Below are 144,179 nucleotides of genomic sequence, written 5' to 3'. Positions count from 1 at the left end.
ACCATTCCCAGAAAGTTGTGGGAACGTTGCATGCAAAATAACCATAGGACAACCACGCTGTCACGAAGCTCTAAGAAACATATGGTTCTCAGAATGCTGGAGCCGGCGCGAGATATGGCTCGGAAAACGTACCTCAAACCAGGGATGAGAAATGCGTTGTACTCTGAATTGTCCCATTATCCCAACTGTTACACTGAGAAGATTGAACAACTGCTAGTTTTCAAGTTAACTGCCATTTTCGTCCTCATGCTAGTGTGACCGGTGTAGATGAGAAGATTGCAGTAAAAATGTATAATGTACAGTATAGCGTATGGGCCTGGGATAGCCAACTTTAAAAAATGACAAGCAGGCATTATGTGCACTTACGAGCAAAGCTAACCATGGACAGTAAATATCGTCAACATAACTAGACAAACAAAAACACGTGACATACCTGATCAAGAAACAAACAACATCCATAAATGAAATGGACCACGAGTGGCGCAGTGACCGGGAGACCCATGGGCAGCGCACAATTGGTCCAGCGTTGTCCAAGGTAAGGGAGGTTTTGGCCGGCAGGGATGTGTACATGTACAGCATTCACAAATCAACAGATAAAAAGTTCATAAATGCATAAAATCACAATGTATTGGTAGAAGACCATAATAGTACAATGTCAATGACTATATAAACTCAATATCTGTGTTTCAACATATTGGATTGATGAGGATTTTCATGGGACAATTTTTCAGTAACCTCTTCCACATGGGTACAGATTTTTATGAGGGGTGTGGGGTTCTATTTTCTCATAACTGGAGGGATGAATAGCTTAGAAGGAATGCATTGGTGATTAAACATATAAGGTTTGTACTGTACTGATATAAATTGTTTCACATAACAAGCTGTGATTCATGTGAGGAACGTTAGGGGGTAGGATGAGATAAGAACTTATGTCTCAAAATACTAGACTACACTGCTTCTTTGTGATCTGTGAACCGTCCAAGGACGTGTACTGCAAAAGTGCTGACTTTCTGGATAAGTTGCAAAACAACTAGATGCCTGGCAACAGTGTGCAACAGTGGAGCGCCAAGGGGCTGGGACCAGCCTGTGCGCCAACGGATTGGCTGAGTAAGTCTAAACCACGCTCAGTCTCTACTCTGATTGGCCAGCAGGGAGCGGGAACTATCTCTGTCAGAGTATTTTAAGAAGAACTCATAACAATGGCTTAGTTCTCTGTCTGCCCTGCGTGGTATTTCAGTGAGCCCGTATACGAACCATCATACTTATCATACATACATTTTGCATATAATAAATGTAGCTTGGATTGAATATCTCTTGATTATGTGTTCTCTTATTCCAATACCAGATTTGAATTACGCAAGCAATTTCTAACAGGGGGTATACAGAAGGAAGTGTGCGACATTAAAAGGGCACTTACAACAACAAAAGGAATGTACACTAATATCAGGCATGGGAACTATTTCGATTTTGTGTAATTATACATGAAATTCAACATTTGTTACACTAGCTAGCAGTAGCCATTATGTAATGGTACATCGCGTTGAGCAACAAAGGAGCTGATTGGCTGACATTGTCATTCCAAAATGGCTGCTGTGGCTTCTGCTACCTAATATGAGAACAAAAAGGGCAGTTGTCTGGAAGAACAAGCAGTCGTTCAATCTTCTCAGTTGGGATAATGGGACAATTCGGAGTACACCGCATTTGTTATCTCTGGATTGAGGTACTTCTTCCGAGCCATATCTCGCGCCAGCTCCACGGAGTCTTAATCTAAACAGGAAGCCTGTCTGACCCCAGTGCAACTATAAACAAGCATAGGGTCTGAATTTATTCTGGATAGTTAATAGGTAGAGAGAGTGGGGTGTTTTAAGTACCTGGGAACCATCATGGACAGCACATTCTCTTTAACGACAACACATCAATAAAAAATGCCAACAAAGACAACTGAATGTCAACACCCGGATACTCTCCAACTACTACACCTGCCATATAGAGAGTGTGCTGACTTTCTGTTTCCTAGCCTGGTACGGTGGGCTGTTAGTATCTAACAAGGGAATCCTCAGGAGAACTGTGAACCTGGGGTCCAAGCTCTGCGGGCTGCAGTGCAGGTGGCTTCAGGACCTCTATGATAGATGGGCAATTAAGGGACAAGGCCAAGCGCATCACGAGGACCCCACACACAATCTTGCCCAATGTTTTGAGCTGCTGCCCTCCGGAAGGAGATATAAGGTCCCACTGTTCAGCAAGAATAGGAGCAGGGCAAGTTACATTCCGGCAGCCATCAGGCTTTTAACAGAGGGAACACATTGCCCTGCTCCTATTCTTGCTGAACAGTGGGACCTTATATCTCCTTCCGGAGGGCAGCAGTTCAAAACATTGGGCAAGCTTGTGCGTGGGGTCCTCTACATGCGCTTGGCCAGATGGAGGCCCAATACATGCTCATACAATAGGCTGCAGAGACTCTAAAGCCTTGTTCACACTGCAGGCCTTAATGCTCAAATCAGTTTTGTTTTTCCAAATCCGTTTTAGACTACTGACTGTCCAGACAGCAAGTTACAAGTGACTAAATCTGATGTGTGTGTGTTCAGACAACAGTCATTTGCTGACAAGGCTGCGCTAGTTGTCATAGTAATCACAGTTGTGTGTGTGCAGTGGTGTAGGCTGATTGGTGGTGGTGCTTGTGCTTCCTATCACTCAGAAGTTATGTAGCATGCTAAGGTGACAACAATGCCTGCCATGGATGTTTCCCAGTTGCTTTGAATGTTCAAAATCATAGGGTAAGAACACTTTTAAAGCCTCAAAGGATAAGATGATCCAACTTTCAAAACAGGTACTTTTTGGCTAGCCACAGCAGTCAACTAACTAGATGGGTAGCTGTTTAGCTTTCTAGCACATTCACTCATTTGTTTGTAAACAATTAACAAGCTAGTTAGCTACCACATGTTCTTGTCAAACTGTCAACAGAGTAGCTAGCAAGCAACAAGATATGCAGAATAACAGTCTAAAAACCTTGACATCAGAAGAGTTACAGGGTGTGTTAAGTGGTGATGTCCCATCTTTTCAGGTTGAGGGCATGAGGTAGGAATAAATAGATTTAAATAGTGGAGTAGGGTGGTGTTAATTTAAAAATATATAACATTATTTGAATGTGTGAGTGTAGTGTTAGATGGTAGGGTATTTCTTTATTTTTCAAGCAAAATGTAAGGGAGTTGTACTCCAGTCTAGTAGGTGGCGGTAATGCAACATATTGGATGCCAACTGCCGTTACATCTCATCAACAAGAAGAAAACCTCATCGAAGAAGAATAAGTATTTCCGGGATAACGATAAAACGCAGACAGGAAAACATGTGTTTTGGACTGCACCTTCAGATGTAGATAGTAGAAAGTTCCAGAAACAGCAAAGGAACAGTTTGTTTATCAACAAGTCTCTTGAAGTGGAAAAATGTCAGTCATAGCAGAGGAAAATGTCCGTGGCACTGGAGGTAGTGTTTTCAAGGAGATCAGTGCTGATGACGAAGACAATCAACCCACCGAAATTGAGAGTCTGTGCATGAATTGTTACCAAAATGTAAGTCGATCGCTAACTAACTCACTGATTAGTTAATTGAACGTATGGGCTTGTCTATATCGCTGTATGATTGACTCATCTAACATGTTGTGTTCTCCCCATTTTTGTAGGGAATGACACGTATTCTTCTTACGAAGATTCCTTTCTTCAAAGAAGTTATCATCAGTTCTTTCACCTGCCCCAACTGCAGCTGGTCGAACACTGAAATCCAATCAGCTGGTCGCATACAGGATCAAGGCATCGCCTACACACTCAAAGTCAAGTCAAAACAGGTAGTCTACGTAGGATGTAGTTCCTTTCCCAGGCATGTGCTGAACCACTGACAAGTAACTGCGTAGGCTATGAGATGTAGCTAGCCTGAGTGCCAGTCTGTTTGTATCATGCCACTCATTGTCATGGCAAAATAGCAATGGAGTTGGCATTGACAAGAAGGAACCTGCAAGTAAGTGTTTCGTTGGACGATGTATACCATGCGTATCCCGTACATACGACTAATGAAACTTGAAACCTTGGCAAGAGCAGAACCAGATCCAGGACGAGGCTAGCCCAGATGCGTTTGTTACGCAGTGTGGGTTAGCCTACTCCTTTACCATCCAATACATTATGTTAAGCGGTAAACTGGCTCTGGCAGCCAAAACAGCCTCATACTCATCTAAACTGAAATCTATTCTCAATTGCGATATGTCAATCAAATCAAATTTTATTGGTCACATACACATATTTAGCAGATGTTGTACACATATTTAGCAGATGTTGTTGCGGGTGTTCCTAGCTCCAACAGTGCAGTAGTATCTAACAATTCACAACAATACACACATCTAAAAGTAACATAAATAAATTGAAGAAGGTGAAAGTGGATTCACACTGGTAAGTCCAATTTTATCACCCCAGCCTCATCTCTGTACAATATTAAAGTTACATGAATTGAACGTTTCTGGCAATACAATCAAGGCACAGGTTTAATCAGAACTACAAATGTTTTTTGTTTGTTTTTTTTTACTCTGGATTTCTTTCAGAATGATCCTCTGTTTAAGATACATGAGTATGTGTGTTACAGGTCATTAACAATTCACAACAATACACACATCTAAAAGTAAAATAATGGAATTAAGAAATATATAAATATTAGGATGAGCAATGTCGGCGTGGCATTGACTAAAATACAGTAGAATAGAATACAGGATATACATGAGATGAGTAAAGCAGTATGTAAACATTATTTAAAGTGACGAGTGTTCCATTATTAAAGTGGCCAGTGATTCCGTGTCTGTATATAGGGCAGCAGCCTCTAAGGTGCAGGGTTGAGTAACTGGCTCTTTAAGGTGCAGGGTTGAGTAATGATGGCTCTTTAACAATCTGATGGCCTTGAGATAGAAGCTGTTTTTCAGTCTCTGTCCCATCTTTGACGCATTAAACACTTCTATGAATACTTTATTATCACATCAAAATAATTGTACAAATGCGATATATACACTTACTGTTGAAACAGTTGCAGCCGATAGCATTTTTAACACTTTTCTAGCGTCCTTCCTTTACACACTTGTTTGGAGAAAGGGGTGTGGCAAATTTCCACTGATTTACCTAAGTCTCAGACTTGTTTCCAGCTCCATACCTTCTCACTAAGCAGCTGTTGACGCTGACGTTGATTATGCTCTTCACAAGTCTTTAGTGTCACACTCTGTGATGGAAACAGTTCCCAAAATATAACACTAGAGCAAACATTAACATAATCACTGGCAACACACTGGTGCTGTAATGGAAAAACCGTGCAACACATCCATTGGAAATATTGCCATGTGGGATTCTGTTAAAATCAAGAACAACAGCTTTTTCACCTTGTCTGCTTGGGGATTCAAACCATCAAGCTTTCTGTTACTGGCCCAACGCTCTAACCCAGGGTTGTCAAACTCATTCCATGGAGGGCATAGTGTCAGTGGGTTTTTCCTTTCAAATAAGACCTAGACAACCAAGTGAGGGGAGTTCTTCACCAATTAGTGACCTTAATTAATCAATCAAGTACAAGGGGGGAGCGAAAACCTGCAGACACTCGGCCCTCCGTGGAATGAGTTTGACACGTGCTCTAACCGTTAGGCTACCTGCCATGTATAGTGACTACCTTTTTTTGTTTTTTTTAAAATTCTTTCTCGACGATATGAAAGTAAAGTTGTCCCGTGTAGCTCAGTTGGTAGAGCATGGCGTTTGCAACGCCAGGGTTGTGGGTTCGTTTCCCACAGGGGGCCAGTATGAAAATGTATGCACTCACTAACTGTAAGTCGCTCTGGATAAGAGCGTCTGCTAAATGACTAAAATGTAAATGTGAAATGTTTCCTATACAAAACCGGCTGCACGGGCAATGTGTACAACAGTCCCTCCCGACACTCTGTCTAAACTGTATTGGTAACGTTTAGACAGAGCGTCGGTACTGTTGTACACATTGGCCGTGCCGTCGTCAATCCTTCCCATGAGAACATAGGCCCAGACTAGCTTCAGCACACCTTTTGATTTATATAGCTAGCTAAGAAGGAAAACAATGTATTATATTATTTGATTAATCTTGTATTAGATATTTAGTCTGTTTTGTCATCTCATTTCGTAGGATATGAATCGAGAAGTTGTCAAAGCGGACAGTGCAACCACCAGAATCCCAGAACTGGATTTTGAAATCCCCCCATACACACAGAAGGGCTGTAAGTACTCACTCAGCTTTTATTGATTTGGAAAACAATATTCACTCTTCATGCATACATGCCGCTGTCATGTTGCCACTCATATTTTGTTGGCCTGATAATTGCTAGCCTATTTTGTAGCCTGATAATTGCTAGCCTGGTCCCAGATCTAGAAAATTGCCACTAATCTAGAAAATCCAATATACTGGCTTTTACTGCTGAGATTCCTCTTAGCTTTTTTTACTGGGATCATTTGTATATTTTATTTATACACAGGGGTGCACATAACTGGTACGCAAGCGCGACAAAAATCAGGAATGCGTAATGCCACTTGTGTTACTACGCACCTTTGCGTACATGACCGATCTTCTCATCTAACCTTACACATGACATGTTGCTTGTCAACTACTGTCAGGGATGTCCAAAAAGCAACAGACATTAAGCAGCTTCTTTGGCGTTTCGCCACCTACAAAGAAACGCCAACTGGAGCCAGAGCCGAAGAAAATAATTTGTTCGGAAAAGTGGCTCCAAGATGTGCAGTGGCTTGAAGGTAATGATGAGCGCACTGAAATGTGGTGCAAGATTTGCCGCTCAAATCCACATCTAGCAGACAAAACAGGTGCATTTTATAAAGGCTCAAAGAATTTCAACCATCCTTTATTTGACAAACATGAAAAGAGCAAGGAGCACACGAATGTGGCGCAAGCCATTGCTAATAAACAAGCTAGCCGAGAAGAAATGTCCAGTCGCCCACTTGCCAGATGGCGAGACAAGCTGAATGAAGAACAGCGGCAAGCTCTGTTTAATATTTTTCTCCTCGCCTTCCATAAAGCTAAACAAGCACGTCCCATGTCTTCCTATTCTGAGGATGTTCCTTTACTGAAGCGGCTAGGAGTAAATGTCGGAGGTGCATATCATTCACGTGAAGGGGGCACACGGATCATGCAGAGCATCGCTCACACCATCAGCGGGGAGTTACGAGCCAAGTTGCAGTCTGCTGAATTTTGGGGGCTGCTTTTTGATGGATCTGAGGACATCACAAAAACGGAGCAGGAAATCGTTTACATTGTGTCTGTGTCCAGCAACGGAGAGTTTACTTCAGACTTTATTGGACTGATTGAATTGGGTGCTGACCGAACCGCGCAGGCCATAACAGATGGATTTGTGAGACTTTTCCAGGACACAGGCTTGGATGACTGGACAACAAAGTTGGTCGCTGTGTGCACAGACGGGGCTGCTGTCAACGTAGGTATCTACAGTGGCGTTGTGCCAAAACTCCGGCAACTTGCTGCGGTTGGAGACTCTCTTGTGCACATTCTGTGCACCGCACACACACTGGAGAATTGCGCGAAATCAGCTGATCGCAACGTTCCTTACTGTGAGACATTTAATCGCTCTGTGGTCAAGCTGCTGCAGTTTTATTTACAAAAAGGTGGAGCAAAAAAAACTGCTGCACTGAATAAGCTATGTGAAGAAAATGGGATCTCCTTTGTGAAACTGGGTAAGTTTCATAATATCAGATGGTCTGCATGGAGGCATGAAACACTGTTAAAAATATAAAAACTATTTCCAGCCATTAAAATGCAACTGGTTACAAGTGATAACAGTGACTTGCAGCATATCTGCACAGAGCGTTTTCAGTGCTTTCTGTCAAACATGCTTGACATTTGCAACATTTTAAAGACCACATCCATTAGGTTTCAGAAGGAAAAGCTGACCATTGGAGAATGTAAGGATGAACTCATGGTGGCCATTGGACAGTTCACACTTCTGCTTGATGGTGAAAGCCACAGGGCACACACTGTTTCCAATGCTGATGCTGACAGAGACAAGACACACTTACTCAGGGGGTTAATTGAAGAGTTTGAAATCAGATATGACTCCCTCAAGTCATGTGATAATTTCTTAGTATTTGATCCTTCAACATGGCCTCAGGAAATGCAAGACCTCCACAGTTTTGGAAACACAACAGTTTGCAGCATTCTCAAGAAATATGAGGCCACCTTGCAACTTGACAAAGATACCACTGTGACAGAATGGATGCGCTTAAAGCAGGCAGGAAAACGCCTGGGAGCCTCTTCTGTGTAGGACTTGGTCCAAATAGTAAATACAAGTAACCCAGATGCTTACTCCAACATCAACAAGGTGGTTAAGCTGTCTCTTACACTGCCTTTTAAGCAGTGCAGCTTGTGAGAGGGGATTCTCACATCTCAACATAATAAACCAAGTACAGATCTCGTCTGTCACATGCTCGTCTCTCAGCCCTGAAGCACATTCACCTGTCAAAGCAGACCACAGAGACATTTGACCCAAAGCCTGCTGTTGACCTGTGGATGGAGACCGCTAATCGGAGGCTCAACCAAGGACGGGGAGGTGCAGCATCTTCATCATCTACCATGCAGGAAGCTGAAGCAGAGGACAGTGGTGGCGGCACTGAGGAGGACAGTGAGGAAGACTGCACTTAAGACCACGCTACATATGGGGTGAGTACCAGACACCATCTGCTGGTACTCACCTGAGTAACTCACTGAATAAGTTATGTGCACTCCTGTTTATATACACATTTGCCAAAGGCAGGAGTGTTGAAGGCTAAACTTGACCTAATTAATCCAACTGTTGTATTAAGTTAAGCTTTGTTTACTTAGAGGAACACTTGTGCATGTAGATGTACAGTATCCACATGCCTCAATCCCATTCCAGCCATTAACTGTTCCTCTTGCTCCCCAGCACTCTCTACCATCGAAGGCCTCTTAGACCGTGCAGTTGCAGGGTTGGAGCAAGACCAGCCACTAAGAAATGTATAAGCTTTGTTTACTTTGATTATACCAAATGCAATTCACTGCTTGTTGTTGACTAAAATCATGTTAACTCTTGAAGGCAACTGCACCAGAAGTTGCTGTAAAGATTGATGAGTTCATTGATAAATTGAAGAAGTTGAAAGAAGGTGAAAGTGGATTCACACTGGTAAGTCCAATTTTATCGCCCCAGCCTCATCTGTGTACAAGATTAAAGTTACATGAATTGAACGTTTCTGGCAATACAATCAAGGCACAGGTTTAATCAGAACTACAAATGTTTATTTGTATTTATTTTTTACTATGGATTTCTTTCAGAATGATCCTCTGTTTAAGATACATGAGTATGTGTGTTGTAGGTCATTGATGATCCATCTGGGAACAGTTTTGTGGAGAACCCTTTTGCTCCGCAGAAAGATGAGGCTCTCTCGGTCAGCCACTACAAGAGAACACCCCAACAGGACGCCCAGTTAGGAATAAAGGCGAGTGGTTTGACTTCGACACATCACAACTCTCCTGTAAGGGGACATGTCTGTTTTAGAAAGGCAGTGCCTCAGATGCTGTCCTCATGACGTTGCCCTCATGATGTCTTGTGCCAATGCGTGTGGAATCATCACAGGGTAGAAAAAAAACAAAACAATATTTTATAATTTGACCCATGTTCATCAGTAGAAACTTATCTAGCATAAAAATGTGACTTAAAAATGTTTTTTTTTTGCGTAGGCTGAAAAAGAGGAGGATGAGGAGGAAAAGCCCAGTAATGACATTGACAGTATGAGAAATGAGGTGGGATTTCCAGACATTTTGCATCACAATTTAGATTTTGAGTTTTTCCTCAATAATTGACCCTTGAGTAATATACCTTATTTTATCCCTCAGGTGTTGACGTTTAATACAAATTGTCCAGAGTGCAATGCCCCAGCCTCGACAAACATGAAGCTTGTCCGTATCCTGTCCAGTCGGGTTGGTTGTCCCCAGCAGTGGTGTAGTGGAAGGTTAAGGCACGTAAATGCCATTTACACCTTTTTTTATTTTGCGCAACCATTCCTCTCCTTTTGCAGGAAAATTCATTGTAAGTATAGGTAGTGGTACTTTACTCACCACAAATGGCGATCAGCATTAACCCACCAATTTTTTACAACTACATCACTGGTCCCCAGTAGTGTCCTATGATAACGATGGTGTAGAATGGATTTATTGTTTTTGTTCTCTATTTTACCCCCTTTTTCTCCCCAATTTCATGATATCCAATTGCGATCCAAATATGATCTTGTCTCATCGTGGCAACTCCCCAATGGGCTCGGGAGAGGCGAAGGTCGAGTCATGCGTTCTCCGAAAGATGACACGCCAAACCGCACTTCTTAACACCCGCCCACTTAACCCAGAAGCCAGCCACACCAATGTGCCGGAGGAAACACTGTTCAACTGACAACTGAAGTTAGCCTACAGGCACCCGGCCTGCCACAAGGAGTCACTAGAGCACGATAAGCCAAGTAAAGCCCCCTCCCGGCAAAACCCTCCCCTAACCCAATTGTGGGTTATTGGGCCAATTGTGCGCTGCCTATGGGACTCCCAGTCACTGCCGGTTGTGACACAGCCTGGGATCGAACCCGGGGTCTGTAGTGACGCCTCAAGCACTGCGATGCAGTGCCTTAGACCGCTGCTCCACTCGGGAGACCAGGCGTAGAATGTTTCATTTTGCAAGGTTTAGGTATCCTCCTTTACAATTCCTCAGAAATCCCCCATTTCAAAGAAGTCATTATCATGGCAACAAACTGTGATGACTGTGGACATCGAACCAACGAAGTAAGTGTCCTCTTTTTTTTTTAAATTAAGTAATTGTTAGGCACATGTATTTATTTTCAAGGCATATTCACAGATATTGCAAATATCCTAATATGAATGCATTCCAACTTGACAATCTACTCTGTGGGTAAGGTGAAATCTGGTGGAGCCACAGAAGAGCTGGGCACCAAGATAACCCTTCACCTCACTGACGTGTCTGACATGTCCAGAGATCTTCTCAAGGTAGCCCCCTCCATTGTACTTCCTGTCTTTTTATCTGGCATTCACTAGTTACCTTTTACTGTTGCGTCAACCTGGTCCCAGGTCTGTTTGTGCTTTTGTAAATTCCATTACTACCATTGTCAAGCCAAACAATGTTTGGCATGACAATGAGTGACAAGGAGTTTGCATGATAGCACAAACAGACTGGTACTTAGGCTACCTTTGCATGGCACAAAGTTCATAGCACCCATGCCAAATGGAGCTCATAATATGAATAGTATACTGTCGTGATTGAGGTGGCTCAGGTATTTGTTGACCTGTCTTCAGAGTTTGGGTCTTTTCCTAATCAATTCCTGTCAGTAATGGAACATGGAATTTTTTCACAGGAGAACTATTATATTCCTGAATCAGGATGGAGTTGACTCAACCATGTTTGTGTTTGTGCAGTCGGAGACGTGTAGCATCCTCATACCTGAGCTGGAGTTTGAGTTGGGGATGGCAGCTGTCGGTGGCAAATTCACCACCTTGGAGGGACTCCTCAAAGACATCAAAGATCTGGTGAGCGCTTTATTCAGATCAGGGCTGCCCAACCCTCTTCCTGGAGATCTACCATCCTGTGGGTTTTCAGTCCAACCCTAATTTAACACCTGATTCTACTTATTAGCTGCTCAACAATTAGGGTTGGACTGAAAACCTACAGGACAGTAGATCTCCAGGAAGAGGATTGGGCAGCCCTGATTCAGACCGTTGAGAAGTAGAGGGGGGAAATGGGTGAAGGGGAGACACAGTAGGAAGGGTGCACACGGATTGAACTCCAGTCTCCAGTGGAGTGTTGTATATGTTTTAATGCTGTTTGTGTTACCTCTAGTCCACGGACTCTGCACCTGGGAATCACTGTTGGCTTGGATACCTTTGCCATGGCTGATGTGCTGTCATTCGAAGGCTGCTGTGCACAACTCCAGTCCTTGTGGGATACTGTGTCTGCTGATTTCGTTTTCATCTTTTTAATTAGTGACTGATTTAGACCTGTGAAGCCAGGTGTGGCCAATCATTGACATTAATTGATTAGTTAAATACTAGGGAGAAACCAAAACCAGAAGGACTGCCATCCTCAAGGATTTAAGTTGTGCACCCCTGTTCTACGGTCTCTTTCCCTGTGGACTCTAGCTATATTGTATTAATGTCTTCACCACCACTGTTCTGTTTTCCTCCAGATTGTTTCCAAAAACCCATTCACTTGTGGAGACAGCTCCACTTCAGATCGAACAGAGAAACTGAAGCTTTTTGGCGAGAAGATTGACAAGGTTAGAGGCATATAATCCTTGAATATCACTACTGTTTTGTTTGGATATATAACCTTAGTGTAATTATACATCCCGAAGTATTTACACATGGAAAGTTTTTACATATTTATTTGCATTCAATTTGTGAACTAACTCAGATGAACTCTTTGGCTAATAGTCTCGCTAGAATATTTTTTTAAGAGCCATTATCTCCATTGTGAGTTTATTGCAATTCTTTTATATTATCAATTATTATTTTAAATTGTGAATGTTACCAACTGGTATAACAGTTGTAAAAACTAACAATGTGTATCTGCACTGTAAATGCACTATAACTACCATGTAAATATACTTTTGTAAATGTAATGTATATTGGGACCCTAGTTTTATATTTGAACTAGGGTGCATTTATTCACTTATTGTATACTGACCCTCAATCATCAAACAACTTTTAGTATGACATGATATTTAGACTAAACAAAAGCTCATGCAAGAATTTCACATATGCTGTATCTGAGAAGAATACTTTAACATGTTTGGCTTGGCAACAAATTAGTTGTTGAATGCAGAACAGTCTGGCACCCATGCCGAAACTGTTGTATCTCAAAGTAATAATAATAATATGCCATTTAGCAGACGCTTTTATCCAAAGCGACATACAGTCATGCGTGCATACATTTTTGTGTATGGGTGGTCCCGGGGATCGAACCCACTACCTTGGCGTTACAAGCGCCGTGCTCTACCAGCTGAGCTACAGAGGACACACAAGTGTAATGGAGGCTGAGTGGGACTTTAAAACGGCTCTTCTTTTGAAAAATACTGTAGATCATGGCGGGAGAAATGGATGTGCACATCGTTCTCGACGACCCTGCAGGGAACAGCTATCTCCAGGTAAAAGACACACTCCTTTCTCAGATGTCTAAGGTTCAACGCATCGTCTCCTCTCAGTTGATTAATTTGTAATGAATTGGAATTCATTTGTGTCGTGTTTGTCTGCAGAACGTCTATGCCCCTGACCCAGACCCAGAGATGACAACTGAGAAGTACACCAGGACCTTTGAGCAGAATGAAGACCTTGGTCTCAATGATATGAAGACAGAGGGATATCAGGAGTAAGGACATCTGCAGCAGTAGAAAGGTTGATCTTACAAAAACAACGCATCCCATAAATTTAATTTAAGAGATTTGCCCTCACTGAAGTTGCTGACTCACAAGGACATACACTCCAGATGTCTTAGTTTTGATATTTGGTTTGATATATGGTTGAAAATTTGAAATATACATTATTTAAAAGGAAACGCTCAATATGGTGTTTATAATTTGATTAGAAAAGTATAAAAAAAGAGAAATGCACAAACATCCAGTTTATTAATTATCCAATTTAAATAATTTGTATGTGTATTCACATCTCTGGTTGGAAATGTGGTTCTGATTCAGTGGAATTGACCTTTTTAATTTATGTTCTTTTCAATGGGAATAAATAAACTAAGAATACACATGGCTGCTTTGTATTTTTTTTTGGGTGTGGCTTCTTTCCTATGTTCAATGTACAGTATGTGTTATATAGATCTGTAAACTTATAGAATTCAGTACCACAATCTTCAATTATAATAACACTGCATAAATGCCCACAGATCTGAAAAGAACCAATTCTAGATTAATTTCAATGTGGTGTCCTTAGTTCATGCGCCCTGATTGAAAATTCCCGGATTGTGAAAACAAACTAGACTGATTACGTTTATGCGCGTGCCCTATACCACTACATAACATTTATTGAAATAAAAAAAATCAAATTTATATTTGACTGACCTCAAGATGTTACATTGTTTAGCAAAAAATGTGTTCATAAACTACTACTGAATAAAAACAAACCCAATATTGTTCCATATAGGCCTACAATAAAATCTCTGTGGCGTTATTCACCCCACCCTCAAATGCGCCAGCATAGTCCAGATCCAAGAGACCACAGTGGCGAAATTGTTATTTTATACGAAAAATGTCACTTCAATTGCGACGACATACATTTATATGAATGGTCCAAATAGTAAACGATGGTGGGTAGGCTACGCATTGAGAAGGAAAAAATAAGCATTGTCCATCTGCAAGCATCCCTTTATCAGGTAGTGCTGGCATTAAAAATGAGGCTCTATACAGAAGTGTGTGTGGCTCTTAAAGGAGCTCAGCTTTGTTGTGATATTTACTGTCTAAGCTGGTTATTTGCTCTTTGCTGGTTTTTCAGTCTTCTTGGGTAGGAGGATAGCCTGAATGTTAGGCAATACTTCTCCTTCCGCGATGGTGAAGCCACCTAAAAGCTTGTTGAGTTCCTCGTCGTTGCGGACAGCCAGCTGAAGGTGGCGGGGGATGATCCTGGTCTTCTTATTATCCTTTGCAGCGTTGCCAGCCAACTCGAGGATCTCAGCCGTTAGGTATTCCAGCACAGCAGCCAAATACACAGGAGCTCCGGCACCGACACGCTCTGCATAGTTGCCTTTGCGCAGTAACGATAGTTACCGGAGTGTAACTCCAGTTCTCTGCTCCTATTGGTTTACCCCGCTGCCTAGGCAGCGAACAGCCTGAGACAAAATTATGCACACACCTGCAGCCAATAGGAGTACAGGTGTCCCTATAAGAGGGGACGCTTCCCCTCAATCAGCCTCCCGAGAAATTATCTTCAGCGAGACTAGAGAGGGTCGGCAGGGCCTTAAGTCCTATGGGGCTCCGCTCCACTCATAGAACTGGAGTTACACTCCGGTAACTATCGTTCTATATCGTGGAGCTCTGCTCCTATTGGTTTAAGGTGGAGCTCAATGCTCCAAAATGTACTCCCTGCCGAGCCCAACACTTCCCATCTAAATGAAAAGGTCGGGTCCTGCAGTACTGTAACACACTGTGTCACAATATACTGCGTCCTCGGTTCAAATCTGCCCCACCTAGTCCAGTGGCATCACTAATGTCTGGTGGGCAGATAACCAGAATATGGGCAATACTAATCTGTACTAGCAGATAGATGGTACCTCAATATCCTGTTACAACAATACCGACCACTAATGGAATGACACAAAATGTCACTCTACATTGTGTACACGGTAGCCCGCCCCACTCTATCAATGAAACCCCAAAGATTAGTGGGAAAGTTGTCATGACCGGTCTAATAGTACCGTATCCAAGGTTGCTACTATTGTCCCTCATCATTCCGCCGCAACCCAGTTATTCGCTGGTGGGCAGATGTGGTCCTCTGTAGCTCAGCTGGTAGAGCACGGCGCTTGTAACGCTAAGGTAGTGGGTTCGATCCCCGGGACCACCCATACACACAAAAAATGTGTATGCACGCATGATGCTAAATGGCTTATTATTATTATTATTATTATTATTATTATCAATACATGCCTTCTACTGTACTGAACATGTCAGTCAGGAGTCATGCTAAAATATCTCTCTATCAGAAGCGGACCTGAAAGAGACCTGTCTCAGTCCTGCATTCCTCTCTCTTACCTCAAGTCCTCCCTTCAGCCACGCTGAGTACAGACTGAGCCAAAGAGTTAGAAGACATATCCAAGAGATAGAAACGGATAAAAGGAGACTGTGACGACCACGACGCCGCTGCTGCACAAATATCCTCTACCCCTGTTCCTCTGAAAAGAGCTGTAGAAGCTGCTACTCCACGAGTGGAGTGAGCTCTTACGCCCTGAGGCAATGGTCGCCCGCTGCCTCATATGCCGTCTCAATGCCTTCACAAAGCCAGTGAAAGTGGTCTACCCAGTGTAGCCGCACCGTGACACACAAACAACTGAGGCGATGACCTAATCGCAGCCGTGCACTCTACGTAACATGCCAAAGCACGTACCAGGCACAGGCGATGGAGCCTCTCCTCTCCCCATGAGGAGGGGGAGAAAAGGCCCACAGCTCAACGATCTGTGATCTATATGAGCTCTTAATAACCTTCGGCATAAAAGCTGGGTTAGGACATAACACCGCCCTGCTCAAATCGGCATTAATGGCAAGGCAGTCGGGTCTCGTCGAAAGAGCACACAAATCACTGACACGCTTAGCAGTAGTCAAAGCGTGCAACAGTGCCGTCTTCAATGACAGCATCTTGAGGGGTATTTGAATTAATGGCTCGAACAGCGACTCACAGAGCGCTTCGAGTACCAAAGCTAAATCCCACTGAGGAAGCGTGGCTCTAGGCATCGGCCTAAGCCGCCGCGTTCCTAATAGGAAACGTTTCACTAGAGGGTGGCTAAAGACTGTGTCTCTGCCACACCCCTCGTGACAAGCTGAAATCGCAGCTGCAAACACCTTAATGGTGGCGGGCGATCGCTGCTTATCAAACAAACTGCAGGAACGAGAGTACACTCTCAACCTGACAGTTCGTGGGGTCTACATTCTCTGTGACACACCACTCTGAAAACACGTTCCATTTACTGGCATACACCCTGGAAGAGGAACCGGCACGTGAACCCTGTATGGTCCTGATTACTGAATCAGATAACCCACGGCGCTCTAGCCTGTCCCTCTCAGGAGCCAAGCCTTCAGTGGATGGCCGATTATGGGCAATCGCCCTATCGAGCCCCCCGCCTGAGACAACGCGTCCCGTCGATGTGGAATCGGCCAAGGTGGCGCAATCAACATCTGACTCATCTCCGCAAACCATGGAGCGATCGGGGGCCACCAATATTATTGACAGCCCGCCTGATCTCACCCTGGCTAACAGTGGGAGAATACAGGACAGCGGTGGGAATGCATACAGGAGAACTCTCGGCCACGGTCTGTGCCAAACGCGTCCCTCCCCAGTGGCGGTTTGTCCTGTTCCCTTAGAGAGAACCATGGAGGACAATGCGCGTTCACACGTGACGCGAATAGATCCACCTCGGCTCTCCCGAACTGTTCACAAATTTGTAGAACAATATTCCGGGTGCAGATGCCACTCGTCATCTCGAGGACCCCCTCGAGACATGAGGTCTGCTCCCACGTTCAAGTAGCCTGGAATGTGTGCTGCTCTCAACAAGCGAATGTGCTCGTGAGCCCACAGCCACAATTCCTCCGCCGACCGGTGGAGTGCAGGAGACCTGACTCCTCCCTGGCGATTTATGTAGGCTACTGTGGTCCGGTTGTCTGACCAGACCAACAAATCACGACCCCGAATGGTAGACGCAAAGTGGGTCAGAACCAGTCGAACCGTTTCCAACTCCAAGAGGTTGATGTGGCGACTCAAAAGAGGCCGCACACCTCCTATCGCTTGGGTCTGACATGTCTCTCTCCATCAAGTAAGAGAGGCATCTGTAAACACTGGAATGTAGGAGGACACTTTGCCTATTGGGACTCCGTGCGTGAGAACGCTCGGGTCTCTCCAATAGTTCAGATCTGCACTGAGCGAGAGAGGAACCACCACCAACCGAAGACGTTGACGCACTGGGTCTAGTCTTAGTTGGGCGAAGCATCGCTGCATCCTGCGCATGCGCAGGAGTCCCAGCGGGACCACGAAATGGGCTGACGACATGAGACCCAAGAGTGACATGACTGACAGCGCCGTTACCGTGTGATTCAGACAAAACCTTCTCAGGGCTAGCAACAGGGCTACCCTTCGAGGGTCTGAAATTCGAGCCCTCATCATTACAGTGTCTAGCTGTATCCCCAAGTAGACAATCTGATGACTGGGCCAGGGTGCGCTCTTTTTCCAATTCACAGCGAACCCCAGACGCGTGAGATGAATCACTGTCTGTGTCGTGTGAGTGAACGCCAGCTCTGCTGATGGGGCGAGAACCAGTAGGTCGTCTAGGTAGGCTAGTAGCCTTATTCCCTGACGATGCAACGGTTCCAATGCCGCCTCCACACACTTGGAAAATGTGTGAGGTGCCAGGGCGTACCCGAATCCTTTGCTCCCAGGGAACTACTGTGACCGCCTCCTTCGCCAAAAGTTCTGTAATCTCTGAAACCAGAGCGGCCACTTTTTCGGGCATTTTCATCACCGGGTCCGGTGGAATTGGATGGCATAACCCTTCTCCAGCACCTGGTCTAGCCAGTGGGAGAGAGTGCAGCTTCGCCGCCACTCCCAGCAATGCAGAGAAAGCGGAAGAGCGCAAAGCTGTGGTACTTTCAGTAGGAAGGACCTGTATTCCTCTATGGCCATCGCCACCGCTGTTCCCCAACACTGAAGTGGTGGAACAGCCCAAGGCGGGCCTCCCCAGAAAGGGAGATGAACTGTCAGCGCGTTCTGAGAGATACGTTGGTTAAACTCGTAACCGTAGTATTCCGGCCCTCCGTGAACGCAGCACGGGTCTGAACTGCACTGACTGAGGTGTTAGCCTGAGACAGAGCGCCGTCCCCGAATAGCGGTTGCGTCATCATGCCATTATCTGGCTGAGACTGCAGTCTGCTATGTGAGACACTCACTACAGCACTCCTAGGAGTCTGTAAAGTGAGGTCTTTATGAGGTAACACAAGGCGGCGCCTTGATACCTTTTTTACACCTGCCTCATGTGTGCGCTCAGCTACGCACTCTAGGTGGGCTGAGCTGCACTCAGAGTGGTGAGAGAGAGAGCGTGAGAAAAGTCGAACGCTCTCGGATGTATTATGGAAAAGGGGCTCTTTTGTGACAAAGTCAGGTGGAGCCAACTCTTTATTACACACATCCACAAAAACATTATCCTCCGTACCCTCAACAGAAGGTTGGGGGGGGAATAGCGGGCGCAGTCGAACTCGTCGCTGTGCCGTCCTCCATTCTCTCCCTCACGTCCCGTCACATGCGCCGTCTCTTCTGGTTGCCCTTAGGCTGCCAGGTCGATGCTCGAATGACTTCCCTCGCCGGCGGCATCATCGGGGCCTCAGGTACTGCTGGGGGGGTGGAGCCCTCTCTCCTGCTGCTCGAAGCCGCCGTCTGGCGCCGGGCACGACGCCTTGCAGTAGAGCCTGCTCTACTAGAGGCAGTGGAGGTGGACGGTTTTGGAGTCACATGGCCTGCTCTCCCTGCCAGTGGCAGGTGTCTGGCCAGCTGCTTCCTCTCCTCGTCGAGCTTCGTGAAGCGCTCTGTCGCCTCTTTGACGGTGACTCCGAAGAGTCCGTCGTCAGAGAAGGGGGCGTTCAAGAGCAACGCTCTATCGGCTTCCTTCATGGTTGCTCCGCAACCACCGAAGTGGCCATGGACCTCCCCACACAGACAGCCGACGCCTGTGTCAGGTGGAGAATAGCACCAGAAATTCTGGACGCCTCTCCCACCTCCTCCCTGCCGATCTCAGTCTTACCCGTGGTTAGACGGGACAGAGAGGCCACTAGGAGGGCAATGTTATTTGCTGCTGCTACAGCTTGGGCCCCCAACGTAAAATACTTTTCTACCAGCTGTGCTGTGAAACGGTCCTTCTGCGTCGGCAAAGTGGCCTTTTTGGAAGAGGGCCAGGGACTCGAACCCGGCACGAGATACGCAGCCAGGGCGCTCTCTAGCCTGGGGATTCCCTTTGTGAAGCCCTGTTGCCTTCCCTCCACTCTGGTGAATGGGAGGTACGCCTTGGCCGGCGAACGCGCCTCCCATGAGCCCTCTACGTATTTTGCAAGCGAGGGCATTGCTGGAGCCAGAGGCTCCGCCGCCCTCCTTGGCCGAGAATAGGGGCCGCCCTCCATCATGTCCACATCCGGTCCGGAGGGAATGGGGGGCAGCGCTATCTCCAAACGTCTAGCAGCCCTCTCAATGAGCCCAGGAAAGTCTGAGCGCAGAGAGGCTGCAGCGAAGGACAGAGCTACTGATCTCTCAGAGCCTGTGTCGTCATCGCCCAGGGAAGTACAGGACCTCTCACTCTCCAAAGGAAAGTGGGTCTTGAAGGTTTGGGTCAGAGGGATGGACTGTTCCATAGGAATGTCCATCTCATCCCTGTCTTCTCCAGAGTCAGCGCCTTCGGATGACCCCTCAGAAGCTGAGGCTAACACCGATAGCACGTCCTCTAAAGGGATATCCTCCCTAAAAAACGCCCAGCGCTGCTTCCTCTCCTTCAATGGAAGGAGGACGCAGCTGGCGCAAATAGGGGGATTGCTGATGCCGTCCTTGGCGTGCTGTGACCCCAAACACACGAAACATAGGTCGTGGGGGTCCGCAGCCGCCATGGAGGAGCAGCGGCATTGAGCTCTGAAAATAGCTTTTGGGGGTGGAAAACTTCCCGGTGTGCTCATTCTAGGACGACGTCGAGAGCTAGAAATCGACGGCGTTATCTTCGTCCTGAGTCTTCGTCTCTTCGTAGGCTCTTCAGTCTAGTCCAGTCGCTGAAGATAAAGGGAGGCTGATTGAGGGGAAGCGTCCCCTCTTATAGGGACACCTGTACTCCTATTGGCTGCAGGTGTGTGCATAACTTTGCTCAGGCTGTTCGCTGCCTAGGCAGCGGGGTAAACCAATAGGAGCAGAGCTCCCCTATGGGGCGGAGCTCCAAGATATAGAACCTGTGGACAAGTCCTACAGGGAACTGAAGGCCGGCGCGGGATGAACGGGACTTTGCCTTCACTCTGGCCTTTCCTCCAGTTTTGCCTCTACCAGACATAGTATTTGGATTGATACGAATGACAATATAATAATTGACAATACAGTTTCTGCTTTTACGTAATGTGGTTGAGAATTGTATTTATACCTCGAGTGTTCTTCTGATTGGACGGATAAAATGGAAACGCTTTAACCAATGGTGATAAACTACAGCATTCAAGTATCCATTAGCAAAAGCGCCTCGCTCCACATAGATTTGCATTGTGAAACTATATATACAGAAGACTGAGGCATATAATGCTCTGCTCTATTTTCTCATCCGCCAGTTATCCACGGAGCGTATACAAGAAAATGACTGATCCGGCTAAGTCGGCCCCTGCCCCCAAGAAGGGCTCTAAAAAAAAGCTGAACCAAAACACAGAACAAATTAATCAAGAAGCGACGCAAGACCAGGAAAGAGAGCTATACTATTTATATGTATAAAGTGCTGGCATCTCCACTAAAGCAATGGCATCATGAATTCGTTAGTGAATGACATTTTCGAGCCCACCGCAGGCGAAGCTTCCCGTCTTGCAAGCGCTCTACCATTACATCCTGTGAGATCCAGACCGCTGTGTGCTTACTCCTGCCGGGAGAGCTGGCCAAGCACACTGTCTCAGAGGGTACCAATGCCGTGAGACTACGGTCAACCAGAGGCTGTGTGGAGACTGGGGAGGACTTACATGGTCACAGTGCTACACCACTGGGGGAAACCCGTTATTCAAACAACCTACTGTAATAAAGGGCATTTGGGTACATGGAAACCACAATTGCGCAAATTGCGCACGGCTCGCTATACGCATGTATAGAGTAACCTCAACTAATTTTTTGTAGCCTATGCTACAGCAGTCAAGCGCCTGTTAAAGACTTAAACTTTGCCATAATATATATTTCATTGATTAAAATCCACATTTTAACATGTAGCCATAGGATACAATTTTAATGTGTTTAAATGCGCAGATGGCGCTTCACGTTTCAGTGATTGTTAGCTCCAGGTTTGAAATAATTCAATTAAGAGGGGCCTTATAGAGTGGTGAGACATCTCCATTTGATTGTCTGACATGTTGGCTGTGGAATAAATGTGTTTTTAACAGAGCCATGGAAAAACATATACCAACCACAGGAGGTTGGTGGCACCTTAATTGGGGAGGACGTGCTCGTGGTAATGGCTGGAGTGGAGTTAGTGGAATGGTATCAAATATGTCAAACACATGGTTTCCATATGTTTGATGCCATTCCATTTGCGCCTTTCCAGCCATTATTATGAGCCGTCCTCCCCTGAGCAGCCTCCACTGAAACCAACATATGGCATTAGATGTCAAGACTCAAATATCTATTTTATGTGCAGGTGATCTGTTCAAAGTAAAGATGAATCTTGTTGCAACACTGTCTCCTATATGTGGTGTCTCTTCATCAGGTGCTTCTGCCTGTGGTCCACGACTGGGCCCCAATTCTCCACCCATCTCCCAAAGTGTGCATTTGCACACTCCCAGTCATGGATTGAACAATGGTGAAAACCCCTTCCAGACAATGCTTTCACCAATCCAATGCTTTTAAATCCATGAGAGGGAGTGTGCACAATGCAGAGAATGCATGGGAGAAGTGTGGAGAATTGGGATGCAGCCTAATAGTCCCCAAAATCTTCCTCTCCTCATCTCTTTTCCTTCAGTTCATGATCACTAATCTGGAGGAAGTAGAACACTGAAAGCAGTATGGTGAAAATCTATTCTGCCCTTTCATCTATCAGTGGTAATAATGAGGAAAAGGAGTAGAGGAAAGGAATATTAGGATACAACCATATTATACGCCGCCCAAAGAAGGCAGTTACTCATGTCCATACGAATACAAGCAGATCATCTGAATGTATTACATTTTATGAGCTCAAATACCCATGAAATCAGGACAAAGTCACATCTAAAACGGTACAGGATACAGGATACTACAGGATACAATGCAAGACCAGATTTAATCATGTATTAGGTGCGTATTAAGGGTGTTGCCCGCAGGTGGGGAAAATGAAACCGAAGGTAAATTCATAGAGGATGTGGACATGGAATACTATATTGTATTGTGTGGACTGTTTTACAGTATATTTGACCCCAAAGTGTACTCTGTTTTTGATAAGTAAGTTAATAAAACTCTTGGTTCCAACTGTAGAATACAAAAAAAACCCATCTTACAATACCCCGGCATTGGCACTTAATAGAGGGATCCAATAATAATGTGATAGCCTCAATACCGGCTTATACAGCTCTTATGTAGCTCTCAGAGACACATGTTTAGTAAAACTCTCGGTAAGATCATCTGCAGGCCATTGTTAGCGCCGTGCAGTCTCCTGTGTTTAACAAGGAACCGGTCCAGCTCAATTGTTCAGGCGACGCTGACATTAGCACTTTTTTTTGTCTCGTTGGGTGTGTCCCTCATTCTAAAAGGCGGCAATTGTGTCAGAGAGACCTCATTTTCAAGCAAACCGTTGTAGCCTAAAGCAAAAAGAGGGAAGAAAAAAAACACATCTATGAGATTTGGTCTATAAATCAAACAACAGACACATAGGTTTTCATATACATTGCCTTCAGAAAGAATACACACCCCTTCACTTTTTCCACATGTTATTGTGTTACAAGGTGGGATATATATATATACAGTATCTCACAAAAGTGACTACACCCCTCACATTTTTGTAAATATTTGAGTACATCTTTTCATGTGACAACACTGAAGAAATGACACTTTGCTACAATGTAAAGTAGTGAGTGTACAGCTTGTATAACAGTGTAAATTTGCTGTCCCTTCAAAATAACTCAACATACAGCCATTCATGTCTAAACTGCTGTCAACAAAAGTGAGTACACCCCTAAGTGAAAATGTCCAAATTGGGTCCAATTAGCAATTTTCCCTCCCCTGTGTCATGTGACTCATTAATGTCACAAGGTCTCAGGTGTGAATGGGGAGCAGGTGTGTTAAATTTGGTGTCATCGCTCTCACACTCCCTCATACTGGTCACTGGAAGTTCAACATGACACCTCATGGCAAAGAACTCTCTGAGGATCTGAAAAAAATAATTGTTGCTCTACATAAAGATGGCCTGGGCTATAAGAAGATTGCCAAGACCCTGAAACTGAGCTGCAGCACGGTGGCCAAGACCATACAGTGGTTTAACAGGACAGGTTCCACTCAGAACAGGCCTTGCCATGGTCGACCAAAGAAGTTGAGTGCACGTGCTCAGCATCATATCCAGAGGTTGTCTTTGGGAAATAGACGTATGAGTGCTGCCAGCATTGCTGCAGAGGTTGAAGGGGTGGGGGGTCAGCCTGTCAGTGCTCAGACCATACGCCGCACACTGCATCAAATTGGTCTGCATGGCTGTTGTCCCAGAAGGAAGCCTCTTCTAAAGATGATGCACAAGAAAGCCCGCAAACAATTTGCTGAAGACAAGCAGACTAAGGACATGGATTACTGGAACCATGTCCTGTGGTCTGATGAGACCAAGATAAACTTATTTGGTTCAGATGGTGTCAAGCGTGTGTGGCGGCAACCAGGTGAGGAGTACAAAGACAAGTGTGTCTTGCCTACAGTCAAGCATGGTGGTGGGAGTGTCATGATCTGGGGCTGCATGAGTGCTGCCGGCACTGGGGAGCTACAGTTCATTGAGGGAACCATGAATGCCAACATGTACTGTGACATACTGAAGCAGAGCATGATCCCCTCTCTTCGGAGACTGGGCAGCAGGACAGTATTCCAACATGAAAATGACCCCAAACACACCTCCAAGAAGACCACTGCCTTGCTAAAGAAGCTGAGGGTAAAGGTGATGGACTGGCCAAGCATGTCTCCAGACCTAAACCCTATTGAGCATCTGTGGGGCATCCTCAAACGGAAGGTGGAGGAGTACAAGGTCTCTAACATCCACCAGCTCTGTGATGTCGTCATGGAGGAGTATAAGAGGACTCTAGTGGCAACCTGTGAAGCTCTGGTGAACTCCATTCCCAAGAGGGTTAAGGTAGTGCTGGAAAATGATGGTGGCCACACAAAATATTGACACTTTGGGCCCAATTTGGACATTTTCACTTAGGGGTGTACTCACTTTTGTTGCCAGTGGTTTAGACATGAATGGCTGTGTGTTGTGTTATTTTGAGGGGACAGCAAATTTACACTGTTATACAAGCTGTACACTCACTACTTTACATTGTAGCAAAGTGTCATTTCTTCAGTGTTGTCACATGAAAAGATGTACTCAAATATTTACAAAAATGTGAGGGGTGTACTCACTTTTGTGAGATACTGTGTGTGTGTGTATATATATGTGTGTATTTGTCAACGATCTACACAAAATACTCTGTAATGTCAAAGTGGAGAAAAAATATATAACATTTGTAAAAAATAAAAGAACACTAATATATTTTAATTATATAATTATTCAACCCCCTGAGTCAATACATGTTAGAATCACCTTTGGCAGCGATTACATATTTTGGGGTAAGTCTCTAATCTCTCCTTGATTGTACAATATTTGCACATTCTTCTTTTTAAAATTCTTCAAGGTCTGTCAAGGTAGTTGTTGATCATTGCTAGACAGCTATTTTCAAGTCTTACCATATGCTTTCAAGCCGATTTAAGTCAAAACTGTAACTAGGCCACTCAGGAACATTCAATGTTGTCTTGGTAAGCAACTCTACTTGGCCTTGTGTTTTAGGTTATTGTCCTGCTGAAAAGTGAATTTGTCTCCCAGTATCTGTTGGAAAGCAGACTAAACCAGGTTTTCCTCTAGGATTTTGCCTGTGCTTAGCTCTATTCCGTTTATTTTTATCCGAAGAAACTCCCTAGTTCTTGCTGATGACAAGAATACCCATAACATGATGCAGCCACCACCATGCTTGAAATATGAAGAGTGGTACTCAGTGATGTGTTGGATTTGCCCCAAACATAACACTTTGTATTCAGGACCTAAAGTTAATTTCCAGGTAGAACCCTTTTTGGTTCCAGGTAGAACTATTTTGGGATACATGTAGAACCCTCTGTTGAACCAAAAAGGGTTCTACCTGGAACCAAAAGGGTTCTACCTGGAACCAAAAGGGGTTCTTCAAAGGGTTCTCCTATGGGGACAGCCGAAGAACCCTTTTTGGTTCTAGATTGCAAGTTTTTTTTCTAAGAGTGTACCAATAGGTGCCCTTCTTTGCGAGGCATTGGAAAACCTCCCTGGTCTTTGTGATTGAATCTGTGTTTGAAATTCACTGCTCGACTGAGGGACCTTACAGATGTGTGGGTACAGAGATGAGGTAGTCATTCAAAAATCATATTAAACAATATGCAACTTCTTATGTGACTTGTTAAGCACATTTTTACTCCTGAAATTATTTAGGCTTGTCATAACAAAGGGGTTGAATACTTATTGACTCAAGACATTTCAGCTTTTCATTTTTAATTCATTTGTAAAAATGTCTAAAAACATAATTCCACTTTGACATTATGGGGTATTTGACATTATTCAGGCTGTAAAACAACAAAATCTAGAAAAAGTCAAAGGATGTGAATACTTTCTGAAGGCACTGTAGGCTCCCATAAAAAGTGCCATCCATACTGTGAACCAAATCAAATCAAATTTGATTGGTTGCATACACATATTTAGCAGATGTTATTGCATGTGCAGTGAGATGCTTGTGTTCCTAGCTCCAACAATGCAGTAATATCTAACAATACACACATCTAAAAGTAAAATAATGTAATTAAGAAATATAGAAATATTAGTACGAGCAATGTCGGAGTCCGGAGTATAAATATATATAAATGTGATGGGATATATAGACATTGTGGACAGTATGTTTCCACATTTTGTTACGTTACAGCCTTATTCTAAAATGGATTATATTATTTTATTTCCTCAGCAATCTACACACAACACTCCATAATGACAAAGTGAAAACAGGTTTTTAGAAATGTTTGCAAATGTATTAAAAATACCTTATTTACATAAGTATTCAGACCCTTTGCTATGAGACTTGAAATTGAGCTCAGGTGCATCCTGTTTCTATTGATCATCCTTGTGATGTTTCTACAACTTGATTGGAGTCAACCTGTGGTAAATTCAATTGATTGGACATGATTTGGAAAGGCACACACCTGTCTATATAAGGTCCCACAGTTGACAGTGCATGTCAGAGCAAAAAGCAAGTCATGAGGTCGAAGGAATTGTCTGTAGAGCTCCAAGACAGGATTGTGTCGAGGCACAGATCTGGGGAAGGGTACCAAAAAAATTATGCAGCATTGAAGGTCCCCAAGAACAGAGTGGCCTCCATCATTCTTAAATGGAAGAAGTCTGGAACCTCCAAGACTCTTCCTATAGCTGGCCGCCCGGCCAAACTGAGCAATCGGGGGAGAAGGGCCTTGGTCAGGGAGTGGACCAAGAACCCGATGGTCACTCTGACAGAGCTCCAGAGTTCCTCTGTGGAGATGAGAGAACCTTCCAGAAGGACAACCATCTCTGCAGCACTCCACCAAATCAAATCAAATCAAATTGTATTGGCCACATGCGCCGAATACAACAGGTGCAGACATTACAGTTAAATGCTTACTTACAGCCCTTAACCAACAGTGCATTTATTTTTAATTAAAAAAAGAAAAATATATATATATATATATATATAAAACAATAGAATAAAACAAAAAAGTGTTGAGAAAAAAAGAGCAGAAGTAAAATAAAATAACAGTAGGGAGGCTATATATACAGGGGGGTACCGGTGCAGAGTCAATGTGCGGGGCCACCGGCTAGTTGAGGTAGTTGAAGTAATATGTGGGTAGAGTTAAAGTGACTATGCATAAATCATTAACAGAGTAGCAGCAGCGTAAAAAGATGGGGTGGGGGGGCAGTGCAAATAGTCCGGGTAGCCATGATTAGCTGTTCAGGAGTCTTATGGCTTGGGGGTAGAAGCTGTTGAGAAGTCACCAGTCAGGCCTTTATGGTAAAGTGGCCAAGATTGAACTTTTTGGCCTGAATGCCAAGTGTCACGTCTGGAGGAAACCTGGCACCACCCCGACGGTGAAGCATGGTGGTGGCTGCATCATGCTGTGTGGATGTTTTTCATTGGCAGGGAGACTAGTCAGGATCGAGGGAAAGATGAACGGAGCAAAGTACAGCGAGATCCTTGATGAAAACCTGCTCCAGAGCACTCAGGATCTCAGACTGGGCGAAGGTTCACCTTCCAACAGGACTACGACCCTAAGCACACAGTCATGACAATGCAGGAGTGGCTTCGGGAAAAGTCTCTGAATGTCCTTGAGTGGCCCAGCCAGAGTCCGAACTTGAACCCGATCGAACATCTCTGGAGAGACCTGAAAATAGCTGTGCAGAGACGCGTCGCATTCAACCTGACAGAGCTTGAGAGGATCTGCAGAGAAGAATGGGAGAAACTCACCAAATACAGGTGTGCCAAGCTTGTAGCATCATACCCAAGGCGATTCGAGGCTGTAATCGCTGCCAAAGGTCCTTCGACAAAGTACTGAGTAAAGGGTCTGAATACTTATGTAAATGTGATATTTCCATTTTTTTTTTTTCTAAATTTGCAAAAATATCTTAACTTGTTTATGCTTTGTCATTATGGGGTATTATGTGTAGATTGATGAGGCAAAAAAAACAATTTAATCAATTTTAGAATAAGGCTGTAACGTAACAAAATGTGGAAAAAGTCAATGGGTCTGAATACTTTCAGAATGCACTGTATATGTACAGCAATAGTTGAATAGGAAGGCTAGAATACAGTATTTACATATGAAATGGGTAAAACAGCATGTAAACATTATTAAAGTGACCAGTGTTCCATGTCTGTGTACACAGGGCAGCAGCCTCTAAGGTGCAGGGTTGAGTAACCGGGTGGTAGCCGGCTAATGACAGTGACCAAGTTCATGGCAGGTTACTGGGTGGAGGCCGGCTGGTGATGGCCATTTAACAGTCTGATGGCCTTGAGATTGAAGCTGTTTTTCAATCTCTCGGTCCCAGCTTTGATGGACCTGTACTGACCTCGCCTTCTGGATGATAGCGCGGTGAACAGCCCGTGGCTTGTGTGGCTGAGGTCCTTGATGATCTTCTTGGCCTTCCTGTGACATCGGGTGCTGTAGATGTCCTGGAGGGCAGGCAGTGGATCCCCGGTGATGCATTGGGCAGACCGCACCACCCTCTGGAGAGCCCTGCGGATACGGACAGTACAGTTGCCATACCAGGCAGTGATACAGCCCGACAGGATGCTCTCAATGGTGCATCTGTAAAAGTTTGTGAGGGTCTTAGAGGCCAAGCCAAAATTATTCAGCCTCCTGAGGTTGGAGAGGCACAGTTGCGCCTTCTCCACCACACTGTCTGTGTGGGTGGACCATTTCACGTTCTCCACTGCGGCCCCATCGATGTGGATGGGGGCGTGCTCCCTCTGCTGTCTCCTGAAGTCCACGATCAGCTCCTTCGTTTTGTTGGTATTAAGGGAGAGGTTATTTTCCTGGCACCACTCCGCCCCCATTCACCTCCTCCAACCAGGCTGCAAATATTCAGTGATACATATAGCGCACCACACACAAACACTCTCTAGACAGCAACAACCAGGCATGTAAACCGCCCCCCCCCCCCCCCCCCCCCCCCCATTAATCATGCTGTGTTGATCATTGTTGAATAGACATGTGAACATTTACATTACATTTTTTTACATTTTAGTCATTTAGCAGACGCTCTTATCCAGAGCGACTTACAGTTAGTGAATACATCTTTTTTTTTTTTTATACTGGCCCCCCGTGGGAATCGAACCCGCAACCCTGGCGTTGCAAACGCCATGCTCTATCAACTGAGCTACATCCCTGCCGGCCATTCCCTCCCCTACCCTGGACGACGCTGGGCCAATTGTGCGCCGCCCATGAGTCTCCTGGTCGCGGCCGGCTGCGACAGAGCCTGGATTCGAACCAGGATCTCTAGTGGCACAGTTAGCACTGCGATGCAGTGCCTTAGACCACTGCGCCACTCAGGAACACCTTCAGAGTCGTTTTAGGAAGCTATAGGAGTATTATGCTTTACATTGTTGTGTCTTGATTTAAAGATAATGTATGTTCTCTTCTAGTAGTAAAGATAGCATAAAGTAAGCCAATGATGATAATATGAATACCCTATTCGTGATGCATTATAAGCACATTTATAATGCCTTATGAGCTTTACATAATCTACTATAATGCATGACATAGGTATAACTACATTCATAAAGCATTAAGAGCAGGCAAAGTGTTATAAAGTCCTATATTAAATGCTCTATATAGCCACAGCCTTGTTCATAATGCACTATAAATGTAGTCACAGATGTTTATGAGCAGTTTGTAGCGCCTATGTTGTGAATAATGCATTATGCATAGCTCATACTGCATTATAAATGCTCCTATAGGCTTAGTGTTTAGATTCTGTGATTACAGCATGCTACTGTACAGTATTTCAGATTTGATTTTGGGGGATGACAAACTTTTTTAACCAGCCTATGTCATCATCATCACAATAAATCACATCTCAATGTAGAGCTGGAGAACATAGAGACCTCCACCAAATATAAAAGGTTATTGTGTTCCAGGGATGTGTCAGATGATCCTGAAGACAAAGCAGTCACCAGTGGTGTTTAAGCTGCTCACATTGCTCTCTTGGCATTCCCTTTTCTTCTCCCAGCCACCTGTTTTGTTTCCGGTTGCCCTCTTTCACACCCATTCGCTGGAAAGGAGGCTAGTATAAATAGTCGTGATTCATGAAGGGAGAAAGAGAATAAGAAAGAGAGACCAAAAGAGAGGAGAGAGGAGAGGGAAGATACATCACAACCACATAAGGTAATTTAAATTTTTCTCAATTCCGATTGTTAACAATACAACAGGGAGGAATAGGAAGAGAAATTACTGTAGTTTCAGGGCTCAATTGAAAAATACATGAATAGCTCATTTGGACTCACCTGGTTAATTAAAGGATGACTAATAACAAAGAACATATAGGGTACTTACATGTACGTAGTTATCACATAACTCCATTCACTATAAATGTACCTTTGCTTTTCTTCATTTTGTGATTAAATCTTTTACATTTATATTTCCTACCGGGATTAATTATATTTGTCAAATTCTCTTCACAATGACAAAAAATTTAACAATTTGAATGCAAAGCTATAAACTTTATATTAACGTTAAAATATTTAACATTTCACCTGTCAGATTGGCCTTGCAAAAGTAATTCAGAGAGAGATCCTGATATCTGGGTTTCCCCCTCCTCTGGTTTGAAGACAATGTGGCGGGCCCTCCTGTATCAGCTTGCTCTGATTCCTCTCATCCAGGCTCAGAATGACTACTGCAGCACACACCCTACATTCAGAGAGCCAGGTCAGTGGAGCTGCAGCCCAAATTCCAATTCCTCCCCACCTGTCTCACACCTTTCCTTTCCTGTCCCCCTCCCACTTTCTCACCTTTCCTTCTTTGCAACCTAATAAGAGTCAGTTGGGGCCACCCAACAGTTTGAGGGGACTTGGTTTTTTGAGTGAGGTCTATATGTGGGCAATGGGAAATAGATCAAGGCCACATCTGATGTCATGCATCTTTGCAGTGTATGAAAGATGTGCTGCATGATCGCAGGTGTCAGGTAAACATGTTTACGTAGTTTAAAGGCAGTGAAAATTTGGTAATGCACACTCATGAGATACTGGGAAGACAAATGTACTGTAGAAATGTTAAATATTGTACCCAAATGCCCCTTTGGATATGCTTGCCTTTCTTGTAGTAAACAGAGTGCCTATACCTACTGTAGGAGTTAAGTGGGCAGAACAGTAGTGGATGGTAGCCATGATCTGAAACCAGCAGCCCTCCCAGTTGCCAGGTCAATTACAACGTTTTGATCTACAAGTGAAGGGATAAGTCGGATGTAGGGGTTGCATTGGATTTGGGAAAATATGCAGCTCGTCAAAAAGTCAATAAATTCTTGGTAGACTAACGTGTGACCTGTTGTCCCCTCAGCCAACATTGACATCGACATCTACTGTGGTAGTGTGTGACCTGTTGTCCCCTTAGCCAACACTGACATTGACGTCTACTGTGGTAATGTATGACCTGTTGTTCCCCTAGCCAACACTGACATTAACGTCTACTGTGGCACGAAAAGCATGGAGCTCCATATCTTACTATGTCCCGTCTACTTCGGTGGATACAATGAAACACTGATGTCCCTCAACGCTCAGTACTTCAAGGGAGAGTGCCGGGGGACACCCGATTGGACTGTCAACCCGCCCGTTCTGAAATACAACTTCTCCATCACAGAGGAGGCGGTGTCCGCCTGCAACAACAAAATGAAGGTAATTCTAGTTCGTTCTAGTAATTATATTTATATGGTATCATACTGACCGTAGAGGAGACATTTGGTGGTTGACACGAGAAGATGTTGCTTCAACTCTGGGTAGATGGATTTGACCCTGAACCTAGTAACATGTGACCCCTTAGACGGAATCTCTCTCTTTCTCTCTCTCTCTCTCTCTCTCTCTCTCTTACTCTCTCACTCTCACACAGATCACTCAGGAGGTGGGTTCTGGACTCTTTGCGGACTTCTCCAGCATTCAGTTTGTCAACATCTCGGGCATGATCAACTCTCTGGACCCCAGCGCGGGAACCATCACCTACCGCCAGGAAATGATTTACAAATTCTCCTGCCGCTATCCACTCCAGTATTTGGTCAACAACACTGAGATGAGCGTGTGAGTAACCCCGGCCACCTTTTCTCTTAGGTTCACTCATGATAACCAATTCATCTGAACTCAATCAATTCAGGGAAGGACTTCCTCAATAGTAAAACCCTCAATGGAAAGTTATCAAATGGAGGCAGATTCATGCCAAAACAAATACAAATAACAAGATTGCAATAACATTGATATTGGAGTATTGTTTTATGCGAACTGGAACTGAACCAAGTTGAAATAAAAACAACCTCAAACCTGACAATAGCAGTGACGTGGTGTTTGCAAGTATGGAGTTATCATAGTTGGTTATGGCGGGTGGGCTAATGCTCCTGAGTTTTGTATTACAACTGTTTCAGGTTTCAGCCTGGGTTGAATCATACGATGTATCATATGTTGACCTGGATGGTGATACGCTGCAGTTTTTCTCATGACAATTGATAGTAGCTAACAGACAGACAATTTGTTTTTTACAAACAGGTCTGGGGTGAGCCTAGCAGTCAAAGACAGCAATGGGAGTTTCATCAGTACCCTGAGTATGACGCTCTACTCGGTAATGATGTGTTTCTATGATACATTTTCTATGACAGAGGAGAAGGAAGTGAGATGTAATCACTAATTGTAGATAATAATATTTAGTGTACACATGGAGAAAATAAAATGTGTTAGCACAACTATAGCAGTTTCCAAATAGATCTGGAGGGAATAACACACAAAAAATGTTTGTATTATTTTTACGTTCTGATTTCCTCCAGTATTTCTGGAATGAATGTTCATCATTTCATTAAACTATATTGAAAGGACCAATGTGCTTGTGAATGCTTGAATGATCCCAAATGACAGTCTTCCCCCTCTTGTTCCGATTGGCTCCAAGGACAGGTTCTACACAACCCAGCTCAAGGTCCCTGAGGGAGGCTTGACATTGAAGACACGCATCTTTGTGGAGGTCAAGGCCACAAATCTCACTGGAAGGTACGAGTACAGCAGCAAAATCTGGATTTAAGAAAACATGGAGTTTTAAGCAATAAGGCCGTGCTATATTGTGAATATAGTCACAGTTAAAGGGTGTTGTTCGGGCCAACGCGGAGCGGCTAACGCATCTCGTCCAATCAGATTACGTGGCCGGAACTATCTGTTTCACGAAAGTGAAAAAACATACTGGTAGTCATTTACTGATTCTAGTAGACTATAGTGTGATGGGGTATTTATTTCCTATCAAACCTCATTATCAACTTTTTAAAGAAACTCTGTCAATGGCCCCATTTGGAATATTGCCAAATATTTCACATGAAAGAAAAGAAAGACAGACATTTTCACCAACAATTCTTCTCTTTTCCATCATTTCTAGGTTCAATGTGTTGTTGGACAGATGCTTTGCCACAACCAGTCCCTACCCCGTCAACAGCACTTATTATGACCTCTTTGTTGGGTAAGTGAGACAGCCCAGCCGAAACAGTGCGAGCCTACTCCTTTGGGACACGCTGTCAGTCACACAATGACACAAAGCTCCACTTTCAGGGAATAATTAGATTACTAAGATATTCAGATATCCTATAGGACACAACATTTACATACACTACCAGTCAAAAGTTTGGACACACCTACTCATTCAACGGTTTTTCTTTATTTGTACTATTTTTTACATTGCAGAATAATAGTGAAGACATCAAAACTATGAAAAAATACATGGAATGATGTAGTAACCAAAAAAGTGTTAAACAAATCAAAATATATTTTATATTTGAGATTCTTCAAATAGCCACCCTTTGCCTTGATGACAGCTTTGCACACTCTTGGCATTCTCTCAACCAGCTTCATGAGGTAGTCACCTGGAATGCATTTCAATTAACAGGTGTGCCTTCATAAAAGTTAATTTGTGGAATTTCTTTCCTTCTTAATGCTTTTGAGCCAATCAGTTGTGTTGTGACAAGGCAAGGGGGGTATACAGAACATAGCCCTATTTGGTAAAAGACCAAGTCCATATTATGGCAAGAACAGCTCAAATAAGCAAAGAGAAACAACAGTCCATCATTACTTTAAGACATGAAGGTCAGTCAATACAGAAAATGTCAAGAACTTAAAAAATTTATTCAAGTGCAGTTGCAAAAACCATCAAGCGCTATGATGAAACGGGCTCTCAAGAGGACCGCCACAGGAATGGAAGACCCAGATTTAGCTCTGCTGCAGAGGATAAGTTCATTAGAGTTACCAGCCTCAGAAATTGCAGCCCAAATAAATGATTCACAGACACATCTCAACATCAACTGTTCAGAGGGGACTGTGTGAATCAGGCTTTCATGGTCGAATTGCTGCAAAGAAACCACTACTAAAGAACACCAATAAGAAGAAGAGACCTGCTTGGGCTAAGAAACACGAGCAATGGACATAAGACCGGTGGAAATATGTCCTTTGGTCTGGAGTCCAAATTTGATATTTTTGGTTCCAACCGCCGTGTCTTTGTGAGACGCAGAGTAGGTGAACGGATGATCTCTGCATGTGTAGTTCCCACCATAAAGCATGGAGGACACTGTCTGTGATTTATTTAGAATTCAAGGCACACTTAACCAGCATGGCTACCACAGTATTCTGCAGCGATACGCCATCCCATCTGGTTTGGGCTTAGTGGGACTATCATTTGTTTTTCAACAGGACAATGACCCAACACACCTCCAGGCTGTGTAAGGGCTATTTTACCAAGAAGGAGAGTGATGGAGTTCTACATCAGATGACCTGGCCTCCACAATCCCCCGACCTCAACCCAATTGAGATGGTTTGGGATGAGTCAGACAGCGGAGTGAAGGAAAAGCAGCCAACAAGTGCTCAGCATATGTGGGAACTCCTTCAAGACTGTTGGAAAAGCATTCCAGGTGAAGCTGGTTGAGAGAATGCCAAGAGTATGCAAAGCTGTCATCAAGGCAAAGGGTGGCTATTTGAAAAATATCAAATGTATTTTGATTTGTTTAACACTTTATTGGTTACTACATGATTCCATATGTGTTATTTCATAGTTTTGACATCTTCACTATTATTTTACAATGTAAAGAAAAAACATTGAATGAGTAGGTGTGTCCAAACTTTTGACTGGTACTGTACATGTATGTACATATACATACAGTAGATGGGGAAAAGACTAGAAACTCAGTTGCAGCTACATTCTTGCTATTTATTAATTATCAAGTTATCAAGATCACCTAGTTTTTTCCTTGACAGGTGTAACCGGGATGGCCAGACGGTGATGGGGGTGAATGGGCAACAGCAGGAAGCACGTTTCTCGTTCGAGGCCTTCCGCTTTGTCCAGCACAAGAACAGGACGCTGTCCACTTTCTACCTGCACTGCTCTACCAGACTCTGTGAGAGGTCCGTCTGCACCTCCCTGCACCAGGTCTGTCGCTGCTCCTGTGCGGACGTTGTAGCCACATTCCAGCCCATCTGCAAAGCAGTTGTGCTGCACCAATTAACCAACAATTGAATGCCACGTCATTGCAGTCGGGCGTTAGATTGCATGATCAGATGTGGCTACTGGCACATTAAACACCTATCCAGGCGTTGTGAGATTTGGGGCACTATGTACAGACATTTTTGGGGGGCAGGAGCTTAAACAAAAAATCACGGTCACATACTCATTGAGCGATTGTGACTTTGATTATTTAGTTCCATAAAATAAATGGCCACATCTTAATGGCTAATTAAATGACACATATTTAACGCAAATTTAAAGACGACTTGCGGGCAGTGGGTTCAGAACAACAATGACAAAAACTGTATACCAAAACATTTTTTTTAAACCCAAAACAAAAGGTTACTTTAGAGACTGGAAGGGCAAAGGTGCATGTGCTCTGGACAGGTAGAGCCCTATCTGTGCACATGCCTGACTATGTAGGCGGCCTGGAACATGGGCCGCCATCTCTCTCTGTAGCCACGTTTATACCTGGTTCTGATATGCAACCTTTATCCTGATCTGGTACACATTCTGATTGTGCCCACATTTCTAGACAGGTGAAGACGATTAAAATACGCATTGTGATCTGATTGTGATCAGATCTTATAAGTGTAAACAGACAAGATTAGGTCAAGATTAGGACAAGATGAGGACGAAAAATGCATGTTAGGGGCAGGTATAAACGGGACTTAGGGGATGTGCATACAAATACCTTCATACCAATGAGTGGACAAGACAAACAATGGAGCAACATACAGTAGATGATGCTTGCAATGACCTATGACCTTGTGTAAGAAAGCTGTTCCAACCACCCCTCTTCTCCCTTTTCTCCTCAGAACTGCACGGACATCATCAGCTCAAGGAGGAAGCGGGAGGTCCAGGACACGTCTGTGACCGACACAGCCACGGTCAGCTCCGGCCCCATCCGCACCCAAGTGGACAACAGTGAGCAACAACCATTGACCGTTTATGACCATCATTCACATCAGCATTCCTCTGTGCTTCAACATTCAATGACCCATCAGCAATAATGACTAAAATGATTAAAATATATTGAAGGCACAGCAACACTTTACTGATTACATTTGCACGTTCATATAACAGTAATGCCGTTTTGGTTGAGGGGGTTTTCATGTTATGAACGCAGAACTTCCTTTTATTTCTTATGCAGGTGATACTGTCGGAATTGTATCTGAAGGTATGCATCTACTTTTCATCACAACGATTGATATATCTACATGAAATGCACATACTCTATTATACATATAGACACGGCAGCCATTTCCCTATATTAAGTACTTCATATTTGAATTTCAAAGGATATATCATATTACAAAAGTTTTGTCTAGAAACAGTCTTTGTGAAGTATTTTCTCTGAACCTGTGTCCTCTTTGCAGTTGCCGAGCAGTTGGGTGGAAAACACAGATCCTTGCAGGGTGTTGCCATAGCAGCAGGGATCTTTGGTGCTCTCTCTATCTCCATGGTAGCCTTCATTGCGTACTGGATCGTTGTGCCAAGGACCATTGGGGCCATGGAGAAGAGAATGCTCTACCCTACACAAGAGTGAGTTTTTAGGGGAAGGCTTTGCCATGATACTCTTAAGGTGGTTTCCTCTCCCATGTCCTCGTTCTAATGCTCACTGACCTAAAGGAGTAGGTGGCTCAGTGCAATTTGGAAATAACTTAATTACTAGTTGACCATATTGCGTTCATCCACCCAGTAATTCAAGGAAATAGCACATGGGAAAGGATTTCACTTTTAGTGTTGTAACAATGGCTGGTCTAAACATGTCTACTAGCCAGTGAAGAGGAAGTAATGTTCTGAAAGTCCAAAGATGACTGGCAAATATCAGGCAGAAATAAAATCACTTATCCATATGAATATATCTGTTTAACCTGCACATATAGCACTGCATGTTTAAATAGTTTCTTTCCATTTTACGGCATTTAAAGTCTGGTATTGGTATTAAGGGCTATCGTCTTTGTCTTGGAGCAAGGTGAAGTATAAATATCTAGTATTATCATCATAATAAGGTGGTAGAGCACGGCGCTTGTAACGCCAAGGTAGTGGGTTCGATCCCCGGGACCACCCATACACAAAAAAATATAAATTATGCACGCATGACTGTAAGTCGCTTTGGATAAAAGCGTCTGCTAAATGGCATATTATTATTTTATTTTTATGAATACCTAGTTTGGTGTATTAGGGTTTCAAGGGCTCCTTTTTGATGCTGTCCATCAAATCATATTTAAATGCTATTTTTCTATAAAGTTGTCTTTCTCTTTCAATTTCCCAGACTTTATGAATACTGGTGTATAAAACCATACTCATTATAAACACTTTTTAAAAGTAAAATATAATAAATGACCTGTTGTTTTTCATTATGTTTTCATTTTCTTCATAATCCATCCTGCTGCCTTTCAAGTTCTCTAGCCTCAGACTACCAGGTTTGGGATCAATTATACACATTCACACAGGCCATTCCGGAATTCAAACTCAATGAAATGGAGCGAAACCATTACCTGATTACAGAATGGACCCTAGCCCAGAGTTACAATGGTACCGTTGAATTTGTTAAATGTGTATTTGAAGACACTTAATTTCTTATTTTTAAAGATATGGATTGAGGAAATAAATACACATTCCACTGTTCATCCCTCCATCATTTCATTAATAAAAACCTGTCTTTAAAAAAAACTGTTTATTAAAAGTTTAGAAACAAAACGTTGGCATCTCCCTTCCTGTTTATTTTGTTTATTTCCCCCCACAAACCATCCGAGGTGATGCAAAGAGCAGGAACCACCCCACTGGGCACAGACGTCAATTCAACATCAATTCATTGAAATGAAGTGGAAACGTTGATTCAACCAGTGTGTGCCCAGTAGGACTCCTCTGCTAGAGCTCCAAGCAGCTTGAAACATGGACAACATTATCTGCTTATTTTTCAGGCAGTGCAACACAGTCGAGCAGTCCTCAAATTCATACTGGCATCCATACAAACACCAGGGTAGTGTTCAGTAGGGTACATCGTAGCAAAACTTTATGCAACAAAATATGTTCATATGTGCAATTTCACTCCATTACAACAATGTTTTCCACCTATTGAACACAGCCCATGGCAGCCCCTTAGTTCAGTGAACTTACTTCATTCACCATCTGTATTGAGTACAATTTATAGAGATGAAACTGCACATAAGTATTGCATACCAAAAGACAGACGTCATTCAACGTAACATGTTTTTTTCCCTCATGCTAATAAGTCAGTGATGAATTTTCAGAAAGAACAATGCTAATTAGAACATGGAGGTGTAAAATATGGATTTTACACCTATGAACACACTTAGCGGATGGTTGTCAATGTCAATCATATTCTGATGACAATTTCTTGTTTTTGCATTTTCTCAGCGACAATACAAGGCATTAAGCGGGGAATTCAATATTCAAAGACAACTAAAATACACCATTCCACTTGCAAAGAGGAGCATACATTAGCTAGTTCCATCCCAATGAGATCTTTCAGAAGAACACACACACAGACAGAAAACCCACTAAAAGTTAATGAAAGCAAGATTTGCCCGGAGAAAACACAGAAGATATTTGAGGACAACCGTGCTTGAGAGGAAAAGTCACAACCTTTTTTGATCACAGAATGAGACGAAAGCTGAATTTTGCAGTGGAGGAAACATTGAGTCCTGATATTATTGGTCCTTCCAAAACAAAACATTTTGTATCAGGTACTTGTTCTGTTCTATGCAGTAGCAATTATACAGTTGTTAAAATAAGGTTGTTTGCATGCGGGAAGGTATGCCTAAACCTTAAGGGCAGAATAGTAGAACAGAAACTTGAGGTCTTGGGTTCAGTTCCTTTACTGGTTATTCCAGACTTCGTAAGTGTTCCTTGCTCACCATGTCAGTGAGAGGAGAGATGTATAGTGGCTGAGGGGATGAAGATCAACAGAAAGTGAGAAAGGAAGAGGGAATAAAAGAGTTCAAGGTGTCTGAGCTGATCCAATGTCTTTCTGGTTTTCAACATAAAAAGGGTGGAAAAACAAAACTCCCCCCAAAAAATGGAGGCGGAAACTTGAACAATTAAACATTGTCAATAAATACAATGAGATATCTTCAGTTCCAGCTGTTATAACTCATCCCCGACATGGTTTTCTGACTGGTCTTTCTCCGCTGATTCTGAAAATGGAAAGGAGGAATAAAATATTATACTCAAGTATATAACAGCACAGCATATGACTTTGATGGTATAAAACCTTTTCATGGTTGCTCCACCTTGAATGGACTGCCAAATTCTATTCCTTTCCATCAGATGCCCCCTTGTGTAGCAAGAAATTGTAAGACAACTGGGTGCCAATTCGCACATGCAATAGGATAGTTGCTTTGGCAGACATACCTGTACTTGCAGTTTCATCTTTAGGCTGTGATTGGCTGGACGAGTCTGTGTTCTGTCCAGTGGGCTCTATGGTGGGCGGTTCCTCTCCTGGCCGCACCTCCTCAGTTGCTTCTGTCAAATGAAAACAAATCCCACCAACGAAAAGAGGGGTCTTTGATTGGTGATTACATTTTTGTCTAAAAGGGATCTTTGACAAGTTATTGCACGCGTCATGTGAAGCACTTCCTTTGCAAATGACATGATTTTCTGTTTCAAAGTGTTTTGCTAAGGTGTGGCCTATTGAACATGACCCTAATATATAGATATCATATGTATCATAACAGAAATGTGTTTTCCCCCTCTCTCTCACCTTTGTCTTTAGTCTCCTCCTCGGGAGGTATGACTTTCTCCTCTGTTTTGCTGCTGTTGGCCTTGCTGTTGCTCTCCGAGGTGGTGCTGTTGTTCTTGGCCTTGGGCTTGGCCCTGGGCTTGGCAAACTTGGCCTTGTTCAGCAGGTAGTTGACCTCGCGGTCCAGCAGAGACAGCTTGGACTCAATGTCTTTGGACAGCAGCACAGGCCGCTCCGTGGGAGAACGCTTCTCCTGCTCGGCCACAGTGTCGTTCTTCCACGTCTGTGGAGGAGAGGAGGGTGAGGTGTTGGGGGTTAAAAATGAACAAATAATAAAAAGGTTGATGTTTCTTTGTTCCACGTTGATGACAAACGAGGGACAACCAACCATGTGAACCACGACAACCAACCATGTGAACCACGTCGTCTCATATTTGAGTAATTTTGAATTCCTGAGGTAATGGTCCATCAAAAATAACATCATTGACAAATGCATCAATGAGTAAAACAAATAGGAGTTTATGAATAATCACTACATACAGTGGTCTCGTTGATGACTTTGTCTAACGTCTTCAGCTCCACTTCGGTGAAGATTTGGTCGTCCTCTGGTATTAGTTTGGCGCTCCTTGAGGAAAAAAAACACAGAAGATCCATGTCAAATGGATGCATTGTAAATCTCATGATTCAGCTCTAAAATGTTCACCGCTGAAGCTAAGCAGGGTCGGTTCTGGTCGCTCCCTAGATGGGAGACCAGATGCTGCTGGAAATGGCGTTAGAGGCCCGGGGGGGGGTCTAAGGAGATCCCACTGCCCCAGGGCCTTGAAGGGGACCTTTCCCTGCATAGGGTGCCATCTTTAGGATAGGATGTTAAAACTGGTGTCCTGATTCTCTGTGGTCACTAAAGATCCAAGATCCCATGGCACTTATCGTAAGAGTAGGGGTGTTAACCCTGGTGTCCTGGCTAAATGACTAATCTGGCTCTAATCATCTCCAGCTTCCAATTGGCTCATTCATCCCATCTCCTCCCCCTATAACTCTTCCCCAGGTCGTTGCTGTAAAATATAATATTATCCCAGTCAACTTGACTGGTAAAATCAGTTTAGCATTTTCCCTTACTAATGGTTAGGGTTAGGATTGGGGAAGCTGATCCTAGAGCTGTACCGGAGCTGTCGGGACCCACCTGAGGAAGAAGCTGGAGTGGTTGAGCATGCTCTCCAGGGCAGCCAGGCGGTCGGGCCACTTCCTGCGCTCCTCCACACGGAAGAACATGGCCTTGCACAGTTTCTTGAGCTCCTGCAGCTTCTCCCGCAGCTCCTTGGTGACTGCAGAGTAGCCATCCTCATCCATCCAGGCCGACGCCTCGCTCAGCTTGGTCGTGATGGCCTCCTTCTCCTCCTCTGACACCACCGCCTGGTACTCTTCCTGGTACATCTTGTCCTTAGGAGGAAGGAGAGGAAAAAGGGATTAGACAGCTGCAAGATGTAGGCTATATATACACACACACACCCATTGGTGTTGTACTGTAAAGATGCTGTTCTAACCTGGGTCTCAAAAATGAATGCCTCGAGACTGTTCAGGGTCTTCTCCCTCTCTTGCTTCTCCAGGTCTCTATCAGTCAGGTCTTGGAGCCTGTCAGGAAGAAATCAAAAACATTATTGCAGCGAATTTGGAGGTTGCCGGGACTCGAACCTGGGTCTATGCGTCTGTCAGTCAAACAACTTAGCCATTACACCAAGAGATCCAAAACCTTTGGCGAAGTCGCTAGGTATTGTACTAAGTCAGGACGCTACATTAATATCATTATAGATTGAAAAATCTATGTTCAACTTCCCCACCCTGCACATTTGAAGTCTCCTAAAATGTCAGAAGGAAAGATAGCGCGACATACTTCTTGTTTGAGGAGGCGATAGCTTCCAAGCTAGGGTTAAGGATGTCGTTCACTTGGAGCTCCACTGTGACATCCTCAGAGAACTTGGTTTTCTTCTGAGGCTTGGCTTTCTTCTGAGGCTCCTTCGCCGCTTCCCCTGCCGCTTCCCCTGCCGCTTCCCCTGCCGCTTCCCCTGCCGCTTCCCCTGCCGCTTCCCCTGCCGCTTCCCCTGCCGCTTCCTCTTTTCCATTTTTTTCTCCTTCCTTTTCATCCTGCAAAGAGTGTGCAAAGCTGTCATCAAGGCAAAGGGTGGCTACTTTGAAGAATCTCAAATATATTTTGATTTGTTTAACACTTTTGGTTACTACATGATTCCATGTGTTATTTCATATAGTGACGTCTTCACTATTATTCTACAACGTAGAAAATAGTAAAAATTAAGAAAAACCCTTGAATGAGTAGGTGTGTCCAAACTTGACTGGTACTGTATATGCTTTACTGACAACAGTCTGTAACCAAACATTCCATTCAACACTTAACATTTTGTAATGTTCATTAAACACGAAAGCACTGAATACACCCCAGGGCTGAGCGTCCCGGGTATTCATGTGGAATCCAACTGAGCCAAGCGCTTACCTGAGGGTCAGCCTTGCTGTCCAATGCCTCTCCCTCAGTCTTCTCTTGGGTTGGGACCTCCTCCTCCTGTTTCTCCCCAGGCTCCAGCTTCTCTTCCTGGGGAGCAGCCTCCTCCTTCTGGCCCTGCTCCTTCCCAGTCTCCGGATGAACCTCCTCCTCATCCTGGACACAGAAACAATAGGGGAGAGGCAGGGAGAGTTAGACAGCCATGAACTAGTGTTAAGGAGAGGAACTCAGAAGCATGTTACATTAGGATGGGGACTGAGGAGAGGATTACCTGAACTGGTTCCGTCACATTTGCATTGGACTCTGAGGATCCCCCTCCAAACAGGCTGGAAATGGTATTTCCCAGTTCTGACAAGTCAAAAGAGCCAGAATTCAGACATGGAAGAGACTATGATTATGACTAATGAGGGGGGAAACAAGATGTCAATTGATTACGATGTCAGCATAAAACCCACTTGTCAGAGTTGACTCCTCATCCTTCTCCTCCATAATGGTCTCAAAGACAGACTCCACCTAAAGAAAACAACTATTAGTTAAAGCGATAAGTCACCCAAATGTTTATTGCTTTCTAACCTTGTGTATGGACCAAGAGTCAACACATCCTAACCTACAATGAGGCTTGCATAGCTAAAACCACCACAGGCTAATGTTAGCATCGATTACCCCAAATCAATAGTGCAAAATGTAATGTCCAAAAAAAAATGTTTAGTCATTTAGCAGACGCTCTTATCCAGAGCGACTTACAGTTAGTGAGTGCATACATTATATATATTTTTTTCATACTGGCCCCCCCGTGGGAATCGAACCCACAACCCTGGCGTTGCAAACGCCATGCTCTACCAACTGAGCTAAATCCCTGCCGGCCATTCCCTCCCAATTGGGGCGATGCTGGGACAATTGTGCGCCGTCGCATGGGTCTCCCGGTCGTGGCCGGCTACGAACAGAGCCTGGATTCGAACCAGGATCTCTAGTGGCACAGCTAGACCACTGCGCCACTTTATGTCGGTAGATATAAGTATTACAAATCTCAGAAATACGAACACGAAGGGAATGTAGGTTTTACATTTGAATTTTTTTTTTTTTAACTATTTACATGTACTTACAAAATGCCTCAAACCTTTAAAGAAAATATGGAATGCATGTATTTTGCAACCATCTTTAAAAAAGTTAAAATATCTGATGCGTTTTGTATCTCTGAGGTTTTATTGTACTTCCAGAGAGGAGCTCCATAAGTATCAGAAGGGTGCACTGACCATAAAGATCATATAATTCACATTATATAAGTAATTCTATGGTACTGACCCGGTCCAGGAGGAGCATGCCACTCTCGTCCATGTTGAAGTGGGCCTTGATGCCCTTGGACTCAGCGTCCATGTGCTTCTGGAAGCTGCTGCTCACCCCAGACAGCTGCACTGTGGTCAGGTTGAGAGACCCAAACACACTGGCGGAGGAAAGGAAGGAAAAGAAAGCGAAGAGGACATTTAAAATCAGATGCAACATGAGGTACGTTATGGCTGTTTATGTCACTTCCGTTACAATTCAAAACTTTATTTGTCCCCTTAGGCCAATTCTATAGCCAATGACAAACTGTAATGCTGTTACAGTATAGTATATTTTCCTTGGGAGAGCCCTCCAATAGGTGCTGCAGTGTTGTGATTGACATCACCCTGATCCAACCAGAGAAGATCAACGACACCTACGCTCTGTGCTTTCTCTGGCTGCCACGCCACTACAGAAGGCTTAAACAATCGATTTTCTGACCAATTCATGCTACTTTTGGTTCGGTTTGGGCTCCCGCGGACAAATGCATTCGTATCTTAAACATTTAAACCTGATTCCAATACGCATCAGTGAATCGTTAAATCTCTACTGTTTTGCCGTGTTGTCTCACACAGATTGGGGTATGTATGTGCCAGTTTCCTGGACACAGATTAAACACAGATAAGTCCTGGGCAAAAGAAAAACTACATTCTCCATTGAGCATGGTTAAGTCCAAGCTTAGACTTAATCTGTGTCCAGGAAACCGACCCTAAGTTACAACCAATTAAACCCATCTTTATTGGTGAGGCGCTCACCTGAGGTCATTTTGGCCCAAGAAGCTGAGGTCTCCGTAGTTGATGTCAAAGGCAAAGTCATCAGTGTAGCGGTTGAAGGTGATGACCTTGCGCTGGGGGTAGGGGGCCATCCTCTGGAACAGGATACGCTTGTTGTGTTTCAGGCTCCTGGAGCCATCCTCATCCTCCGTCTCCCTGGTGAACTCCACCTGGAGAGTGAGAGAGAGATCCAGCTGTATGCCACAATCCAAAATGAATGAAAAGATGAGCACCGTATGATATCCAGTTGTGGTGCTTAGCTTTTCCATTCATTTTGGTTTGAGGCATATAGCTGGACTTACACAACTGATGGCGTGGGATGTGGACCTATCTTGACATTAGACAACTTTTGGGGTTTCGTCTCCTCTAAAGACATGAATGGCTGGAAGGTAATGTAATTATTTAAAAAAGGGTTGGGGTTCAATGTTAAAGAATGGGCTGTGTTACCTGGATTGGGAAAACGGCTGCCTCCCTGACCAGGAAGGGTTTGACTTTGAAGGCCTTGCTGAGGGCAGCGGCCTGGTACACGGCACCCATGGCTGCAGCCTCGTCTGCGTTGATGTTCTTTCCCAGCTCCTCTCTATATACACACACACAGTCAGTGTGGTCAACGTCATGCAGATATGTCTTGTTTATTCAAAGTGATAGTTCACTCCAAGAACAAGGTTGGCCAGAGACATTTTCATACTTCAAAAGCAGTCAAATCGTGTTGCGTACGCCTTAGGAGGTGAACTCTTCTCAAAATTAGACCGCTTTTCAGGTCTGAAAACATCTGTCAGAGTTTAATTTTGGATTTAACTATCTCTTTAAGCCTTTTCATCCCAGGTGGAGCATTGCCAATATGTAAGTTACATACTATCGCTGTAGTAGATACTTCAGTTAGATAGTATCTGTGGGTGAAACACTTACAGTACTCTATTCTTCTATTGTGTTCCATTGTCTATGGAGGTTTGTTTTTAATATAACGCCTTTCAGCCAAAACTCTGGACAATAGGGATCATTCTCAGTCCCTCATGTTTGTTTGTCCTGTAGTATACAGACCCAGGTATTGACGTGTTGAGTGAAAACCTGTTGACATACTTACTTCCCAACGGCTTTGAGCAGCACCTCCTGCACCTTAGGCACTCGGGTGGAGCCGCCCACCAGGATCACCTGCTCAATCTCGTCCTGTTAGAAGACAATGTTGGAAGATATACAAACAGTATTTGCAAATAAACAAACATTAACATAACACATTTGTGTTGGTTCAATCTCTGTATCAATCCCTGAAGAAGGCTTGACATGCTGAAACATGTCAGAGTTAAGATATTGTTCCATTGAACATGCCACCACAAGAAAGGCAATTTCATATCAAACCTATATCAAAGTGCAACTTTTTAGTCACACAGACATCAACTATTCTACTACAGTTTTTGATTCTCAGGGCTCCAGACTAACATTAACCCCCCTGGTGGCACTTTTTAGTTGGTGCCACCAGCCCACGATTTGGTGGAACCTAAACAATCTTTTTCAGCAGGCGTCACACAATAGAATACATTTGAGTCATCATCTTATAAAGACATTATAAAAATCATTCACAATGGGTTAAGAAGTGTATTAGACTACTGAGATATAAAAATAAATAAGTTGTTACAGGTAACGTGTCCAAGCAGGAACGCATGATTCTAAATATTTTGATATGCAACCTAATCCTGTGATTGTCATGTATTTTAGGTTGACTTGTTACTTTGTTATATTTTACTGTCAAAATAGGGTGCCAGAATTTTCATATTTTTTTGGTTCAATAGGGATGAATGCCTTCCTCTTTATGTGCACCAAAATTATATATAGGCCTAAATTCACCACCTGAGGAAGTGGAAACTAAAAACACATTAGCTAGATCTCGAACTCTAAATATAACACCTACTGCTAGTAGCCATGTATTCATCCAACAGTAAATGTAATGTCCTGTAATGAGGACTAGTGCCCTCGTGATAGCCGATGCGCAATTTCGCGGGCTCCGTAATTCAAAGCCATATCAGATATCTTGATTGTAAAACAGTGTGCTTTGAGCTCAATAATGATCGTTGAGGAATCAATTATTCTACAGAAAGCTGAGACCCTCTTCTCTTTAATATGGACAACAAGTTGCTTCCAAATTTGTGTTTTGTCCACGCAATTGCATTTTGAAATGTTATACAGTCACGAAGGGGCACACGAGGGGGGAGAGAAAGTTTGAGAGGCTCGCTCGTTACAGCAGCCGGCCCCAGCGAAACAGGCAGGCACAGCGGCAGCACAGTCACTTCTATTACAGGAATCATGAGGATAATGCCCTTTACTGTTGAACAAATTAATGGTTTTATCCGCCCCAAAAAAGAGGATGTTTTGATTGAGGTGACCATGTGCAGATCACACCAGTGCAACCAATTAAAAATGTAACCGGCACAGCCAAGTCAAAGGGTTGAATAATACGACTAAATGGTTGCAGTCTGGAGCCATGGATTCTACTATGCAATTGTGATAGGATTTTAAGAGAAGACATTATCCTAAGGAGCATAGCCATTCCACAGACCCAGGGGCTTGGGAAACTACAGTGTGATCTTTTTGATACTGCCGACTTTCCTGGGACTTTTTGTGGGTCAATTGATACTTTTGTCTGCGTCATTGTTTATGCATAAAAAGTCAAAGTTTCCCCCAAGAGGTAGATAGTTAGTGATTGATCAATAAGATAGAAATGTTAATTAGGGCACACAATGGAATTGTAACGTTTTGCAACGGAAATTGAACTTTTCTGATTGGACAAATCAAGGGAGTCCCTTCCTGTTTCAGTCAATTTTCTTCCATTTAGTGACTAATGAACACACACGAACTGTGGTGACTCACCAGGGACATCTCTGCAGAGCTAAGGGCCTCCTGTACTGGGCCAGGCACTCTCTCAAACAGGTCAGCACACAGTGCCTCAAACTCCACACGGGTCACCTTGGCCTTGAAATCAATTTCATCTAGAAGCCCCTCCACCTGAACATCATACAGCAAGAGTGAGTACATTTAGTTTACATGTACAGTATTACACAACTACAGTACAACACTATGGGTGACAGTGACACTTTGACAGTGCAGCATGAGGTCCCTTCACCTGTGCCATGAATTCAGCGTTGGCGCTCAGTACAGTCTTGAGTCTCTGGGCCTCCTTGAGGAGCTTGGCCATGGCACGGTGGTTCTCCCTCACGTCCTTCTTGGTCTTCTTCTGCTCGTTGAACAGCTTGGCTAGGTGGTCCCGCAGCCGCAGCTCCATCTCAAAGCCCCCCAGAGAGCGGTCAAACCTGGCCAGAGATGGAGAACATCTGCTAGGTTAGGAACATTTGAGGAATGTGCTTGTCATAGCTCCACCATAAGTCATTGAAAATACAAAAACGATTACTTCATACTGATCAGAGTAGAGGTCAAGGTGTGTGCTTTCCCCAACATCCTCTGTCTGTCTGTGTGTGTGTATACAGGCCCGTTTGTCTCACCCCACTCCTCGGATCTGGAGCTGTGGCTGGGTGCCCGACTCTTTGGTCTTGACCGTCTGGTACGTGACGATGGTTGCCGTCGTGCTGCCTGAACCCATGTCATAGAACATCATGTTCTGTAGAGGGAGACAACAGGCAAGATGACTATAAGACTAGGGTTACACAAAGCAACTTTAATTCAATTACAGGTTACAGGTTGAAAGCAACATCATCTTAAGCAAATTTGCTGACACACGAAGCAACTTATGAAGCTAAAAAAGTCTTACCAGTTGGATCTGAATTGACCAACCTAGTTCAATTTTTAAAAAACGTACAAATGTAATAGCAGCCTAGTGCACCTGAGCTGTGCTGTTGATGTCTTTCCTCCTGAAGACGCCGTAGTTGAGCGCCACCGCCGTGTTGTCGTTGATGAGCTGAAGAACCTTAACACCTGCCATCTGCGCGGCCTGCAGGACCGCCCTGCGCTCTGCCTGATTGAAAAAGGCCGGGACGGTGATCACTGCATCTTTGATGGGCTGCTCTGTAAGCAAGAGTAAAATACATTCAGTCGGGGGGGGGCTTCAGAATATGCTCAAAATAATTGTACAACACATGAAATGTTGAATGAGAAACAACCTTTCCCCCATACTAGTAGTGAACATACAAACCTGCAAAATCCTGAGCCAGTCCACGTGAATAGTTCAAAACCATGCCCAGGAGCTCCTCTGGAGAGTACTGCATTTCTCTGTAGGAAAACAGAGAGCGGAACCAAGCACTCTTATCCACATCTACAGCATAGGACATACTGGATCAATGACATTGTCACAGGCTGTGTAATGTGCCATTTAGGCAGTATGCAAAGGAACGTCGTACACTAATAACTGAAAAGTGCTTGAGTCAGCATTTTGTCCCTCATTGCTAACGGCCCATAGACTTCAGTATTATTAGTACTCTTCAACAGTACTTCAACAACGAATCACTTGGCTCAATCATCTGCTGCTAAACAGAAAGACAAAGGGAACCAATGAGAGGAAATCGGATAAGACTTACTCTGAGTTTCTAAAGAGAACTGTGCCCCGACTCTCATCTTTCCCCAGATGGTGCTCGGGGAAGCGTTTCTGGTAGACCGTCACCTGTGGGTTGTCCTGCTTCTTGCCCAGGAGGCTCTGAAGATGCCTATAGACAAATTTGGGATTCTTCACAGACTGCGGGAGAAAGAGAAATCCAAATCAATGTCAGTGTAGATATGAATGAATGCATGAACTGTATTGATCCCCAGAGGGGAATACAGAGTACTAACTGTATGAGACATTTTACCTGGTAGGTTCCTTTGACAAAGTGCCAGTGGTGAAATGTACTTCATAAAAAAAATATATATACTACTTAAGTTGTTTTTTGGGGTATCTTTTACTTCACTACATCCCACCCCCCAAAATGTTTTCCTGACACCCAAAAGTACTTGTTACATTTTGAATGCTTAGCAGGACAGGAAAATGTTCCAATTCATCCACTTATCAAGATAAGGTTCCTCGTGCTTTGTTTGTAAATTATGTCGGAGTGTTGGAGTGTGCCCCTGGCTATCCGTAAATAAAAAATAAAACAAAAAAATACCAAACAAATGGTGCCGTCTGGTTTGCTTAATATAATAATAATAAGCCATTTAGCAGACGCTTTTATCCAAAGCGACTTACAGTCATGTGTGCATACATTTTTACGTATGGGTGGTCCCGGGGATCGAACCCACTACCCTGGCGTTACAAGCGCCATGCTCTACCAATTGAGCTACAGAGGACCACAGGAATTTAAATGATTTAAACTTTTACTTTGTACAGTGGGGAAAAAAAGTATTTAGTCAGCCACCAATCGTGCAAGTTCTCCCACTTAAAAAGATGAGAGAGGCCTGTACTTTTCATCATAGGTACACATCAACTATGACAGACAAAATGAGAAGAAAAAAAATCCAGAAAATCACATTGTAGGATTTTTTATGAATTTATTTGCAAATTATGGTGGAAAATAAGTATTTGGTCAATATCAAAAGTTTCTCAATACTTTGTTGTTGTGGACAGGTGTCTTTTATACTGATAACAAGTTCAAACAGGTACCATTAATAGAGGTAACGAGTGGAGGACAGAGGAGCCTCTTAAAGAAGAAGTTACAGGTCTGTGAGAGCCAGAAATCTTGCTTGTTTGTAGGTGACCAAATACTTATTTTCCACCATAATTTGCAAATAAATTCATTAAAAATCCTACAATGTGATTTTCTGGAATTTTCTTTCTCAATTTGTCTGTCATAGTTGACGTGTACCTATGATGAAAATTACAGGCCTCTCTCATCTTTTTAAGTGGGAGAACTTGCACAATTGGTGGCTGACTAAATACTTTTTTCCCCCACTGTACTTAAGTATATTTTAGCAATTACATTCACTTTTGATACTTTTCCTCAAGTAGTATTTTACTGGGTGACTCACCTTTACTGGAGTCATTTTCTATCAAGTTATCTTTACTTTTACTCAAGTATGACAAATTGGGTACTTTTTCCACCACTGCAAAGTGCCTTACCACTCCTAATGCACTGTCTCCAAAAAGTCGCTCGTTTTCTTTCAAACACACGGCTATTGGCGTTTTCCTCCTGGACTCCCTGAGCCACACAAAGAAGGTAAAGAGACCATTGAAACATGATGAAGCTTTGATAATGCATTTTTATCATGAACTGACCCTTAGTTCCCTCTCCCAACTCTTCAGTCACCCAACTTCATTCACCATTCACCTCACTTTTCAGAGGCACGCATGTGTTAAGATGGCACAGCCCATTTAGGTATTTCCATGTTAACATACACTACTGGTGAAAAGTTTTTTAGAACACCTACTCATTCAAGGGTTTTTCTTTATTTTTACTATTTTCTACATTGTAGAATAATAATGAAGACATCAAAACTATGAAATAACACATATGGAATCATGTAGTAACCAAAAAAAGTGTTAAACAAATCAAAATATATTTTATATTTGAGATTATTCAAATATTCACCCTTTGCCTTGATGACAGCTTTGCACACTCTTGGCATTCTCTCAACCAGGTTCATGAGGTAGTCACCTGCAATGCATTTCAATTAACAGGTGTGCCTTCTTAAAAGTTATTTTGTGGAATTTATTTCCTTCTTAATGCTTTTGAGCCAATCAGTTGTGTTGTGACAAGGCAAGGGGGGTATACAGAACATAGCCCTATTTGGTAAAAGACCAAGTCCATATTATGGCAAGAACAGCTCAAATAAGAAAAGAGAAACAACAGTCCATCATTACATTAAGACATGAAAGTCATTCAATACGGAAAATGTCAAGAACTTTGAATGTTTATTCAAGTGCAGTCGCAAAAATCATCAAGCGCTATGATGAAACTGGCTCTCATGAGGACCGCCACAGGAATGGAAGACCCAGAGTTACCTCTGCTGCACAGGATAAGTTCATTCGAGTTACCAGCCTCAGAAATTGCAGCCCAAATAAATGCTTCACAGAGTTCAAGTAACAGACACATCTCAACATCAACTGTTCAGAGGAGACTGTGAATCAGGCCTTCATGGTCAAATTGCTGCAAATAAACCACTACTAAAAGGACACCAATAAGAAGAGTCTTGCTTGGCCCAAGAAACACGAGCAACGGACATTAGACCGGTGGAAATGTGTCCTTTGGTCTGGAATCCAAATTGGAGATTTTTGGTTCCAACCGCCGTGTCTTTGTGAGATGCGGTGTGGGTGAACGGATGATCTCCGCATGTGTATTTCCCACCGTAAAGCATGGAGGAGGTGGTGTTATGGTGTGGGGGTGCATTGCTGGTGACATTGTCTGTGATTTATTTAGAATTCAAGGCACACTTAACCAGCATGGCTACCACAGCATTCTGCAGCGATACGCCATCCCCTCTGGTTTGGGTTTAGCGGGACTATCATTTGTTTTTCAACAGGACAATGACCCAACACACCTCCAGGCTGTGTAAGGGCTATTTTACCAAGAAGGAACGTGATGGAGTGCTGAATCAGATGACCCGGCCTCCACAATCCCCCGACCTCAACCAAATTGAAATGGTTTGGAATGAGTTGGACCGCAGAGTGAAGGAAAAGCATCCAACAAGTGCTCAGCATATGTGGGAACTCCTTCAAGACTGTTGGAAAAGCATTCCAAGTGAAGCTGGTTGAGAGAATGCCAAGAGTGTGCAAAGCTGTTATCAAGGCAAAGGGTGGCTACTTTGAAGAATCTCAAATATAACATATTTGATTTGTTTAACACTTCTTTGGTTACTACATGATTCCATATGTGTTATTTCATAGCTTTGATGTCTTCACTATTATTCTACAATGTAGAAAATAGTAAAAATAAAGAAAAACCCTAGAATGAGTAGGTGTTCTAAAACTTTTGACCGGTAGTGTACATTGTAAGGAACAATAGCTAGCTTATTCAAACATCAGCGACAATGGATGTTAATAGTTGTGAATACATTTTTTTTTTTTTACTTGAAATGGAGTAGGGATTTTCATCTAAAAGCACAAAGTCAATAACTCATGGTGATATGGTTCGAGATAATGGCAATACTCACTTGTTTAAAGCAATCTCCATTGGCACGCCAGGTTTTACTATCGCTACTTTCATCCACTCACTGCCTAGGTCAACTGACATGACTGCTACAGAGGCTGTATGGACAAAATAATGGGTATGATTATTGCATTACCTGTACTTTTGTAATAAAGTGATGACTACACATTTTAGGTGAGACAATACTAAAGGGGATTAGCTTCAATAGTTTCTCACTGGCTACAGTGGTATGGTGGCAATGTGAGCAAATAATATCAAAACATTTGACAAGTCCTTTGCATCAGTTGAACTTAAATCGATGTTCACCCGTACGTCAGTAAATTAACTTGTTTAAATAGGTACAAATATGGACTGCGCATCATATTGTGAAGTGACAGTACAGTAGATGAACTACAATCTCTGCATGTGTCCATTTTTCTTCTCGCACTCAAAAATGGAGGCATTCAGATTTGCGTTGAACTTAGCATTTGGTGTTAGGCAAATCTGCCAGTGCTTGATGCAGGCAGGTGTCTTGGATGGAATAACCATGTGTAGCGTTAGTACCTGTTTGTGAAGGCAGCAGTGCCAGGACAAGGCAGAAGAGAGCCCATAACAACATCTTCCTCCTCATGGTGACCTGTACACACAAAGCAGAACAAAGACATTGATTTTCAAATGCTAACAGCAGCCTCCCTGGTGACATGGTAACTGTGCTGAATAAATAATTGGTTCATTATTGCAAGACCAAAAATTCAAAAATTCTTGGCAACTCAGGAATCTATCAAAGATACATTCTCTTGTACTCTGTTTTTTCATCATGTACAAAGCCCGTTGCCACAAATGTTGTCCTTGGTTTTAAAAGTCATCTTTTGGGATCAAATATCTTAACTGTTGTTGTTGTTTTTTGTACTACAACCTTCCAGTCTGTGCACAGTCACACATGCTCAAATAACTTTGATTTCTTGATTGAATGCATATAAGCAAATATGAAACCTTTCAGGAAGGAAATAGAGTGAGCGCATCCTCAGGCTCTAGAAGCAGCAAGGCACATACAGTGCATTCGGAAAGTATTCAGACATTTTGTTACGTTACAGCCTTATTCTAAAATGGATTAAATAAATGTTTTCCCCTCATCAATCTACACACAATACCCTATAATTAAAAAAAAACAGAAATAAAATAAATGTGTATTTGTCACATACACATGTTTAGCAGATGTTATAGCGGGTGTAGCAAAATGCTTGTGCTTCTAGCTCCGACAGTGCAGTAATATCTAACAATTTCACAACATATACCCAATACAGGGATTTACTAATATATACATATATGGACAAGCAATGACAGAGCGGCATGGACTAAGATACAGTAGAATATTATAGAATAGAATGCAATATATACATACAGTGGGGCAAAAAAGTATTTAGTCAGCCACCAATTGTGCATGTTCTCCCACTTAAAAAGATGAGAGAGGCCTGTAATTTTCATCATAGGTACACGTCAACTATGAAAGACAAAATGAGAAAAAAAAATCCAGAAAATCACATTATAGGATTTTTTATGAATTTATTTGCAAATTATGGTGGAAAATAAGTATTTGGTCAATAACAAAAGTTTCTCAATACTTTGTTATATACCCTTTGTTGGCAATGACACAGGTCAAACGTTTTCTGTAAGTCTTCACAAGGTTTTCACACACTGTTGCTGGTATTTTGGCCCATTCCTCCATGCAGATCTCCTCTAGAGCAGTGATGTTTTGGGGCTGTCGCTGGGCAACACGGACTTTCAACTCCCTCCAAAGATTTTCTATGGGGTTGAGATCTGGAGACTGGCTAGGCCACTCCAGGACCTTGAAATGCTTCTTACGAAGCCACTCCTTCGTTGCCCGGGCGGTGTGTTTGGGATCATTGTCATGCTGAAAGACCCAGCCACGTTTCATCTTCAAGATGGCGAGGTAGTGCAGTTGTTTTTTTTATCGTCTGTCTGTAAATAGCCTGTAAATACTCTATTTTCGTACATTTTTCGTACATATTTCCCTATCAGACTTTTCATCCTTCTACAAGATATACTTTCCTGCAACCCGCCTCACTCAATGTGGAACGGATTCTATTATTGACTTACCTTTATCTAGAATCTAGAATCTCCAGTTGAAACTAGCTAGCCAGCTAACTAGCTACTTGCTATTTGCTTTTAGCCACAGCTAAGGTGTTTTCATCCAGAACATTGGATTTTTTCCGCGGGATTAATTTTAATCACTGGACATTGATCACCGGATATTCGGCCAGTCTGCACAGCGCGTTATCGACCCAGAACATATCAGTTCTTCCGCGGAATCACTGATTCACTGGACCTTTAACTCCGGATTCATCGCCACCAGCTGGCTACAACAAAACGGACGCTGTGGTCTGGCTAATCAACCTGAGCTAGGCCCATCTCCCGGCTATCTACCTCTCTATCAACTGGACGGGACCACATAGTATTGACGCGGAGCCCCGCCGATCCTACACGACTGGTCTGCCGACGAAATCGTCTGATGTGGTTACGACGTTAACCACGAAGATTCCATCCATCTGCTAGCCCTGGCCCGCTAGCACACGCTAGCCGTGGCCTCTTACTAGTGTTTCACCACCGGACCTTATGATAACTCAGCTATACAGCTGATATCTGCTGGACTGTTCCTTTTTACGGTACTACATCCTGTTTATGTTTAGCCTCAGCCCAAACATGGTTAGTTTATTGTTGTTTCGGTTATTTCTAATTGTACTATATCACTGTAGACCCCCCAGCCTAGCTAAACATGCCTTAGTTAGCTCCTTTGTCCCTCCACCAATACACTCAGAAACCGACTCAATTGATGCCTCTAGAGATACTATCTCTTTCAGTGTTACCCAACGCTTAGGTTTACCTCCACTTTACTCATGTCCTTCCATATCCTTGTCTGTACATAATGCCCTGAATCTTTTCTACAATGCCCGGAGAACTGCCCCCTTTATTCTCTGTACCCAACGCACTAGAAGACCAGTTCTTAAAGCCTTTAGCCGTATCCTTATTCTAGTCCTCCTCTGTTCCTCTGGTGATGTAGAGGCTAACCCAGGCCCTGTAGCCCCCAGTATCACTCCTACACCCCAGGAGCTATCATTTGTTGACTTCTGTAATCGCAAAAGTCTTGGTTTCTTGCACATAAATATCAGAAGTCTACTTCCTAAGTTTGAGTTATTCACTGCGTTAGCACACTCTGCCAACCCTGATGTTCTAGCAGTGTCTGAATCCTGGCTCAGGAAGGCCACCAAAAATTCTGAAATTTCCATCCCCAACTACAACATTTTCCGTCTAGATAGAACTGCCAAAGGGGGTGGAGTTGCAATCTACTGTAGAGATAGCCTGCAGAGCTCTATCATACTATCCAGGTCTGTGCCCAAACAGTTTGAGCTTCTACTTCTAAAAATCCACCTTTCCAGAAATAAGTCTCTCACTGTTGCCGCTTGCTACAGACCCCCCTCAGCCCCCAGCTGTGCCCTGGACACCATATGTGAACTGATTGCCCCCCATTTATCCTCAGAGTTTGTACTGCTTGGTGACCTAAATTGGGATATGCTTAATACCCCAGCCATCCTACAATCCAAGCTAGATGCCCTCAACCTCACGCAAATTATCAACGAACCTACCAGGTACAACCCTAAATCCTTAAACATAGGTACCCTCATAGATATCATCCTGACTAACATACCCTCTAAATACACCTCAGCTGTCTTCAACCAGGATCTCAGCGATCACTGCCTTATTGCCTGCGTCCGTAACGGGTCCGCGGTCAAACAACCACCCCTCATCACTGTCAAACGCTCCCTAAAACACTTTAGCGAGGAGGCCTTCCTAATTGACCTGGCCCAGGTATCCTGGATGGATATAGATCTCATTCCGTCAGTAGAGGATGCCTGGTTGTTCCTTAAAAGTAATTTCCTCTCAATCTTAAATAAACATGCCCCTTTCAAAAAATACAGAACTAAGAACCGATATAGCCCCTGGTTCTCCTCAGACTTGACTGCCCTTGACCAGCACAAAAACATCCTGTGGCGTACAGCATTAGCATCAAATAGCCCCCGCGATATGCAACTTTTCAGGGAAGTTAGGAACCAATATACACAAGCAGTCAGGAAAGCAAAGGCTAACTTTTTCAAACAGAAATTTGCATCCTGTAGCACTAACTCCAAAAAGTTTTGGGACACTGTAAAGTCCATGGAGAATAAGAGCACTTCCTCCCAGCTGCCCACTGCACTGAGGCTAGGAAACACTATCACCACCGATAAATCTACAATAATCGAGAATTTCAACAAGCATTTTGCTACAGCTGGCCATGCTTTCCATCTGGCTACCACTAACCCGGCCACCAACTCTGCACCCTCTGCTGCAACTTGCCCATGCCCCCCCCGCTTCTCCTTCACACAAATTCAGACAGCTGATGTTTTGAAAGCGCTGCAAAATCTGGACCCCTACAAATCAGCTGGGCTAGACAATCTGGACCCTTTCTTCCTAAAACTAGCCGCCGAAATTGTCGCAACCGCTATTACTAGTCTGTTCAACCTCTCTTTCATAACGTCTGAGATCCCCAGAGATTGGAAAGCTGCCGCGGTCATCCCCCTCTTCAAAGGGGGTGACACTCTAGATCCAAACTGCTACAGACCTATATCCATCCTGCCCTGCCTTTCGAAAGTATTCGAAAGCCAAGTTAATAAACAGATCATCGACCATTTCGAATACCACCGTACCTTCTCCGCTATGCAATCTGGTTTCCGAGCTGGTCACGGGTGCACTTCAGCCACGCTCAAGGTCCTAAACGATATTATAACCGCGATTGATAATAGACAGTACTGTGCAGCCGTCTTCATCGACCTGGCCAAGGCTTTCGACTCTGTCAACCACCGCATTCTTATTGGCAGACTAAATAGCCTTGGTTTCTCAAATGACTGCCTCGCCTGGTTCACCAACTACTTCTCAGATAGAGTTCAGTGTGTCAAATCGGAGGGCCTGTTGTCTGGACCTATGGCAGTCTCTATGGGGGTGCCACAGGGTTCAATTCTTGGGCCGACACTTTTCTCCGTGTATATCAATGATGTCGCTCTTGCTGCTGGTGACTCTCAGATCCACCTCTACGCAGACGACACCATTTTGTATACATCTGGCCCTTCATTGGACACTGTGTTAACAAACCTCCAAACGAGCTTCAATGCCATACAACAATCCTTCAGTAGCCTTCAACTGCTCTTAAACACTAGTAAAACTAAATGCATGCTTTTCAATCGAACGCTGCTAGCACCCGCCCACCCGACTAGAATCACCACTCTCGACGGGTCTGACCTAGAGTATGTGGACAACTACAAATACCTAGGTGTCTGGTTAGACTGTAAACTCAACTTCCAGACTCACATAAAGAATCTCCAATCCAAAGTTAAATCTAGGATCGGCTTCCTATTTCGCAACAAAGCCTCCTTCACTCATGCTGCCAAACATGCCCTCGTAAAACTGACTATCCTACCGATCCTTGACTTCGGCGATGTCATTTATAAAATAGCCTCCAACACTCTACTCAGCAAATTGGATGTAGTCTATCACAGTGCCATCCGTTTTGTCTCCAAAGCCCCATACACTACCCACCACTGTGACCTGTACGCTCTTGTTGGCTGGTCCTCACTACATGTTCGTCGTCAAACCCACTGGCTCCAGGCCATCTATAAATCACTGCTAGGCAAATCCCCGCCTTATCTTAGCTCATTGGTCACCATAGCAGCACCCACCCGTAGTCTGCGCTCCAGCAGGTATATCTCACTGGTCATTCCCAAAGCCAACACCTCCTTTGGCCGCCATTCCTTCCAGTTCTCTGCTGCCAATGACTGGAACGAATTGCAAAAATCTCTGAAGCTGGAGACTCTTATCTCCCTCAATAACTTTAAGCATCAGTTGTCAGAGCACCTTACCGATCACTGCACCTGTACACAGCCCATCTGAAATTAGCCCACCCAACTACCTCATCCCTATATTGTTATTTAATTTGCTCTTTTGCACCCCATTATCTCTATTTGCACATAATCTCTTGCACATCTAGCATTCCAGTGTTAATACTATTGTAATTATTCTGCACTATAGCCTATTTATTGCCTTACCTCCATAACTTGCTACATTTGCACACACTGTATATATATTTTCTGTTGTATCTCTGACTTTATGTTTTTTTTTTTTACCCCATATGTAACTCTGTGTTGTTTTTTGTTGCACTACTTTGCTTTGTCTTGGCCAGGTCACAGTTGTAAATGAGAACCTGTTCTCAACTGGTTTACCTGGTTAAATAAAGGTGAAATAAAAATAAAAAAAATAAATAAAATGCCCTTGCTGATGGAAGGAGGTTTTCACTCAAAATCTCACGATACATGGCCCCATTCATTCTTTCCTTTACACGGATCAATAGTCCTGGTCCCTTTGCAGAAAAACAGCCCCAAAGCATGATGTTTCCACCCCCATGCTTCACAGTAGGTATGGTGTTCATTGGATGCAACTCAGCATTCTTTGTCCTCCAAACACGACGAGTTGAGTTTTTACCAAAAAGTTATATTTTGGTTTCATCTGACCATATGACATTCTCCCAATCCTCTTCTGGATCATCCAAATGCACTCTAGCAAACTTCAGACGGGCCTGGACATGTACTGGCTTAAGCAGGGGGACACGTCTTGCACTGCAGGATTTGAGTCCCTGGCGGCGTAGTGTGTTACTGATGGTAGGCTTTGTTACTTTGGTCCCAGCTCTCTGCAGGTCATTCACTAGGTCCCCCCGTGTGGTTCTGGGATTTTTGCTCACCGTTCTTGTGATCAATTTGACCCCACGGGGTGAGATCTTGCGTGGAGCCCCAGATCGAGGGAGATTATCAGTGGTCTTGTATGTCTTCCATGTCCTAATAATTGCTCCCACAGTTGATTTCTTCAAACCAAGCTACTTACCTATTGCAGATTCAGTCTTCCCAGCCTGGTGCAGGTCTACAATTTTGTTTCTGGTGTCCTTTGACAGCTCTTTGGTCTTGGCCATAGTGGAGTTTGGAGTGTGACTGTTTGAGGTTGTGGACAGGTGTCTTTTATACTGATAACAAGTTCAAACAAGTGCCATTAATACAGGTAACGAGTGGAGGACAGAGGAGCCTCTTAAAGAAGTAGTTACAGGTCTGTGAGAGCCAGAAATCTTGCTTGTTTGTAGGTGACCAAATACTTATTTTCCACCATAATTTGCAAATAAATTCATTAAAAATCCTACAATGTGATTTTCTGGATTTTTCTTTCTCAATTTGTCTGTCATAGTTGACGTGTACCTATGATGAAAATTACAGGCCTCTCTCATCTTTTTAAGTGGGAGAACTTGCACAATTGGTTTCTGACTAAATACTTTTTTTCCCCACTGTATGAGATGAGTAGTGCAAGATATGTAAACATTATTAAAGTGACTAGTGTTCCATTTCTTAAAAGTGGCCAGTGATTTCAATAGGCAGCAGCAGCAGCCTCTAATGTGCTAGTGATGGCTATTTAACAGTCTGATGGCCTTGAGATAGAAGCTGTTTTACATTCTCTCGGTCCCAGCTTTGATGCACCTGTACTGACCTCGCCTTCTGGATGATAGCGAGGTGAACAGGCAGTGGCTCGGGTGGTTGGAGTCCTTGATGATCTTTTTGGCCTTCCTGTGACATCGGGTGTTGTATGAGTCTTGGAGGGCGGGTAGTTTGCCCCCGGTAATGCGTTCGGCAGACCGCACCACCCTCTGGAGAGCCCTGCGGTTGTGGGCGGTGCAGTTGCTGTACCAGGCGGTGATACAGCCCCACAGGATACTCTCAATTGTGCATCTGTAAAAATTTGTGAGGGTTTTAGGTGCGAAGCCGAATTTCTTCAGCCTCCTGAGGTTGAAGAGGCTCTGTTGCGCCTTCTTCACCACACTGTCTGCGTGGGTGGACCATTTCAGTTTGTCAGTGATGTGTACTTCAAGTAACTTGAAGCTTTCCACCTTCTCCACTGCGGTCCCGTCGATGTGGATAGGGGGGTGCACCCTCTGCTGTTTCCTGAAGTCCACGATCATCTCCTTTGTTTTGTTGATGTTGAGTGAGAGGTTATTTTCCTGGCACCACACTCCCAGAGCCCTCACCTCCTCCCTGTAGGCGGTCTCGTCATTGTTGGTAATCAAGCCTACTACTGTTGTGTCGTCTGCAAACTTGATGATTGAGTTGGAGGCGTGCTTGGCCACGCAGTCATGGGTGAACAGGGAGTACAGGAGGGGGCTGAGCACGCACCCTTGTGGAGTTTGGAAACACCAAGACACTTCCTAGAGCTGGCCGCCTGGCCAAACTGAGCAATCGGGGGAGAAGGGCCTTGGTCAGGGAGGTGACCAAGAAACCGATGTTCACTCTGACAGAACTCCAGAGTTCCTCTGTGGAGATGGAAGAACCTTCCAGAAGGACAACCATCTCTGCAGCACTCCACTAATCAGGCCTTTATGGTAGAGTGGCCAGATGGAAGCCACTCCTCAGTAAAGACACATGACAGCCCGCTTGGAGTTTACCAAAAGGCAACTAAAGGACTCTCAGACCATGAGAAACAAGATTCTCTGGTCTGATGAAACCAAGATTGAACTCTTTGGCCTGAATGTCAAGCATCACGTCTGGAGGAAACCTGGCACCATCCCTATGGTGAAGCATGGTGGTGGCAGCATCATGCTGTGGCGATGTTTTTCAGCGGCAGGGACTGGGAGACTAGTCAGGTTCGAGGAAAAAATTAACAAAGCAAAGTACAGAGAGATCCTTGGATGAAAATTTCTAAACCTCTTTTTGCTTTGTCATTATGGGGTATTGTGTGTAGATTGAGGGGAAAATAACAATTTTATCCATTTTAGAATAAGGCTAATGTAACAAACGTGGAAAAAGTCAAGGGGTCTGAATACTTTACGAATGCACCATATCTATACGTGGCATCTCAAGTTCGCTCCAGTCCTTGTGTGCCCATTCCTTCACCTGCACTGTTGAACAGGAGGTAAAAGCAAATGCCTTGTGGGCATACACCATATTGCTTTCACCTATACTGGTCCTCTGTAGCTCAGCTGGTAGAGCACGGCGCTTGTAACGCCAAGGTAGTGGGTTCGATCCCCGGGACCACCCATACACAAAAAAAAATGTATGCACGCATGACTGTAAGTCGCTTTGGATAAAAGCGTCTGCTAAATGGCATATTATATTATTATTATTATATCTTTCCACACCAGTGCAGATGTAGGAAGAACAATTTAGAATATTGAAATTATTATCTGCTTTTACTCTTCAGCACCTCATACAGGTTCTTTAGACATCACACTTCCAAACTCTAGATGCCAGCTTGCCCAGGTGCATTCAAGGTAGCTGGATGCATCATGACTCATGCCCTTTGATCTTGAACGTGCAATCATCTAATTGGCCTGATCCCACCGACTAGCTTCTTTGACACGTGGCATGAATTGTACAGTACCTTTTAAAGTATTCTACTTAGCAAATCACAGAGTAGATTAGTTATGTGACTGTGTCAATTGAAGTGCTGATGGAGAGTCAGGAAGCATGGTGACATTGAAGTAATGCTTTTTCTAGTTGCGGACTAGGGCACTTATCACGGAATGAAGGATATAGGCTAGCAAATGTCTCAAGTTGCAAACAATAGGCAATCAGCAAGCTAATGGCTATTTAGCATGCAGTTATTCAAATACATGAGTGTAGAAACTTCTAGCCCCATCAGAACACTGACGTGCTGCTATGGACGCCCAGAACAGGTGATGCCTTGAGCGTTCAAAAACAAAGAGCAGTCTGGATTCTGGAAACGGGTTCAGAGCGCTAGTTAGGTAAAAATAATGCCATATAGATACACATCTAACTTAGAATACACCTTTAATTAAAATCTCTCAACCAGCCTAGTTAGTTGATTTGAAATTAGGCTGTTAGGAAATAAACAACCGCTAGCTACTACTGCGTAAATTAACCTGCGAACAACAGTATTTGCAGGTAGAAAAATAATATAATGGAAAAACATTGACTTAAGTAAGCTAGCTAGGCACATTGATGAGAGGTGACAGAACAGACCCCTACCTTCTCGAGCCGGCAGCAGTTCCGTTTTTTGAAGCAGGCTGGTTTACGCAAAAATATATACACAAATTGAAAGAGCACGACTTAACTTGCAACAAGCTAAAACTTTCAATGTCGTATTATTTGCGTTGTACGCTTCTTGATGTATTGAGTGAACCTCTTCGTAGCCACACTATTAACTGTTTCTTGATTTTTCCCTTGCGATCACCGGCTTGTTCTCACCATAGGGCCCAGAACGCGGCGTGATCTCATTGGATCCACTCGAGTCGTTGTTCCGCTAGGAAAGCGCTGACCCATAGAGCCTGCCTTCACGTTCCAAGTACTGCAAAGTGATAGGTCCACGTGCAGCGATGGCTGGCGAGAAGAAATCTTTGTCTATGTGATTGGTCCACGTTCAATTAATGGGCGTAAAATTATATAATGGCGTTTTCTTAAGGTTACCTATTTTATCGGCGACTACTAGTAGTTGTAGTCAAAACACTGTTGTAGTCCATTTCATTTTAATTGATTACTGAATGATTGATCTGACTATCCATTACTTATTGGTACATATTTTTCTTGAGTTTAATGAGTTCTTATCTTTACCTTATGCAAGGGAAAAAAATTACAATTTAATGGGTGGTATGTCAAAACTAACATAATGAACAACTTTATTTTCTGAGCCTCACACTTACAGCCTGCCACCTACATTGATAAACATGTATCGTATTGATTGAAATTTCTTTTTTTAAATACATTAATTTACATGTATCGTTCTCCACCCTCTCTCTCACATGACTTGTGGATGGGTATCACATGATTTCTTCACTGTGAGGATACAGTGCGAATAAAATGGCTGCGTTCTTACAGTGGAGACGATTTGTATTTTTTGATAAAGAGACAGTGAAGGACGCTGGAGATAATGGGAAAAACTTCGTCCTCCCCGTCGGCATATCGGCTTGTGACTCGGGCCGGGGCCACATCGTTGTTGGAGATATCCTTTCAGTGTTTTCCATCATGTAAACAGTCTAGCTAGTTAGCTATTGCTCGCTAACTTGCTGCACAGACACCCCTCCCTGCAAGCAGTCTGTCTAAGCAAGTGAGCTAATAATGCTTCCTAGTTAGCTCCAAGTAAGGAAATTATTAATAATGATTGCATTTAGCTAGTTAAATGGTAACATTTGATTTGGCTAGTTTGCTAGCTGACTTTAGCAAACAGCCAGGACATGAGCCTTATTTAGTTAACTTGGTAAGAAGTTAGCCTTGGTACCAGTCCGAGAAATTAGCTTGAGAGGAATGAATCAACAATCTCAGACTGGCTCCCAGGCATTCAAAGGCACAATCAACGGAATCAATGGCCATGTTCAAATAGGCCCTAAAATTACTGATGCACCAAGTCTGAAACCAACAGGACCCTGAAAATATTCTACCCCCAAGCCATAAGACTGCTAAATAGTTAATTAAATAGTTTACAATAGCTACCCGGACTATCTGCTTTGACCCTTTTTGCACAAACTCTTTTGACTCATCACATACGCTAGGGCTTTTCAACTATATTCTTATGGGGGCAAGATTTGAAAAAGGTTATTTACAGGGGGGCCAGACTTTTTCTACATGGGATTACTCTTCCTAAAACCGGTATAAAAAAACAGTGTACAAACAATTATAATCTTATAAAGATTAGCCTAATTCAGTGCATCAAATTGTTTAAATAACTGAACACATTTGTACTTTTAAAACAGTTGACCTGCATCACATTAAGGCATTTCTACTTTCCTGTCTGTTTTACATACAGTGCCTTTGGAAAGTATTCAGACCCCTTGACTTTTTCCACATTTTGTTAGGTTACAGCCTTATTCTAAAATGGATGACATTGGATCTTTGCCTCGATCCTGACTAGTCTCCCAGTCCCTGCCACTGAAAAACATCCCCACACATGATACTGCAACCACCATGCTTCACCGTAGAGATGGTGCCAGGATTCCTCCAGACGTGATGCTTGGAATTCAGGCCAAAGAGTTGGATCTTGGTTTCATCAGACCAGAGAATCTTGTTTCTCATGGTCTGAGAGTCTTTAGGTGCCTTTTGGAAAACTCCAAGCGGGCTGTCATGTACCTTTTACTGAGGAGTGGCTTCCATCTGGCCACTCTACCATAAAGGCCTGATTGGTGGAGTGCTGCAGGGATGGTTGTCCTTCTGGAAGGTTCTCCCATCTCCACAGAGGAACTCTGGAGCTCTGTCAGAGTGACCATCGGGTTCTTGTTCACCTCCCTGACCAACGCCCTTCTCCCCCGATTGCTCAGTTTGGCCGGGTGGCAAGCTCTAGGAAGAGTCTTGGTGGTTCCAAACATCTTCCATTTAAGAATGATGGAGGCCACTGTGTTCTTTGGGACCTTCAATGCTGCAGACATTTTTTAGTACCCCTCCCCAGATCTGTGCCTCGACACAATCCTGTCTCGGAGCTCTACGGACAATTCCTTTGACCTCATGGCTTGGGTTTTGCTCTGACATGCACTGTCAACTGTGGAACCTTATTTAGACAGGTGTGTGCCTTTCCAAATCATGTCCAATCAATTGAATTTACCACAGGTGGACTCCAATCAAGTTATAGAAACATTTAAAGGATGATCAATTGAAACAGGATAGCAGAGGGTCTGAATACTTATGTAAATAAGGTATTTCTATTTTTATTAGTTTATGAATTTGCTAAATATTCAAAAAACCTGTGTTCGCTTTGTCATTATGGGGTATTGTGTGTAGATTGCTGAGGATTTTATTTTATTTAACCCATTTTAGAAAAGGCTGTAATGTAACAAAATGTGGAATGTCAAGGGGTCTTAATACTTTCCAAAGGCACTATAGCTTCACAATAGAGTTTTTATTTACACATAGGAAACCTTTTATGCATGGCATATCTCAGTTGATCAGCATTACATTCTGTTCTATTTTCTATTTCTTTATCACTTCATTATTTTCTCTCTTGTTTTTTTACACAGAAACCTTTTATGCAAGACGTATCCCAGCTTTTGCAGGGAAGTCTCTCTTCCCCCGCATCAGTAGAGAACGGGTCCCTATAACAAACTGCACCACCTCTGTGGGGACTTAATCTCGTTGCGAAATTAGCTTTCAGTTTATCTAAAAACTCAGACATCACGGGAGTGATCTGTACTGATGATGACTGAATATAGTTGTGTAGGGAAATTGAGCGTTTTATTTGGGCTCAAATCAGAGGAGAAAATAACAATTATTTTGAAAATATGTTTTTCAATCACATCAATAACCGTTTTATCCCTCCCCTCAGAGTGCAAATTTGGTTTGGTCTCTTGCGTTTTTATGGGACTAATAATAAAGACGTCATTAAACGGTAAAAATGAATTACCTTTTAATGTGGCATGAACACAACCCGACATTATATTTTTATGTGGTTGTCAAACAAATCAGTTAAAATAGTAGGCTATCTGTGCATGTTCTTCCACTCCAAAATAATCCCAGCATCCAAACTGCATGTATACTCGTGCCATTTGATGAATGGAAAACACCAAAAAAGTGTGCCAAATGACATTCAGTCCTGGGAAAAACGGGATGGTCACCTTAACACTCACGGTCAACTTACTAGACTAGGCTACAATGTGTATTACCATTAACTTCAAATAGGCCTAGCAGTAGCCAGTTATGTAGCGGTAAAAAAATAGGTGGTTAAACTCCGAAAAAAGTAATGCTCCCTATACTGTCAAGGCATTTTTCTGAAAAAGGTGGGTAAACGGCGTTTACTTGGGTTTACCTGCCACTAGGCCTACACCACTGCCGGTAGTCTACCATCTCAGCCGAGGCAATTTTACCCACATGAACACACGCAGAACAGGTAGCCTACATTCAATATAATACATGAGTTGAATAAAAACATGTTTTACACCCTAGTTCATGAGTTGTCCATAATTTATGAGTCTTCACAGATCGTGTGACATAAAACACTACTTTTCTTTCCTTACATTAATGACACTTATGACAGTGTTAGGCTATTTGTCATTGTTAAGCATTTAACAATTGAATTAGAACATTGAACTTAAACCCTGTACGAATCATGGATCTTGGAGATCTCGGAAAATGCACTGTAAGTGTAACTATGCCTACGTAATATTTAATTATGATTCGCCGTGAAAACAGTTCTCATGGGCACACAAATCCAAAATAATATAGGCCTATGCCATTACAAAATCGAATGCTTCTAACCGAACGTTAATCTCTTCTAACCGAAAGAGTCATCTTATAGGTCTACTGTCATTAATAATATAAATAATAAAGCTAATAAATGGTCTACTACTTCTGGCCACGGATGGCATGGAGAACACCAGTACCCGCCTGCACCTGAAAAACAAAGCATTGAGCTCTCTAAACAGCTGACTGCAAACATGGATACATCTAATGCATTGAAATAAAGGCATATGCTATTTTTATCAAGGACGCATGGCAAACAAATGGAGAAAATTAGGAAGTACAAAGGAACATCTATACGTAAAGGCACTCAGCTGAGGCCGACATTCAGCACTACTGAGTGGACAGCGCCGTCACATAGAAATAAATGGTTTAACAAGGGATGTCAAACTCATTCCATGGAGGGCCTAGTGTCAAGCCCTAGACAACCAGGTGTGGGGAGTTTCTTACTAATTAGTGACCTTAATTCATCAATCAAGTACAAGGGAGGAGCGAAAACCCGCAGACACTTGGCCCTCCATGGAATGTTTGACACCTTTGGTTTAAACCATGACATTGATGTGGGTGTGTTCGTTTCATTTGGAAGCTTTTATTTTCATATTTACCACTGTAAAACATATTTACCACTACATTTTACATTTTAAACAAATAGGACAATGGCTAAATTAGCATTATTTAGAGCTAACGTCTCATTCAGTGGAGCTGAGCCCCCCCTGGCTCCCCCGTAATTCGCACCTTGCCTCCCCTGTAGTCCCAAATTAAGTCCATTCAATGAATTGAAGATGTCGCTAAAGAACAAACATCTGATACGAACTCCTCATCAAGTAATTTCGCTAGATATGGCTTTCTTGTGGCGGCAATTGCGGAGAAAAGCAACTATCTCCTCCCTAACATTTACATTACATTTACATTTTAGTCATTTAGCAGACGCTCTTATCCAGAGCGACTTACAGTTAGTGAGTGCATACATTTTTATTTTTTATACTGGAATCGAACCCACAACCCTGGCGTTGCAAATGCCATGCTCTACCAACTGAGCTACATCCCTGCCGGCCATTCCCTCCCCTACCCTGGATGACGCTGGGCCAATTGTGCGCCGCCCCATGGGTCTCCCGGTCGCAGCCGGCTATGACAGAGCCTGGATTCGAACCAGGATCTCTAGTGGCACAGCTAGCACTGCGATGCAGTGCTTTAGACCACTGCGCCACTCGGGAGGGACCTCACATGGGCTGCTCTCTTCAGAGCATTATTACCTTTACTTAGCCATCGAACATCCTTTATGTAAAAGTAGGCTAGATCATGATGCTCAGCAGACTACGAAACAAGCGATGTTGCAGGCTAGATGTTGATTGGATAAAGTTTATGATCGCCATAACTGAGTCCATGGTGTTTTTTAACTCACCGCTGAGTTAAGCGCAAAGCACACTCTGATATATCAGGCAGTGTAGAGATCTCATCTGCGGTGAAAGAGCCGATAGGCAGGCAGACAGACCTGTACCCATGTAAGCAGCTCTGATTGGCTGTAACTGGTATGTTGGGTGATATAGAGGGGATTCGATTAATCTCGCCGGGCGCCTGTATAGGTGTGTTTTGCACCGGCTTAAAGTTGATTGCATTCGATTTGGAACCGGGCGTGAGCCAAGTGCCTCGCTCAGTCCGACGACAAAGTCTGCTCAGAACAAAAGTGACGTAGGTTAGCACGTACACTATGAGTAGGATTCCGTGTTTTCACATGGAAAGTGATTGCTTTTGATAAAAACGCTTTATCTGCCTTCCCAATGAAAACTATAGAAAATTCACACATATATTTTATGGAAAGGAGATGTTGTATGTTTCTTATTTTTTTTGTCATTTAGCAGATGCTCTTATCCAGAGTGACTTACAGTAGCAATTAGGGTTAAGTGCCTTGCTCAAGGGCACATCGACAGATTTTTCACCTAGTCGGCTCGGGGATTAGAACCAGCAACCTTTCTGTTACTGGCACAACGCTCTTAACCACTAAGATACCTGCCGCCTCTGAATGCTGGCTCATGATGCTTTGTTGAAAACATAACCAAGCGGTGCAGATTGCTGTTCGATTTGAGCAGGGCGCTCGTCCCTCACCGACTTCGCCTGGCCACGTGACGGGCCATATGCCGTTTCAACCCAGGCCAGTTTAATAGAAATCTGCCATTGATTGACAGCACTTAATGGGTGGGACTACAGGAAAAACTATTATACCATTGGAGAATATTGAATGAAGGCTCATTTTGGCACTAAACATCAGATAAACATTTGTTTTTATGTTGTTTGTTTTTTGTCACTGACCTACACACAATACCCCATAATGTCAAAGTGGAATTATGTTTTTAGAAATTGTTACAAATTAATTAAAAATGAGAAGCTGGAATGTCTTGAGTCAAGTATTCAACCCCTTTGTTATGGCATGCCTAAATAAGTTCAGGAGTAAACATTTGCTTAGCAAGTCACATCATAATAACTTGCATGGACTCACTCTTTGTGCAATAATAGTGTTTAACATGATTTCTGTATGACTACCTCATCTCTGTACCCCACACATACAATTATCTGTAAGGTACCTCAGTCGAGCAGGGAATTTCAAACACAGATTCAACCACAAAGACCAGGGAGGTTTTCCAATGCCTTGCAAAGAAGGGCACCTAATGGTAGATGGGTAAAACAAAAATAAGCAGACATTGAATATCCCTTTGAGCATGATGAAGTTATTAATTACACTTTGGATGGTGTATCAATGCACCCAGTCACTACAAAGATACAGTCGTCCTTCCTAACTCAGTTGCCGGAGAGGAAGGAAACCACTCAGGGATTTCACCATGAAGCCAATGGTGACTTTAAAACAGTTAGTGTGTAATGGCTGTGATAGGAGAAAACTGAGGATGGATAAAAAACATTGTAGTTACTCCACAATACTAACCTAATTGACAGAGTGAAAAGAAGGAAGCCTGTACAGAATAAAAATATTCCAAAACATGCATCATGTATGGAACAAGGCACTAAAGTAATACTGAAAAGAAATGTGGCAAAGCAATCAACTTTTTGTCCTGAATACAAAGTGTTATGTTTGGAGAAAATCCAATACAACACATTATTGAGTACCACTTTCCATATTTTCAAGCATATCGTGGCTACATCATGCTGTGGATATGCTTGTAATTGTTAAGGACTGGGGAGTTTTTCAGGATAAAAAAGAAACAGAATGGAGCTAAGCACAGGCAAAATCCTAGAGGAAAACCAGTTTCAGTCTGCTTTCCACAAGACACTGGGAGATTAATTCACATTTCAGCAGGACAATAACCTAAAACACAAGGCCAAATCTACACTGGAGTTGCATACCTAGAAGACAGTGAATGTGCCTGAGGGGCCGAGTTACAGTTTTGACTAAATCTGCTTGAAAATCTATGGCAAGACTTGAAAATGGTTGTCTAGCAATGACTAACAACCAATTTGACAAAGCTTGAAGAATTTTGAAAAGAATAATGGACAATTTATTGTACAATCCAGATGTGAAAAGCTCTTAGAGACTTATCCAGAAATACCCACAGCTGTAATTGCTGCCAAAGGTGATTCTAACATGTATTGACTCCGGAGTGTGAATACTTATGTACAGTGCATTTGGAAAGTATTCAGACCCCTTGACTTTTTTCACGTTTTGTTACATTACAGCCTTTTTCAAAAATTGATTTAAAGAAAAAATATATATAATAATAATGACCAAGCGAAAACAGGTTTTCTGACATTTTTGCAAATGTATTAAAAATAAAAAAACAGAAATACCTTATTTACATAAGTATTCAGACCCTTTGCTATGAGACTCGAAATTGAGCTCAGGTGCATCCTGTTTCCATTGATCATCCTTGAGATGTTTCTACAACTTGATTGGAGTCCACCTGTGATAAATTCAATTGATTGGACATGATTTGGAAAGGCAAACACCTGTCTATATAAGGTCCCACAGTTGACAGTGCATGTCAGAGCAAAAACCAAGCCATGAGGTCGAAGGAATTGCCCGTAGAGCTCCGAGACAGGATTGTGTCGATGCACAGATCTGGGGAGGGGTACTAAAAAATGTCTGCAGCATTGAAGGTCCCCAAGAACACAGTGGCCTCCATCATTCTTAAATGGAAGATGTTTGGAACCACCAAGACTCTTCCTGAGCTGGCCGCCCGGCCAAACTGAGCAATCGGGGGAGAAGGGCGTTGGTCAGGGAGGTGAACAAGAACCCGATGGTCACTCTGACAGAGCTCCAGAGTTCCTCTGTGGAGATGGGAGAACCTTCCAGAAGGACAACCATCTCTGCAGCACTCTACCAATCAGGCCTTTATTGTAGAATGGCCAGACGGAAACCACTCCTCAGTAAAAAGCACATGACAACCCGCTTGGAGTTTGCCAAAAGGCACCTGAAGGACTCTCAGACCATGAGAAATAAGATTCTCTGATCTGATGAAGCAAGATTGAACTCTTTGGCCTGAATGCCAAGCGTCACGTCTGGAGGAAACCTGGCACCATCCCTACAGTGAAGCATGGTGGTGGCAGCATCAGGCTGTAACGTAACAAAATGTGGGGTCTGAATACTTTCCGAATGCACTGTAAATTAGATATTTCTTTATTTCATTTTCAATAAATTTGCAAACATTTCTCAAAACATGTTTTCACTTTGTCATTACATCACTTTGGGGCATTTTGTGTAGATGGGTGAGAAAAAACATGTATTTAATCAATTTTGAATTCAGGCTGTAACAACAAAATGTGGAATAAGTCAAGGGGTATAAATACTTTCTGAAGGCACTGTATATGTACATAGCTACCTCAATTACCTCGTGCCCCTGCACATCGACTCGGTACTGGTACCCCGCGTATATAGCCAATTTATCGTTACTCATTGTGTATTTATTCCTCGTGTTATTATTTTTATATTTTAAAATTATTTATCATTTTTTCTCTCTGCATTGTTGGGAAGGGCCGTAAGTAAGCATTTCACTGTTAGTCTACACCTGTTGTTTACAAAGCATGTGACAAATAAAAGTTGATTTGATGTACAGTAATGCTGTGGAAGGCTTGCTTACACCAGTCCAGTCACGTCATAATATATTATATGCTAGCCATGACTAAGAATAGTACGTATTTTCATTGCTTGTACATTACTCTTCTTAGTCCTATGGCTAATTATATGCATTTTGAGAGTATTCGAACAGGGCATTGCCTTTGTAATTCTCTCCCTAACTCCATGCAAATGGCCATTTGTCTCTCCTGATCTATATTGATGCTTCCTTGACCCTGAATAAATTACATATGGACGGTCAGATCTGGTTTTTGACACGCTCACTACAGTTGTCCTCCTTTCAGGCTTACAAGCTGCGAGTGACCCACCTGTACCAGCTCAAGCAGCACAGCATTTTGGTCTCGGTTGGGCAGGACGAGCAAGGAATTAACCCCTTGGTAAGAACATTTGAAGGATGTATTTAATACAGACTATCAAAAAAAGAGTGTGTTAGTTGGTTATTTGTGAACTGTTATTAAAAACCCAGCTGTTTCCCAGGTGAAGGTATGGAATCTGGACAAGCGAGACAGCGGGAATCCTCTGTGTACCAGAATATTCCCAGCTATTCCTGGGAACAAGCCAACAGAGGTGTCCTGCCTCACTGTACACGAGAACCTCAACTTTATGGCCATTGGTAAGCAGCATTTCTTCAGCACTACCTATCAGTCAGCTGTAGTTTAGATTTGGGTTTGACATTTGTGTTTGCTCCCTGATATAAATCGATAATCCCCATGTCCTTGCAGGCTTCACAGATGGCAGTGTGGTGTTGACAAAGGGTGACATCACTCGGGACAGGCACAGTAAAACCCTGACACTGCATGAGGGCACCTGTCCAATCACGGGCCTTGCTTTCCGTCAGCAGGGCAAGGTCACTCACCTATTTGTTGCCTCTCTGGAAAAAGTCCACGTAAGTAATTCGAGTTTTCCAATGCCACTCTGATAAGTGAAGTCCTTACAATCGCTTTTGAGATCAATTCAGTCAATTCAGGATATCAATGTAAATTACAATAAAATATTTGAAAAGTGCCACATATTTTCAATGAGGATTTGAATTGATAGATTTGAAATGGCATTGACCCCAAGCCTGTCACCAAACTACTATTACCTTGGAGCATAAGCACTAACTTGCTTCTGTTTCATTTGGTGTTGTTTTACCCCCATGACTAGTGCTACACTTTGATGGTGAAAGAGTACCCTAAACTGGAGCTGGACACCCACGGCTGTGCGCTGCGTTGCTCTGCGCTCACAGACCCCTACCAGGACTCCCAGTTCATCGTCGCGGGGGACGAGTGTGTGTACCTTTACCAGCCCGACGAACGGGGGCCCTGTTTCGCTTTCGACGGGCACAAGCTGCTGGCCCACTGGCACCGGGGATACCTCCTGCTGCTCACCAGGGACACCAAGTCTCCCAACAAGTAAGAACAACTCCCTCAGATGCTGGCACAGCAGCCATTTCTATTGAGCGGGTCCCCTAAGGTTCAAGGCCAGGGTCAGTAAGAGTCTTTATTTATTACAACAATGAAACACAACAGTTTTATACTAAATCTATTTATGTTGAATTGGAAAAACGCAGTAGGTTGTATTTTCAACCAAACCACCCATGCATATTTTCAGGTGATATAACTATATTAACTCCTATGACAATGTATTGAATACAAGTTCTGTACTAAGGTCTGAATTTGGGAGCAGAGAGACGTCTCCGTCGGAGAAGCAAACCTTGACTATCTACGACCTGGACAACAAGTTCATTGCCTACAGCGCTTCCTTTGACGACATCATTGACGTTCTGGCCGAATGGGGCTCTTTCTACATCCTGACTCGGGACGGAAAGATGTTTGTTCTGCAGGAGAAGGACACTCAGACCAAGCTAGAGGTGAGCCCAAAGTACACTGACTGACGTCATGCCTTCTTTTCCCCTCAAACGTATTATGTTACACTCTGTACCGTATTGAACTGGAATCTGGAGGGCTACAGGTTTTAGATCCCAGGTATTGTTTACTGCCGTTGTGCCATTGAGTAAGGCACTTAACTCTTCAATCTGTCTTTAGATGCTATTCAAGAAGAATCTGTTTGTGATGGCCATAAACCTGGCTAAGAGCCAGCACTTGGACAGCGACGGGCTATCTGAGATCTTCAGGCAGTACGGTGACCACCTCTACGTGAAGGGGGACCACGACGGAGCCATCCAACAGTACATCCGGTAATGCTCACCCAGGGGTCGATGCATCTAACTTCAACTTCATAATACATAGTTAATAATGATAAATAGGATTTATATACAGTTTTTGTAAACCCCATGTCATGTCATAGATGCTGATATAGTTAATATTAAACATGGTATTTTATAGACAAGTAATCCCATAGAGTTGGGATTGTATAACATCAATAAGGAAATGTGTAATGTATATATATTCACTTTGTAGTGTGTCTTTGGTATGCAGAAAAAGTGACCAGTGGTTAATGCTAATTGAAACCACTTGGTTATTGTTTTATGGGTTGTGCCATGTTTGCTATCTTGCAAAAAGTACTGACAGCTACCGACCCTTGTCTTATCCAATCAAGTCCTGTTGACATGATCAACAAGCCGCATTCACTAATCCTTAAGCATTTCTGTCAGTTGGAATCTTGGTGGGGATATGTGAGAGGAGGTCAGTGTTTCCCCTACCTTTGTATAGGCAAGGTGGGCTCTCCCAAATTGGGCTTCAAATGCTTTAAATTGAACATGATGGTATCAGAGGAAAACAATGGAAAGCAAACCCTAGCGGTGTTTAATTGAGAGAAAATGGGTTTTGTGCTCCAACAGTGGGCGTAGAGGGGCTGCCTAAAATATGTACTGAATGCGGACAGAAGGCAGCACCAAAAGCCTGTATTTTTTTTTTTTTGTCATTTAGCAGACGCTCTTATCCAGAGCGACTTACATGAGCAATTAGGGTTAAGTGCCTTGCTCAAGGGCACATCGTCAGATTTTTCATCTAGTCGGCTCGGGGATTAGAACCAGCGACCTTTTGGTTACTGGCACAACGCTCTTAACTACTAAGCTACCTGCCGCCCAGCTACCTGCCGTGTTCCATCATATGTCCATTGAAAACGCAACCTCTCTGCCCTCCCTCCCTTAGCACTATCGGGAAGCTGGAGCCCTCTTACGTGATACGTAAGTTTCTGGATGCTCAGCGGATCCACAACCTAACGGCCTACCTGCAGGCTCTGCACTGGAAGTCGCTGGCCAACGCCGACCACACCACCCTGCTTCTCAACTGCTACACCAAGCTCAAGGACAGCTCTAAGCTTGAAGAGTTCATCAAGGTTAGCATTTATACTGTAAACCAAGGGTTGGTCTCCAACTCCGGTCCAGGGGTTAGCTGTGTATGCAGGCTTTCATTCCAGGCCTTCAGCTAATCATGGTCCAGACTAAAGTCTGGGATTAGTTGAAGCAGGTGTGTTAGTGATGGCTTGGAACAAATGCATATACACCCAGTTGCTCTCAAGGACTAGAATCATTGCCCTGAGAAGGATTCAGAATACCATTTTGGGTAAGAAACTGATGATAGTAATAATAATATATGCCATTTAGCAGACGCTTTTATCCAAAGCGACTTACAGTCATGCGTGCATACATTTTTATGTATGGATGGCCCCGTGAATAGACATTGAATCCACAAATATGTACGACATCATGCACGTAAGGTCTCTCAGCGCTCTGACATAATTTCATTTCCCCTTCGACCACCTTCAGAGCAGCGAGAGCGAGGTCCACTTCGACGTGGAGATCGCCATCAAGGTGCTGCGCCAGGCAGGCTACCACAGTCATGCCGTCTTCCTGGCCGAGAGGCACCAGCACCACGAGTGGTACCTGAAGATCCAGCTGGAGGACCTGAAGGTAATAGAGATTAGAAAGTAGTAGAGGATGTAGTACTGTTAAGATCAGCCATCTGGGCTAGATATATAGACATCGGGTCCCCCCTAGCTCACATGGCCTATCTGACAGATCTCTTAATCTTGTCCCTGATAAGATAAGCTAGGTGAGCTTTGAGTCTGTCTCAGGCTGTTGGACAATGTTGAAATGAGCAGCAATGTCATTTGATGGTATTTAGATAGGAGTAAACAATAAATTATGTTATGAATGAAGGCTTCCCCAGGATGTTGCATTACTGAAATTCAGAGTCAAAATCGACATTAAGGATAGTTTTAACATCCTTGAGCAGCAGGGTGTTGTGGTAGGCGTTGGCCAGAGACTTCCGTGCATGGCCTGCAGGTTGGCCATCAGGTTTTAGATCCGCTGAGCATCCAGAAACGTACGTATCACGTAAGAGGGCTCCAGCTTCCCAGCTGAGTTGCGTTTTCAATGGACATATGATGGAACACAACGGCACAGGCTTTTGGTGCTGCCTTCTGTCCGCATTCAGTACATATTTTAGGCAGCCCCTCTACTCCCATTGTTGGATCACAAAACCCATTTTCAAATTACAATGTATGATTATAATTGGACAAAGAGCCTCTTCTCCTACCCTTGGGTAAAGTCAATCCGATTTGAACAACCCTTCACCGAAATTCAAACCCCTTTGTCTCCCTCCTCTATGTTCCATACAGAACTACCAGGAGGCCTTGCGCTACATTGGGCGACTTCCCTTCGAGCAGGCAGAGAGAAACATGAAGCGCTACGGCAAGACCCTGATGCACCACGTCCCTGATGGCACCACACTGCTCCTCAAGGGCCTGTGTACCGACTACCAGCCCAGCTGGGACACCGCAGACAGAGACAGCCTGGACAGGGGCCCGGCGGCGGCCAACAAGGTCAGCCGGTTAGCCGTTAGCGGTTAACCTCACCAGGCAGCCACATCACCTGGGCAGCCGAGCACGAAGCCCATTAGTCCTAGCAACACTAGTCTAGCAGTATTAGCACTTCACTTTGGATTTAAGATCCTTTCTCTAATTAAAATGGCTTTATCAATTTAGTCTAAGACAAGGAATACAGCTTATATTGAGAAGGATGGTACTATTTCTAATGGTTATAATGATAAAGTTATGCTAAAATGCATATATCATGGAATAGTAATAACACTACTCATTGTAGTGGTCAGAACCTGGTAATATCAGGATGTAGGACGGGACATAAACCTAACAACTTCAATGGCCCAAAGTTTGGTTCAAATTGGATGTTACGTACTATATCTATTGAATATGATATGAATCCTATACATTTAAATGGCCAATTTAGGTGCAATCAATTAGCAGACATTTTTTCAGAGATCAAATTATATTTCAACACAATAATGTTGCAGGAATGCTAATCTTATCCGTTTCTAACTACAGAAATGATTTCAAAACAATCTGAGATGGTGGGTGTCATGGCTTGATGAAATTACATGGAACAACCCTGTACCTTTATCTCCCAGGCCAATTCAGAGGAGTTCATCCCTGTGTTCGCTAATAACCCGCGGGAGCTAAGGGCCTTCCTGGAGCACATGATGGAGGTGGAGCCCTTCTCCTCTCAGGGGGTGTATGACACGCTGCTAGAACTACGGCTGCAGGACTGGGCACATGAACAAGACCCTGAGGTGATGGGAACACACACAAACACATATTTGTACTGAAAACCGCGACATGTTCAGTCAAACAACCTAAACTCATATAGATATACATTTACAAAATGCTACAAATGAAATATTAGATGACATACCTGCAGCCTAAATGACTTTGACGTAAGTTTTCAGAATAAACACCTTTCCTCACCTTGTAGTGTCACCAATTCATGTTAAACTATTTATGTGTTTTGTCTGGAGTATCAAATGTATTTCTTTTGTCTGGTATGTCATCTTTCTATTTTTTCTGGCAGAGGAAGAAGGTCCTGCAGGGGGCAGCACTGTCGTTGCTGAGGAGCGACAACACCGTATTTGACAAGGCACTCGTCCTGTGCCAGATGCACAACTTCAAAGAAGGGGTCCTGTACCTCTATGAGAAGGGCAAGCTGTGAGTCTTCCTGTCTCTAAACCTTTGCAGTCAGAAACACATGAGCCCAATTCCAATATTTCTGCTTCTCTCTGAAGTGTACATTCGTTCACTCCACCTCGTGGATTTAAAACCATGGGATTGGTGTAGCCGGATTGTCTACCATTTAACACCAAGATCCAACGCTTTAAAATCCATGATGGAGAGTGAACAAGTGCAGACTTTGGGGACTTCATTGGTGTGTACTGATATTAAATATTATTATCAATGATGTCATTTGAATGATGTTGTTGATGATGTCATTCTCTCTTTAGGTACCAGCAGATCATGCACTACCACATGCAGAACGAGGAGTACGGCAAAGTGGTGGAGGCCTGCAAGCGCTACGGTGACCAGGAAGTGTGCCTGTGGGAGCAGGCGCTGGGCTACTTTGCCCGCAAAGAGGAGAACTGCAAGGCCTACATCAGCCAAGTCCTGCAGCACATCGACCAGAACAACCTGATGCCTCCCTTATTGGGTGAGCGTGAGCTGGTGGCCGTTTTTCTCAGTATTTCTCCTTCTCTGTAGATTAAGACTGGGGCTTTCTGTCGAGATTTGCCTAGTAGTCACTGCCTGAATTTTATCAGACCTCACCAACTTAAAAGTAACTCAAGTGTTCTTTGCAGTTTCCTGCCTTCGCTTCCTTCCTGTTAATGAATGTCTCACTGGCTAGAGTGTTTCTGTTCTGTTTTGACTGCATGGCTAACCTCAAATCAATGGATGAAAACTAGTAGTGATTTTTTAATGTCATATGCACACATCTATGATAAACTTGCCAGTTGTTGGGTTAAGTAACCTATAGGGCTTTATATGTTAATAGGAAAAGTAATTGGAGCATTATAACAGAGTTTGAGAATTTTATTGGGCACTGTTGCTAAGTTTTGTGTGTATGTATGTGCTTGTGTGTCTGTCTATGCGCATGTTGGTCCACAGTGGTGCAGACGCTGGCACACAACTCCACGGCTACACTGTCGGTCATCAAGGACTACCTCATCAACAAGCTGCAGAGGGAGACACAGCAGATCGAGGACGACGAGCGCAAGATCTGCCAGTACCGTGAGGAGACTGCCCACCTCCGCACCGAGATCCAGGAGCTTAGAAGCAGGTGAGGGACAGGAAAATCATAGCCAAAATCCAGTCCAAAAACAACCCCTATCCCCTAGAGCTGGGTCATGTTCACAACTGGAGTTTCCTCCATATTCCATCCATCCAGTTGTTTGACATCTATGTGGGGCGAGAAGTGTCTAGGAGTGGAGGCTAAGGGCAGTCCTGCGCACTAAGATACACAAACACAATCTACATTTGCTTGATGGCTGAACTTTGAAGCAAATGTAACTATATTTGGAATGTGTTTTTAGTACTGTATTTTGAAAGCTTGATTTGACCTCCCAAAGACCATTCATTGAAACTGTACTGATTTCGATGTATTTTCTTGTTTCTCTCTCCACCTCTTTTCTCACTTACAGTGCAAAGATTTTCCAGAAGACCAAGTGCAGCATGTGTAACAGCCCCCTCGAGCTGCCCTCTGTTCACTTCCTGTGCAGTCATTCATTCCACCAGCACTGCTTCGAGAGCTATGCCGAGAGCGAGGCCGAGTGTCCCACTTGTACACCGGAAAACCGCAAGGTCATGGACATGCTGCGTGCCCAGGACCAGAAGCGAGACCTGCACGACCACTTCACCAGACAGGTGAAACACACACACAAATAAATACTTTATTTGAATCACCAATCAAATGTACATTAAAAAAGGATCCAAACATTTCAAAGGTCTCTGTATGCAGGGCACTCAAGGGTACAGAAAGCACCTCCTTCTTCAAACAGCTAGGCTGCCCACGACAGCTGAAACAGTGCAGTACCTAGCCAACTGCTTTGCCCGTAATCTGGAGGCCTCACACTGCAAGCCTGTGTACGTGGCCGAGACTGTCAAATATCAGCGCCACCAGCTTGTACCTACACCCGGGGTTGTCAAGCGTGCCACGAGGGGCTGGTATTTAAGAAGCTCATTGGCAAAGGCCTGCTCCATGTTGCAGTCAAATGAGCAGCCCACTTACAAAATGAATGCTTCCCCCCACAACAACCATATTTGGCGTATTTGGCACACAGCAAAATACATCATCATACAACATCAAACCAGCTTCCTCTTACACAAGAATGCTTATGGATTCGCTGACTATCAGGTCGACAAGACGGTCATGTTTAGCGATGTACAAAGCCTTGTATGGACAGCAATCATTCACAACATGGGCAATGGACTCCATTACATTTGACTCATGTAGAATACAAAATGGGTCATGGTTTGCAGGGTACCAGAGTGCTAGATTACACACACACACACACACGGAAATACCCTCTTTGCTTGTCTTTTCTCTTTCTGTCTCTCTTCTCTCCCTCTTGTGTTCGAATATGCTATATTGGCACGACATAAAACTACAAAGTTTTGTATAGTGGTCAATTCATTGAATAAGAAGTAGTAATAGTGCAACAATTAATACACTGCTCAAAAAAATAAAGGGAACACTTAAACAACACAATGTAACTCCAAGTCAATCACACTTCTGTGAAATCAAACTGTCCACTTAGGAAGCAACAATGACTGACAATAAATTTCACATGCTGTTGTGCAAATGGAATAGACAACAGGTGGAAATTATAGGCAATTAGCAAGACACCCCCAATAAAGAAGTGGTTCTGCAGGTGGTGACCACAGACCACTTCTCAGTTCCTATGCTTCCTGGCTGATGTTTTGGTCACTTTTGAATGCTGGCGGTGCTTTCACTCTAGTGGTAGCATGAGACGGAGTCTACAACCCACACAAGTGGCTCAGGTAGTGCAGCTCATCCAGGATGGCACATCAATGCGAGCTGTGGCAAGAAGGTTTGCTGTGTCTGTCAGCGTAGTGTCCAGAGCATGGAGGCGCTACCAGGAGACAGGCCAGTACATCAGGAGACGTGGAGGAGGCCGTAGGAGGGCAACAACCCAGCAGCAGGACCGCTACCTCCGCCTTTGTGCAAGGAGGAGCACTGCCAGAGCCCTGCAAAATGACCTCCAGCAGGCCACAAATGTGCATGTGTCTGCTCAAACGGTCAGAAACAGACTCCATGAGGGTGGTATGAGGGCCCGACGTCCACAGGTGGGGGTTGTGCTTACAGCCCAACACCGTGCAGGACGTTTGGCATTTGCCAGAGAACACCAAGATTGGAAAATTTGCCACTGGCGCCCTGTGCTCTTCACAGATGAAAGCAGGTTCACACTGAGCACATGTGACAGACGTGACAGAGTCTGGAGACGCCGTGGAGAACGTTCTGCTGCCTGCAACATCCTCCAGCATGACCGGTTTGGCGGTGGGTCAGTCATGGTGTGGGGTGGCATTTCTTTGGGGGGCCGCACAGCCCTCCATGTGCTCGCCAGAGGTAGCCTGACTGCCATTAGGTACTGAGATGAGATCCTCAGACCCCTTATGAGACCATATGCTGGTGCGGTTAGCCCTGGGTTCCTCCTAATGCAAGACAATGCTAGACCTCATGTGGCTGGAGTGTGTCAGCAGTTCCTGCAAGAGGAAGGCATTGATGTTATGGACTGGCCCGCCCATTCCCCAGACATGAATCCAATTGAGCACATCTGGGTCATCATGTCTCGCTCCATCCACCAACGTCACGTTGCACCACAGACTGTCCAGGAGTTGGCGGATGCTTTAATCCAGGTCTGGGAGGAGATCCCTCAGGAGACCATCCGCCACCTCATCAGGAGCATGCCCAGGCGTTGTAGGGAGGTCATACAGGCACGTGGAGGCCACACACACTACTGAGCCTCATTTTGACTTGTTTTAAGGACATTACATTAAAGTTGGATCAGCCAGTAGTGTGGTTTTCCACTTTAATTTTGAGGGCGACTCCAAATCCAGACCTCCATGGGTTGATAAATTTGATTTCCATTGATAATTTTTGTGTGATTTTGTTGTCAGCACATTCAACTATGTAAAGAAAAAAGTATTTAATAAGATTATTTCATTCATTCAGATCTAGGATGTGTTGTTTAAGTGTTCCCTTTATTTTTTTGAGCAGTGTATATCAAGTCTGAGGTTCAATATAAAATTCACTAATAAATATTTAATTTAATTTACCACTAAAGATCTCCATCTTTCTTTCAGAACTGATGTGTAGGCTACTACTTCTCTATCATGGCTCACTTTTTATTTCTATGCATTTCAGCTGCACTGCTCCAACGACGGTTTCTCTGTGGTGGCGGACTACTTTGGCCGCGGGGTGTTCAACAAGCTGACCCTGGTCACCGACCCTCCGGGCAGCAAGGCGGGAAGCCTGGATGTAGACCTGCAGAGGGACCTTCTCATCCACACCAAGAGGAAGACTTGAGGGCCACAGGGCCCAACAGACGTGGCTTGCAACCCTACACTATTACCCTTTTCACACAATCATGCTGACCCAAACCAAACTGGGCTGGCTCTGATATTTTATTTTCAAGATTGTCCTTTTCAGTGCGGTTGGTTGGCTTGGTTTAGCTCTGTAGTGTGAAAAGCCCTTAGGTGCTGTGTTATACGGCGGTTGTTAAAACGCGCTTCTGCTCAAGCTAAGAATTCACTACTATACCCAGCTGCAGAGCAGCAGACCCTCTGTTCAATGGGAACCCTGACCCATAGTGCTTTGTTCTGTAGTTCAGGATGCCACACAATATTTAGTCAAGATGAATCCGAGTCAGACTCCTGTTGCAACACCAGTAAGAGATGTGTTGGTAGTTTCTGTTGCTATGCCAGGTGTTTCTTGAATGTGTGATGTTCTGATGCATGTTACTTAACACGTCTGTGCATCTGGGTTGTTGTGTTCATTAGGGCAAATAATGGAAAACATTTTTTAAATGCTTTGCACCGGAAAATGAATATGAGCGTTTCTTATTGGACAAGTCCAGTTAGTCCCTGTTTTCTTCCATTTGGTACCTAATAAACACAACCCTGGTCCAAGCACTGAGCACAGAGGTTCAGAAGAATGAAGGGTTGTTGGAAGGATTGTTTCATGCGCTTGATTTATGTTTATTGTATAATGTACAGTACCAGTCACACCTACTCATTCAAGGGTTTTTCTTTATTTTGACTATTTTCTACATTGTAGAATAATAGTGAAGACATCAAAACTATGAAATAACACATATGGAATCATGTAGTAACCAAAAAAGTGTTAAACAAATCAAAATATATTTTATATTTGAGATTCTTCAAAGTAGCCACCCTTTGCCTTGATAACAGCTTTGCACACTCTTGGCATTCTCTCAACCAGCTTCACCTGGAATGCTTTTCCAACAGTCTTGAAGGAGTTCCCACATATGCTGAGCACTTTTTGGCTGCTTTTCCTTCACTCTGCGGTCCAACTCATCCCAAACCATCTCAATTGGGTTGAGGTCGGGTGATTGTGGAGGCGAGGTCATCTGATGCAGCACTCTCCTTCTTGGTCAAATAGCCCTTATATAGCCTGGAGGTGTGTTGGGTCATTGTCCTGTTGAAAAACAAATGATAGTCCCACTAAGCCATGCTGGTTAAGTGTGCCTTGAATTCTAAATAAATCACTGACAGTGTCACCAGCAAAGTACCATCACACCTCCTCCTCCATGATTCACGGTGGGAACCACACCTGCAGAGATCATCCGTTCACCTACTCTGCGTCTCACAAAGACACAGCGGTTGGAACCAAAAATCTCAAATTTGGACTCATCAGACCAAAGGACAGCTTTCCACCGGTCTAATGTCCATTGCTCGTGTTTCTTGGCCCAAGCAAGTCTCTTCTTATTATTGGTGTCCTTTAGTAGTGGTTTCTTTGCAGCAATTCGACCATGAAGGCCTGATTCACGCAGTCTCCTCTGAACAGTTAATGTTGAGATGTGTCTGTTACTTGAACTCTGTGAAGCATTTATTTGGGCTGCAATTTCTGAGGCTGTTAACTCTAATGAACGTATCCTCTGCAGCAGAGGTAACTCTGGGTCTTCCTTTGCTGTGGTGGTCCTCATGAGAGCCAGTTTCATCATACTGCTTGATGGTTTTTGCGACTGCACTTGAAGAAACTTTCAAAATGTTCCGTATTGACTGACCTTCATGTCTTAAAGTAATGATGGACTGTCGTTTCTCTGCTTATTTGAGCTGTTTTTGCCATAATATGGACTTGGTCTTTTACCAAATAGGGCTATCTTCTGTATACCCTGTCACAACACAACTGATTGGCTCAAACGCATTAAGAAGGAAAGAAATTCCACAAATTAACTTTTAAGAAGGCACACCTGTTAATTGAAATGAATTCCAGGTGACTACCTCACGAAGCTGGTTGAGAGAATGCCAAGAGTGTGCAAAGCTGTCATCAAGGCAAAGGGTGGCTACTTTAAAGAATCTCAAATATAAAATAAATTTTATTTAACACTTATTTGGTTATTACATGATTCCATATGTGTTATTTCATAGTTTTGATGTCTTCACTATTATTCTACAATGTAGAAAATAGTAAAAATAAAGAAAAACCCTGGAATGAGTTGGTGTGTCCAAACGTTTGACTGGTACTGTATATAATGTCTTTGAGCACTCCCTTGTAATTTGCAATCTTGAAGAAGTTAGATTTTTTGGGATCATGTTGAAAGTTTTTTTTCAAAGTAGACTTCTAACTCTTTGAATAAAGAAATATGTCCATATCACACTGAATTTGGCTACCCCCAAACATCAATAATGCCTTTAATACACTTATCTTCAAGGTGATGGCCTGAAATGTGCACATTGTGGCTGGTGAGACATTTTGCCTTTAGTGTGCAATCAACCAGTGATTCTGTAATGTCTTTGTATTTATCTATTTATGTTGTATATATTTGACCTGTACATTACCTGAATAATTAACTAGCACATTTTGTCATATGCATTAGCAGCATACTGTGAAATGTGTCACATGAGATGATCTTGTTGAGAAATGTTTGCGCTTATCAAAATAAATGTGCACAGATAGTCAATGGTCTGTGTAATCATTGTGTGACGGTTTATTGTTTGATATACAATTTATGGTACAGCTAAGGTTTGAATACAATTTCCCATTTCTAACCCCTCCAGAGATCCAACACAGCAAAGGTGGTAATCGCGAGACTTGGTATCCGTACGCTGTTTGGCTTTCATGGAGAGCAGAGAAACAAAAGTTAAGTAAAAAGTCAGATTATCTTTCACAAATGAATTGTCCACAATTGGACGTACTGCCAAATTCTGTAAAACGATGTTGGAGGTGGCTTATGGTAGAAAAATTAACATTACATTTTCTGGCAACAGCTCTGGTGGACATTCCTGCAGTCAGCATGCCAATTGCACGCTCCCTCAACTTGAGACATCTGTGACATTGTGTTGTGTGACAAAACTGCAGATTGTAGTGGCCTTTTATTGTCCCCAGCACAAGGTGCAACTGTGTAATGGTCATGCTGTTTAATCAGCTTTTTGATATGCCACACCTGTCAGGTGTAGATGGATTATCTTGGCAAAGGAGAAATGCTCACTAACAGGGATGTAAACAAATTTGTGCACATAATTTGAGATAAATAAGCTTTTTATGTGTATGGAACATTTCTGGGATCTTTTATTCCAGCTCATGAAACATGTGACCAACACTTTACATGTTGCATTTATATTTTTGTTTAGATGTAATGTATATCAAAATATCAAATGACTTTATTCTTGCTATGTAACTACTGCCATGTGTGTAGTGACTATGATGACCTTTTTGTCACTGTGGAAATCAAAGAGCTATTTCAGTACATCACTCGGTGAGTGGCGCCTGCAGCTCAGCCACAGAGCTGTGAGTGTGTGCTGATAAAGCTGAATATGTCACTTATTGACATTTACACATACAGACCGAACAACAGCCTTGCTTCAAGCAACAATTCCTCTGAATTGTTTTCATTTGTGAATCTGCAGGTATACTCCTCAGACCATTGAACTAGACCACAAGCTGAAACCCTTTATACCTGACTTCATCCCAGCAGTCAGAGACATTGATGCCTTCCTTAAAGTGAGAATTACCAAACAAACACATTTTCTCTTAGCTTCAGCATTTCTTTTATGGTGCTAGTTGTTTCCTTCCCTGCTTGAAGGAATCACATTGGTGAAATTTCCAATTAGGTGTAAACTTTGTGTTTTCTAATCTAATAATGTAATGATCAGTGGATACATCAAAAGATACAGGGGAGAAGGTGGAATGTATTAATAAGCTATCTGAGCTGGGCTACTGTCAATGACTGTGTTCCATTGTAACCTCAGGTCCCACGTCCTGATGGCAAAGCAGACAACCTGGGGCTGTTGGTCCTGGATGAGCCCTGCACCAAGCAGTCAGACCCCACCGTCCTGTCACTGTGGCTCTCTGAGAACAGCAAGCGGCACAACATCACAAGTACAACACTATACAACAACTATAACACAGTACAGCTTTATAAACCCCCCACAGTCAGGCGCCATTTAGATGTCCATGACATACAGTAGACTGACCAGGTGAATCCAGGTGAAAGCTATGATCCCTTATTGATGTCACCTGTTAAATCTATTTAAATCAGTGTAGGTAAAGGGGAGGAGACAGGTTAAAGAAGGATGTTTAAGCCTTGAGACAATTGAGACATGGATTGTGTGTGTGCCATTCAGAGGGTGAATGAGATTTAAGTGCCTTTGAACGGGGTATGGTAGTAGGTGCCAGGCGCACCGGTTTGAGTGTCAAGAAGTGTCAACAGTTTCCCGTGTGTATCAAGAATGGTCCACCACCCAAAGGACATCCAGCCGACAGCAGGTCAGTGGTCAAAAACGGGTCATTGATGAAAGAGGACAAAGGAGGCTGACAAATTGTGCAGAGCAACAGACGGGCTACAGTTAATCAACTGACAGTCCAGTACAACATTCGTGCCCAAAGTACCTTGACACAAATGGGGTATGGCAGCCGACGACCTTAGAGTTCCACTTCTTAACAAAACAAGAAACTGTGGTTGCAGTGGGCTAAGGAACAAAAACACTGGACACTGGAGAATTGGAAAAACATTGCCTGGTCTGATGAATCCTGGTTCCTGCTGTTTCACGCTGATGGTAGGACTAGGGTATGGACAAAACCACATGAGTACATGCATCCATCATGCCACGTGTCAACATTGCAGGGTGGTGGTGTGGATTGTGTTTTCATGGCACACATTGGGCCCAATGTTCCCTCTAAGCTGCTCGCGTGCGCGGCCGCACAGAGACGCAAGAGATTGAACTTCACTGAGTTCACCCTATTAGTTTGCACTATATAGATCAATGTTTTTTCTGTGATCGAATCAATATTATATCAGCACCTTTTCAATGCAACAAACCAAAACAAATATAACTTTGGAAAATTGAGTCTGTGATTTTGTTTTAGGTAGAGCCCGTGCGCAACGGAGTAGAATTCTATTGGCGGGGGTAGCCCACGAGCGGTCTTTCAATCACCCACGAGTGAATGCGCTTTTCAGATCAGTTTAGAGCTGCGCGTGTGCACAATCGTTGATATTCTTTGCTAGTCAGCGAGTTATTAGCCCAGTTATAGATAATTATAGGTCAGCAATGGGGAGTTACTGCTTCCTACAAGAGCACAAAACATGTAGGCTACATTTCAAGCTGTCTTTGAAAAGCCAGTCAGGTAAAAAGCTTATGTCTTAATTAAAGGGGCAGTGTTATATTTTGAGACAGGCTTGAATATGCAAATAAGCCAATAGGCAGAAGGGTAGCCTACGTTGCCTAATTGTTTGTATGGTAATAATAATACATTTTATTTTGTAAAGTGGTTTCTTGCATCATACAACACAATTCAATGCAATTTACAGTCACCAAATTGGCCCACTGTCACACCCTGGCTCTGGGGACTCTATATGTTGAGCCAGGGTGTGTAGATTCTATGTGTTCTAGTTCTGTGTTGTAGTTCTATGTGTTCTATTTCTATGTTGGCCAGTGTGGTTCTCAATCAGAGGCAACGAGTGTCAGCTGTGGCTGGTTGTCTCTGATTGGGAACCACATTTAAACAGGCTGTTTTCCCACAGTAGTTATGGGATCTTGTTCCGTTTGGTTTGTTCCGTGTTGGTTGTTTAACCTAGGACATCACGTTGTTCGTTTATTGTTTTGGTCTTGTTATCACTAAAGATAATAAAGTATGTTCGTTCATCACGCTGCGCCTTGGTCTACTCCGTTCAACGATCGTGACAGAAGATCCCACCATACCAGGACCAAGCAGCGTGTCCAGGAGCAGGCGGCCTGGACATGGGAGGAAGCGCCGGGAAAGGAGCTGGAGAGGTTGGCGATGGCCCAGGTGGGCCAATTGTGGTCCTGGGAGGACATGCTCGGGGGCAAAGGGCCATGGGCTAAGGTTAAGGCCCTGGCGAGAGAGGAGCAACGGCGTCAACAGTGTCGTCGTCGGACGGACGAGAGGCAACCCCAGAAAATGTTTAGGGGGGGGAACACGGCATGGGCGACTGGGCAGCAGGAGGCTGCCACAGGGCAAAATGGGAGATTAGGAGAGGAGGCCACCGGGTTTGGGGGGCCAGAAGGCAGGTTGGCGGAGCCTGGATGGAGAGCAGAGCCAACTCCCCGTACTCAGGCATGGCAGCATGAGACTGGGCAGGTTCCGGGGTATGCGGAGCTGCGTACTGTGCCACGAGTGGTCCGGCATAGTCCGGTACGTCCTGTGCGAGCACCCCGCACGTGTCGTGCGAAGGTGGGCATGCAGCCAGGACGGAGTGTGCCGGCTCAGCGCTCGTGGTCTCCAGTGCCTCTCCTCGGTCCCGGATATCCTGCGCCAGTGTCACGTGCTGTTATGCCAGTACGGGTACACAGCCCTGTACGTCCTGTGCTGATGCCTCACACAGAGTGTGTGAAGGTAGGCATTCAGCCAGGACGGGTTGTGGCAGCTCTTCACTCCAGGCCTCCTATCCGTCTCCACAGCCCGGCCCGGCCTGTTCCTGCCACTCGCACCAAGCCTACGGTGCGCGTCGCCAGCCCGGCCTGGCCTGGCCTGTTCCTGCCACTCGCACCAAGCCTACGGTGTGCGTCGCCAGCCCGGTCCGGCCTGTTCCTGCCACTCGCACCAAGCCTACGGTGTGCGTCGCCAGCCCGACCTGTTCCTGCCCTTCGCACCAAGCCTACGGTGCGCATCGCCAGCCCAGCCCGGCCTGTTCCTGCTCCCCGCACCAAGCTAATGGTGCGCGTCGCCAGCCCGGCCCGGCCTGTTCCTGCCACTCGCACCAAGCCTACGGTGCGCGTCGCCAGCCCGGCCCGGCCTGTTCCTGCCACTCGCACCAAGCCTACGGTGCGCATCGCCGGCCCGGCCTGTTCCTGCCACTCGCACCAAGCCAGGGGTGCGAGTCGTCAGCCCGGTCCGGCCCGTTGCTGCTCCACGCACCAAGCCAGGGGTGCGCATCGTCAGCCCGGTCCGGCCCGTTCCTGCTCCACGCACCAAGCCAGGGGTGCGCATCGTCAGCCCGGTACGGCCCGTTCCGGCTCCACGCACCAAGCCAGGGGTGCGCATCGTCAGCCCGGTCCGGCCCGTAGCTGCTCCACGCACCAAGCCAGGGGTGCGCATCGTCAGCCCGGTCCGGCCCGTTCCTGCTCCACGCACCAAGCCAGGGGTGCGCATCGTCAGCCCGGTCCGGCCCGTTGCTGCTCCACGCACCAAGCCAGGGGTGCGCATCGTCAGCCCGGTCCGGCCCGTTCCTGCTCCACGCACCAAGCCAGGGGTGTGCGTCGTCAGTCCGGCACAACCCGTGCCTGGGTCACCGGTGCCTGGTCAGGTACCGGTCAGCTGCTCCACACCGGAGCTTAAGCAATCCGCTCCTACGATGTCCAGTCCAGCTCCAGCCAGCGGGGCCAGACGGGACCAGGGGCGCTACGGGGGGATTATTGGAGGGTGGTGGGCAAGCCCGGAGCCGGAACCGCCTCCGAGGAGGAATGCCCACCCAGCCCTCCCCTGTTTGGTTTATGTTGAGGCGCGGTCGCAGTCCGCGCCTTTGGGGGGGGGGGGGGTACTGTCACACCCTGGCTCTGGGGACTATATGTTGAGCCAGGGTGTGTAGATTCTATGTGTTCTAGTTCTGTGTTGTAGTTCTATGTGTTCTATTTCTATGTTGGCCAGTGTGGTTCTCAATCAGAGGCAACGAGTGTCAGCTGTGGCTGGTTGTCTCTGATTGGGAACCACATTTAAACAGGCTGTTTTCCCACAGTAGTTGTGGGATCTTGTTCCGTTTGGTTTGTTCCGTGTTGGTTGTTTAACCTAGGACGTCACGTTGTTCGTTTATTGTTTTGTTCTTGTTATCACTAAAGATAATAAAGTATGTTCGTTCATCACGCTGCGCCTTGGTCTACTCCGTTCAACGATCGTGACACCCATGGTGTTACAGACCTAGTAAAAAGTAATTAAATCAAATCAAATCAAATCAAATCAAATTTTATTGGTCACATGCGCCGAATACAACAGGTGCAGACATTACAGTGAAATGCTTACTTACAGCCCTTAACCAACAGTGCATTTATTTTAAACAAAAAAAGTAAGAATAAAACAACAACAAAAAAAGTGTTGAGAAAAAAAGAGCAGAAGTAAAATAAAGTGACAGTAGGGAGGCTATATATATACAGGGGGGTACCGTTGCAGAGTCAATGTGCGGGGGCACCGGCTAGTTGAGGTAGTTGAGGTAATATGTACATGTGGGTATAGTTAAAGTGACTATGCATAAATACTTAACAGAGTAGCAGCAGCGTAAAAAGGATGGGGTGGGGGGGCAGTGCAAATAGTCCGGGTAGCCATGATTAGCTGTTCAGGAGTCTTATGGCTTGGGGGTAGAAGCTGTTGAGAAGTCTTTTGGACCTAGACTTGGCACTCCGGTACCGCTTGCCGTGCGGTAGCAGAGAGAACAGTCTATGACTAGGGTGGCTGGAGTCTTTGACAATTTTGAGGGCCTTCCTCTGACACCGCCTGGTATAGAGGTCCTGGATGGCAGGAAGCTTTGCCCCAGTGATGTACTGGGCTGTACGCACTACACTACCCTCTGTAGTGCCTTGCGGTCAGAGGCCAAGCAGTTGCCATACCAGGCGGTGATGCAACCAGTCAGGATGCTCTCGATGGTGCAGCTGTAGAATTTTTTGAGGATCTGAGGACCCATGCCAAATCTTTTTAGTCTCCTGAGGGGGAATAGGCTTTGTCGTGCCCTCTTCACGACTGTCTTGGTGTGTTTGGACCATGATAGTTCGTTGGTGATGTGGACACCAAGGAACTTGAAGCTCTCAACCTGTTCCACTACAGCCCCGTCGATGAGAATGGGGGCAAGCCCTTCATAAGGTAAAAACGTTTTTAAAAGTCTTATGCAGTGTAAGCCTGCATTGAACACCACATATAGGCAACTGTAGGCTATATCATTGAAATCAAAAGCTATTTCCATGTGAAAATGTTATGGGATTTGCGCCATTGGGTTTTGTTGGTAGACCTACATTATGCTCAAATAGCCACAATAGCCTATTGGCTACTGTCTAAAACTGTAAGGGTACAGCCTCAGTGTTCACTGTAAACGCATGCTGGAAGTTGCACACATTTCTCACAATGTTCAAGTTTCCACTCACAAGACCAAACATTTGCTCAGTGCCCCCCAAAATTTGAGGGAACATTGATTGGGACCCTTGATAAACGTGGAGCAACGTTAGACTGCCACAGGATATCTGAACATCATTACCAATCAGGTGCATCCCTTCATGGCAGTAGTGTATCCATCTGCGAATTGATTTTTTCAGCAGCATAATGCCCCATGCCACAACGCTTGAATTGTCCAGGAATGGTTCCACGAACATGACAGTAACCTCACGAGTGGCGCAGTGCTAGCTGTGCCACTAGAGATCCTGGTTCGAATCCAGGCTCTGTCGTAGCCTGAGACCCATGGGGTGGCGCACAATTGGCCCAGCGTCGTCCAGGGTAGGGGAGGGAATGGCCGGCAGGGATGTAGCTCAGTTGGTAGAGCATGGCGTTTGCGACGCCAGGGTTGTGGGTTCGCTTCCCACTGGGGGCCAGTATGAAAAATAAAAAAACAATGTATGCACTCACTAACTAACTGTAAGTCGCTCTGGATAAGAGCGTCTGCTAAATGACTAAAATGTAAATGTTAATTCAGCTTATTGCAGTGGCCTGCCCAGTCACCATATCTCAATACAATTGAGCATCGGTGGGATGAGATGGAATGAGCGATTTGGAGTAGAGATCCACTACCAGCCAACTTGACACAACTGTGGGAGGCATTGGGCCAGCATCCCCGTGGAACCGTTTCGACACCTTGTAGAGTCCGTTCCCCGAAGAATTGAGGGTGTTCTGAGGGCAAAAGTGGGTGCAACTCAATATTAGGAAGGTGTTTCTAATGTTTTGTACCCTCAATGTTTATCACACTATGCACATAACTATGGGTACTGCTTTGAGAGAGACAGACAGACACTGCAAATCAATCGACCTTCTTTCCATGCGCTGCTCAGGAGGTAAAAGTGAAAAGTGTGGAGAACCCAGAGAAGAATCCCAAAGCCATTGAGAACTGGATGGAGAGCATTAGTGAGCTCCATCGCTCCAAAACCCCCCACCACTGTCCACTACACCAGGCAAGTGTTTACTTTACCTCACTGTACTGCTGCTGCCCTAGCCTAGTCTCAGATCTGTTTGTGCTGTATAGCCAACTCCAAAACAAATGTTTGGCATGACAACGACCATAAGAGTTGGCTATACAGCACAAACAGATCTGGGACCAGGCTAGAACTGGCATGAGGAGCATTAGTCCATCCATACTGCCACAGACTCTGACCATTATCTGATTCTGAGTCAGTTCAGTTATTCATGTGAAGGTGAATAGACAACGGCTCCCTGCCAAACTTCCAGTATCCACATTAGCATACTACTAAGAAGGAATGTATCAGGCATGTGGTGTTTTTGAATTTGAATAGCTGCTTGGAATGGTTAGTCCCCAACCTGCTCATTGATTTGATATTTGACCTGCTAGCTAGCCACTTCCTGTCTGTCATTTCCTGTTTAGCAATGAATGTCTAATCCCACTTTCAAAACAACTGGGAACTCGGAAAAAACTAGCTCCGACTGGGAAAATCGTTTTGAACGGTCATCCAACTCGGAATTCGAAGTCGGAAACTCTGGCATCTTTCTACAACGCCGTCTTTCTGACCTGAAGATCACTGACGTCATGATTTGAACTTGATTTTTTTGTTCCCAGTTGTCTTGAAAGCACCATAATTGCGACCTGAATTATACACACTGTGACCAAGGTTCATTTTTATACTTCCACATTTCATATTTGTTCTGACGGTGGCCCACAGTGCATTTCCACAGCAAGTTTTACTAAAGAAGCTTTCTTTTCAACTTTGCGTGTCATTCAAGAGTTTCTAAATCTCGTCTTCACTTTAGTTTTCTCCTAAATTCATGCACTTTGGTTGGACAGCGAGGTAGCAGCAGTCTTCCCTTCTTTTGAACAGAAAGCAAAAGCCCAACCATTGTCAAAGCTGTTTTCTGTTTTTCCTCTTCCTCAAAACCCTTCCTCACCTTTTTCTAGGTTAGCCTACCAACGGCCGATATCAACTGTGATCTGACCGAGTACATTGATGTCATATGTGTGAGTTTTTCACCATCTCTGCACACAACGCATTCAACAACATCTGTCTGCTTGTATAACACGTTTGGGTAACACAGCGAGGGACTATCTGGACATTTTTTTTCTCGGTGTACCTTTATGAAAACAACCCTTTATTAATTTTTTTCTCTCTTAAAGGCATCCTTGACATCCCCGTCTACAAGAGCTGGATTCACTCACTCCATGTGCTGTTCACCCTTTACTCTGAGTTCAAAAACTCACAGGTACCACAGTGTTTACTCCCTTAACCTTTCAGTTCAGTAGGGCCCATCAGGATGAACAAGTGTGCCATGCCTGCTGTGATTGTCATGTTCTTTCAATAGTTTATTTCTGACAAAATGGTTAAAAAGCCACTTTCATTTGTTTATTTGGATCCCCATTAGCTTTTGTAGAAGCAGCAGCTACTCTTCCTGGGGTCCACAAAAAACATAAAACATGACAAGTAACAAAACACTGATAGACAAGGACAGTCACATTTTAAAATACATCAATATATAAATATATATATATACAAACAATATAACTAAAATGTAATGTGTGTTCCCTCACAGTCCCTGCCGTTCCATGAGATGTTGTTTAATCCGTTTTTTTATTTATTTTGCGGTTTGCTTGAGTAATTGTTGATGGGCGTTCCATACGATCTTGGCTCTGTATAATACTGTGCGTTGCCGTGAATTCGTTTTGGACTTGGGGACTGTAAAGAGACCCCTGGTGGCATGTCTTGTGGGGTATGTATGGGTGTCTGAGCTGAATGTTATGTTAATATTATTATGCAGACAATCTGGAATTTTCATCACAGTAATATTTCTTATAAAAACTAGAAGAGAAGCAGTTAATCTCTCGTGAACTCTCAACCAGGAAAGACTGGCATGCATGTTGTTGATGTTAGTTCTGTATGTGCAGTTAAGGGCAAGGTGTGCTGCTCTGATCTGAGCCAGCTGCAGCTTTGCTAGGTCTTTCTTTGCTGCACTTTACCATATTCCTGGACAGTAATCAAGATGGGACAAGACCAGAGCCTGAACAACTAGTACAGTTGACTTTTGTGACAAAAACGCAGAACATCTTTTAATAACAGACATACCTCTCCCCATCGTCACAACAACTTTGTCAATATGACTTGACCATGATAACAGACCATACAATGTTATACCTAGGAGGTTAGCTTCCTCAACTTGCTCAATGGTCACGCCCTTTATGCACAACTCCAGTTGAGGTTTAGGTCTTAGAGAATGTTTTGAAGCAAATACAATGCGTTTAGTTTTAGATGTATTTAAGACCCGTTTATTATTAATCACCCATTCTGATACTGACAGTAACTCCTTATTTAGAATTTCAATGAGCTCACTGGCTTTGGGTGCTGACAAGTTTCAAAGAACAGCACCATAAACAATCAAATTATTTGTCCTTGTTTCAGCATTTCAAAGCCTTAGCGGAGGGTCAGAAGTCGGACACTCAGTCAGCTCCTCGCTCCGCCACTGGAGAGCTAGACACACTAGCTTTGACTGAGGACAGACAACTGACGCCTGTAGGGCCCCAAACATCCAAGTGACCAGACATTACCAAGGCTCCTCCATCCATGAAACTGTTTAGTTGTGTCCCAAAAGGCACCATATTAAAAGGCCATTTGGGATGCAGTGGAGCATGTGTTTTAACAGACAAAGCAACCTGGATCCTATGCTTTCACTTTCCAATAGTGTTAGATCAATGATAACTGTGCTTTGTGGAAAGGGGGAAGGAAGGATTAATTTAGATGTATGTAAATGTTTGTAAATATTAAGTTAAACAACTTTATACAAAATGCTTTTCTAAGATACTCTTATGCTGAAAAAATTGCATTGTTTTCTATTTCAAGTAGTATTTGGTGTGTTTAGTACTTCTTATTATTAAATGAATAAATATTTGTACATGATAGAAGCTGCATTTATTATCTATATTAATTATCTGTGAATAATGGAAAGGGAAAGGGGTACCTAGTCAGTTGTACAACTGAATGCATTCAACTGAAATGTGTCTTCCGCATTTAACCCAACAATGTAGCATGTTTATAGTAGTTTTAACTTCAGGACTCCTTACTGGAATGTTTCTGTTTTTAAATGGTATGTAGAGTAGACTAGTGAGTGATACATGTCCATTGGTGAAACATTTCCAAATCATCCAAGTGTACAGGACTGTCCTACACTAAAATGTAGAGGTAAAGGTCAACTGAACTGTGTGTCCTGATAAGCATGACTAAACTCATTTTCCATACTCGGGATCTCATATGCGTATACGCATATCTCAGTGAGATATATATATATATATATATACAGTGGGGAAAAAAAGTATTTAGTCAGCCACCAATTGTGCAAGTTCTCCCACTTAAAAAGATGAGAGAGGCCTGTAATTTTCATCATAGGTACACGTCAACTATGACAGACAAATTGAGAAAAAAAAATCCAGAAAATCACATTGTAGGATTTTTTATGAATTTATTTGCAAATTATGGTGGAAAATAAGTATTTGGTCACCTAAAACAAGCAAGATTTCTGGCTCTTACAGACCTGTAACTTCTTCTTTAAGAGGCTCCTCTGTCCTCCACTCGTTACCTGTATTAATGGCACCTGTTTGAACTTGTTATCAGTATAAAAGACACCTGTCCACAACCTCAAACAGTCACACTCCAAACTCCACTATGGCCAAGACCAAAGAGCTGTCAAAGGACACCAGAAACAAAATTGTAGACCTGCACCAGGCTGGGAAGACTGAATCTGCAATAGGTAAGCAGCTTGGTTTGAAGAAATCAACTGTGGGAGCAATTATTAGGAAATGGAAGACATACAAGACCACTGATAATCTCCCTTGATCTGGGGCTCCACGCAAGATCTCACCCCGTGGGGTCAAAATGATCACAAGAACGGTGAGCAAAAATCCCAGAACCACACGGGGGGACCTAGTGAATGACCTGCAGAGAGCTAGGACCAAAGTAACAAAGCCTACCATCAGTAACACACTACGCCGCCAGGGACTCAAATCCTGCAGTGCCAGACGTGTCCCCCTGCTTAAGCCAGTACATGTCCAGGCCCGTCTGAAGTTTGCTAGAGTGCATTTGGATGATCCAGAAGAGGATTGGGAGAATGTCATATGGTCAGATGAAACCAAAATAGAACTTTTTGGTAAAAACTCAACTCGTCGTGTTTGGAGGACAAAGAATGCTGAGTTGCATCCAAAGAACACCATACCTACTGTGAAGCATGGGGGTGGAAACATCATGCTTTGGGGCTGTTTTTCTGCAAAGGGACCAGGATGACTGATCCGTGTAAAGGAAAGAATGAATGGAGCCATGTATTGTGAGATTTTGAGTGAAAACCTCCTTCCATCAGCAAGGGCATTGAAGATGAAACGTGGCTGGGTCTTTCAGCATGACAATGATCCCAAACACACCGCCCGGGCAACGAAGGAGTGGCTTCGTAAGAAGCATTTCAAGGTCCTGGAGTGGCCTAGCCAGTCTCCAGATCTCAACCCCATAGAAAATCTTTGGAGGGAGTTGAAAGTCCGTGTTGCCCAGCGACAGCCCCAAAACATCACTGCTCTAGAGGAGATCTGCATGGAGGAATGGGCCAAAATACCAGCAACAGTGTGTGAAAACCTTGTGAAGACTTACAGAAAACGTTTGACCTGTGTCATTGCCAACAAAGGGTATATAACAAAGTATTGAGAAACTTTTGTTATTGACCAAATACTTATTTTCCACCATAATTTGCAAATAAATTCATTAAAAATCCTACAATGTGATTTTCTGGATTTTTTTTCCTCATTTTGTCTGTCATAGTTGACGTGTACCTATGATGAAAATTACAGGCCTCTCTCATCTTTTTAAGTGGGAGAACTTGCACAATTGGTGGCTGACTAAATACTTTTCCCCCCCACTGTATATATATATGTATAATACAATATATACAAAAGTATGTGGATTCGGCTATTTCCGCCACACCCGTTGCTGACAGGTGTATAAACTCGAGCACACAGCCATGCAATCTTAATAGACAAACATTGGCAGTAGATGGCCTTACTAAAGAGCTCAGTGACTTCCAAAGTGGCACCGTCATAGGATGCCACCTTTCCAACAAGTCAGTTTGTCACATTTCTGCCCTGCTAGAGCTGTAAATGCTGTTATTGTGAAGTGGAAACCTCTAGGAGCAACAACGGCTCAGCCGCGAAGTGGTAGATCACACAAGCTCACAGAACGGGACCACTGAAGCACGTAGCACGTAAAAACCGTCTGTCCTCTGTTGCAGCACTCACTACCAAGTTCCAAACTGCCTCTGGAAGCAACTTCAGCACAATAACTGTTTGTCAGGAGCTTCATGAAATGGGTTTCCATGGCTGAGCAGCCGCACACAAGCCTAAGATCACCATGCACAATGGCAAGCGTCGGCTGGAATGATGTAAAGCTCGCCGCCATTGGACTCTGGAGCAGTGGAAACGCATTCTCTGGAGTGTTGAATCACGCTTCACCATCTGGCAGTCCGACGGACAAATCTGGGTTTTGCGAATGCCTGGAGAACGCTACATGCCCGAATGCATAGTGCCAACTATAAAGTTTGGTGAAGGAGGAATAATGGTCTGGGGCTGTTTTTCATGATTTGGGCTAGGCCCCTTTGTTCCAGTGAAGGGAAATCTTAACACTACAGCAGACAATTACATTCTAGATGATTCTGTGCTTCCTTTGTGGCAACAGTTTGGGGAAGGCCCTTTCCTGTTTCAGCGTGACAATGCCCCCGTGCACAAAGCGAGGTCCATACAGAAATGGTTTGTCGAGATCGGTGTGGAAGAACTTGACTGGCCTGCACAGAGCCCTGACCTCAACCCCATCGAACACCTTTGGAATGAATCGGAACGCGGACTGCGAGCCAGACCTAATTTCCCAACATCCTTGCCTGACCTCATTAATGCTCTTGTTGCAGCAATGTTCCAACATCTAGTGGAAAGGCTGTTATAGCAGCAAAGGGGGGACCAACTCCATATTAATGCCCATGATTTTGGAATGAGATGTTCGATGAGCAGGTGTCCACATACGTTTGGTCATGTAGTGTATATAGCACATAATGCAAACCTCAAAAGGCACTGTAAACAGTTGCTTCTGTGCATCTTTGAGATTAATTAGCTATTTCAGGAGTGAAGACCCAGTTTGAAATATAAGCAATAAGTCCAATGTTCCAGCTTATAACATTTTAACCCATGTGTTATAATCACACTTACAGTGCCTTCAGAAAGCATTCACACCCCATTTTCCACATTTTGTTGTTACAGCCTGAATTTAAAATGTCTTAAATTGAGATTTAGTGTCACTGATCTACACACAATCAAAAAATGAAAAGCTGAAATGTATTGAGCCAAATAATGTATTCAACCCCTTTGTTATGGCAAGCCTAAATAGGTTCAGGAGTAAAAATGTGCTTAACAAGTCACATAATAAGTTGCATGGACTCATTCTGTGTTAATTAATAGTGGTAAAAAAAAAATGTTTAATGTCTACCCCATCTCTGTACCCCACACATACAATTATCTGTAAGGTTCCTCAATCGAGTAGTGACTTTCAAGCACAGATTCAAGCACAAGACCAGGGAGGTATTTCAATGCCTCGCAAAGAAGGGCACCGATTGGTAGATAAAAAAAGCAGACGCTGAATATTCCTTTGCACATGGTGAAGTTATTAATTTGGCTTTGGATGGTGTATCAATACACCTAGTTACTACAAAGATACAGGCATCCTTCCTAACTCAGTTACCGGAGAGGAAGGAAACTGCTCAGGGATTTCACCATGAGGCCAATGGTGATTTTTAAAACGGTTACAGCGTTTAATGGTTGTGATATGAGAAAACTAACCTAAATGAAAGAGTGAATAGAAGGAAGCCTGTATAGAATACAAATATTCCAAAATATGCATCCTGTTTGCAACAAGGCACTTAAGTAATACTGCAAAATATGTGGCAAAGAAATTAGCTTTTTGTTCTGAATACAAAGCGTTATGTTTGGGGCAAATCCAACGCATCACTGAGTACCACTCTTCATATTTTCAAGCATGGTGATGGTCCTCTGTAGCTCAACTGGTAGAGCACGGCGCTTGTAACGCCAAGGTAGTGGGTTCGATCCCCGGGACCACCCCATACACACAAATGTATGCACGCATGACTGTAAGTCGCTTTGGATAAAAGCGTCTGCTAAATGGCATATTATTATGGGTATTCTTGTCATCAGCAAGCACTAGGGAGTTTTTTGGGATAAATAGAAAAGGAATAAAGCTAAGCACAGGCAAAATCCTAAAGGAAAACCTGGTTCAGTCTTCTTTCCAATAGACACAGAGACAAATTCACCTTTCAGCAGGACAATAACCTAAAACACAAGGCCAAATCTACACTGGAGCTGCTTACCAAGACAACATTAAATGTTCCTGAGTGGCCTAGTTACAGTTGTGACTTAAATTGGCTTGAAAATCTATGGCAAGACTTGAATATGGCTTTCTAGCAATGATCAACAACCAACTTGACAGAGCTTGAAGAATTTTCAAAAGAGGAATGGGCAAATATTGTACAATGCAGGTGTGCAAAGCTTTTAGTGACTTACTCAAAAAGACTCACCGCTGTATTCGCTGCCAAAAGTGTTTCTAACATGCATTGTCTCTGGGTGAATACTTATCTAATCAAGATATTATAGAGAATTCAGGAGGTAGCCCTGACTGGGACTCGAACCTGGGTCCAATGACTGTCAAGCCAACACCTTAACTGTTACACCAAGAGGTCCAAACCTCTTGACAAGGTCGCTAGGTGTTGGGTTAAGGTCACTACATTACCCCCTTCCTTTGGGAGTGCGTGTCCCTACGCTTCTCTACACGCCACTCCAATGGCCGCCCTTTCTCCATCACACTTCTGACACCAGTGTCACGAAATGGTGACTGTCTTAACATTGGAACTCTAGTAGGCTCTTTGGTATCACTTGCACTTATGCCAGTCTCATTAAAACTGAAGAACTGGCAGTGTACAAGCTTAACCTTTATTTAATATGGACTACGCAGAAATCACTCCGCCATTTCCTGGTTGCTAAAATTTTATTTATTTATTTGTAAAAAAAATAATAAAGAAAATAGCAAGTATAGTGTAGAGAATCATTGTACTATCTAAAATAAATTTTCCATAACCAAAAATATTGTACCTTCTGCTGTTTTGAAGCTGGTGTACATAACCAAAAGCAAAAGATGCTAAAACAGAATTTAAGAACGGGAAGCATAGAAATAGCGCACATATAACAGATCTACTGCTTCTTAGACTTGCTTTCAATGAGAATGACATATCTATAACTCACATTTCCATTTTAATTTGGTCAGGTCACCCAAGAAGTTACATATTACAGCTTAAATGGAGTTGACAAAACACATGAACTTGGATGACACTTTCTTTCACAGGGATCCAAACAGAGCTAACCCAAGGCCACGCCTCCAACAAGCCACACCTCCAGAACCTTTAGTAGGCTGTCGCCGCTACAATATATGAGTGTTTTATTTTTCAGTTTGTTATAAATGTTTGAATTTTTCTTCCACTTTCAAATAAGAGTATTTTGTGTAGATCGCTGACCAAAAATGACAAAAATCTATTTGAATAAGAGTATTTTGTGTAGATCGCTGACCAAAAATGACAAAAATCTATTTGAATCCCACTTTGTAATTCAAGGGGTGTGAATACATTCTGAAGGCACTGTATTGCTGCTTTAAGAAGTGTGATGCGTCTTGTCTTCTTCAAAAGCCAACAAACAGCCAACTCGCATATCTCTCTGTGGTGTGTGGGTGGAAAAAGCACATCATACCTCTTTTGAGCTAGCAGCTGTGTGTATGACAGTTAAACTTTTGATCGGTCTGGCAAGCTATGGCATGATGGTAAACGGGCTGATTTGGAAGATAAATTCCACAGAAAAACAGTTATTCTCAAGATGTCACCTCCAACTGGTTCTTCTCCTATTGCCCCTGTGCACCACAACAAATTCAGGTAAGTGACTTTGCTTAAAAAAGTTGGGCTGTGTCTAATTTGAAAAACACGGAAGGCAGTGATTTTTGTGGATGTACATTTGTTATGTAAATCATTATAATGAGTGAATCTCAATCATCAGCATTTGGTCACCTTTTGCTGGTTTAAAATATTCTGCAACTATTATCCTATTCATTTCATAACCTTATTCATTATGATAAATTTTTTCTACTGTGTTTTTGGCCATTTATGTGTTATTCAATGCGTTTCTATGGGCTATAGTGGTAAAGGCCAAATTCAATATTTTATCAAACTTTGACCATCTTAAAACAATTCCATATGTTAGCTTAGTAGAACTACCCCATCCCGTGAGAGTTAATGTCATTCCAGGTAATCTATTCTGTTATATTGAATCAAATCTGACTAACCCAGTGCACTGCTTGCTATGAATTCTATCTGACGGTGTTTGCATGTTTAAGTAAAAAAACAACCAGTGCATAAACAAATAAACAATTATAATCGGAGCGCTATATCTGAGTGGGCGGGCCTGGCTCCCCAGTGGGTGGAGGCCCACCCAGGCCCACCCTTGCCGAATTGGATGATGTAATTTAACATATATCTTGGAGGACATAAAGCATTGCGCGTCTTTATCTGAGACCAGGTTGCTTGTTGTGCAGTAACAAGGAAGGAAAATTATGGGGAGAATTTACATTGGCGGTTATGGGAACTAACGATGAAGGTTAGAATAACTAAAATGACAACGGTTAGGTAAATTGAGTTAAGTTTAGAACAAGGGTTAGAGTTTGCAAAAATGCTACAGTTGTCCCCGACATGACTCGAGCATGCAACCTTTGGATTGCGAGACTGTTGCGTATTACGCGCACCTATCCTTTTCAACATATCACCCCACACTTCTTTGACAATATATATAATAAATGATCAACCCTGCAAGCAATTCAAGACAATATTATTATGGGGGGGATTATAGTACTGTTTTAAATAGCTCAATGGACCGTAAAGGAAATCACACCACAAACAATCACCCTCATGCTCTTAAGGAAATCGTGAATGTCATGGATACATTAGAACTAGTAGATATATATGGAGGCTTAAATATCCTGATCTAGTGAGATACAGTGGGGGAAAAAAGTATTTAGTGAGCCACCAATTGTGCAAGTTCTCCCACTTAAAAAGATGAGAGAGGCCTGTAATTTTCATCATAGGTACACGTCAACTATGACAGACAAATTGAGAAAAAAAAATCCAGAAAATCACATTGTAGGATTTTTAATGAATTTATTTGCAAATTATGGTGGAAAATAAGTATTTGGTCACCTACAAACAAGCAAGATTTCTGGCTCTCACAGACCTGTAACTTCTTCTTTAAGAGGCTCCTCTGTCCTCCACTCGTTACCTGTATTAATGGCACCTGTTTGAACTTGTTATCAGTATAAAAGACACCTGTCCACAACCTCAAACAGTCACACTCCAAACTCCACTATGGCCAAGACCAAAGAGCTGTCAAAGGACACCAGAAACAAAATTGTAGACCTGCACCAGGCTGGGAAGACTGAATCTGCAATAGGTAAGCAGCTTGGTTTGAAGAAATCAACTGTGGGAGCAATTATTAGGAAATGGAAGACATACAAGACCACTGATAATCTCCCTCGATCTGGGGCTCCACGCAAGATGTCACCCCGTGGGGTCAAAATGATCACAAGAACGGTGAGCAAAAATCCCAGAACCACACGGGGGGACCTAGTGAATGACCTGCAGAGAGCTGGGACCAAAGTAACAAAGCCTACCATCAGTAACACACTACGCCGCCAGGGACTCAAATCCTGCAGTGCCAGACGTGTCCCCCTGCTTAAGCCAGTACATGTCCAGGCCCGTCTGAAGTTTGCTAGAGTGCATTTGGATGATCCAGAAGAGGATTGGGAGAATGTCATATGGTCAGATGAAACCAAAATAGAACTTTTTGGTAAAAACTCAACTCGTCGTGATTGGAGGACAAAGAATGCTGAGTTGCATCCAAAGAACACCATACCTACTGTGAAACATGGGGGTGGAAACATCATGCTTTGGGGCTGTTTTTCTGCAAAGGGACCAGGACGACTGATCCGTGTAAAGGAAAGAATGAATGGGGCCATGTATCGTGAGATTTTGAGTGAAAACCTCCTTCCATCAGCAAGGGCATTGAAAATGAAACGTGGCTGGGTCTTTCAGCATGACAATGATCCCAAACACACCGCCCGGGCAACGAAGGAGTGGCTTCGTAAGAAGCATTTCAAGGTCCTGGAGTGTTCTAGCCAGTCTCCAGATCTCAACCCCATAGAAAATCTTTGGAGGGAGTTGAAAGTCCGTGTTGCCCAGCGACAGCCCCAAAACATCACTACTCTAGAGGAGATCTGCATGGAGGAATGGGCCAAAATACCAGCAACAGTGTGTGAAAACCTTGTGAAGACTTACAGAAAACGTTTGACCTGTGTCATGGCCAACAAAGGGTATATAACAAAGTATTGAGAAACTTTTGTTATTGACCAAATACTTATTTTCCACCATAATTTGCAAATAAATTCATTAAAAATCCTACAATGTGATTTTCTGGATTTTTTTCCCTCATTTTGTCTCTCATAGTTGACGTGTACCTATGATGAAAATTACAGGCCTCTCTCATCTTTTTAAGTGGGAGAACTTGCACAATTGGTGGCTGACTAAATACTTTTTTTCCCCCACTGTATACATGGCGGAGACTCAATCAAGCTAGTCGTCTTCTTTTTTATGTAATTCTCGTTGGCACCAAAAGTTTAAAAAGTGTTGATAGGGGACAGAATGCGGTCGGACCATCATATAATTGGCATATACATTACTCTTACTGAATTTCCACGTGGGCGAGGATATTGGAAATGTAATCAAAGCCTATTGGATGATAATTTATTTTTAACTAGGACAAAGGAAATAGAAGGTCTAACAGAACAGATAGATGGCAATAAAAACTAACAGAGGCTCAGAATAAATTAGAGGAAAAACAAAAAGAAATGGAGAAACTTATTCAAGAAAGAGCAAGTGTAATATATTATAAAAATAAAGCAAACTGGATGGAATATGGGGAAAAATGCACAAAATTCTTTTTTAATCTTCAACATAGGAATGCTACCAAAAATAATTTAATGAAACTGGTTACAATTGACGGAGTCACCCATGATTCACCAAATTATATTTTGAAGGAGGAAACAAAGTACTTTAAGCATATGTTTTTGTTTCAGTCGCCTCCATCTCCTCTAACTGAAGCTAATTGTAGAGATTTTTTTTCTATTGATAATGTCAAATTAACAGCCATACAGAAAGACTCATGTGAAGGTGAAATTACAGAGGAGGAACTTCTGGATGCAATTAAAGACTAAGTCCGGGAAAACTCCAGGGTTGGATGGCATACCACTCGAGGTATACCAAACCTTTTTTGATACACTAAGAGGACCGTTATTAGTATGTTTTAACCACTCCTATGTAAATGCTAGATTCAGACACTCAAGAAGAAGGTCTGATTTCATTATTACTGAAACAGGATACAAGTGGAAAATATAAAGATCCAGTCCATTAAAAAAATTGGAGGCCCCTTACACTTCAGTGTTGTGATGCAAAAATTCTAGCAAAATGTATAGCGCATATAATTAAAAAGGTATTGTCGGACATTATTCATTCTAATCAGACAGGTTTTTTACATGGAAGATACATTGGAGATAATATAAGGCAAGTACTGGAAACAATAGAACACTATGGAAAATCTGGGAAACCAGGCCTGCTATTCATAGCAGACTTCGAAAAGGCATTTGATAAAGTACGACTGGGGGTTTATATATAAATGCCTGGAGCATTTCAATTTTGGAGAATCTCTTATAAAATGGCTAAAAATCATGTATAGTAACCCTAGGTGTAAAATAGTAAATAATGGCTATTTCTCAGAAAGTTTTAAACTGTCTTGAGGAGTGAAACAAGGTTGTCCACTATCGGCATATCTATTTATTATGGCCATCGAGATGTTAGCTATTAAAATCAAATCCAACAATAATATCAAGGGATTAGAAATCCAGGGCTTAAAAACAAAGGTGTCATTGTACGCTGATGATTCATGTTTTCTTTTAAATCCACAACTAGAATCCCTCCACAGCCTCATAGAGGATCTAGATACATTTTCTAACCTCTCTGGATTACAACCAAATTATGACAAATGTACTATATTACGTATTGGATCACTAAAAAATACAATTTTTACATTACCATGTAGTTTACCAATAAAATGGTCTGATGGTGATGTGGATATACTCGGAATACATATCCTAAAGGAAATAAATGATCTCACTCCAATACATTTTAATAGAAAGTTAGCAAAGATAGATAAGATCTTGCTACCTTGGAAAGGTAAATACCTGTCAATTTGTGGAAAAATCACCCTGATTAACTCTTTAGTATTATCCCAGTTTACCTATTTGCTTATGGTCTTGCCTACGCCTAGCCAACAGTTTTTTAAATTATATGAGAAAAAAGTATTCAATTTTATTTGGAACAGCAAGCCAGACAAAATTAAATGGGCCTATTTATATAATTAATATGAATTCGGAGGACAGAAATTATTAAATATTAAAGCATTAGACCTATCACTAAAAGCTTCAGTCATACAAAAGTTATACTTAAATCCAAACTGGTTCTCTAGCAAATTAGTAAGATTGTCTCACCCAATGTTCAAGAATGGCCTTTTTCCCTTTATTCAGATTACAACCTCTCACTTTCAGTTATTTGAAAAGGAAATAATCTCCCAAATATCACTATTTCTAAAACAAGCCATAGAAAGTTGGTTGCAATTTCAATTTAATCCTCCAAAAACGACAGAACAAATAATGCAACAAATATTGTGGTTAAACTCAAATATACTAATTGACAAAAAAACTTTTTTTTTGACAAAATGTTTAAAAAAGGTATAATCTTCGTAAATGATATCATCGGTAGGACTGGTGGAGTTATGTCGCACATGCTGCTAACAAAAACATATGGAAATGTCTGCTCTACCCAAAATTACAACCAAATAATTGCAGCCTTACCGCAAAAATGGAAGGGGAAAGTGGAAGGGGGAGAAAGTAAGGAACTTGTCTGTCGGCCTTGCATTAAAGAACATAATTGGTTAAAGAAAACTGTGATAAATAAAAAAAGTATACCAGTTTCATTTAAGGACCAAAGGATTGACAGCCATCCCATATAGATTGCAAAATAGTTGAAAAGAGATTTTTGAAGTACCGATCCCATGGCATAGTGTTTATGAACTGATACGCAAAACGACACCGGATTCAAAACTTAGAATCTTTCAATTTAAATTATTATATACAATTCTTGCTACCAATAGAATGTTATTTATATGGGGGATACAATCTTCCCAGCTCTGCAGATTTTGCTGCGAAGAGACAGAATCATTAGATCACTTGTTTTGGTACTGTCCAATTGTAGCTTGTTTTTGGACACAGGTCCAGGAATGGCTAAAGGATTGCAATATTTACCTGGAGCTAACCTTGCAGATAGCATTACTGGGTGATCTGAAAAGTCATAGTCAATCGATCAATAATATAATAATACTTTTAGCAAAAAAAAAATATTTTCAATTTACAATCTGTAGAAACAATGAGAATAGAAAGGTTCAGAACTTTTGTAAAACATCACAGTACAGTTGAAAAATATATGGCAAATAGAAATCCTATATGGATGGTGTTAAGAGATAGATGGGTGGCGTTGAATGGAGTTGAAGGATGGGACTAATAACAACTAACAACAACTAATAACAAGATAACTAATAATGTAAGCATACTGTGTCCATAATAAGTATATAGGTTGTAGGTTAGGAGCTTTTGTGAAAGAGCACAGTTAGAAAGATATGGCATATAGAAGCAAACCGGATGGACATCATGAAAATGAATGGAGAGGTAGAGAGTAGACGAAGTTCAGGAGAAAAAAACAAACAAAATATAATTATTGTAAAATTGACTTTGTCCATAAAATGTATATAGTATGTATAAGATGGAAGTAGAGGCCTAAGCATTGTTGTTCACTAGTTTACTCCAATTAGGGAAAGGGTGGTGGGGTTGGAATAAAAATGTATTTAAAAAAACACTAAAAACAACATCACCCTACTGTTGTTTCTGTCTCAAGTAACTAGACCATTAGTAGGTATCATACATCTTGGAGGTGCTCAGAAATACATAAAGTAGATTTTGTATTGCTCTAAAGCCAGGTTGTGCTATATTGGCCATGATGTAGTTCTCTCACTCTTCCTCTCTCTTACAGGCAGGGCCAAAGTCCCAGGAGAAAGTGTCTGGGCTATACTAAACAAACCCATCGAGTTTTCTGGTTCCAGTATACCTTTGGAACTAATCAAAATAGTGGAATGGCGTCACAAAAGTGGAGACTCACAGACATTCTGTCTTCGCCATGAAATGGATTTGAACCTCACCGAAATATTCCCTGCATGCAATGGCAATGGATACTTCCATTCCCACAATAAAACCTTTGTTCTAGACTCAGTGAGGGTAGAGGATGAAGGTGTCTATGAAGAAACTGTGATTTATAAGAATAACACAAGGGTCCCATTTATTATATCACTGTCAGTCATTTGTAAGTACATTTACATTTACATCATTTAGCAGACGCTCTTATCCAGAGCGACTTACAAATTGGTACAGCATATTACCTTCCTAACCCATTTTTGTCTGTCTCTCTTTCTAAGCAGTATTGCCTGCTGTGCTTCAGATTCAGTGGTGATCCATACTATAGATATCTGAACATCACTAATAGATAAATCCAGATTTTATTGATTGGGAGCACATGTCCATATAATGGAAGTCACAAAAGTTTGCCAGAGTAAAAAAAGTCAAGACACATTACCTATTGGATTCAAATGCAGAGATTCACAACTGATAAAGGTTTTGGTCTCTTTAGCTCCTCCCTCCACCGTGCACATCAGCGTAAACTCCTCCCACACGCTGCTGACAATGACCTGTGAGGTCAAGGGGTCAAACTTTTCCTATTGGTGGCTGAAGGATGACCAGCCATTCCTCAGGGATTCCAGATGTTTATTGGGTGAGGGAAACCAAACCTTACAGGTGAACAACCTGACCAAGGTTGACTGTGGGAAATACACCTGCTTGGTGGCCAACAAGGCAGGCCAGTCAGAGGGCCACCTCCAACTCACAGGTGAGAGCAACATAAAAATAACCCCTAAACTGAACCTTTGCCTATGTCCATCATAGGAGAATACTGGCAGTGTTCCAAGCGGACCACGTTGCAGTCGCCTGCCAGATCTTACAATGCCTGGATAGGTGTTACACATGTCAGCCAACCACATCATATGATATAGCAATCTGACGCCTGACTGCGAAGTCGATGGCGGTGCAAGCAGCCATTGGTTGATACGTCCAAATCAAATAAAATTGTATTTGTCATATACACGTGTTTAGCAGATGTTATTGCAGGTGTAGCGAAATGCTTGTGCTTCTAGCTCCGACAGTGCAGTAATATCTAGTAATATCTAACAATTTCACAACATATACCCAATACACACACATCTAGTAAGGAATGGAATTTAAGAATATATACATATATGGACAAGCAATGACAGAGCGGCATGGACTAAGATACAGTAGAATATTAGTAGGTAACCCAACTGCAATATAGTCGGTCTGGACCGTAACCTAACCCTAAACTGAAACCAAACCTCTGTCCAGCATAGGAACATACTGACACATACAGTGGGGAAAAAAAGTATTTAGTCAGCCACCAATTGTGCAAGTTCTCCCACTTAAAAAGATGAGAGAGGCCTGTAATTTTCATCATAGGTACACGTCAACTATGACAGACAAATTGAGAATTTCTTTTCCAGAAAATCACATTGTAGGATTTTTAATGAATTTATTTGCAAATTATGGTGGAAAATAAGTATTTGGTCACCTACAAACAAGCAAGATTTCTGGCTCTCACAGACCTGTAACTTCTTCTTTAAGAGGCTCCTCTGTCCTCCACTCGTTACCTGTATTAATGGCACCTGTTTGAACTTGTTATCAGTATAAAAGACACCTGTCCACAACCTCAAACAGTCACACTCCAAACTCCACTATGGCCAAGACCAAAGAGCTGTCAAAGGACACCAGAAACAAAATTGTAGACCTGCACCAGGCTGGGAAGACTGAATCTGCAATAGGTAGGCAGCTTGGTTTGAAGAAATCAACTGTGGGAGCAATTATTAGGAAATGGAAGACATACAAGACCACTGATAATCTCCCTCGATCTGGGGCTCGACGCAAGATGTCACCCCGTGGGGTCAAAATGATCACAAGAACGGTGAGCAAAAATCCCAGAACCACACGGGGAGACCTAGTGAATGACCTGCAGAGAGCTGGGACCAAAGTAACAAAGCCTACCATCAGTAACACACTACGCCGCCAGGGACTCAAATCCTTCAGTGCCAGACGTGTCCCCCTGCTTAAGCCAGTACATGTCCAGGCCCGTCTGAAGTTTGCTAGAGTGCATTTGGATGATCCAGAAGAGGATTGGGAGAATGTCATATGGTCAGATGAAACCAAAATATAACTTTTTGGTAAAAACTCAACTCGTCGTGTTTGGAGGACAAAGAATGCTGAGTTGCATCCAAAGAACACCATACCTACTGTGAAGCATGGGGGTGGAAACATCATGCTTTGGGGCTGTTTTTCTGCAAAGGGACCAGGACGACTGATCCGTGTAAAGGAAAGAATGAATGGGGCCATGTATTGTGAGATTTTGAGTGAAAACCTCCTTCCATCAGCAAGGGCATTGAAGATGAAACGTGGCTGGGTCTTTCAGCATGACAATGATCCCAAACACACCGCCCGGGCAACGAAGGAGTGGCTTCGTAAGAAGCATTTCAAGGTCCTGGAGTGGCCTAGCCAGTCTCCAGATCTCAACCCCATAGAAAATCTTTGGAGGGAGTTGAAAGTCCGTGTTGCCCAGCGACAGCCCCAAAACATCACTGCTCTAGAGGAGATCTGCATGGAGGAATGGGCCAAAATACCAGCAACAGTGTGTGAAAACCTTGTGAAGACTTACAGAAAACGTTTGACCTGTGTCATTGCCAACAAAGGGTATATAACAAAGTATTGAGAAACTTTTGTTATTGACCAAATACTTATTTTCCACCATAATTTGCAAATAAATTCATAAAAAATCCTTCAATGTGATTTTCTTGATTTTTTTTCCTCATTTTGTCTGTCATAGTTGACGTGTACCTATGATAAAAATTACAGGCCTCTCTCATCTTTTTAAGTGGGAGAACTTGCACAATTGGTGGCTGACTAAACACTTTTTTTCCCCACTGTAATAATACATTCATATTGCCATTGCTAATTGTGGATGATCAGTATCCAAATGCCAGTTTGTTCTAAATGATCTGGTCCTTTTGTCTTTTTGGGCAGATACCCTATCCTCTGTGTGTAAGAATGAAATTGTCCGAGCCACGCTGCCGATAGGCCAGAGAGAACTTCTCATCATGGTAATATTGGGCATCTGCATATTCGGCCTGTGCATCATCATTGCCTGCATCAGGAGATATCACCAAGGTAAATGGTGTAATTTACCGCAGTAATTAAAAGTCTGTTTAGTAATGGCTATTATGGTGGTTTCATTAAATTAAAAACAATATTTCTGTTTTTTGGCAAGGTAGAAATACAGAAGCATCTGGCAGGTATGGTTTTAGCCCCTTTCTCAAGATTGTTTGGTAACACTTTACTAAAGCCTGCACGTATAATGCTTTATAGTGTGTAATATGAGCCATTATAATGACATACAAATAGGCTTATAATGTGATGTCTATGTATCGGTCTCAAAATGGCTGTTTATTAGTCAGGTTCATGCATTTTATACCTGTAAAGTGTTATCCATTGTTTTTGTACTTCTATGCACACATCTATGGATAAAATACCATCCTTTCTGTTATTTAATTTTCCTGTCATATTGTATTTGGACAGGACTTTGCAACAAGGAGCAGCATCCTGTCAGAAACAGGAAAGGTACAAACAGAGCATAACTTAAAGAAAGCATCTGTTTTAGAAATGATGAAATATCACCACTATATTATACTACTATTGTATTATATGCTGAAATAAAAAATGCAGCATTAATGAAGGACTTAATGTTCGATTAAAACCGATAAATTGTTTTTAGGAAGGAGAAGAGACACCACCGTGACCGAATATCATGTGTATGATGAGATTGGAGATGAACAGGTAAAAAAATACAATGACAGTAACAAAGGGTTATTACTTGGTCACTAAATGAAGCAGTGTGGACCATTGTTAAAATGCCTTAGCTCAGTGCATTCTTGCATATGTGTGTCACCTCTAGGAGCAGCTTGAACAAGAGGAGGTGATCCCATTGCCATACGTCTATACAGACTTCCTTCCAAACAGAAAACGAGCAGATCCTCTAGAGGACTTTGGGTACTCCACCATCGGGCAAGCTAGCCTAAGCGGAGTCACAGTGATCGAGGCAAGCGAACAAGGTCTTGAATGTAGGTCCCTAGTTGAGACAGCGTAGCATACAAAAAAAAATATATTCAAATTGTATTTGTCACATGCGCCAAATACAGACTTTACCGTGGGATGCTTCGTTACGAGCCCTTTCACAACAATGCAGAGTTAAATAGTAACAAAATAGAATAACAATAACGAGACTATATACAAGGAGTACCGGTACCGAGTCAATGTGCAAGGGTATGAGGTAGTTGAGGTAATTGACTTAATATGTACATGTGGGTAGGGGTAAAAGTGACTAGGCAATCAGGATAGATAATACACTGAGTAGTAGCAGCGTATGTGAAGAGTGTGAAAGAGTATCTCTGTGTGTGTGTGTGGCATCAATATGCATGTGTCTGTGTGTGTTGGCGTGAAGGTGTAGTATGTGAGAGTGTGAAGGTAGAGCCCAGTGAGTGTGCATAGAGCCGGTGCAAGAGAATCAGTGCAACAACAAAAAAATAGTGTCAATGCAAATAGTCCGGGTGGCCATTTGATTAACTGTTCCGCAGTCTTATTTACATTTTAGTCATTTAGCAGACACTCTTATCCAGAGCGACTTACAGTTAGTGAGTGCATACTTTTTTTCTTTTCTTTTTTTTTTCTTTTCATACTGGTCCCCCGTGGGAATCGAACCCACAACCCTGGCGTTGCAAGCGCCATGCTCTACCAAGTGAGCTACACGGGACTATGGCTTTGGGGTGTTGGTGTGTTTGGACCATGATAAGTCCTTAATGATGTGGACACAGAGGAACTTGAAGCTCTCGACCCGCTCCACTACAGCCCAGTCGATGTGAATGGAGGTGTGCTTGGCCCTCCGTTTCCTGTAGTCCACGATCAGCTCCTTTGTCTTGCTGAAGTTAAGGGAGGGGTTGTTGTCCTGGCACCACACTGCCAGGTCTCTGACCTCCTCCCAATAGGCTGTCTCATCGTCATCGGTGATCAGACCTACCACCGCAGTGTCGTCGGGAAACTTAATAATGGTGTTGGAGTCGTGCGCGGCCACACAGTCTAGGGTGAACAGGGATTACAGGAGGAGACTAAGCACGCACCCCTGAGGGGCCCACGTGTTGAGGGTCAGCGTGGTGGATGTTGTTGTTGCCTACCCTCACAACCTGGGGGCGGTCCATCAGGAAGTCCAGGATCCAGTTGCAGAGGGAGGTGTTCAGTCCCAGGGTCCTTAGCTTAGTGATTAGCTTGGAGGGCACTATGGTGTTGAATGCTGAGCTGTAGTCAATGAACAGCTTTCTCACATAGGTGTTCCTTCCACACAGTCGTCCGGAACAGCTGGTGCTCTCATGCATGGTTCAGTGTTGCCAGCCTCGAAGCGATCATAGAACGCCTCTAGCTCGTCTGGTAGGCTTGCGTCACTGGGCAGCTTGCGGCTAGGTTTGCAAGCCCTGCCACATCCGACGACCATCAGAGCCGGTGTAGTAGGATTCAATTTTAGTCCTGTATTGATGCTTTGCCTGTTTGACGGTTCATCGGAGGACGTAGCGGGATTTCTTATAAGCGTCCGTATTAGTGTCCCGCTCCTTGAAAGTGGCAGCGCTAGTCTTTAGCTCAGTGCGGATGTTGCCTGTAATCCATGGCTTCTGGTTGGGATATGTACAGTGGGGGAAAAAAGTATTTAGTCAGCCACCAATTGTGCAAGTTCTCCCACTTAAAAAGATGATAGAGGCCTGTAATTTTCATCATAGGTACACGTCAACTATGACAGACAAAATGAGGAAAAAAAATCCAGAAAATCACATTGTAGGATTTTTAATGAATTTATTTGCAAATTATGGTGGAAAATAAGTATTTGGTCAATAACAAAAGTTTCTCAATACTTTGTTATATACCCTTTGTTGGCAATGACACAGGTCAAACGTTTTCTGTAAGTCTTCACAAGGTTTTCACACACTGTTGCTGGTATTTTGGCCCATTCCTCCATGCAGATCTCCTCTAGAGCAGTGATGTTTTGGGGCTGTCGCTGGGCAACACGGACTTTCAACTCCCTCCAAAGATTTTCTATGGGGTTGAGATCTGGAGACTGGCTAGGCCACTCCAGGACCTTGAAATGCTTCTTACGAAGCCACTCCTTCGTTGCCCGGGCGGTGTGTTTGGGATCATTGTCATGCTGAAAGACCCAGCCACGTTTCATCTTCAATGCCCTTGCTGATGGAAGGAGGTTTTCACTCAAAATCTCACAATACATGGCCCCATTCATTCTTTCCTTTACACGGATCAGTCGTCCTGGTCCCTTTGCAGAAAAACAGCCCCAAAGCATGATGTTTCCACCCTCATGCTTCACAGTAGGTATGGTGTTCTTTGGATGCAACTCAGCATTCTTTGTCCTCCAAACACGACGAGTTGAGTTTTTACCAAAAAGTTCTATTTTGGTTTCATCTGACCATATGACATTCTCCCAATCCTCTTCTGGATCATCCAAATGCACTCTAGCAAACTTCAGACGGGCCTGGACATGTACTGGCTTAAGCAGGGGGACACGTCTGGCACTGCAGGATTTGAGTCCCTGGCGGCGTAGTGTGTTACTGATGGTAGGCTTTGTTACTTTGGTCCCAGCTCTCTGCAGGTCATTCACTAGGTCCCCCCGTGTGGTTCTGGGATTTTTGCTCACCGTTCTTGTGATCATTTTGACCCCACGGGGTGAGATCTTGCGTGGAGTCCCAGATCGAGGGAGATTATCAGTGGTCTTGTATGTCTTCCATTTCCTAATAATTTCTCCCACAGTTGATTTCTTCAAACCAAGCTGCCTACCTATTGCAGATTCAGTCTTCCCAGCCTGGTGCAGGTCTACACTTTTGTTTCTGGTGTCCTTTGACAGCTCTTTGGTCTTGGCCATAGTGGAGTTTGGAGTGTGACTGTTTGAGGTTGTGGTCAGGTGTCTTTTATACTGATAACAAGTTCAAACAGGTGCCATTAATACAGGTAACGAGTGGAGGACAGAGGAGCCTCTTAAAGAAGAAGTTACAGGTCTGTGAGAGCCAGAAATCTTGCTTCTTTGTAGGTGACCAAATACTTATTTTCCACCATAATTTGCAAATAAATTCATAAAAAATCCTACAATGTGATTTTCTGGAGAAAAAAAATCTCAATTTGTCTGTCATAGTTGACGTGTACCTATGATGAAAATTACAGGCCTCTCTCATCTTTTTAAGTGGGAGAACTTGCACAATTGGTGGCTGACTAAATACTTTTTTCCCCCCACTGTATGTACGGTCACTGTGGGTACGACAACATCGATGCACTTATTAATGAAGCCGGTGACTGATGTGGTAAACTCCTCAATGCCATCGGATGACTCCCGGAACATATTCCAGTCTGCGCTAACGGAACAGTCCTGTAGCTTAGCATCCACTTCATCGGCCCACTTCCGTATGGAGCACGTCGCTGGTACTTCCTGTTAGTGTTTTTGCTTTTATTCAGGAGGATAAAGTTATAGTCAGATTTGCCAAACAGACTGCCGTGAAAGTATTTGCCCCCTTTCAGATTTTCTCAATTTTTGCACATTTTGGACACTGAATGTTCTCAGCTCTTAATATTAGATAAAGGGAACCTGAGTGAACAAGTAACACAACATATTCATACTTTTTTCAATTTATTTAATAAACCAAGTTATACAATACCAAATGCCCGTGTGAAAAAGTACACTGAACAAAAATATAAATCCAACATGTAAAGTGTTGGTCCCATGTTTCATGAGCTGAAATAAAAGAACCCAGACATTTTCCATACGCACAAAAAGCTTATTTCTCTCAAATTTTGTGCACAAATTTGTTTACATCCTTGTTATTGAGCAAGATAATCCATCCACCTGACAGATGTGGAATATCAAGAAGCTGATTAAACAGCATGATCATTACACAGGTGCACCTTGTGCTGGGGACAATAAAAAGCCACTCTAAAATCTGCAGTTTTGTCACAGAATGCCACAGATGTCTCAAGTTTTGAGGGAGTGTGCAATTGGCATGCTGACTGCAGGAATGTCCACCAGAGCTGTTGCTAGAGAATTTAATGTTCATTTCTCTACCATAAGCAGCCCCCAATGTCATCTTAGAGAATTTGGCAGTACATCCAACCCGCCTCACAACCACAGACCATGTGTATGGCGTCGTGTGGGTGAGCGGTTTGCTGATGTCAACGTTGTGAACATAGTGCCCCATGGTGGGGTTATGGTATGGGCAGGCATAAGCTACGGACAACGAACACAATTGCATTTTATCAATGGCAATTTCAATGCGCAAAAATACCGAGACGAGATCCTGATGCCCATTGTGAGGCCCTTTTTTTAAGGTATCTGTGACCAACAGATGCATATCTGTATTCCCAGTCATGTGAAATCCATAGATTAGGTGCCTAATAAATGTATTTCAATTGACTGATTTCCTCATATGAACTGTAACTCAGCAAAATCTTTGAAATTGTTGCTTTTCTATTTTTGATCAGTATAATTGCCCCTTTACACTCACTAACTGGTTGTGCCACCTTACGCTGCAATGACTGCTACAAAACACTTCCTGTAGTTGTTGATCAGTCTCTCATATCCCTGTGGAGAAATTTTGGAACTGGCTTTAACTCAGCGGCATTTGTGGGTTTCAGGTCCTGGGTTTAGGTCTGAACTTTGACTAGGCCATTCCAGAACTTTACATTTGTTGCTTTTCAGCCATTCTGATGTAGACTTGCTTGTGTATTTTGGATCTTTGTCTTGCTGAATGACCTAGCTGCGCTTCAGCTCACAGACAGATGGCCTGACATTCTCCTTTTAGAATGATCTAAAACAGAGCAGAATTCATGGTTCCTTCAATGATGGCAAGTGGTCCAATGCAGTGTTAACAGGACCCATGTCGTCCAAAAGGTTCTGTCCATAGAACATTCTTCTAGGAGTCTTGACGATCATCCAGGTGCTTTTTGGCAAACTTTTGGACGAAATGGGTCCTGTTATGTCTGCCGAAAACCAAACACTGCATTCCACAGTAAGAACCTCATAGCAACGGTCAAGCATGATGGTGGTCACTGAGTTAAAGCAGTTCTACATGGAAGTGTGGGCCAAAATTCCTCCACAGGGATGTGAGAGACTGATCAACAACTACAGGAAGTGTTTGGTTGCAGTCATTGCAACTAAAGGTGGCACAAACTGTTATTGAGTATAAGGGGGAAATAACTTTTTACACAAGGTGTTGTATAACTTTGTTAATTAAATGAAATAAGTATCAACATTGTGTTATTCACTCATGTTCCCTTTATCTAATATTAGGTTTTGGTTGAAGATCTGATAACATTCAGTGTCAGAAATATGCAAAAATAGAGAAAATCAGAAAGGGGACAAATACCTTTTCATGGCACTGTATGAGGTTGTTGACTGGCTTGCGAAAGTATTCACCCCCTTGGCATTTTTCCTATTTTGTTGCCTTACAACCTGGAATTAAAATTGATTTTTTTGGGGGGGTTGTATCATTTGATTTACACAACATGCCTACCACTTTGAAGATGCAAAATATTTTTTATTGTGAAACAAACAAGAAATAAGACAAAAAAAGAGAACTTGAGCGTGCATAACTATTCACCCCCCCCCCAAAGTCAATACTTTGTAGAGCCACTTTTTGCAGCAATTACAGCTGCAAGTCTCTTGGGGTATGTCTCTATAAGCTTGGCACATCTAACCACTGGGATTTTTGCCCATTCTTCAAGGCAAAACTGCTCCAGCTCCTTCAAGTTGGATGGGTCATACCACAGATTCTCAATTGGATTGAGGTCTGGGCTTTGACTAGGCCATTCCAAGACATTTAAATGTTTCCCCTTAAACCACTCAAGTTTTGCTTTAGCAGTATGCTTAGGGTCATTGTCCTGCTGGAAGGTGAACCTCCGTCCCAGCCTCAAATCTCTGGAAGACTGAAACAGGTTTCCCCTCAAGAATTTCCCTGTATTTAGCGCCATCCATCATTCCTTCAATTCTGACCAGTTTCCCAGTCCCTGCCGATGAAAAACAACCCCCCCCAGCATGATGCTTCCACCACCATGCTTCACTGTGGGGATGGTGTTCTTGGGGTGATGAGAGGTGTTGGGTTTGCACCAGACATAACGTTTTCCTTGATGGCCAAAAAACTCAATTTTAGTCTCATCTGACCAGAGTACCTTCTTCCATATGTTTGGGGAGTCTCCCACATGCCTTTTGGCGAACACCAAACATGTTTGTTTATTTTTTTCTTTAAGCAATGGCTTTCTGGCCACTCTTCCGTAAAGCACAGCTCTGTGGAGTGTATGGCTTAAAGTGGTCCTATGGACAGATACTCCAATCTCCGCTGTGGAGCTTTGCAGCTCCTTCAGGGTTATCTTTGGTCTCTTTGTTGCCTCTCTGATTACTGCCCTCCTTGCCTGGTCTGTTTTGGTGGGCGGCCCTCTCTTGGCAGGTTTGTTGTGGTGCCATATTCGTTCCATTTTTTAAATAATGGATTTAAATGGTGCTCCGTGGGATGTTCAACATTTCTGATATTTTTTTATAACCCAACCCGGATCTGTACTTCTCCACAACTTTGTCCCTGACCTGTTTGGAGAGCTCCTTGGTCTTCATGGTGCCGCTTGCTTGGTGGTGCCCCTTGCTTAGTGGTGTTGCAGACTCTGGGGCCTTTCAGAACAGGTGTATACAGTGGGGAGAACAAGTATTTGATACACTGCCGATTTTGCAGGTTTTCCTACTTACAAAGCATGTAGAGGTCTGTAATTTGTATCATAGGTACACTTCAACTGTGAGAGACGGAATCTAAAACAAAAAATCCAGAAAATCACATTGTATGATTTTTAAGTAATTAATTTGCATTTTATTGCATGACATAAGTATTTGATACATCAGAAAAGCAGAACTTAATATTTGGTACAGAAACCTTTGTTTGCAATTACAGAGATCATACGTTTCCTGTAGGTCTTGACCAGGTTTGCACACTCTGCAGCAGGGATTTTGGCCCAGTCCTCCATACAGACCTTCTCCAGATCCTTCAGGTTTCAGGGCAATACAGACTTTCAGCTCCCTCCAAAGATTTTCTATTGGGTTCAGGTCTGGAGACTGGCTAGGCCACTCCAGGACCTTGAGATGCTTCTTACGGAGCCACTCCTTAGTTGCCCTGGCTGTGTGTTTCGGGTCGTTGTCATGCTGGAAGACCTAGCCATGACCCATCTTCAAAGCTCTTACTGAGGGAAGGAGGTTGTTGGCCAAGATCTCGCGATACATGGCCCCATCCATCCTCCCCTCAATACGGTGCAGTCGTCCTATCCCCTTTGCAGAAAAGCATCCCCAAAGAATGATGTTTCCACCTCCATGCTTCACGGTTGGGATGGTGTTCTTGGGGTTGTACTCATCCTTCTTCTTCCTCCAAACACGGCGAGTGGAGTTTAGACCAAAAAGCTCTATTTTTGTCTCATCAGACCAGATGACCTTCTCCCATTCCTCCTCTGGATCATCCAGATGGTCATTGGCAAACTTCAGATGGGCCTGGACATGCGCTGGCTTGAGCAGGGGGACCTTGCGTGCGCTGCATGATTTTAATCCATGACGGCGTAGTGTGTTACTAATCGTTTTCTTTGAGACTGTGATCCTAGCTCTCTTCAGGTCATTGACCAGGTCCTGCCGTGTAGTTCTGGGCTGATCCCTCACCTTCCTCATGATCATTGATGCCCCACGAGGTGAGATCTTCCATGGAGCCCCAGACCGAGGGTGATTGACCGTCATCTTGAACTTCTTCCATTTTCTAATAATTGTGCCAACAGTTGTTGCCTTCTCACCAAGCTGCTTGCCTATTGTCCTGTAGCCCATCCCAGCCTTGTGCAGGTCTACAATTGTATCCCTGATGTCCTTACACAGCTCTCTGGTCTTGGCCATTGTGGAGAGGTTGGAGTCTGTTTGATTGAGTGTGTGGACAGGTGTCTTTTATACAGGTAACGAGTTCAAACAGGTGCAGTTAATACAGGTAATGAGTGGAGAACAGGAGGGCTTCTTAAAGAAAAAATAACAGGTCTGTGAGAGCCGGAATTCTTACCGATTGGTAGGTGATCAAATACTTATGTCAGCAATAAAATGCAAATTAATTACTTAAAAATCATACAATGTGATTTTCTGGATTTTTGTTTTAGATTCCGTCTCTCACAGTTGAAGTGTACCTATGATAGAAATTACAGACCTCTACATGCTTTGTAAGTAGGAAAACCTGCAAAATCGGCAGTTTATCAAATACTTGTTCTCCCCACTGTATATACACTGAGATCATGTGACAGATCATGTGACACTTAAATAAAGTCCACCTGTGTGCAATCTAACTAATTATGTGACTTTGAAGGTAATTGGTTGCACCAGATCTTATTTAGGGGCTTCATAGCAAAGGTGGGTGAATACATATGCACGCACCACTTTTCCTGGAGTGTCGCAGCTACTGCAGGATTTTGTCCCAACTAGGTAACACACTGAGCTACTTAGCTAATTGATCAGTTCAGTGATTGCCTAAATTCAACACACCCGGTCTTCCAGGTCGGTTAAGTGCCTGCAGCAATCCAGGACCAGGGTTGCCTACCCCTGTGCTATAGGGTTCTCCAAATTTGGCCGGATTGTGGTCCATAGCTGTTTTAAACAGTTGATAGCATTCTGTTGCAGCACGGCGCTCTATGTTAACATTTGCTGTCAGATGGTTACATTAGGAATTGTTCATCAGAATTCAGAAATCACCTTTTGATGTTGAAGAATAGACTTTGCTGAGGTACAAATGTTTAATATAGGTTGCTTTAATAGGTGTTCAAGGAATAATAGTTTCGTCAGAAGACAGTGTTATGACATACGACTTAGTGAAAGGGGCTGCGGGTGATGGCTAAGGGATCCCTCACTAAGCAGGGGCTCCAGTAAGGCAAGGCTGCATTGAACAACTGGGCTGTAACAATCAAGTCCATACATGTCATGATACAGTACTATTGACATAAATAAGATCGAGCACACATTGTACAACTATCAGAGGAAACATACTTAAGATCTGGCGTCACCTCTTCACAAGAACAAAAGGGAAGCTGTGATCTACATTCCTGTAAAAGGGAGAACATTTATATAGTCATTTTTTTATCTGGGTGCATATTCAGTGTTTCTATTTTTGTAACTAAAGGAACAACTATAAAAAGGAAATGGTAATAAATAAGCTTGAATACAGAGGATTTGGCAATTGTTCTTTGTAATTGCGTGAGTGTCCCTGGTTTCACCCTTTCCTGAAGTGAGAGCCTAATTGAACTGCAGAGACTAAACAAATAAAACCGTCTGGGGTGACATTGTCCCTCACAATAAGAAAATAAATTAAAAAAAACTCTCTCATATCACTTAAACAGACATTTGCAGGCAAGTCAATTACTTACAACTAATGATTTATATATATATATATATATATATATATATATATATATATATATATATATATATATACGCTAGATGACTGACAGGGGGAACTATTTTGAAGCCACCGTGCCTCCATCTTGGCACTCACTCACCATTGTAACAAATATTTTGGAAGCTATAGAAATGTGTTTATTAATGTCTACATTTGTTTTTGACACGTTTATTCTATTACAGACACATGAATGCATACTTTTAAATTATATGTGAGCTAAACATTAAAAAATGAAAAATATATAAACATTTTCCTTAAAGTATTTTTTAAAAAGTATTAATGTTACTGTCCCCACTACAACAAAAGGCCATGTAATTTTGTCCTTGAAACATTAAAATGAAATACTGTAGAATTCCATTAATTCCTATGGAGGACTGCTTTTCTGAGGAGTGCCAATATGGCCGACCTGTGGCTTCAAAACCTCTAATTGGCCAATACATAGCATCAGCAATCCAGGGTTTATATACATCATTGCTTATACCTCCACAGAGTTCCCAGCACAGCAGCTGACTCGTCATGAGGCCCATAGGTTGTAACAAACTATTCACCTGTGAAAACAGTCCACCATCGGATACATACACAGTAGAGTCAAGACTTTAATTGGAATTATAAAAATACAGGTACAAAATCGATTACATTCAGGAGACAATACTAGCACAAAGGGGTATCGTCTATAGTCATTTCGATAACTAATCATATAGGAACTTTATAGAGGCATCTTCTAGATGTGGACCCCAGGAAGAGTAGCTGCTGCTTTAGCAGTAGCTAAATGGGGATCCTAATAAAATACTAAATACTAGTTAGAAAAGGTTGAGGGTGATACATTATGGCTGTTTCTGAAGGGGTTTGTTTTCAACTTGATTCTAAAATGCTCAAATTAGTTAAATACTTCAATGCATAATTTCATAAGATAGACATAAATACCTGTATAATCGTTTACATTTACCTCATGATATGGAGGAAGGCAAAAAACTCTTGAAAGGAGAGTTATGCGAAATGGGGGATGAATTAAATTCTTAAGATCATGATATTTTGGTTTGGGTTATAAGGTGCAAATATTGTCTATTAAAAGAGGCATTGAAAGGTATCAGTACAATGTACACCATTCCCACTTGGGGTTTAAGTTTTAGGAAACCCATCAGATATATAGGATTAGTTGTGCTGATATAATACATTTGTTACCTGAAAATCTATACACCATGAAAATGCAGTGCAACTGCAATGCTAACCTTCGTTTTCAATAGAATCTTCATTTAAAGACAACTTTCCCCTTTCTTTGGCAAATGTCTGTGAAAACCACTTGTTACAAGCATGTATATCTCTGCTCTTTTTGGGGAAGACAATTTCTTAATTTCTGTGAAAGAACAACACTGATGTCCATCATTGGAAGAACTATGTGTAGTTTACTGCTTTGACGATTTTAGTAACCCTTGAATTTATTTTCTCTCAAAAGTGGAAAGTCTTACATTTTTGTTTCAAAGCTTTGTTGAAGTTTCCTTTGAGCTGGGACTTCGAAAGTCATGTTTTAGGTCTGCTCGTTCACAGTCTGTCAGTTTTTAGGGATCAATTAACAAATACAGGGAGGAGAGTCAGCATTGCTCATATCCCTCTACAAATCAGCCCAATCCTGGAAGGATATATTCAATATATTTTCAATTTATTCTACTTTGTGGCATTATAATCCCTTAGCTAAGACTAAATACCTCCATTGACAATAAGAGGGTAGAGCCAATAGTTCATGTTATGCCCGACAGCACACATCATTCAGACATAGCCCAGAAATGGCAATGCAGTTTCTTTAAGAATACCAACTCAAAAAGGTGAAAACGACCTTTCTAGAAGTAGTGCACCTCATCTCAGTGCTCATTTGTTTAACAGGTACAGTAAGCATAGACGCATCACTTTGTGTATGAGATTTTTCACAACAGTCAATCCAGTTAACAAGGCCTCAGGAAAGACCGCTGAGGTTGGGAACACAAGATAAAGGAGAAATAAAAATATATATTATTTCAACAGCATCATAATGCACACAACTCTTAAATGAAGGAGAAGGCTTGAATGTAAGAAGAGCAATAAACTCAAAGAGAAAGCAACAAGGAGAGAAGTGATTTACTGCACCACCTAAGAAAAAGAGCATTGGTCAACTTGGAAACAAAAGAGTAATAATAATATTGTATGATGGTCACTTCATGGAGGACATATCGGTGGGGACTTGCAATGTGAGTTCGTCATACACTACTTGTATAAGCTTGACACAGCTTTTTCCATCTGATTAGCTTACACCCAGAGCAGAGTCCCCCACTACAGCTCACACACTGTAAACAGAAGAACAGACACAAGGATCTGCTATCTGGATATGGAATGGATGCAAGTCTGTTCTACCTCGGTTACAACATGCAATGAAAAAAAAAAAAGGAAACAAAAACAATGCGTTAAAAGCAACTACAATTGTCTTATTGAAATACAAATACATTCAAAAGCAAAACCTTGATTATTCTGATTGCCTAAGAGTGGACCGTTACTTGGCATAAGAAATCTCAAAAGGCCAATTGGAAAAACAATACGACGAGGGAAAACACATTGCCCTACTAAGAAAAAGTAACATCTTAAAAGCGTCTACTACGCTAAGCTAAAAATGTGTGCAGCGTCTGTAAAAAACTATTTTAGGAAACTATTAGCACACATTGGATTAGCCTTGTAGATGCTACGCAGACTGCGATAAGATCAAGTATTGACACAAAATGCATTTTCATCATTCAAGTATATTCAAACGGATGTAAGAATTGTGTGAATGGTTGCGTGGTGGATGAGATGGCAGTCAAAAATAAAGAGCAGAGGATGTGGTTGTGGTACGGTTAGGGTCGTGATGAGAGAGTTAAGGCCATGGAGAACCATCCATTCTGTTAGTAACTATGCTTCTCATCACATTGAGCCCCACTGTAGAGGGCAGAATGCCAGGTAAAACAGGCAGGTTAAGACTGACAATATGCTAACCAAAGGCATCCCAGCTAAACTTAAACACAAGCTTAAGTTCAAATGCAAGAGCCTCAATGCATTCAGTTCAAACTGACCACCGTAGTAGCAGTTGCTAAGCTGGTGGGAAGGCTAGGGATAGGGCAGTATTGAATACTTGACCATGGCGTCTTCATGGTTGACAGTGGTTAGAACGTGCATGGGCGGCATGTAGCCTAGCGGTTAAGAGCATTGGGCCAGTAACCGAAAGGTTGCTGGTTCGAATCCCAAACCGACTAGGTGAAAAATCTGTCGATGTGCCCTTGAGCAAGGCACTTAATCCCAATTGCTCCTGTAAGTCGCTCTGGATAAGAGCGTCTGCTAAATTACTTTAAATGTAATGGTCTGGAAGGTTAAGAGGTCTGCTGTATCTCTAGACCACACTAAATAGGCAAATTAAAATTAAGGTACACATCAAATAACGAGTAATGTCTGTATCTTGGACCCTTTCAGTCACGAGGACTATCTACCCAGGCTGTGTCAGTTTAAGTTCAAGCATGAAGGCGTGCAGGAAGCCACAAGATCTGACTCATCCTATGTCGAGGTATGCTAGGTGGAGTCTTTGCGAAACAGTGTGGTTGAAATGGGGAAGATGTTATTTTACATGTGTAGGTTTCCTTTTTTTTTTAATGCAATTTTTGTTAGCAAAATTTGACCTTTAAAATGGCGTAATATCAGACAAAGGTTACACGTTAACACAACTACCTCTAATGGAAGCCATGCTCTCAGGGACTGGTCTTCCTCTTCCACAGGGTCCTCTAGGCAGTAGTGTCCGGGAAGAGGGATGTGACCTCTTACTGCCAAGGGAAGGGTTCAGGAGAACACTGAGGTGAGTTCACCCCCTCTTTCCACCTCAGACCAGAGCTCTTGAGCTAATTCACCACAGAGGGGTCCATCCACGAGTCACGTTCCGTCTCCTTCCAGGACAGGATGAGGTTAAAAAGTTAAAACGAACACGCGAGCATCCATTTTGTTTTGCCGGAAGCAGGAGGCTGCTCCACTTCATTGGTCAGCGCAGGAGATGAGCACAGGGGTCTTGGCCATGTCCTTCTTCTGGCTGTCACCAATCACAAGCTGGCCTCTGAGATAGGAGGAAGAGAAGAAGGTAAAGGTCAACAAATCAAGGTATGTACTTTCTGTTCTTGGCAAAGATTTGTGGTGTGGCATTTGTTTGTGTTCGGCCAATGGTTTGTTGTCTGGTTAGTCAAGGAGTGTCAAACTCAATTCCTGGAGGCCCGTGTGTCTGCAGGCTTTGGCTCCTCCCTTGTACTTTAAGGTAATTGATTAGTTAGGAACTCCCTGCACCTGATTATCTAGGTTATAATTGGACACAAATTGAAAGGTAATAAAGCATGGCACATTCACGTTCAAAGCGCACAGAGAAAATGTTAAACACAGGGTTTCAAAAAATTGAAAAGCTCCCTTGAAGCAAAGGTGCATCCCATTTCATATATTTCTGTCTGCCTACCTGTGAATGTTCTCCATGGCTGCCACCTCTGCAAGGGCAGCCAGGGTAAAGAAGGCAGGCAGGTCTTCGGGTGCACTGCTCCTGTCTGCCTCCTCTTGCTTGGATGCGCTATAACACCCTGTTTCATTGCATAAAGTATCTTGGGATAATGGCTTGTCATCCTGCTCCGGGGTCAGGTCCCTGGCTTTGTCCTCTGTGTTAAAACGGACCAAAGAAGATGCCATGAGGCTATTGCCTGTCATTCAAAATGGCCTCTCAAAATTGTATGGACAGAACAACCCTCGTTGCTACCTCGTTTCTGTAATTTGTAATGGTTAAAAAAAAACATTTGGCATTTTCCAGCTCACATATACTTACTTAAATCGTATGTATTTGATCATGTGCAGAATAAACTATTAGCTATTAGGAAAGACCACTCACCCTCGGCTGGGGACACCCTGCCGTCGGCCGAGCGCACCAGGTGGGTGATCTTGCTCTTCCTGGCCTTCCTTTTCTGGCTGCCCACTGGCACGCTAGGGCTAGTTCCCATGGATTCTGGGTTCAGCCTGGTGGTGGCACAGGGGGCTGGGCTCGGCTTTGCCTTGGTGGCCTTGGCAGCCGAGTCGAACATGGGGGAGTCACTACGCATCGCTATGTCTGAGGAGAGAGGGGAAACAAGGGGCACATTTTTTTTTTAAAGAGCCATTCATTTTCAATAAGGATTTTAGAATTCTTGGACTCAAATTCTAACTTGAGATCTGGGCACCAAACTTCAACGTAATTCATGTGTAAATCATGAATTGACTGAAAAAATGTATTGTCCGAAACCCTGTTCTGCTAGATGGCGTGCAGAGGATATCACTTTTTCATTTACGCCACACTTTGTGGTTTAAAACTTGTTCAACAACTAAAGAGAGAATGTTTTAAATGTGTCTAAAATCAAAGTGTGTAGATTTACTGTGTCAAGTGATCTTTTTCAAAAGATGGCTTTTGGTATCAGGTGAGCATATGGTAGCAGGGGTCATAATGCAATATAAGCATATGGTACTTACATGGTCCATTTTTACATTGAGTAGTGTATCCATTGTCTCCAACTATGTGTAAATATCATGCCAAGAACATTCACAACTGGATTAAATAATGCACACACACACATTACATGATGCTCTAATTCACCTTTGTCCAAAGTATTGGGCTTCTCCTTTTTCTGCTTGTACTTGCTAACAATCTTGTGGAATAAAGTCTTTTTCTGAGATGGAGATGGACCTGATATAACAAAAAACAAAGAAACAAAAAAAAGAAACAAGAGAATGGCATGCTACAGTTGAAGTCGGAAGTTTACATACACTTAGGTTGGAGTCATTAAAACTCATTTTTCAACTACTCCACAAATTTCTTGTTAACAAACTATAGTTTTGGCAAGTCGGTTAGGACATCTACTTTGTGCATGACACAAGTAATTTTTCCAACAATTGTTTACAGACAGATTATTTCACTTATAATTCACTGTATCACAATTCCAGTGGGTCAGAAGTTTACATACACTAAGTTGACTGTGCCTTTAAACAGCTTGAAAAATTCCAGAAAATGATGTCATGGCTTTAGAAGCTTCTGATAGGCTAATTGACATCATTTGAGTCAATTGGAGGTGTACCTGTGGATGTATTTCAAGGCCTACCTTCAAACTCAGTGCCTCTTTGCTTGACATCATGGGAAAATCAAAAGAAATCAGCCAAGAGCTCAGAAAAAAATGGTAGACCTCCACAAGTCTGGTTCATCCTTGGGAGCAATTTCCAAACGCATGAAGGTACCGCGTTCATCTGTACAAACAATAGTACGCAAGTATAAACACCATGGGACCACGCAGCAGTCATACCGCTCAGGAAGGAGATGAACGTACTTTGGCGCGAAAAGTGCAAATCAATCCCAGAACAACAGCAAAGGACCTTGTGAAGATGCTGGAGGAAACAGGTACAAAAGTATCTATATCCACAGTAAAACGAGTCCTATATCGACATAACCTGAAAGGCCGCTCAGCAAGGAAGAAGCCACTGCTCCAAAACCGCCATAAAAAAGCCAGACTACGGTTTGCAACTGCACATGGGGACAAAGATCGTACTTTTTGGAGAAATGTCCTCTGGTCTGATGAAACAAAAATAGAACTGTTCGGCCATAATGACCATTGTTATGTTTGGAGGAAAAAGGGGAAGGCTTGCAAGCCGAAGAACACCATCCCAACCGTGAAGCATGGGGGTGGCAGCATCATGTTGTGGGGGTGCTTTGCTGCAGGAGGGACTGGTGCACTTCACAAAATAGATGGAATCATGAGGAAGGAAAATGATGTGGATATATTGAAGCAACATCTCAAGACATCAGTCAGGAAGTTAAAGCTTGGTCGCAAATGGGTCTTCCAAATGGACAATGACCCCAAGCATACTTCCAAAGTCCTTCCAAAGGACAACAAAGTCAAGGTATTGGAGAGGACATCACAAAGCCCTGACCTCAATCCTATAGAAAATGTGTGGGCAGAACTGAAAAAGCGTGTGCGAGCAAGGAGGCCTACAAACCTGACTCAGTAACACCAGCTCTGTCAGGAGGAATGGGCCAAAATTCACCCAACTTATTGTGGGAAGCTTGTGGAAGGCTACCCGAAACGTTTGACCCAAGTTAAACAATTTAAAGGCAATGCTACCAAATACAAATTGAGTGTATGTAAACTTCTGACCCACTGGGAATGTGATGAAAGAAATAAAAGCTGAAATAAATCATTCTCTACTATTATTCTGACATTTCACATTCTTAAAATAAAGTGGTGAACCTAACTGACCTAAGACAGGGAATTTTTACTAGGATCAAAATGTCAGGAATTGGGAGTTTAAATGTATTTGGCTAAGGTGTATGTAAACTTCCGACTTCAACTGTATGTTAAATGGTAACAATGTTTTTGTCATGAGAGACTGGTAAAGTTCCTGAAAGCGAGGAGCAACATGAGCGGTATGGGGTGTGGATCGGTATGGGGTGTGGATCGGTGTGGATGGGTATGGGGTGTGGATGTGAATGGGGTGTGGATGGGAATGGGGAGTGACGGCTTCTGTCAAAACATATTGAAAGGTTTGGTGAACATTCCGGTGACATTCTCTGCTCACCCTTGGCAGGTTTCGGAGGTTGTTCCTCCGGTGCGGTGCTAACGTCTGTTTTTTTCTTCTTGCTGACGACGGTGCTCTTTTTGTCGAATGTCAGAGGGCTGTACTGCGGCAGGCTGTTGAACTTCTTCTCAAACTCCTCCTCTAGTTTCCCCAAACTGCAAAGGTGATACATGTTGTTGATTAGATACAGGTGGAACATGCACACATCCACTTTCCAGGCCTTCATCATGCGGAAACGCATTGCCATTTGTTTGTCCCTGTTGTTTTTTATATTTCTATAGAAATGCCAACACAATAATAGCTTTTTTCAAGTTCCCTCTTGCATGTTTCAAGAGTGCTTTGATCGGATAAGTAAGCCCCACTGTTGCTATGTTTCTCAATTACTGAGTGGTGGCAATTATTATTTTTTGTCTACTTTTCTTAAACCGAAGAGGAAACGAAAAGCTAAGATTGGTTCGTCAGCCTAAGAAGTGGCTCATTATCTAAGAAGGGCTTGAGTTAAACATTGATTTTTGGAAACCCCTAAAACTATTAATGGGCTGAATCAATCTTAATATTCTTAATGCTTATTGTGGTGCGAAAATGAAAAATATCAAACACTTATGGGCCCATAACCTAACCTGGCCTAGGCGGCTATTTGCTCTCTCTTCAGGGGTTCCTCACAGGCGGATGTTAACTAGCACACAGAGGACCCCATTACACCACAAAGAAAGTGGAGCTAGTGACGAAATAGACACTGAAATAATAATGTATTTTCGTCATCCAACAATTCACTAATAGAACAGACTTGCAGCATAAATTCAATGAGCAACAAGCCACGAGCGCACTTCAGTTACTCACTTCAATAACATCAAACGTGAATCCTTGCTTGACGAACGTGCACATTGGGAAACGGGCTTATTGTCTGTTCATTATATTCTGCTCCCACTAGTGATCTTTCAGTGATAAAACCTAGCACATTTTGGGTAAAATGGTCTTGGACAGGCAACTCACCCTGTCGCGGTCTCGTCTTTGGATTTGGACTTCTTTAGCTTCTTGAAATTACTGGGTCCCATCTGTGAGAAAGCCCAGGTCTCGTCAGTCCAGCCCCCTTCATCAGATGCACTTCGAAAAGAGCCTCTTTTGCCTGATTAACACACACACACAAAAACACATACACACAGTTTAGAGTAGACACCAGTAAAATTAAGTTAAAACCATAGGTCTTGCTCAGAATGGGCATAATACGACAGCATATTAAGATAGTAATTCTGGAGGCAGGCCAGGGTAAGGTAGGGGGGTTACTAATGCATACCTCTGTCCACGTTGGCCCTCAGTGAGGTCAGCATCCCTTCCGACACCAGGGTCTTGTACAGCGCCCCCTTGCAGCTTCTCTCAGACTTTCTGGAGCCACACCCCTCTGTGTTGGCCTCCGGTTCCCTCTCCTCGACTTTGTGCTTGATGTGCGGGGGGCTGGGAGGGGAGGTGGGCTCCTCCGTGCTGCTGCTAATACTGGCCTCCTTAGCCTCCGTCTTGGGGCTTGCTGTATTCACCGCAGTCTCCACTGTCAATGGAAGCTCTGTGCGTCCGTCGTCATCTTTGTCCTTCTCCACCTTTCCCTCATCTTCTTTAGCCTTCAGGGGCCTCTTGGCTTTGGGCTTGGCCCTCTTTTTGGGTGAGCTGGACTCGACCAGAATGGTAACGGCGGCGGTGCGAGCCTTCTTCTTGGGCATATCCTCCTCTGCGTCGCCCCAGGCCCCTTTAGCCACGGCTTCGATAGTGTAGAAGAGGCTCTCCAACTCCGACTCGGATGACGGTCGCTTCTTGAGGGTATTTGTGGGCGAGCCGGGACCAGGGCTCTTGTCTTTGTCCACCACTTTGGCCGGCTCTCTGGTGCTGGCGTCTTTCTTCTTCTTCTTCTTTTTGATGCTGGCCGCTTGGCCGCTGAGCAGCAGGAGACTGGCGTCAGTGGGCATGGAGGAGGAAGACGGGAGAGAGGAGAGAGGAAGATCGGAGGTGTCGCACCCAGCCTCCTCCTTGACCACCGTCTCAGTTTTGATGTGTGGGGTGCAGGTATCATCCTGTGCCTCCATCTTCCCTGCCTCGGAGGCCAAGCACATCTACACAAAACACAACAGTGCACATAAATTAACATTTCAGTAATCATATCGATGTGAAAGTGCTAGAGCTAACTATTAATAATTTCCACTGTAGGGGTTTTGAAGAGTTAAATAATATCAAATTGACTTAAATGGACCCTTAAAGGTTTTGTTATGAGGGAGGGCCTGCAGTACCTCGGCAAGCTGGAAGAGAGTGGACTGGCCACACTGCTTTCCCTCTGGTGCAGTCGACTGGCTCGAATCAGAGGAGATCTGCTTTAATACACAACAGAGGAGAATTAGACAATAAATCACTTTACATTATAAAGACAATACAACAGTACTATAGGGTATGTAGTTGTGCAGAGTGGCAGACTTGAGACAGTGTAATGGCTGTACCTCTGCCAGTTGAAAAAGAGGTGACTTGACGTTGGCATTGGGTACATCAGGCTTTCCCTGATGTGAGGTTCCAGACCAGGTCTGAGGAAAAAGGTGAATGAGAAAATGGATAAGATCCTGGGCTTATGTATGGTCATATTTGTGACTTGTGTATATTTGTACTAAACAGTATAGTATGGTTAATAGAGAGTAAATGCTTTCATTTGTGCCCTCCCTTAAGGCATACCCACATTGGGAAGAGCCAATAGTGGCAGTATTTGAATTTTGTTGTTGTGGATTTCAGTAAGCAGGAAGATATCCCACTCAGTTTAAAAACAAACTACTTAAGAGCACATTACAATAGCATGTGGAATGATTAAAGTCCATACTCATGCAGTATGCAGGTATGCTTAGCAGTTGACACATCGCCTATAAATGTTACAGGCCAATAACATTGAGCTAAATCTACACAAGCCTTTTCCTGAGAATACCCACTTCTGCCTGGTCTCCCCGACTCAAGGGCTTCCCCTTGCCAGCTGTGTCCGTTAAACTGGGCTGAAGCGTGCTGGAGGAGATCTGGAAAGGGACACAATTGAGGGATAGCTGACCCATTTAAAACAGGAATGAGCCTCACTTCCTTTTCCCTATTGCAGCCTGATATATTAGGCAGTCAGTCAGTCAGTGCAGGATAGGTCAGAGCAAAAGCATAGTAGTGCCACCATTTTAGGGAATTGTATGATTTTATGTGGTGTGTTGGGTTTGTTAGGTACTGTAAGAGCAAACCAAACAATTGATATGCAAATAGACAACACATGTAATGTAGGCTATTTTCTACACACGTGCGCATATTGGCATAAAATCCATAAACTCTTGTGTCGGAGCGCATTTGCCGCGACAGCCCTACATAATAGATACAAGACGTTAAAGAGAAAACCTTCCCATTTCAGGTGGTTTTACCTCAGCAAGTTGGAATAGGGAGGATTTATCAGGGTACTTAGTGACATCTGTGAATCCAGACTGTGAGGAGCTGGAGGAACTCTGTGGAGGTTCAATTCAAACATTCAGCATAAACATTTGAATAATGTGATCTTCAAATTTGCATCTCAGTGCTTTTCCAACAAATGTGAGAATTACTTAAGTGCCACAGATATATTTCCACTAAAACAATGATTTCTAGATTAAAATTGTGGTAGAACAAGGATAAACTCAGCTCGACGAGTTGAAAAAAAACACTAGACTGGGCCCTTTCATAAATTGTCTCAAAGACCCTTAGATAACTCTCTGAGGTCCTCCGGTGGTTAATTTCTGCACTACAGCCCAGGACCTTGTGGATGATGTGACATACCTCTCTGGCAGTAAGGGCATGCTCCCCAGCCAACAGTAGCATGCTTAGGCCACCCATCTTCGTGGGATCTGGGAAGGCACAAAATAAAAACTAGTTGGGATACATTTTTACAAATTTGACATTCATTCAGTGGCAGCTATGCCGAGACATGACAGACTTATTTTATTAGCCTTTTTCCCAGCAATAGAAACTTGACGCACCTGCCATGGCGAAATTAAGCTGTGGTATACTGTCAGTCTTGGGCACTTTCTTGGCAGTGGCACAGCCCTTAGGAGAGTTGGAAGGCAAGGACCACACTTTATTGCGGGTGTTGCTGACAGTGTGGCAGGGGCTCTTGACTGGCTTGTTGGTGGCGGGGCACCACTTGTAGCCCGGGTTAGCCTTCATGAAGGCATCCTTGTACTGGAAGACGACACAATGCCAGAAAGGTTATCAGCAAAAGCACACAGCAAATAATACCTACTATAGCAAAATGCAGCATATAATGAAAAGCACAGTGGAGACTCCGAGGACGAAGGGGAGGACCTTCCTACTCAGTGAATTGAATATAAATAGTGAAACAGAGTAAACTATACTAAATGTATTCACATCACCAAATAACCGATTAAAACACACTGTTTTGCAATGTAGGTCTACAGTAGCCTTAACAGCACCTTCTAGGGTAGCCGGAGGACAGCAATTTTCCATCCTGATCTGGGTACATTGAGTCCAATACAAAACCTAGGAGGCTCAAGTTCTCACCCCCTTCCATAGACTTACAAAGTAATTATAACGACTCCTGGAGGACGTCCTCCAACCTATCAGAGCTCTTGCAGTATGAACTGAATGTTGTCCATCCAATCAAAGGATCAGAGAATGAATCTAGTACTGAAAGCATAAGCTTCCGCTAGCTAGCATTGGAGTGCATAGTGTGGTGAGTAGTTCAAATAAAATAAAATAAAAGTTGGTCGCGTACACATATTTGCAGATGTAATTGCAGGGAGAGAAATGCTTGCGTTCTCATGATCATTGCAACTCCACGAGGTGAGATCTTGCATGGAGCCCCAGGCCGAGGGAAATTGACAGTTCTTTTGTGTTTCTTCCATTTGCGAATAATCGCACCAACTGTTGTCACCTTCTCACCAAGCTGCTTGGCGATGGTCTTGTAGCCCATTCCAGCCTTGTGTAGGTCTACAATCTTGTCCCTGACATCCTTGGAGAGCTCTTTGGTCTTGGCCATGGTAGAGAGTTTGGAATCTGATTGATTGATTGCTTCTGTGGACAGGTGTCTTTTATACAGGTAACAAATTGAGATTAGGAGCACTCCCTTTAAGAGTGTGCTCCTAATCTCAGCTCGTTACCTGTATAAAAGACACCTGGGAGCCAGAAATCTTTCTGATTGAGAGGGGGTCAAATACTTTTTTTCCCTCACTGACTGTAAAGAACATTAGGACCACCTTCCTAATATTGAGTTGCACGCCCTTTTGGCCTCAGAAGAGCATCAATTTGTCAGGGCATGGACTCTATAAGGGGTCAAAAGCGTTCCACAGGGATGCTGGCCCATGTTGACTCCAATGCTTCCTTCAGTTGTGTCAAGTTGGCTGAATGTCCTTTGGGTGGTGGACCATTTTTGATACACACAGGAAACTGTTGAGTGTGAAAAACACAGCAGCGTTGCAGTTCTTGACACAAACCGGTGTGCCTGACACCTACTACCATACCCTGTTCAAAGGCAATTAAATATTTTGTCTTGCCCATTCACCCACAGAATGGCACACATACACAATCCATGTCTCAATTGTCTCACGGCTTAAAAATCCTTCTTTAACCTGTCTCCTCCCCTTCATCTACACTGATTGAAGTGGATTTAACAAGTGACATCAATAAGGGATCATAGCTTTCACCTGGATTCCTGTTTTGTAGACTCAGTGTATAATGGTGTGTATAGCCAGTTTGGACAGTATATGAATAGAAAAGGTGTGTACAACAGTAGTTATATAGGATGAGCCATGACTAGAATACAGTATATACTGTACATATAAAATGGGTAAACAGTATGTAAACATTATTCAAGTGACCACTGTTCCATGAGTATGTACATTGGGCAGCAGTCTCTAAGGTGCAGGTTTGAGTACCGGGTGGTAGCCGGATAGTGTGGGGTATTTTTTCAGTAGACCATACAGAGACATGGTACCGAGTGGTACCCAAGGTCAGACCATAGGTTAAAAATAGTAAATCTTTCTAGACTATATCATTAGCTATATTTTAATCTTTAAAGACAAGCAGTGATACAGAGTGTGGTACAGAGGATGAGGTAATAAAACTAAGTGATGTGGAGTGTGGTACCGAGTGGTACACAAGGAGGGAGTCTGAGCCAGAGTCAGGAGATGGCTCTTGATTGATTGTACTGTTATGTATGAGACAATGCATTAGGAATGTCTTAAATGTATATGGTTGAGAATGGGTTATGGATCTGCCATGTTTAAACCATATTTAAGTATCGATTGATATGTTTTGGAATAAACAGAGCAGAGCCAGGAGATGGCTCTGTTATTTTTTACATGAGAAAGCTTGGTTTGGCCACTATTGTTTCCAAGCTAGATAAATAGAAGGAGGAGATTGAATAGGGTCAAATTTCGCCACTATCATAAATACAGAGAGTGGGGGGAGCGGTCAAAAGATGAAGGCCGAGTATTGGGAGTTCAGATGTTTTGCAAACCACCTCGGCTCTATTGCGTATGTAATAAAGTCCATCTTAATTCTACAAAAACTCTGGAAGAACTTTGATGTTTAATAAGTATAGTGATAATGTTCCACAACATAATTGGCACCCCAGATGGGACTGGGAAAAGAGACCACAGGGGTGCTGCACCATCTGGAGGAAGTTGGACGAATCGCACACTAAAATACAGTGGCCGCTGTTAAGAGGTAAGCGACGTTCTTACTTTTAAACATAGAAATTGTGTGATTCGCTCAGGCTGAACGGGCAGATGGCTAGCCAGTACGTGAATAGGTGCCTTCGGTTACCGCTCTAACGTGGAGTTCATTGTTAGAGGCTGCTCGGGTAGGTGGTACATCATCCTGTGGTGGTGATGCAATAATTAGACAGGGCCAATCGGGTAAAAAAGTAGGTCATCCTGAGTAGGTGACACCATAAATTGGAAGTAGCGCTGGTCATCCAGAGTAGGTGAACGGTTGTGAAATAGCCACTAGGGCTTCAAAATATAGAGAAAGTTTTAAATAGAGTAGGTCTGCTCATCTTGTGTGGGTGAATGGTTTGCTTGAGCGGCTGTGATTCATTCAATTGTGATTAAGTTGTATGTTTCATCTGTCTCATTCAGGTTGCTCATTTGGTCAGCTTGATCAATTTGTTTGATTCGATTGTTTTGTCTGACTCGTTTTGTACAAGACTGGTTTGTTGGACTTGCTTGGGTTTGCGAAAGCAGCTCTTTCATCTTGGTCCACTGGTCTGACTCAATTCGTGCATTCAATCTGTCGAATTCACTCAGTTGTTCATCTGATGTATTTGTTCAATTCGTCTGATTGATTTGTTCGTCCTGCTGGTCATTCTGTCTGATTCATTTAAGCACGAGTGGCTGCTCAACTGTGTGAGTGATCGGACAATAATAAGAAACCCTGCAAATAATAGCCTTTTCTGTGTTGAGGAAGTGTCAGGAAAGGGACTATATTTGAGGTTGCTGGAAGCTTCTATGTCTGGTGGAGAAAGGGCGTGCCCAATCTCACATTAAGAAGATAAGTATAAATGGTATGTGGATATTCATTGACCAACTGAGTGTGGAAAATTCACGTTACCAGGAGGGGTAGAATAAATCCTGTTAGAGGAACAGGACATGTGTACTGGTGTGGTTGTATAATGTCTACACATTGTTTTTCGGCCAATTTTTTAGGGTTTGTTTCTGACATTATATTTGGACATTTAAAAGTGATTTAGGATTATGGTCAAATTGATAAGAGTAAAATGATAAATGTGATAGGGTTAACATTCCAAATTTGGGCCCTTTTATAGAAGAAAATATTCCTGTAGGTTATACAAATAGTGATTAAGCGTGTTTGAGAACAACATTGTGTGAATGTGATATGAGAATGGTATAAATGTGGAAAAGTCGCACTCTGAAGTTTGAATGATAAGATATGTTAGTGTGTATGATAATTTGATATAAGTTTGGATAATAAGCTTTTGATATAATGATATCTTGGGGTTCCGTACAACACTGCCTGTCATAGAATATTGTGAGATGTTAGTTCAGTGAATAGAGACTAGTATATAAGATTCTGGGAGGATTTTATGACTGAGGGGCAGGGTCTGGTAGTTAAATGTGTTGTTCCGCTGGGAGCAGATTATGATAAACTGATTTGTGGCAATAAAGAATCATTAGAAATACGAATGGTTTGGTTGATATGAATATATGAAAATAGGATGAATTTTATGTGCATGTAATTAACTACTAGAGATTGGATAAAGCAATAACTGGAATAATGTATAGGTACTGACTTGCGCACCCAAAACGTAGACCTACGTGAAGGATGGGAGACAGTGCATGGATCATTTGATAGAAATAAGAGTAAGCATTATAATAACTATCTATCATTTCGGAGCAGAGGTGATATAGTAAAGGAATTTTAGTATATTGTAGGGGAAAAACATAATCCATTTGATTAAACTCGTTAGATATGTTTCCAAATCAATGAATGTAAATTTGACTCTTTGACTGCTAATTCATTCCCTTCGAGCTTGTGAGATCTTTGTCCTGTAAAGCTTTTTCTGATAATTGTGCTATGTGCCAGATGTTAGGATTACAGACCATTATAAATTGGAATAAAGGGGGATTTACTTGTCATTTTAATAAGGCATAGGTTCTGCATTACTGACTAAAATCTAGGTTTTCTGATTATAATTCGACTATGGCTATGGGTTGCTTAGATTGATAGAACAGTCAGTGTTTATTTTGTGATGTAAGACTGGACGATTTAGCAGCTTGCTTGTTTCAAATTGAAAGACTCACTTATTCAACATGAATAGTGGGACGATTGAGGTAGTCATTTGTTGCGTTGCCTAATTATTTGATAGCTTAAACTACTGTGAATAGGGTTGTAATTTGGAATATTGAATATGGATATTAATTGAATATATGTTTGTCAACTATAGCAAGTGTTTGTTAACTATAGCCTAATCAGAAAGGACAGTTACTTAAATGTAATAGCGGATTGGCAATTACTTTCAAATCAAATCAAATCAAATCAAATCAAATTTTATTGGTCACATGCGCCGAATACAACAGGTGCAGACATTTCAGTGAAATGCTTACTTACAGCCCTTAACCAACAGTGCATTTATTTTAAACAAAAAAAGTAAGAATAAAACAACAACAAAAAAAGTGTTGAGAAAAAAAAAAAAAAAGAGCAGAAGTAAAATAAAGTGACAGTAGGGAGGCTATATATACAGTAAAATAAAGTGACAGTAGGGAGGCTATATATACAGGGGGGTACCGTTGCATAGTCAATGTGCGGGGGCACCGGCTAGTTGAGGTAGTTGAGGTAATATGTACATGTGGGTAGAGTTAAAGTGACTATGCATAAATACTTAACAGAGTAGCAGCAGCGTAAAAAGGGTGGGGTGGGGGGGCAGTGCAAATAGTCCGGGTAGCCATGATTAGCTGTTCAGGAGTCTTATGGCTTGGGGGTAGAAGCTGTTGAGAAGTCTTTTGGACCTAGACTTGGCACTCCGGTACCGCTTGCCGTGCGGTAGCAGAGAGAACAGTCTATGACTAGGGTGGCTGGAGTCTTTGACAATTTTGAGGGCCTTCCTCTGACACCGCCTGGTATAGAGGTCCTGGATGGCAGGGAGCTTTGCCCCAGTGATGTACTGGGCCGTACGCATTACCCTCTGTAGTGCCTTGCGGTCAGAGGCCAAGCAGTTGCCATACCAGGCGGTGATGCAACCAGTCAGGATGCTCTCGATGGTGCAGCTGTAGAATTTTTGGAGGATCTGAGGACCCATGCCAAATCTTTTTAGTCTCCTGAGGGGGAATAGGCTTTGTCGTGCCCTCTTCACGACTGTCTTGGTGTGTTTGGACCATGATAGTTCGTTGGTGATGTGGACACCAAGGAACTTGAAGCTCTCAACCTGTTCCACTACAGCCCCGTCGATGAGAATGGGGGCGTGCTCAGTCCTCTTTTTTTTCCTGTAGTCCACAATCATCTCCTTTGTCTTGGTCACGTTGAGGGAGAGGTTGTTGTCCTGGCACCACACGGCCAGATCTCTGACCTCCTCCCTATAGGCTGTCTCATCGTTGTCGGTGATCAGGCCTACCACTGTTGTGTCGTCGGCAAACTTAATGATGGTGTTGGAGTCGTGCCTGGCCATGCAGTCATGGGTGAACAGAGAGTACAGGAGGGGACTGAGCACGCACCCCTGAGGGGCCCCCGTGTTGAGGATCAGTGTGGCAGATGTGTTGTTACCTACCCTTACCACCTGGGGGCGGCCCGTCAGGAAGTCCAGGATCCAGTTGCAGAGGGAGGTGTTTAGTCCCAGGATCCTTAGCTTAGTGATGAGCTTAGAGGGCACTATGGTGTTGAATGCAGAGCTGTAGTCAATGAATAGCATTCTCACGTAGGTGTTCCTCTTGTCCAGGTGGGAAAGGGCAGTGTGGAGTGCGATAGAGATTGCATCATCTGTGGATCTGTTGGGGCGGTATGCAAATTGGAGTGGGTCCAGGGTTTCTGGGATTATGCTGTTGATGTGAGCCATGACCAGTCTTTCAAAGCACTTCATGGCTACAGACGTCAGTGCTACGGGTTGGTAGTCATTTAGGCAGGTTATCTTAGAGTTCTTGGGCACGGGGACTATGGTGGTCTGCTTGAAACATGTTGGTATTACAGACTCAGTCAGGGACATGTTGAAAATGTCAGTGAAGACACTTGCCAGTTGGTCAGCACATGCTCGGAGTACACGTCCTGGTAATCCGTCTGGCCCTGCGGCCTTGTGAATGTTGACCTGCTTAAAAGTCTTACTCACATCGGCTACGGAGAGCGTGATCACATAGTCGTCCGGAACAGCTGGTGCTCTCATGCATGCTTCAGTGTTGCTTGCCTCGAAGCGAGCATAGAAGTGGTTTAGCTCGTCTGGTAGGCTTGTGTCACTGGGCAGCTCGCGGCTGTGCTTCCCTTTGTAGTCTGTAATAGTTTTCAAGCCCTGCCACATCCGACGAGCGTCAGAGCCAGTGTAGTATGATTCAATCTTAGACCTGTATTGACTCTTTGCCTGTTTGATGGTTCGTCGGAGGTCATAGCGGGATTTCTTATAAGCGTCCGGGTTAGAGTCCCGTTCCTTGAAAGCGGCAGCTCTACCCTTTAGCTCAGTGCGGATGTTTCCTGTAATCCATGGCTTCTGGTTGGGGTATGTACGTACGGTCACTGTGGGGACGACATCATCGATGCACTTATTGATGAAGCCAGTGACTGATGTGGTGTACTCCTCAATGCTGTCTGAAGAATCCCGGAACATGTTCCAGTCTGTGCTAGCAAAACAGTCCTGTAGCTTAGCATCTGCGTCATCTGACCACTTTTTTATTAGCCGAGTCACTGGTGCTTCCTGCTTCAGTTTTTGCTTATAAGCAGGAATCAGGAGGATAGAGTTATGGTCAGATTTGCCAAATGGAGGGCGAGGGAGAGCTTTGTATGCGTCTCTGTGTGTGGAGTAAAGGTGGTCTAGAGTTTTTTCCCCTCTGGTTGCACATTTAACATGCTGGTAGAAATGAGGTAGAACGGATTTAAGTTTCCCTGCATTAAAGTCCCCGGCTACTAGGAGCGCTGCATCTGGATGAGCATTTTCCTGTTGATTAATGGCCTTGTACAACTCATTCAGTGCAATCTTAATGCCAGCATTGGTTTGTGGTGGTAAATAGACAGCTATGAAAAATATAGATGAAAACTCTCTTGGTAAATAGTGTGGTCTACAGCTTATCATGAGATACTCTACCTCAGGCGAGCAAAACCTAGAGACTTCCTTAGTATTTGATTTTGTGCACCAGCTGTTGTTTACAAATATACAGAGACCGCCACCCCTCGTCTTACCCGAGTCTGCCGTTCTGTCCTGCCGATGTAGCGTATAGCCTGCTAGCTGAATGTTGTCATGGTTGTCGTTCAGCCACGACTCCGTGAAACATAAGATATTACAGTTTTTAATGTCCCGTTGGTAGGATAACCGTAATCTTAAATCGTCCATTTTATTCTCAAAAGCTTGAACGTTGGCTAATAGGATTGATGGGAGAGGCAGTTTACTCGTTCGCCGTCGGATCCTTACAAGGCACCCGGATCTGCGCCCACGATACCTCCGTCTCTTCCTCACGCGAATGACGGGGATCTGGGCCTTGTCGGGAGTCTGTAGAATATCCTTCGCGAACGCCTCGTTGAAGAAAAAGTCTTCGTCCAACGCGAGGTGAGTAATCGCTGTCCTGATATCCAGAAGCTCTCTTTGGTTATAAGAGACGATGGCAGAAACATTATGTACAAAATAAATTACAAATAACGCGGAAAAACACACATAATAGTACAATTGGTTAGAGGGCTGTAAAACGGCAGCCATCTTCTTCCGGCGCTGTTGAATTTCTTTAGAGAATTACTTTAGAGCTGTGGCCATGATTTTTATTGATAACAAAGGAAAGTAAGTTAATAGGGAAGTGAGAATTTCAAATGTGAATTGTTTGGGTAGAGTAGACTGGAATGAAAATAATGTCTTCTAATAATATGAATGCAAATATACTATTAGTTATTGGTGGTTTGTGAATAGACTTTACTAATGCCATGTTTTAGTTCGCGAGTGAAAGAGAGTCGTACTTGCTGGACTGTATCGGGTTGTAAGGGACATTTGAAGCAGAGGTCTGAATAGTTGAATTGGGAAACATTATTTGACAAATTCTAATTGTTATTACCCAATTCTATAGTTTGCGTAACACCCGTGATGTATGCAAATAGTTAATAAATTCTAAAACTACAAATCGGTTTCCATTACATGGAACAGTGGATTGCAGGTAGTTTTTACTATTACGCTGATGGGATAGCACCAACTTGTTGTAGGTTCTAGATTTATTAAACAACACATTTATATTTCACTAAATTAATGCAATAGGTTACAATGATAACATTACCAGAAAAATAGCAACAAAATGGCCAAAGGAAGGGATGTTTGATGTGACAGTGTGTGAGGACATGGATACCCTAATAAAGAACTATAAAACAGGGGAACGAGGATCACATTTAAATATAGACTGTTATGATGGACTGAGGGGTATGTTAAACAAGCTGGAAAATTATGGGATAGATGAACAAGATGGTGATGGACAGAGAAAGTGGGATGATGCAAGTAATGAGGAAAATGAGGAAGATGAGGAACTAAAAACAGTGTGCTGACTATGAGCAAGAACAGAGTGAGACAGAGGGACAATTATCACAGCAAGGGACTACAGGAGGCAAATCTATAGTAACAGAACTAGGTGAAGCATTGCAAGCCCACCTGGAAAAATCAAAGAGAGAATTAAAAAACAGAAGAACAATAAAAAAGACAGACAATTTTGAGCCCAGTATCCCATTTTGGTAAAGGGGACACAGGTTCACTATGTGCCTTGGGGATCACAGGACCTGGAAGACCTGGTGACTAGACTGTCAAACATACATGAAGGAGCAGGAAAATAGATTAGAACATTTGAAGAACAAACAATGGGGAAGCTACTGGCGGTGGGAGATTTGAAGGCATTGCTGGCCAGGGTGGTGGGAGTGGCCAAAATGGAGGACCTTTTGCAGGCGGGTGGCCTCATACAGGCGGAGGATGTCACTGGATGGAGTGGCCTTTGACAATTATAGGCCAGGACTATGGCACACTCTGAGAATGGAGTTTCAAGCCAAAATAGACCCTAAAGCACTGAGAGGGGAACCATTGGGGGATAAAGAAAACCCTGCAAGCAACCTATAGGATCAGCTCAAGAGGTGGCGACAAGAAACAGAAAAAGACCCAGAGGGGGATCCACTGATGACAACACTATTCAGGACATCACGGATGGAGGCAATGCCAACATCTGTCAGAAGCATACTGGAAGATGTGGTGGGACCAACGTCAAAGTCACGCAAGGAATTCTGCGACCATATTATCCACGCAATGGAGAAATACAGGAGGGATGAACGAAAATTGGCGAAGCAGTGGAGAGAGATTCTGAGAAAACTGGGACAGATGCAGCTTGAAGAGCTGACAAAAAGAAAACAATCCCCAGTGATTACTCCAGCACTGCAAGAGGAGGGCGCAATGGCACCTGTTCTCCAAGGAGGTCCACAACTTGTAGACCTGCACCAGGCTGGGAAGACTGAATCTGCAATAGGTAAGCAGCTTGGTTTGAAGAAATCAACTGTGGGAGCAATTATTAGGAAATGGAAGACATACAAGACCACTGATAATCTCCCTCG

At 43.2% G+C, this 144,179-nt stretch overlaps 5 protein-coding genes and 1 pseudogene across 8 annotated transcripts; 4 read left to right on the top strand and 2 right to left on the bottom strand.

The window, feature by feature from the left end:
* Positions 1 to 3,303: 3,303 nt before the first annotated feature.
* Positions 3,304 to 13,811, top strand: LOC311143209 (zinc finger protein ZPR1-like). 2 transcript variants are annotated; one of them, XM_084179006.1, is made up of 14 exons: positions 3,304 to 3,566; positions 3,677 to 3,838; positions 6,163 to 6,253; positions 8,960 to 9,030; positions 9,110 to 9,196; positions 9,387 to 9,509; positions 9,751 to 9,813; positions 9,907 to 9,973; positions 10,763 to 10,833; positions 10,966 to 11,055; positions 11,482 to 11,592; positions 12,249 to 12,338; positions 13,143 to 13,208; positions 13,317 to 13,811. In XM_084179006.1, the coding sequence occupies exons 1-14, from the start codon at positions 3,441 to 3,443 to the stop codon at positions 13,431 to 13,433; spliced, it is 1,335 nt and encodes a 444-aa protein (XP_084035132.1). In that variant the 5' UTR covers positions 3,304 to 3,440; the 3' UTR covers positions 13,434 to 13,811. The 2 variants fall into 2 exon arrangements, with proteins under 2 accessions (XP_084035132.1, XP_084035133.1); XM_084179007.1 differs by lacking the exons at positions 3,304 to 3,566; positions 3,677 to 3,838 and adding an exon at positions 3,841 to 4,008.
* An 18,108-nt stretch (positions 13,812 to 31,919) lies between these two features.
* LOC311142285 (zona pellucida-like domain-containing protein 1) lies at positions 31,920 to 37,522 on the top strand (the record flags this gene model as incomplete). The annotated part of the gene is made up of 9 exons (XM_084177908.1): positions 31,920 to 32,141; positions 32,353 to 32,537; positions 32,997 to 33,069; positions 33,391 to 33,488; positions 33,865 to 33,945; positions 35,727 to 35,898; positions 36,792 to 36,900; positions 37,127 to 37,153; positions 37,353 to 37,522. The coding sequence occupies exons 1-9, from the start codon at positions 31,953 to 31,955 to the stop codon at positions 37,520 to 37,522; spliced, it is 1,104 nt and encodes a 367-aa protein (XP_084034034.1). The 5' UTR covers positions 31,920 to 31,952.
* A 1,117-nt stretch (positions 37,523 to 38,639) lies between these two features.
* On the bottom strand, positions 38,640 to 63,719 carry LOC311142816 (hypoxia up-regulated protein 1-like). The gene is made up of 24 exons (XM_084178506.1): positions 63,444 to 63,719; positions 53,887 to 53,959; positions 53,348 to 53,441; positions 51,318 to 51,396; positions 49,807 to 49,961; positions 49,425 to 49,501; positions 49,116 to 49,297; positions 48,778 to 48,893; positions 48,402 to 48,588; positions 48,149 to 48,283; positions 46,371 to 46,453; positions 45,734 to 45,866; positions 45,269 to 45,456; positions 44,496 to 44,634; positions 43,649 to 43,706; positions 43,465 to 43,541; positions 43,188 to 43,349; positions 42,573 to 42,823; positions 42,226 to 42,313; positions 41,865 to 42,121; positions 41,225 to 41,309; positions 40,706 to 40,967; positions 40,357 to 40,467; positions 38,640 to 40,139 (listed from the first exon to the last, which is right to left on the bottom strand). The coding sequence occupies exons 2-24, from the start codon at positions 53,951 to 53,953 to the stop codon at positions 40,090 to 40,092; spliced, it is 3,036 nt and encodes a 1,011-aa protein (XP_084034632.1). The 5' UTR covers positions 53,954 to 53,959; positions 63,444 to 63,719; the 3' UTR covers positions 38,640 to 40,089.
* Positions 63,720 to 64,271: 552 nt separating this feature from the next.
* Positions 64,272 to 85,747, top strand: LOC311142737 (vacuolar protein sorting-associated protein 11 homolog; the record flags this gene model as incomplete). Of its 2 annotated transcripts, XM_084178398.1 has the most annotated exons (16): positions 64,272 to 64,424; positions 72,954 to 73,088; positions 73,189 to 73,324; positions 73,434 to 73,597; positions 73,858 to 74,105; positions 74,362 to 74,563; positions 74,739 to 74,890; positions 75,807 to 75,993; positions 76,424 to 76,567; positions 77,278 to 77,481; positions 78,084 to 78,245; positions 78,524 to 78,657; positions 78,951 to 79,153; positions 79,609 to 79,780; positions 80,142 to 80,364; positions 82,886 to 85,747. In XM_084178398.1, the coding sequence occupies 16 exons, from the start codon at positions 64,272 to 64,274 to the stop codon at positions 83,045 to 83,047; spliced, it is 2,781 nt and encodes a 926-aa protein (XP_084034524.1). In that variant the 3' UTR covers positions 83,048 to 85,747. The 2 variants fall into 2 exon arrangements, with proteins under 2 accessions (XP_084034524.1, XP_084034523.1); XM_084178397.1 differs by lacking the exon at positions 64,272 to 64,424 and having other exon boundaries at positions 72,896 to 73,088.
* On the top strand, positions 85,375 to 96,143 carry LOC311142630 (intraflagellar transport protein 46 homolog; annotated as a pseudogene). The gene is made up of 9 exons (XR_014615533.1): positions 85,375 to 85,446; positions 85,762 to 86,459; positions 86,611 to 86,704; positions 86,953 to 87,082; positions 92,829 to 93,034; positions 93,181 to 93,304; positions 94,257 to 94,316; positions 94,472 to 94,558; positions 95,749 to 96,143. The product of XR_014615533.1 is annotated as an intraflagellar transport protein 46 homolog (transcript).
* Positions 96,144 to 124,325: 28,182 nt separating this feature from the next.
* LOC311142628 (HMG box transcription factor BBX-like) lies at positions 124,326 to 135,895 on the bottom strand (the record flags this gene model as incomplete). Its single annotated transcript, XM_084178288.1, has 14 exons — positions 124,326 to 126,414; positions 126,802 to 126,994; positions 127,222 to 127,437; positions 127,957 to 128,046; positions 129,927 to 130,081; positions 130,920 to 131,052; positions 131,221 to 132,025; positions 132,200 to 132,280; positions 132,404 to 132,484; positions 132,878 to 132,958; positions 133,340 to 133,420; positions 133,728 to 133,795; positions 133,928 to 134,129; positions 135,842 to 135,895. 14 exons carry the CDS (start codon positions 135,893 to 135,895, stop codon positions 126,336 to 126,338), a joined length of 2,319 nt encoding a protein of 772 aa, XP_084034414.1. The 3' UTR covers positions 124,326 to 126,335.
* Positions 135,896 to 144,179: the final 8,284 nt, after the last annotated feature.

Source organism: Coregonus lavaretus, assembly GCF_964263955.1.
Source record: "Coregonus lavaretus genome assembly, chromosome: 15".
Lineage (NCBI taxonomy): Eukaryota > Metazoa > Chordata > Actinopteri > Salmoniformes > Salmonidae > Coregonus > Coregonus lavaretus.
Note: the sequence above shows the minus strand (reverse complement) of the source record. Positions and strands in the feature narration are given on the sequence as shown.

What these genes read in the sequence shown, in the direction of transcription:
- LOC311143209 (XM_084179006.1), top strand. Translation starts at nt 3,441, where the DNA reads ATGTCAGTCATAGCAGAGGAAAATGTCCGTGGCACTGGAGGTAGTGTT. An exon ending in CCCATACACACAGAAGGGCT is followed by an intron (nt 6,254 to 8,959) that starts GTAAGTACTCAC and finishes CTTGCTCCCCAG; the next exon opens with CACTCTCTACCATCGAAGGC. An exon ending in GACAAACATGAAGCTTGTCC is followed by an intron (nt 9,974 to 10,762) that starts GTATCCTGTCCA and finishes ACAATTCCTCAG; the next exon opens with AAATCCCCCATTTCAAAGAA.
- LOC311142816 (XM_084178506.1), bottom strand. Translation starts at nt 53,953, where the DNA reads ATGAGGAGGAAGATGTTGTTATGGGCTCTCTTCTGCCTTGTCCTGGCA. An exon ending in GCATGCTCCTCCTGGACCGG is followed by an intron (nt 43,707 to 44,495) that starts GTCAGTACCATA and finishes TGTTTTCTTTAG; the next exon opens with GTGGAGTCTGTCTTTGAGAC. An exon ending in ATGTGACGGAACCAGTTCAG is followed by an intron (nt 43,350 to 43,464) that starts GTAATCCTCTCC and finishes TTCTGTGTCCAG; the next exon opens with GATGAGGAGGAGGTTCATCC.